Genomic DNA, 144179 nt, shown 5'->3' on the forward strand with positions numbered 1-144179 from the left:
TCAAATGACCTGGCTTTTTGCTTAAACTGACCCATTTCGGTCAATTATTACATTTGCTCTTATCAGTGTACTAATAGAACAGTTATCACAAATAATATCGAAGTTGACAAAACCAATGCACTTATGCCATATTTAATCATTTTAAACAAATACGGGCATTTTAGACTAGCCCTAGGGCAATATGACCAAACCTAGGGCAATTTGAGCCAAAATCTGAGGCATTTTAACCAAATTTACCGGGACGTTTTGTAGTTGGGGTAATTTGACTGGCGCCCATTTGTACTTGAATAAACCATCATTACGCTGCACAGCAGGTGTATACTATTTTAGATATCATTCCAATTACGTTTTCTCTCCATAATTTCTCTTCATAAGAGTTTTAACATGCATTTATGAATACATCCAGCAAGTAAAAATACAAAGAGGTGACATACGGTTTGGAAAATCAGACATAAAGAAACTCTATATTTCCATTGGATAAGCTGTTTTATTTACAAGTGCGACTAGGCATGTCACATTATGATATCACATGTCAGCTGTATAAAATAATGCATAATCCAACATACCTTACAATGTGTATATTCAAATAAAACCTTTTCAAAATAACATGGATTTTCATATTGTATTCTATATGAACATATCAACAAAACATAACACTAACTTTTACTTTGATTCTGTACCAAGATTACACAATATACATGTATTCTAAGCAGTAGTTAACAAATCATTTAACTGCTATATATGAGAGGCAGCTTTTGATACATTTCACAAATGCTAGTACCTACTAACAAACAAAACAAGTGGAGATCACAGAATACTGGACGGAAAGAACATGTGTGACCCATCTCTATGGACACCTTGGTGACATACACAATACATAACTGTCAACAGCAAACACACAGTCATAACACATATGTGTCAGTGATGTGAGTTCTTGTGTAATCCAGATACTGACACACAGGAAATGAAGGACAGAACACTAACAGATTGACCAAATGAACATGCTAGTGATGAACTGTGATTATTGTCACATAAGCAGTATATATTTTTCCTTAACATCAGTGCATGGCTGACATCAATACACACAGCCTGCAGAGATCTAAAGATTCTGAACTGATCAGGAACCGAACTTACCGTTGCATATTGATTCATAAATAAAAATGTCTTATTACCTCTAGTAACTATTTCTGACTTCCTCGACAATATGATTCTTCCATTGTTCTGTGACTATCTAGCCAGAACATGATGTTACAAAATTGTTTGTGACTGAATCGTCCTGCCTGCTTGGCATCAGTCACAGCTACATACTGAACCTGCAGTATGGGATTAGTTTATTATCTGGTCTGCTTTCACAGATACAAGGAACTGCAGCATTAGCTATGTTTTACTTCAGTTATTAACTTTCTGTAATATTTCCAGCAATATCCCAGCTGACCCAGTCTACTGTGCCTACATTTCAGAGTTTCTGAGGCGCCTTCGGGCATGCTCCTTCAAAGATTATTATAAAGCATGTCACTTGACTGTTGCTTCACATTTGTATCAAATTTTCCACATTCGAAACCTCAGTAAAACTTTCAAAACTACAACAGATTTGGAGTACATTTCCAGATTTGAAATATCAGTTACAAAAATGCCTTTCCCCATTTTGATTTCTTCCCTAAATATGTTCCCAAGTGACTTCTGGAGAACAAATTACTTGCTTTTGCATGCATTTTGCACGAATATCTCCATACGAGCTGATGGTGATTCATGAATACATATTTACAGAATTGTACAAGTAACTCAGGTTTAGGCAAAGATTTGTCTTAAACATGGAAAATGTATTGTCACTTATACAAGCTGTGCATTTCTTAATAATGCCATTTCCTAATTACCGGTAGTATTGCTTTTTGTTTTACATTATTTGTTCAGAAGACTTTATCACATTATTAGTGCAGGAGTTCTATATTTGTCTCCTTTGGCACTGTGGAAAAGTCTAGTTTAATCACAGATAAACTTGGCCAAGCAAATGTGACCCTAAATGAAGCACCAAGGTGGCCATTGCAGTCTATGTGGAAGATGTGATGATGCCAGGTCACTTGCGTTTGGTCCGCACTTTACTCAGACTCCTCTCAGTCATCAGAAGTGCATCCTCTTTAATCCCCAACTGGTGACGCAGCTTCACGATCTCCTGCTTGTACCTGCAGCACAGATGAATGCTTCATCAGCACAAAGACGCATTCTCCCTGAACCAGTTCTCACACCCATCAATCTGGCTCGACATCAGTGATTGTCTATATAGGACTGACTCTCCTGGAGCTGTTTTCTCAGGACACTTTCACTCATCAATTTTGCTTAACCATCAGTGACACAACACTTACCTAGCTAGGTGGTTGTCTATATAGGACTGACTTTCCTGGAGCTGTTCTCTCAGGACGTTGTTTTCACTCATCAATCTGGCTCTCTCGTCCTCCAGGTTTTGTTGGGTAGTCAGTGTGTACTCCCGCAGGTGTTTCCGGATGTTGTTCCAGTCACCAAGACTAGAATATATTTGAATTGACAAACATATGATGGTGCTTAAGAAAATAACTGATGCTACTGATATTACAACAGAACTAGAGTAGGTGAGTTCATGTCAGTGTCTCGATTCCTTCAGTGTTATGACAAAGGAATCAAAGTAAGGGAGTTTATGGATGTGGAGGCCTCAGATAACAGCTGGCAAATGAGGTAGGCTCTGGCCACAATGGAAGGACAATCATCTTAATCTTCATGTGTCGTCATCACTAGCAACAAGGTAAGGACAATTATCCATGTGTCTTGATCACTGGCTACAATGGAAGGACAATTATCCACGTGTCGTGATCACTGGCTCCAATGGAAGGACAATTATCCATGTATCATGATCACTGGCTACAATGGAAGGACAATTATCCATGTGTCGTGATCACTGGCTCCAATGGAAGGACAATTAGCCATGTGTCATGATCATTGGCTACAATGGAAGGACAATTATCCATGTATCATGATCACTGGCTACAATGGAAGGACAATTATCCATGTGTCGTGATCACTGGCTCCAATGGAAGGACAATTAGCCATGTGTCATGATCATTGGCTACAATGAAAGGACAATTATCCATGTGTCGTGATCACTGGCTACAATGGAGTGACAATTAGCCATGTATCATGATCACTGGCTACAATGGAAGGACAATTAGCCATGTGTCATGATCACTGGCTACAATGGAAGGACAATTATCCATGTGTCATGATCACTAGCTACAATGGAAGGACAATTAGCCATGTGTCGTGATCACTGGCAAAGATGATCTCAACATTATTCACTTGAGCATCTGTTTTGTCAAGTGCATGTATCTCAGACAATAAGATGGTTGCAGGGTTTCAAGTTACAAAATAAAGCATCACCAGGCCCTGGACATTCTTCAAGGTTTCTGAGATAAATGTATGTACAATCAAAGAAAACTGTAAAAGTACTCACTTCACTTTGCCATCTCTATCAAAGACACCAAACTGAAAATAAAAATCAAAGTTACCTGCAAGTTTAATGATGTCATGAATCTGTAATGTAAACAACACTGAACATCAGCAAATGATTACTGAAACACATTTGTATGTATAATTACAAAACTGCAAACAGAGGCCAAAACCAGTAACATTCATCGGTTAACTAACATAGGACTATGACAGACTTGTCACATACGATTGATACAACTTGGCCATTTGTATTAAGTTGTGTGTTTCTGATCTTTATGCAAAGCTACATAGGGATGAGAAGAAAAGAAAACAACAAGGATCAGTTCTGGAGACTAATTCTAATGGACTTCCACAGATCCATTTTCTTGTACAGTAAGGTACTACTGGAGAGAGATCCCTTACCATTGTGGGCAATGTGTGAGTCAGAATGCATACATGTATGTTATTATCAATTCTTTCAGTTGATGAAACCAGTGACATGATGGAAGAATCTGACCACAGATGTTCTTGATAATTATTCATTTGAAACCATCCATGCCAGCTTCTTGTTTTTAAAGGACTTTATCTAGTCTTCAATAGTTCAAATTTACATTTTAAATGAAATAGACTTTTAAGATGATCTGAAAAACACACAAAAAAGAACAATCTAAATTGGCACAGCTTACTTTGACTTTGAGCCCATCGAGGTCATTGCGGTAGTTGTTGAGCTCCCCCTGCAGACGTCCGATCTCCTTCAGATGACCCGACTGAATCTCTGCATCAGTCAGGTTAATGGTTAAAGCATCTGGACCCATGTCCACCGTGTCGATGCCTCGGTTCTCACACGTCTGACGCAGATTCCTGCAAGCCGCAGAACAACATAATTTGGTTACAGGAAACAAAACTTCAAACATCAAAGTATTTAGAATAGTTTTACCTCTTGAATTGAGAAAGAGAGTAATGAGACAATGGACCATAGCACCAGTTAAAAAACACACAAACAAAAACAGATAGAAAATTCAACTTTGAAATTTTGTTTGGTTTCATAAAATTACAACCGAAATTCAGACAATACACCAGTACACACAAAAGCTTCAATATATGGAGCTATGTGCTCTAGAAACGTGTGTGTGTGTGCATGTACGTATAAAAAAAATTAGATAGCTACTCAAGTGTCAGTCACAAACAGAGGTATAAACAAATACAGCCTAGGGACAACAGGACAGAACAGATCCTCAGCTACCCACACTGGTTGTTCCTGGGAACCAAAGATGATAGTCATGGATCATTTACAGTATTGATTACTGAATTGTCAGGAACAAAACCCCCCTGGAATCACCAGTCATGTGGAGAAGCTGCAATAGTTACCAGTAGGCTACAAGTGCCTCTTCATATCTTCTATTGGCTTTCTTCAGCTTGGATTTGAAACACTGAGCTGCATGGCTGAGCTGATCTTCCCGCTCTCTGTGAGACCTCTTGATGTCCTTCATCATACTATCGGCATACTCGCGCATCTTGGTCACATGGGGTTCCCCGGGCACACCGCTGCCCTTGTCCACATAATCCTGCCTCACAAACATTCAGCAAATAGAGATGGTAGACTGCAATACAAGACTCTCACTGAAAGGGACCTGATGTAGTAGCTGCAACTTATACAAAGTGAACACGGTTACTGAATCTTGGCTAATGTTGTTGTTGATTCTCATGGCAAGAACTTAAGTTAGTAAACACTGAGCACCAAACTTCAGTTTCTTGTGTAAAGCCTCTTTCAGATATTCAAGGCTCATAGTTTGACATCCTATTGTCATACTAAAAGTGACCTGTGAAGGTCCTGGGGTAGAACAGGCCTTCAGAAACCCATGCTTGCCATAAAAGGCGACTATACTTGTTGTATAAGGCGACTAATGGGGTTGGTTGGTCAGGCTGGCTGACTTGGTTGACACATGTCCTCGGTTCCCAATTGCGCAGATCGATGTTCATGTTGTTGGTCACTGGATTGTCTGGTCCAGACTCAATTATTTTCAGACCTTCACCATATAGCTGGAATATTGCTGAGTGCAGCATAAAACTAAACTCACTCATACTCAATGTTCATCAGATAACTGTGAAAATGGGTATAAGCTGGACTACCTAAACTTTACCTTGCCATGCCCCAAACTGAACATGAAATCTCCTTGTAATCAACTAAACGTGAAACCCCCTCATAATCAATCAAATGTGAAATCCCCCTGTAATCGGCTAAACGTGAAACCCCCTCATAATCAACCAAATGTGAAATCCCCTTGTCATCAACCAAATGTGAAATCCCCTTGTAATCAACTAAATGTGAAATCCCCCTATAATCTTATGACAAATGTGAAAATATGCCATGAAACAATGAATCTGAAACCTTTATTAAAGCTGCAAGTTACTAAGCACATGTACAATGACAACAGGTAACTCTCTCAACTATTTCTATCTCCCATTTTGTCTGTACTATCATTGTTCAGTATATGTCATTTGAAGACAGCTATCCATTTACAACATATTGTACTAGAAAATCCCTGAAACCTATGATGATGGCGTCAGATCCAAGGTTCACCTGGTTATGCTTGTAGGTTGATCAACACTATACCTGTGCTGTGGGTTTTATGAAAGTTATAAACGTTCATAGCCTGCATCTTTCCAAGCTTTCCTCAAGTCTTAAATGCCATGGAATAACATGATATATACTGCTCTAATCAGCACTAAACAAAGTGTATCATGTACTTTGAAAATACTTGATTCTTCAAATTACTGAAACCATCTGAGCTTGAGGTGCAACTTACAGCAATGTCCTCCACATATTTGATGAGGCGGAGGCGGAAGTCCTCTCCCTGGTCCTTGACCTTGTGTTGGAGTCGGTTACACTGAGTCTCCAGCATCTCTTTGTCTCCCTTCAGGGTGATCAGTTTCTGTCACACAACATCACCATCATCACACATCAATACACCAGTCTCCAAGTGATTACGTCCATGTGAGACTTGAATAATACCGAAGTTTGGATGTCATCTTCTATAGATTTACATTTTGAACATCAAATAACCAACAACATATCTGAAAGAGTTACCAGTATTTGCTAGTATCAGGTTTATAATAGACTTCTACCCTGCTTCCCCTCATTAGGTGCAGATGAGTTGTACTTAACCTGTTATTTCTAATAGCTCAGAAATGTCCATAGGATGAAACCTCAAAACAATTATCTGTAAATGTGAAAACGAAAAACAAAAACAATTATCTGTAAGTGTGACGAAAAATAAAAAAAAACAGACTTTTTTCCACTGTACACTTCTTAACTGCTGTAAAGCGAAGCATAAAACAGTTTCTTCCAGTTGTATAGATGCTACTCACAGCATTAATTTCTGATATCTTGTGTTGCCTGTCTCGAGCCAGGTTCCTGGCATCCTGGAGCTCCTTGATCAGCCCGGTACTGGAACAACATAGACAGGGAGGTACAGGATAGGTTGGAACAACTACTCAGACAGGATGGGTTGGAACAAGGCTCTAACTAAATCAGAGGATGACACAACTTTATACCTGACTAACTAACAAAACACTAAATGAGCAATATTAGATAACACAGTCCTTCTGGCTCACTGACATTGTTGATACCCAATGTCTTATGTACAGGTGGGCTGGTCACTGCTGTTGAATTGTGTTTGGATGTGTGTCTATAAAGGCAGATGCTATACCCTGGATGTGTGCTATATATATATACTGGCTGGCTGACCCAGAATGTAAGCCCTTATAGTAGAAGTCACTGCTACCAATACTATGCATGAACTTTCTTGCTTCTCAAACATGTGGCATCAGAATTTTCCACATTATATTGGGTAAAACTATATTTCATAGATAGCTAAGAAAATGTAGTTTTGATAGTTGTGTTTACTTTACAACTACAGGACTTTGAGTGCTGGTGATTAAGTGCCTGACACTGAGGGTGCGGGTTTAATGGAATCCCGGATATACTTGAAATGCCTTGAACATATGTATCTTGTTCCACAGCAGGCTAGGAAATGTGCGTATAACAACTTGCACATACATTCAATACATCAGGGGAAAAAATCCCATTATTAATGTTCATATGTGTATACAAGAACGTTATTTCCACATGATTTTTCTCATGTCATTCTACAAGAATCACATGTATGTTATACATTTGGCCATCACTGAGATACCATGAATGTATGGCAAAACCACATTTACTAAACAATCATTAAACCTGCTAAAAAAAACAAACATTACTACAATGTAAATTAGAACAATAATGATGTTTTTTCATGAGATGTGTCAACAACATTGATTGCCTGAACACCCAGTGTAGTGGAACATGTACACACGGACAGGGGGCAATGAGCACATGATCCCGAGTACTGGGCAAAACATTGAAGTCATTACCATTCATTGTTCTGGACAGAAAAGCAAACATGAAGAGGAGCTGGCAATGAGATGGGTGGAATAAACATGGCCCACCAGTAAACACTGCACACAGTCTATTAGTGCTGCACTGCTGACTGTGAGATATCAATTGCTATCTGTCATTGTGGCTCAGGTTTCAACTGCCTCAAAGCCATTATGTTGAATGGGACAAGTTGCTGATTGCCAAGACAACCATCTAGTCAACACTGACACTGACCGTGATTGGTGGCTTTGAGTACTCAACTGACAGACTCAAAGTGCAATGGACGTGTTATATATGATGACATATGTGGTCATTAATTTAACCTGACTCAACAACGGAAGCTGGATCGGCTATTTGTGTGATCATATCATGTGGGTTTGTATTGACCCCCTGGATGGTACCACTCATGCTCTTGAAGTGTCTTCAATTAGACATGTCTAAAATACAAGGAAAAAATACAATCTGGGTTTAAGTGTTAAATCACCTGTGTTTAAGTATGTTAGGTATATTCAAATATAACTTTGGCAGTGTGGCACCAAATCTTTTGCCTACATGTGATTGAACATTATTTTGAACAAACAACCTCACCCAATTCTCTAAAGAGTTCAGAAATATTGTAAGATGTCATAAAAATTTCTTCTACAATATTAACAAGGCTTCAGACAATTTGACTATGCTTCACCTGACACAGTTCCAGAGCTCCGTGAGGTTTGAGCATGACAAACAATAATATCCAATCACTTTACTCTTCCATCATGTAGTCTATTCTAACTACAGACAAATGTTTCATATAAGAGTTGACAGAATGACTCCACATAAATAGACATTAGCTAGATTAAGACTTACAATGTACCAGTACAACGCGTGGATGTCAGTAGGTTTGGTTTTGATGTTTTTCATCATGTTTGTGCAAGGAAACATTTTTATAGCCTTCCCAAATGCTTTTGAATATTTGAAATAACTTGTAATAAAGTCACAGCCCACATCACTGCATTCTGTCCCTGGCAAATGACATGTGTCCAGTTAGGGACAAATATGTTAGGAAATATGATCACACTTAATAGCACTGAGTGACAGATATAAATTGAAATGAGAGTTATGTAATCACTATTTTGTGATTCCATTGTTTGGTGTCATGGGTGAATGCTCTAACCAAATAGAATGTTTAAAAAACAATATTTTTATAGAACGACAAACTATGAGACATGGCTACTGTGATTATTCCGGTGACTGACTGGCCTCAACATCATCAATCATGCAAAAAGTGTCGATTCATCCTTAAATCCACCGATCCATGATTTAGATTGGCAAAGAGCAGAAATATTAACAACCTGGGATGATATTTAGTGCCCCCAGTTCAGTCCCAGTCGAGTGAGTTTATTACACAAGTCAACTCACTGACCCAGTGTTCGAAATGTTTGATCCCATTCTCAGATTGATAGTGTATTGATTCCCCCTTGATCAGAGGGGAGTGAAGGTTGCAGCTTGATTATGATGTTCTCCATGGCACCAGGAACAAAGCCCTGGCACTTGATTGCTTCCAGTGATGGAGGTGTTACTAGCCAAGATGGCACTGGGAGCACCATTTACTGGTGTTTATTTGTACTGAAGTCATGCCTTATTTATCAGAGAGCATTGCTATCATTTACAGCCATTGTGTATTGCTGGCCATGACTGTTGAGATGCTGCTACTTCATACACTGACTACAAAGGTATTCTGGAACTGCCTGGAACTGCCTGGAACTGCCTGGAACTGCCTGGAACTTCAAATGACAAAAAGCAGTAAATTTGGTTACGGATATTGAAATAGTTAATGGAGCTAAGCATTAATTTATGATTAGTAACTTGTGACCTGAGATTGTATCTTTGAATATGTCTGTTAACTGTAAGGCTAGTTACCTGTTACCCTCTTGTGAACTGAGATTGTAACTTTGAATATGTCTGTTAACTGTAAGGCTAGTTACCCATTACCTTCTTGTGAACTGAGATTGTATCTTTGAATATGTCTGTTAACTGTAAGGCTAGTTACCTGTTACCCTCTTGTGAACTGAGATTGTATCTTTGAATATGTCTGTTAACTGTAAGGCTAGTTACCCGTTGCCCTCTTGTGAACTGAGATTGTATCTTTGAATATGTCTGTTAACTGTAAGGCTAGTTACCCGTTACCCTCTTGTGAACTGAGATTGTATCTTTGAATATGTCTGTTAACTGTAAGGCTAGTTACCCATTACCCTCTTGTGAACTGAGATTGTAACTTTGAATATGTCTGTTAACTGTAAGGCTAGTTACCCGTTACCCTCTTATGAACTGAGATTGTAACTTTGAATATGTCTGTTAACTGTAAGGCTAGTTACCCGTTACCCTCTTATGAACTGAGATTGTAACTTTGAATATGTCTGTTAACTGTAAGGCTAGTTACCCATTACCCTCTTGTGAACTGAGATTGTATCTTTGAATATGTCTGTTAACTGTAAGGCTAGTTACCCGTTACCCTCTTGTGAACTGAGATTGTATCTTTGAATATGTCTGTTAACTGTAAGGCTAGTTACCTGTTACCCTCTTGTGAACTGAGATTGTATCTTTGAAAATGTCTGTTAACTGTAAGGCTAGTTATCCGTTGCCCTCTTGTGACCTGAGATTGTAACTTTGAATATGTCTGTTAACTGTAAGGCTAGTTACCCATTATCCTCTATTCGTGAGACAGCTCTGGAAGTTAACAAAATTCCTGATGAGAAAACAAAAACAAAAACAAAATTCCTGATGAGAAGCATGTGGGGAATTAAATGAACACATTTCTCCCTACATTTATATGGCTTATGTTTACACCTTTAGCTGTTGCATAGTTTTTGTAGACAGATGCTTGGGTTAACAAATGGTGACCATCCTTTCAAAATGGCCCAAATTACATGGGAGGTGTCCATCTTATGATTTCATAAACTACACACCTAAGGCTACATGAAAATCATCATGGCTGTTGGCCAATCAATTTAGTAGCTCAATTCTTATTTTCAAGGTCTGGCTCAGGGACTACTCTACTCAAACTGTAGGGTAGGTTCATACATAAAATCATGGAAAATATTCAACAATTGATTGATTCGGTGAGTAGTGGAAGAATTTATTAGAAGCAAACAGATCAATAACATATTAAACAGCAACAGCCAACATCAAACGGGTATTTATGTGTTTTTTATCTATATTGTTCAGTGTAATGACGATCCTGGCAACCTGATTGGTCTAGAGGCAGTCACATGACCATTGACAGAAAAACATATTGACTCCACCCAGGGCTGACCAAAAGTCCCACTGACTTGAGTTACTGTAACGTCAAGCTATGACGTCAAGCTATGATGTTATTCTGTTGTTTACGTGTCACGGTATTGTTGACATAATGTTAATGGTTTGCAGCAAAAATATAATAACCTCTCTTGACTAAATGGACATGTTTTGGGTTTGGAAATCCTTATTTTGGTAATTACTTTATACTTCAAACAATCATAGACTGGTGAATTCTGTCAATGCCTGTTTTTGTGGACCAGTGAAAAGCAATATTAATCTTGAACCATAAATAATGGTACTGACCTCATCACTAGTCTACAATTGTATAATGTTCCTCATGATAATGAAATGTAGTCCCTTGTAGTTCCCTTTGAAGAGGATGTGAACGGACACTCAGCCAGAAGTTTCCTCCCTTGCATACTTATTCATAAATTATCCCTCCTGGGAAACTACTGGAAATAACACATTTTAAGAAGATGAGGGACCCACTCAAAGCTCAGCAGTAAAGTGTATCACTGATCATACACTGGTGATGACTGTATGATGACTGTATATAACTGGAGGTGAAGGTTCATTCACTAATGAAATTCAAGGTTTTGCCTGTCACTGCAACATGTATACACTGCAGGAGCACTCCCAATACAAACTACTGTCTCATGCAGTTTCAATACGCTTGGGTCCTGGAAACAGTCCTGTAATGAATTCTTCAAAACTCCCTATGCACAAGTGCAAATAACATTTCAGATCACCACTGTATTGTTCATGTCATCCAGATGGCAGTGTTCATGACATTCAAATCGTATTGAGATGTGAGAGTTTACTGACATAATACTTGAGACACTATGGTGTGAATACCTTTGACCACTGTTGTTTTCCTAAGATGGCACTTGCAATCAGTGCACTTTTGCAAAAGCAAAATTCAAAAGGATGAAGAAATATCGGTTAAGATATTATGACTCATATGTAAAAATCTGTGCATAACACTCATTTGTAATGTCAGTATTATACTCATCCTTGCATAATAATCTCTCCTTAATGTCCATTTTACACGTGTTAGCATTTACCAAACTTGATTTCCATAAGTATAAACAGTATAAACATAAGCCTGTCATGACAAGCCTGTTTCTTGAAGCGAGTGACTTCACTACAATACTCACATCCTCTTTTCATAAGTGGCTGACTGATCACCGAACTCATTCCGTATCCTTTCCAGGTCGGTCTGGTGACGTTTCCGACTTGACAACAACTGCAACAGACACAACAAGGCCATTGAACACAATGGTCATGGTCATGTGAAGGTAGACACTGAAACTCAACTGGGATCATACATGCCATGGTGACTACAACTCAACTGGGATCATACATGCCATGGTGACTACAACTCAACTGGGATCATACATGCCATGGTGACTACAACTCAACTGGGATCATACAGACTACAGCTACATCACAAGATTCTGATAAGGCCACAAACAGATGATGGTAGTGAGATGCTGTCCTTATGCTGAGGGAGGGCAAAATAAACTCTGTGTGAGTTCGGTATATTCCATAAGATAAAAATACATAAAAGTCTGTACAATCCAACTTGTATAGCAACAATATGTATGTGTATTAACACCAGGTGATACATTCTGAAATCCTTCTTGTGTTTGTTTGCAGTTCAAGGTTACACTGAGAGCATTCCCGCTGTATAAATGTGGTCTGTAAATAACTGGACCACAAATATGTGATTGATATCACGAGGATCAGTCTTCTCCGTTGAGTTCTGATGACATGCAATCAACCAAAACACTAAACAACATGCTCCAATACAATTAGTTATCTCTTACAAGGGCAGGATAGGAGGACCTACAAGCTTTGTCTACATGCCTACTTAGAGTTCTTACATGTTAAATATATGATACACAAGAATGTGATCACTTTTACCTTTGAGTATATGTATTGGTTTAATTTCATGCAGGCAAATGTTTAATGAATCATAAGTACAACAGACGACTGCTGACACTTCATAGATTAACTACATCCAGTTCAACAGTGCAGCTGTGTAAGGAAAGACTCACATTTCTTGAAGCATCCATAAAATATACTGACACATACACTTGAGTGTATTTCACCTACACACTTCAAACAGTGTATCTGTCAACAAACAAACATCCCTTCCCTCAAAGCTACTTACAGACTCGGCAACAGCATCCCTGTCTCTCTGGGTGCTGAGGATCTGGTCAGCCTGGAACATACAAACATTCGTCATTTGAGTTTGAATTTCAGGTATTTGTCAAGAGTATTCAAGTTAATATCTTAGCCAAAACACAACACTTGAATCAAATTCATAGGTAATATGAAACATGCCAGCAAAATCGAGACACTAGTTTTGAGTTACAATCTGACAAAGGACGTTTGTTTAATACTTCACCTTTATTCTGCCAGATGAGTATTTGGTGACAATGGCTTTAATCCTGTCTATCTCAGCATCAGGGTTGCCGATCTTGGGGTCTCCATTAGTCAGGATGAGGAGTTGTCTCATGAGGGTTGCCTTTGCATTCACCAGGTTCAACAGTTCCATAGCTAATGTTTCATTCCTTGCCACCTACAACACAACAGACCTGTTACCACGGTGACTTACATCCACACACCAAACCTCTAACCACAGGGACTTACATCCACACACCAGACCTCTTACCACAGGGACTTACAACCACACACAAGACCTCTTACCACAGGGACTTACATCCAAACACCAGACAACAAGACTGTTTACAGTGTATATTATGTAAACTGACATTAACATTGATTAACAAAACAAACTCCTGTTAAACAAGATGTTTTTAATTTCCGGTGGCATGGTTGACCCAAATGTCTGCTGCAATTCAATGTGCAAAATGGTGTGGTTGACATGTCTCAGGATCTGCTGTTCATGGGACTGAATTTCCTGCTCATTATGGTTTGTCAGTACTATATCTGGGCTGGAAGGCTTCTCCAGAACGGCAAACGTTTACACCATGTCACATTTTGGAATTGCCCCTATGTGAGGCTGACAGTGTTCAGCCAGCCCTTAACAACATCATAATCCTGGTTTATAGGAGGCGCTCTATAAACACATGTATGCCTACAGGTGTAGGTGGGAAATGTTTATACTAACCTCCTGCTGATGTTCATTGGTGAGAGCGAGGTAGTTGGACTTGAGAGTGACATATTCATCTGCAAGGTCCTTCCGGTCCTGTTCCATCTCATTCAACCTCTCTCTGGCATTCTTGGCAGACTTCATGTGTTTGTCTCTCTCTGCCTCTGCTGTCATTAGCTGGTTCTCCAGGTTTATGATCTGCAGTACACAACACCGGACTAATGTAAACAGAACTTTGGTGCACGGTTTATTTATTCAACAAATACACATTCACATGTTCATAGTTGTATCTTCATGAACTGAAACAGTTTTCATCGAAACTTGTGAAACTTAATGCTGGTATACCTTAAGGAATAGTTAGGAATACCCAGTAAGAGAGAAATGGTCGTCTCCCTTCAACTAATCTCAATAATGTACTAAAACTATTCTTGGTTCTCAGGCACCAGAAAATTCACTTCCTTTTAACTATGCCCTTATAAGGTGTGTTGATTCAAAATAAGCTTCCTAAAGCTGTTATTTGAAAACCAACACTTTCTGGTTTTTGCTTGAAGTCAAAATGTTTTAGGTTATTCCATCCACTGTTTTACCTACTTTATTTGTCAGTTCAAATTTGCTGGCCTCCGTGTCTTCCCGAACTTTGTTATTTTCAATCTGCATCTCCACCAAGGACTGGGACACCTACAGGGAGGTACAAGTCACAACATCAACTTCCCTGTTTATATACAGACACCGGCTTTAATTCACAAAGTGCTTGCTAAAGACTACCGCATACATGTAACCATTTCTGAAAAGAGTGAGTGAGCTTAGTTTTATGCTGCACACAGCAATATTCCAGCTATGTGGCAGCAGTCTGTAGATATTCGAGTCTGGACCAGACAATCCAGTGATCAACAGCATGAGCATTGATCTGCACATCTGGGAACCAATGACATGTGTCTACCAAGTCAGCGAGCATGACCACCCGTTCCTGTTAGTTGCCTCTTATGACAAGCATAGTCGCCTTTTATGGCAAGCATGGGGTGCTGAAGGCCTATTCTACCATGGACCTTCACAGGTCATTTCTGAAAAGAGCATTAAATAATGTTTCCATAGGACTGAAGTCACAAAAGGAAACATTGCATGATTATGATGACAAATATCACACTGCTTGCTCTGCAGACCCTGCATGGGATTCTCAGGTAACCAGAGTTACCTACCTTGAGTTTTTCCTCCTCACTCATGAGCAGCTGTTTGGACAAGTCTGTCTTTGTGTTGGCCAGGGCATTAAACTTGGCTGTCATCTGGTCCAGGCGCATCGCTAGTCGGTCATTCTGATCCTTCAAAACAAGCTGTGGAAGAAGTAGAAGCAGGTAATATTTACTTAAACAACAAACCCAAAAAGTGCATTGTGCTAACACCTAGGTCTCTACCCCAACCTTTATGGAGCAGTAGTCCAAAGTTGGTACTTAGCACTATTTTCATGAAAATCCCGGGTGATTATGTTGACAGTTATTAGCTGAGATTACAAAAAACGACTCTACCAGGTTTTAGACTAACAACTGTTTGAGTAAACAGTCCATTGTTTACTTTGCTTTTCTACATTTGTTTTGTATTGTGGGCGTTACTGTTAGAAGCATCCACAGTATTCTGAGTATGCTCACGTTTTCTGACTGCAACCTCCTGACTTCATCCTTAGCATCTCCAAGATGTGCCCCAACAGACTGGGCCATTATGGTGTTGGGTCCCAACCCAACCTGGGTCTCCATGTCGATGATTCTTGCTCGGTACTGGGTCTGAAGGCTCTGCAATACAACATATCCTGTCAAAAAATGTAACTTGACTTATCATCTTCTGGTATTTAATTGACAATCAAACATATTTTCATGTCTGTTAGTTAAATAATATCTGTGCAGTCTTGCCCTGTTGAGTTAAGTTGCTCATTCAATATTACCTGTGCAAAGTTGTCGTTGAGTATAGGGAAGTTCTTTATTTGTGAAAGGTTGGTAACAAACTTGATGACTGCAGTGAGTGTCTCTGGTCTTGTGACTGGCTTGAGACAAACCAAAGCCCGGGTCTTACAGTTCCCTCCGAGCTCCTCTCTCAATAGCTGGGTGAGCTTGGACTCACTGAAATACCAACAAAATGAGCAATACAACATCCAACCACAGTGTACCTTACTGAATTAAACTGAATGTCAGCCTGCTAACTGATGACTGTCTGATTAAGGGTGGAACACAAGTGATGTAGTCTGATAGAGACAGATGATAGATTGACACATACCTATGACTGACGACTCTGTCTGGGAAAGTGTGGAACACAAGTGATGTAGTCTGATGGAGACAGATAATAGATTGACACATACCTATGACTGACGACTGTCTGAGTAAGGGAGGAACACAAGTGATGTAGTCTGATAGAGACAGATAATAGATTGACACATACCTATGACTGATAACTCTCTCTGGGAAAGGGTGGAACACAAGTGGTGTAGTCTGATAAATGATAGATTATAGATTGGTATATACCCTAGGACTGTTCCAGCACATACCTGTAATTGATGACTCTGTCTGGGAAAGGGTTGGATGCAAGTGATGTAGTCACTTGATGTAAAGACAGCAGGGCCTTGCTGAGGGTTGGACCCTCTCGAAGTCGGATGTGAGACGGATCCTCGCCTAGTTTCTCAAGTCCTGGTAATTCAACGATTGTAAACCTGGATTTACTCAGGAGGGAGCTCTCACCAACATTCTGAAACAATACAGATGCTACTATATGTCAGGATAAACCAAAACATAAAATCAGATAACAAATTCTTAAAATATTTCATCAGTCAAAATTGTAAACTGTGGAAATTTATTCCCTGTCCAGCTGAATATAGAACATTGAGTAAATATGAATTCTAACATAATTCTTATGATTAATTCTCCACACTTGAATCTGCCTCCACTCCTAAGATGGGAGGCATCACATTCACTGTGACCAACAACTAGTTTGTACAAAGAAGAATTCTATCACAGCACATTTCAAATCAGTTAAGTCATCAGTAAGCAGTTAAACACTGTATGACCAGAGATGTGGCCCAAGTGATTCAGTGTTATCAGAAACAGACATGCTACAGTCCAAGGACCACTAGCAGTGGCAAAAAGAGGCTGGAATCAGGGACCTATCTCACACTTACAGTTGACAATATTCCATGCATTTAGTCCCATACATTAACTACCAAAAGCATACTACAGAAACCTCTGCTGCTGCTTCTTCAACAATGCATTGCTACCCTACAGAACTTTGTCCAAATGATGCTGTTATTAGGTCATTTTTATAACTCACCAGTTGAACCACTTATTGCTAAGAGGTTGTGTCACACTACATATGATTATATTAGATTGATGTATAAATCTGCAAATTCTCCTCTACAACAATAATTATTCCTGCATCTAAATCTTGTTCCTCACACTGTCAAGACTATACTACTGTTCCTACAAGCCCTCAGCAATTACAACTAATTATGTCCATGATTACCTACACTTTCTTAAAGTAAAAATTTGTTTTACTACTATAGGACATCATTATAAACTTACTTTTCCGATGCTAAACAAAACCTTACATCCCAATCACTGCTGTTAAAAGATAAAAATATGTGACCACATCAGTGAATATATCATACCTGTTACAGTGATATAAACATTTATAGACATGCTCATGCTCACATCTGGAATATGTCGTCACTGACAGGTAACCAACGGAAACAACGTGTAGGAGTAAATATTTCCTTCAGTGTGCTGCCGAACTCCTGACAACCATGCTAAATATCCGACACACTTTCAACAAAGATCTATGACCAGTTTACAATACAACAGGGCCTGGCAATCAAACTATGGGTCCAGCATGAAGGTGTCCATGAATCAAGTCCCCACGCTAGAGTCAACATGTTTGAAAAGTCTGGTGTGATGGTTAGGGTGCTTGTCAATATACAATGTAAACACGTCGGCTCACACACATTGTCACAGAATAGGTTATTAAATGGTTGCCATAAAGGCAACTGAGGGAACTGAAATTCATATCACTTTGCAGGCCATTATTGAAAGAACTATCATCTATTCACACCCAAATGTCTGCTAATAATGAAAGCTTTCAATGCCAGTGTATGACATTAAAGTGTGAATTACGAGATAGCAGATCTCCTGCACCATAGGTGGCTTTGACTGAGATTGTCTGGGGAGGGTTTACAAATATTTACTTCTCTGGGCTGGACTTATGACAACCCATTTCTTCCTTGTACTGATGACTTTATTTGAAATTAGACTTGTTTTCAATCTTCTCACTTGTTTGCTATAGTCCTACATGTTCAGATCAGTTCAAATCATATCAAGTATTTTTTACTGAATATGAAAAATACAGAAGTAGATAAAACAGATAAAACCATGGCAATTTATCATTCAAGAAATTCTACTAAAATGCAACAAAAATAAATCATTGCTCAAGGATCTGTCAGGTGTATTAATGTACAGAACTTCATGAGCCTCCCATACTGCTTGTCATATCTGAGTGAGTGAGTGAGTGAGTGAGTGAGTGAGTTGAGTTTTACGCCACACTCAGCAATATCCCAGCTATATGGCAGCGGTCTGTAAATAATCGAGTCTTTATCAAACAATCCAGTGATCAACAACATGAGCATCAATCTGCACAATTGAGAACCAATGACGTGTCAACCAAGTCAGCAAGCCTGACCACCTGATCCCGTTAGTTGCCTCTCTCAACAAGCATAGTCTCCTTTCATGGCAAGCATGGGTTGCTGAAGGCCTATTCCACCCTGGATGTTCAGGCGTCTTGTCATATCTAAATGACCCTTCAGATATCTTGACACATATTTTTCGTGCCCACCTATCTCCATCTTAGCATGATGCTCCCAAGGGTGGGTCATATTCTGAGGTAACCTCTGTATTTCTCTGACCCACACAGCAATATAACATCTGACCAGTCCCGTTTGTATTCTTACTGTTCAAACAATTATGTTTCTAGTAGAGAATGTTATGATGGAAAATTTTGTATGGGTAATGAAGGATTTTCTTATCATCTGCTTGTTACATGGCCACACATACTAAAGATCTTCTGTTTCCTGATTGGCTGATGACAAAGTGGCCTTGACCTGACATCCTCAATTACACATAGTTATCTAAATTTTTTCATCAATGATTAAATAAGCAGTCTGAGAAAATATAATATTTTACCTTTTAAATATTTAAGAATTGATGTCAATATTAAGAAAGGTATGATACTTTATAGATCCCAACTTTTTTAATATATTATAATGTGACAATTTTGTTATGGATACTTGACTTGTTGAGCAAGAATGAAGTAGTACAGCACACAGCACTTTTTTCATATCCACAAAGTATGAAACCTTTCTTATTATTCATCAACTTCTAAATCCAAATCAAGCAAACAATGTCAATATATTCTGCATTCTGGGTGCTATAAACAGTTGCAACACTGTTCACTCTCTGTATGAAACTGAAATCACATATTCTTTCCCTTCATTAACCGTAATGTACTGAACAAAATTAAAAACTTGACATATGTTAAGTTGAATCCCACAAGATTGTGCATTGTTAAGAAAATAGATGTGTATCATACTGATATCATCCAGGTAACAAAACAAGAGTCATCAAAAGATGACAAATCCTCTGGCTCCCACAAACTTGACAGAACAAGTCATATGTTCATATGCCAGTTACTTTAAGTATAACATGATGAAACAAATTTCTGTCTCATATGTCTTTGCATATAGAAGAGTAGTTCTTGAGCTCTCAAAACAATAACATGGAATTGTGATTCAATACTTTGTACATCTAATCAGGTACACATAAAATATCAAACTCAAACAAAAAAATACACATTTGAAAAATCCCTAACAGCAAGAAACAACCCAAGTACCACAAGGCAGCATTTGACAACCTGATCTTTGTGAGCACAGTTTCATGAAAAGAATACACTTTAGTTTTAGAGATTTGGTGTGGACAAACTTATCACAATGAACAGAGTCAAAGTCAAACTTGTTGCCAAGTGAACAGAAAACAAACTCACCTTCTTAGAATTTCTAAATAGCAAAAGACACAACCTCATCCCTTAGTTAATACATGTACCTGGTTTGTATGAAAAGTGTCTCAAGGTTTTTGAGATGAGCTTCACCACCATTACACTGCTCTTTCAAACTTGGATTAACTTCATGGTAACATCTTGCCCTCTATGATATACAAACACAGTTTTCACATCAGTCACCAAGACCAAGCTCAAACAGTCAAAATGTCATTGATATGCGTATGGCACAACCATAACATAGAAAGAATTATTCCCCTCATAATTATAACAAATAACGTTTGTGTCAAGTTTATAATTTTGTTCAGTATATATTGAAGTCTGTTCTTGAATACCTCCTACTTATATTGATATGTTTCACTTGAACTAACGATGAACATTGTTTGAGAACATGCAAATATACTTAATGCCATAAGTATTTCACCAATCTAAATAGACTATAAGATTACCAGTTCATACACACCATGGGTTTGTTGTGTTCCAGATTTTCAAATATTCAATGTTTCTTGTTTATCCGCCTGGTGTATATAATGCCTAACTCTCTTCAAATGACACATGTGTTACGAGCGTGCATTTTCTGTATATTTTGTTATTAATTAAGTAATAATTATCATTGGGTCACAACATTTAGTGTTTTGAATAATAATTATGATGGGTCACATTTCGTATAATAGATGGTCAGCATTTTTAAGATTTTCGTAGCAGGCTGTCCGGAAATTATCTGCCCTTGGTTTTCTATGTGTTACTGACGGGAGACTGCTAGATATTACTAGCGATGGTCGTATGTGCCCGAACTTTCGGGAAATGACTGAGTATATATATAATGCCAGTTGCCGAGTTGGAGGGGGGAGACACATTCATATTCACATCTGGAGTATATACATCATTGCCAACAAATCTGTCAACGTTTGATCTACATTAACCACTGTCAGACCAATCGCTGTGTTACATTTCGCATGACTGTTTCTCTCTCGCACTAAGACTTTGGTGAGTTTGCCATATTATATTCTGTGACCCATGCCTTAGATTTTGTCTCATTTGTATTGTATTTGAAATCAGTATTGTGAAATTGACTTGTGATCTTGTATAACTTGCTCTGTTTGCCAAATAATACAAAATTTGAATGTTTATTGACTTGTCTTTGTTCTGTTTTGGTGGTTCACATGGTGTTTCTTACATCGTTTGTCATGGCAAATTTTTAATCGTAACACATGAGACATGAAGCAGTGGATGTAGAGTAAATGATGTTTCCTGAAATATGTATTGACACCAGACATAAACAAAACATTTCACTTTGTTCAAGGATTCAATATTATTTCTCATTATTATTCAACAAAGTTATTTCTGGGCTGTCTGAAACTCATCATGGTGAAACAAACATGACAGGGGGAATATATCTGTGTGTAAGCAACATCAATGTGTTTATTACTTGGTGGTTGGCAAAAATGGATTGTCATTGAAGCAAACATGTGGTTCATTTAATCTGACAGGATACTTCAATGCTTCTTCAACATAATATCAATGGTAGTACTCTAGTTAGCCATTTCTGATTTTCCAGATATTGACAACATGTCACTATTAGGTTTTAAATGATATATGTATGAAATATGTTACACTGATTTTTCTCCCTGTTGGTTTATGGGACTTGCTTCCCTTGTCTGTGTCCTGTGATAACTAGAGACTGCATGTACAAGCCCTGAAGCCAGACCAGGATGTGTATAATAAGTTGTGATGGTATAACCATATTTCCATCTACAAAGACAATGATCACAACAACCTGGATCCACCTGAGAACTTCATATGTTGATCAACATCAAAGTAATGCCCTTATTTCAATTCTGTGATTGACTTATTGATTTTACAATGACTGACATTTCAATCATCAATTCTGTATAGAAGTATGGCCTGACTGACTATAACACTAATTTCTAAAATCATTCAGTGTGGGTACCGAGAGAGTCCAGGCATCTATAAAACATAATACTAAGTACCCTTACATTTGTGAGTGTCACTAACCACAGAAGTAAATGTGTGCAAATAATCTCTAGACCATCCATATATCCCCTAACCCCAATCTCTGAATCCACAAATACAGCTGTTATGCACTTTATAACTCTTCCCAATATATCAACACTCCACACTGATCTCCTACCTCATGTGGTTTATCTGTGTACACAAGTGAAAGTGATCAATGATAGATAGCGTCCATCTGTCAGAGACTACACTCATTTCATCAAGTAGTTATCTACAATTTAATAAAAGTTAAGAGTATTCAGTAGTTTAGTAGAAACTGTCAGATATCACCATTACTCACCTGCCGACCACCATCTTTGTCCTAATGTCCACCACCTTGATATTGACGAAGTGATCAATTGAATTGACTATAATCAAATGCAGACTGCAGAACCAAAACAGGTGAGGATGAACTTTATAATGTTTGACAAAATAAGCACAAAAACAAACTACTTCAACACTGAACACTTTTCATTACTAATAGCATCTTGTTGGAGAAGAACATAGTGCAGTCTGGAAAGTGATTCTTGATAAATTTTCTTTACTCATGGTCATAAGGCTTCAACGGTAAATTATGATATAAGAAAGGACATTATAAGATTGCAAGAGATCTGTGATCTTTCATAATGAATTTGTTTTCTTATTATGTATGTACTAAAATCTGCTTAAATGACAGACAAAATATGTGTACAAATTGTGACTTGAATTAACCAAGTACGATACTCAGTAATAATTAGTTCAAGTAACAAGTTTAACAATTTTACCTACTATGATGATTAGTTAGAATTGTTATCTATTGTCCTGATGACCCAGAGAAAATGTTGCCACTCTTTGTCTCTGGTGAACTGCTTTGTAATGAATGGGTCATTTGAAATTCACTCTTTACATGAATTATTTCCAAATAACACATCTATAATAGGAGTAGGCCCTTGGATGATGGTGTTTGTACCTACACCAAAATGTTGCATTCATTGCAACAAAGAAGTCATAACTTCAAAACATATCTCTCAAACAGATTTACACCCTATCCACTACAACCTCACCATGTCCCCAATCCCCAGTTAGTCTGGTTCTGCTGTACCTCCCTGTAATGGTCTCTGGGACAAGGGACAGGTTAATTCAATACAATCAAGGCCGTATTGAAAAGGCGGATTGAAAGCAATTTATCAAGATCTTGTCTGCTTTCTTATAGGTAGCCTAACTGGTGAAGCATGTAGTGTGCGGCAGGTATGCATAGCAGCTCCGTCGACTACTCTCTCTGATATAGAGGCCAGATCTCAAGGTTGTATGGTTATTGGATGTAGTGTGACTTTGGGAGCAACTTACACCATCCACTGACAACACTTATCATGTACTGATGATACATATCTTCAAAACCAGACATCACATTTCTTCAAGGTATGACTATTAGTTACATATTTTTCAAACAAACAGATGATTTGATACATTAGTTTATAGATTTGGTTAAAAGAGACAAATGTCATGAATTCATAGCTTTTGTGCAGGTTTAACTTCTGCTGGTAAACTAACAAAGATTTCAGATATATGTCACATTAACTAACTTTGTATATTTATGCAATGGAATTGATTATATAATTGCTACGAATCTATTTTCAACTCTTGTAAGTACTGACTTTCAACAGTACTTAATGAGCAATTAAGGCTTTAATGCATGCGAATACTACTTTAGAGATTTCAAGTTGTATTTTCTAATATTTGACCATGAACAAATTTTCAACCATAACCAGTTTTCATGTCAATAAACACAGTACAAACATAGGTTTGTGCACTTAACCATCGAAAAGAGTGAAAAATGGCATCTGTCTGAACATTTCTGAAGACTATCTTACAATATTTTAAAGTTTTCTCAAACTAAATATTTTTCAAGGTCAAAATGGACCTATCCCATTCTTTCAAGTTGACAGTTCTTGAAGTGAATGCTGACTCAGACCAATATTGAAAGGAGCATGAAACAAAACAAATCTAAAGTAATGCCAGAAATGCTTGGAAAATGCTTTTTGGTAAGTATTCGATAGTGGCTGATATTTCAGATTCAAAACTCATACGTGATCATTCATACCATCTCAACCGAATATGGCATATCATGATGTACCATTCCCTAATCATAATGATTACTCTTAAAATATTGAAAAAATTCCATAGTAGAAAAACTTCTAAGAAACAAACAATACTGTGACCCACCTGGCAGGCAGACAGGGTGACAGAGTTCATTTGATGCATGGACAGTGCATGGCTGGGACCATCTCAAAATATCAAGTGTCAGTACCTCTACAGGTGCGAGTCAGCTGACGTTAATGCCATCCCACAGACGGTATTCGTATTCGATTTTGAGAACATGGTCTGCAGCCTTTTGCCACACTTTTGGGGTAATTCTTGCAAAAGAAGCACGCACAGGCTCTTCAATGTCTGAGAGCTTGAATGTGGTATTATTGCGAGCAATAAAATTCTTACAGTTACCCCAGATCAGTGCGATAGGATTGAGCTCACAGTGCCTCATAGAACTATGTGGCCTTGTTTTGTAGTTAGTTTGTCAGTGATGTACTGAATTGGCTTTGTATGCTGTCAGACTTTTTCCATGAGCTGGGGCTTTGTTTTTGATTGCTTGCAATGCATGTGACAGGGAGTGAGAGAAAAAAACACAAATGAGCCTTGAGATTGCTCATGGTCGGTGTGATGGTACCAGAGACACGCAGGTTATGGTAACTGGTGTTACCCAAAATGATAACACTTGGTTCGTCCAGCTGCAGTAAAAGCTGCTGTTCAAAACAAATTGTACTGATTGTACTTCAGATATATCCAGTCATATATTGCCACTGCAGTGTTTATGCCTGAAGTGAAGATTCCATGGGTGAACAAGATAATCTATGTGATCTGAATTAAGACTTCTTTTTTTTTAATTATTTTGAATATAACTACTGCAAGAGTTTCATCTATTTAACTTTCTGATGTTCAAAAAAAAAAAAAACATGTTACAATCATTTATGTTATTTAATTAGTTGAGGCTATATGAATAATTATAGTCTGTATTTCAAAACCATGGTTTGTACTTAGAATATTTACAAATGTTGTTAAAACATCAAAATTTCCTCTTGTGAAGTCACCCTTCAAGTGGACTTTTGTCATCCAAGCTTTCATATGTAACTAGGCAGAGTTGTACCTGTTTAACTCATACTCAGCAATCAATGACAAACACTGTAACTACACATAACCAAAGTACTGTGCTTCATTTCATTCTTCCTCAATACTTCTCCACGAAAGACAATACCTTGGTACTATCACCTATATTTTGTCAAAGCCTTGGTAAAGTGTGAACTGTGTTTGAGTTTCAGCTCCGACATAATCTACTACTTCCATCCATGCAAAATGTTGCTGCATTCATTACTGACAGATTTGAGGTCCTAGTATTATTTGCAACATCATATTTCAATAAACACAGCATGTGAGGAAGCGCATGAGGTTTGTCAGCCATGTGACAGTGTGTCAAACATCTTGATCTTTATAATGATGTTCCCCACTTTGAGAAAACCCATCACCACGGTTATGGTACTAACAAGAACCACTCACTAACAGACTGATGTGATATCCTGTGAAATATTTTGCTTCTAAAATCATTCCTCTTGAAATTATCAGGTCATTTCAGTCATGTGCAGGGGAATCAGTAACAAGGTTCAGTAAGCAGGTTTATTGCACACAATATTCAGAACCATGTCTCTTATCACACCTTGTCCTTTTGACAATATGGAAGTGAGTGAGAGAGTTTAGTTTTACACCACTTTTAGCAATATTCCCGCAATATCACGATGGAGACACCTGAAATCGACTTCGTACATTTTGCCCATGTGGGAATCGAAACTGTGTCTTCTTCCTCCCCCAAGTTAGAGGTGTTCACTTGAGTGAGATCAAGATTTGTTTTAACACTATGATTCTTCACACTTACAACAAATATTGCAGAAAATTTACATTTTACCAGCTAACCATGAAAGTCACATGGCCATTGACTTTAACAGGCTGAATGAAACAGGGACAATAGTAATAGAGGTGTCTGTCAAAACGATGACCTTCGTACATGTCATTTAAATAATATGAATAACTGTGTGAGAAGAAGACCAAAAAGACCTGATGATCATGACTGCCACAGCAATAAGCATGGTACATGAATATGAATGGTTTCAGCTGAGACATCAGAATACAGCATGTTTGTATTTTACATACTGAAAATGAGCATTATTAAACATTTATGAAACACTCGACCAGCACAAAATACCAAATGAGAATTAATTGAATATCATATTTCCTGTAATTAGTGCCTGAGCATTTATTTTTTCAATGGAATTCCAGAGCTAGCGCTTACTAGAGACATGCCTCATTTGTACATATGGGCTCTAATTAGCTGTTTAAAGTTCACATGCAACCAAAAGTCAAATATAATTACTTGTCACCTGTTCATGACATATAAAATGCATTGGTGATTGTCAAAAATACAAATAAACAAAATCATAAGCATATAATCACAAATCAAAAGTGTGGTATATTGTACTTAGGTTTACCTCCCTTGAAACGAACAGCAGCGATACTGAACACAGTATGGGTGTGCATTCATGTGTAACGACGCCTTGTTCATTTGCCGATACACTTAGCCAGCTCTTTGTTTATGGCTTATGAGCCTGATAGGTATTAATTTCAAATTGCAGTAATTGAAGTTGTGCATTGCATATTGCTGGTTGACTAAATTCAGAACTTCAAACCACAGGTTGCCCATTGAAACAGGACGCTGGTACGGCACCAAACGGTGTAATAGAACCTGCCATCTTTGTGCATCTTCGACGTCTGTCTGTGACGAACTTCACTTTTTATTATACTGCCCAGCACTCAATACCTTCAGACATCAATTTCTTCCTCAATATTTCTGTAAGCATCCCAGTACTGAAAAATTTGTGTATCTAATGAAATGTGACTATCCACCACTTAACTGTAACATTGCCAAATTTATCAAAACTGGGCTTTGCTCTATGTTTTAAGTAATTTTATGTATGAAATTGCTGTATGTTCTCTGTGTCACGATATGTGATTTTTGAGAATAAAATTTCTGTTCTGTTCTGTTCTGTCATTAGCAGACGGGCAGGCAGGCAGGCAGACATATAGAAAGAAACATTGAGTTTTCCTGGTTTCACCAATCAACACGCTTTTTTTTTATGTAACGAGCAGATCATTTGCTTGTTTATGTACACAACCAAGATTAGACTACTGCTCACGACCTCATAATCTGGGTTGGCATATTGTTTCAAGCTCCGCAAACCCACTCAAAACGCATGCATTATGAGCGCAGCAATAGCTGTTGAAACCACTTTTTCCCCCATGCTGGGGGAAAATTAGCGAATTGTTTGAAATATGATTTCGCAGGCTCTTTTTCATCACGTTTTTCTTTCAACTTTATTGGTTGAATTGGCATTTGTGATCATTTGTTTCAGTAAGTGCGTACTGAAAGGTATCAGAATCTGCAAAGTTGTGTTTTACGTTGCATGTGACCTTTAACTTTGGGTGCCTATCAGCAGAAATATGGTACGTTAGAGACACCACTGGCAGCACTAGAGCGTGCAGCTTCATCCAGCACCATTTAAGACTTACGTCTGCTGGAATTGATGCAGAGTGAGAAATTTGGTCTAGTAGACTCAAAAATGTTTGGCACAGACAGGGATAATGCATATCAGCAAACTGTTTCCGGCTCATAAGTTGTGGCTGAAGACAACATGTTGAAATTATGATGTAACTAGTTTAATAGAGCAATGAACACAAAAGAATTAAGCAGACCAGAATTTTAAGTGCAAATCTTAAAACAATTGCTCGAATAAGCTTCATGGATTTGTGTAGAAAATATAAATGTTAAGAAGACAAACATACAATACACTAAATGACAAGTTTAGAATTCACTGCCATAACTAAAATCCATTTTGTAAAACCCATGACTTTAGAGGAAAGAAAACAATCTTCAAATAACTGAATTTTGACTGGTAAATTGTATACTAGTACTTGCAGTAGTGTGTTCACATAGTTGCAGACATTAAGTGTCGTGAAAGTCAGTTAAAGTTCAGTATATCATATGTTATATTTCAGATTACACTTTCTTAGTAAATTACAGATTCTAGTACTTATATGCTTTTGTTGAGTTGAGTCTCACTTTCTAAATGGCATTGTGTATTCTTAGCTTTTGGTTCCTGACTGTATGGGGTCAAATTCAGGGTGGGACTCATCACCGTCTATCAGAGTATACACACAGACAGAAAAGTCAACTGCCTTTTTCCTTGAAGTAGTCAAATGAAGGCATTAGCAATACATATGTAAAGATGGCAATATATTCACGACAGTTTGGCAGCAGTAAACTATGTTCAAATTCACATTTCTGCCAGACTATATAACACACACTTGTATATTCATGGATTATTGTGTAGATAGTATATATGCATTTGTACCACTGACTCTATGTACATGTATAAAATGACTACACATCCTTTGAAAGCTGTACAAGGCTGTAGTATGTATTACTTGCCTCTAGTAACCTCATACATTGTTTGACAGCTGCAAAATTTGGGTTCACTAATTCTCTATTTGTAATACTTTAAGACAGGCCCCTGCCTATAGGCTGGGTCAAAACCAGACATTTACAATTGCTTTGAGTGACTGTTTGGGTTGACTGATATGTGACAGTGACGTGATATTGTAACACAATAATAGTGTGATAAACATTTCAGTTTGTATAACATTGGTTTTTAATTCTGAAAGGAACTTTTCTTCTCTTAAACACATCAAAACTCAAAAATAACTTTGTTCTGTGTATGATGCACGTGGAAAGAAAACATTTTGATAGGTGTGATATGGACCCATGAAGATCTGGGCTAGAATTGATCTTCAGCAACCCATGCTTGTCATGAGAGATGACTAGCCTGATCAGGTGGTCAGATCTGCTGATTTGATTGGTACATGTCATTGTATCCCAATTGTGTAGATGGATGGTCTTGCTGTTGATCGCTGGATTGTCTGCTCCAGATTCAATCTGGCAGAAAACTTAACTTACTCACTACTAAGTAAGTCTGAAATGTCGGTTGTTGCCAGGAAACAACAATCATTATCACTGATAACAAAACCATAATGCAATCCTTATGTTACACAGAGGGCATGCGGACAAGTCTGTGATTAATTTTGTAACGGTATTTGTATGGCCAAGCAGGAGCTTTGGTGCCATTAATCTTAGCAGTTCTCACTAAGCAAATATTTTGAGGGACATGGGGCCAGAACAGGGCTACAGGAACCTATGCTTGTTGCACAAGACAACTGAATGGAGAGGGTGGTCAGACCCCGTGGCTGACTGTCACCACAAACACATGGACGGGTGCTCAAAAAGACTGGATTGTTAGCCTCTGACTTGATTAATTACAGGAAGCTACAATATAATTACAATGCTACTGTTAGAAGTGTTTCACAACCAACATGATAAGGACACACTTATTTCTGCTTCATTCAGATGGGCGGGTGCAACTTCTTCTATTATAATCATTATCAATGATCATTGTTAGCGAAACGGGCCATAGCAAGTGCACTTTAAAGTTGTCAAATGTCAGTAACAAATGCAATAAGTCTGTGGGTACAATCATGAAGATTTTACTCGCACTTCTTTCAATCACACACACGGGGAGATGAAGGTCATGGATTTTTAACAGAAATTTCTTTACACAGATTTTCAAACCAGCCAATGTATGATTAAATAACCATTCTTACCCCATATTTCATCAATTAACCATTGTTACTCAGTGTCCATATTGTAATCAAAAAGTTACAATAACCTGTTGAGATGCTTTACATAACACTGGGTAATCCAGTCAGACATCAGCCAGAGTAAACTGTTAGATAAACACATTCCGCCATCCTTCCATATCAGTGGCAACATCCAACCAATCACTGACTGTCACAATTTCACAAAAAAATTTCAAACGTATTTTGTACAAACATCTGTAATCAACAGTATTGTAAACAGGGTATTGCAAACGTTTCCAGATGCACGTAAACCTATTGGAAGCCACTCACAGTAACTGCATGGTGCAGAAACAGTATATATTGTAGTGTATTGTTCTATTTACATCTCATGTTTGTGTCTTCTTCCCAGTAACTGTGTCATGTCGTAGATGTGAAGTTCAATCCATCATCTCATATTCCAAGAAGTATTATAGGAGTGATCTGATTGTTTCATACTATTGTCACCTGATGAAGGAGTAAGCATTAACTCCGAAACGTTGTGTTCTCATATAAAGAAGTTGATATCCATAAAATCCTCATTCTTATGCATTTCACTTATAAATGCCCTTCAAAGACTATTGTTAGCTGACCAGTGGTGTTTATTACCAACCCATGTCAAAGGTCAAGGGTGGCATTAAGACAAAATCAGATTGCACCTGTCACTCGATATATACTGAAGGAAACAAATAAAGCAACACCACTTCATGGCAGTGATCCTGTAATCATTCTTAGGTTTCCTCTCACAGTACTATTCAAAGCTGGTGATAAAAATTGGAAAATAAGAGAGGAACTCTTGAATTTTCCAGTATCTGTTTCTCTCAGTAGATACAATTATGCTCAATGTTTGATTTGGGTATTTCCTCCCAATGTCTGGTGTCCCTGGCCATGGTATTGCTTGAATTTTGCTAATGAAAATGTTAAAACTCACTCACTCACTCACAAATAAAGTATCATGTGTGGAGACAGTTATTCAATCACTGGTTTCCAGCTGTTGTTTGCGTTCATTGAAAAGCTGCATTTTGCAGTTTGAGGTTATTCATACCCCATGGCATACCTTGTTTCCATACTTTAACAACAGATGCATGGATCCATACATGTAGTCTTCTTCATTGTCATCATCTTGGCATAATCTACTACTTATATGCTCTCTTAACAATTCCAGACTTGAATTAGAATCAAAAGTTACACTTTCCAACATGAAGCTAAACCCTACAGAGTTTGTGAATGTCTGGCCACTGGCATAGTCATCTGGTGCACTAAGGTTCCTGGAAAGGTTGATAGTGTACCAACTTTGTTCATCAACATTTGTAAGCCAATGTCGTACTAAATACTAGCACTCACCATATGAAGATCAATATTGAGTAAGATGGCGGCATTATTCTGTGCAGGCCCGTAGTCTGTTGAAGCCTCTGTTCTCCGTCCCCAGCCAGAGCGGAACTGGAGGTTAGCATCATTTGCGTCCTTCACATGAACTGGTAGAGCTTTCTGTAGCAGCAAACAACAACTCACTGTCAGACAATGTGTGCCAGTAGCAGGATAGAAGCTTGTATGTTATAATTAAGGGAGGGTGGGTATTGCAGAGGATTTTCGTACTGTGATATGTATTGCAATATATTGCAAAAAGATGGATCTTCAAAGCAAAAAAACACAACAAAATCACTATGCTTGAATAAAACATTTCAATTATGACAAAGTAAAAATGTAAATGATATTTGGCACAAAAGAAAAAGGAAAGGAACAATTTAAAAACTGGAAATATTCAAAGATTTTCAAATGTTACGAAGTTTTCCAAATGCATGTGAAAATACTGGTTTTTGAAAAGTGTATCGCAATATGTCTGAATCTGTGAGTACCAGTGAACCGGTTATATAGTGCAGTCCTAATTATGTGCTACCTTACTAACAACACTAAGATAGAACCACAAGGTTCTGTAGCTCACCTGAATCATAGACAAAAAATGGCACAAATTTCAAAGTCAGATTAGAATTCCGCAAGCACTTTTAACAGAAATGACAACTTGGAAAGGTCATACTAAGTTTCGGTCTTGTACCATCAGCAAGAATGTCAAAGATAATGAAAATATCATATGAAAGTTGACAGATAGACAGATGTCCTGACAACACCTAAACCCCAACTCTGCCATGAACTCATTTGAGGAACATGTGTTAAATGTATTAGTTAAAGTTCCTTCCCTTCATCCATGCATGTTAATGCCTGCCTGCACTAGGCTCTCCATAAAATCATCAGAGAATAACCAATATTTATGCTGCCCTGATTATTGTACAAAGGATGTTCTGAATACACTCAAGTAATATGACAGATGTACAGCTATCACTTACTCGGACATGGATGCCCTTGTCTGCAGACTCTGTGATGTCTGAGAACACAGGGTGACCCTGGGGAACCTCCAGCAGCTTCTTGACCATTTCATTATAGATCTCGTACATCTGGATGTACACTTTGGGGTTTTTGCGCTTGGTCTTTGTATCTGACTTGAAAGTGTCTGAAATAGTAGGGATATATGTCACATAATTCTGTTTGTTATCATGTTTTATTGCATGAACTGGTGCTTCCCATCTTACATGATCTTGTCCCTTTCAACCCATTACTTATGTGAACTTCATACAGGAATTGGTCATTTGTAACTCATTTTTTCTATGAATTATTTCCACAAGTAAAATCAAAGTGAAAGTTTTTTTCATACAAACAAGACAATATATGTGTAAGGCCAACATCAATCACTCCCAAATACCATGCTTTTTGGAAAACAAAAATGTCAGTAATGGCTGTGAGAAGTGTCGAATGACATTATGCTTGAAGAGCAAGGGTTATATCAAGGCTAAGAAGGGAAGCACATATGTTTAGCCACAATACTTTAACAAAGGTACAAAGTTTCTTCACATTTGAATCACAAGTGAGCTCAATTTGCAGGATGATATCGTTTTTGTTTCAGCAGCCCACCTTCCTTGAGTTTGGCGAAAAGGTAGTCGAAGACCATCTGCACTAGTCCCGCCCTGGCACTGCTCTCCCCTGCCATGGTGTACGACTTGCCTGACCCACTCTCCCCTGTCACCAGCAGGCACACGTTGAAGCCTGACATTAGCATCTCCAGCAATAGTTCCACTGTGTTCCGGAAGATGTCATATGTGGTAGAATCCCTCATGAAAAGGTTCTGGAAACTACAAAATTGAGACCATCTTTTCAGCTTGGCTGATAGTGGATACTTATCTAAATAAAGCATATTCTAGAAATACTTCCAAACTATTTTGGCCACTTTTAAATAAATGATCATAAATTGACAGAAGTGGCGTGAGATCAAGGTTTTACACAACGTATGAACAGGCATCCAGTATACAAAATATTAGAGAATGGATGCAGAAAACCCTACATATCACTTCTGGAGAAACACAAAAAAATACCTACAGCACAATAAAAGTGGTGATCTGTGTCTATTGTTTCATCTATCAGGCATGATAACTGTCCAAATGACCTCTGATAGTCCATTCCAGACTCTGAAGTCATTATTTGAACGTACAATACACAACACTGTTTCAGTACCTCACAGGACTGTCACATTACTGACGAGGACCTGTAAAATGTATTGATCATGGAGGGGCCCCTCGAGATGCACTTTAGTAAGTTATGGTAAAACCCTGCGTAAGCCTTATTTCAAAATTACTTCTGGTATCATAAGGTATGGTGCTGTGATTAATCCCAACACTACACACATTGAACTGATATTATCATGAAAGAAATTTAAATGGAAAATGCATAGTTTTAAAAAAAGGTAAGTATTTACTGGAAGAAATGTCCTCCTGGTGCTGTCAACCTCTGTGTTCCTTCAACTGATAAGTTTTCCTTCCCTTCCCCTGGGACAAGGGGACGGATACGCCCACTGACTTCAATGTTCATGGCTCCCTGTAGATGTTGAAACTGGGATGACAAAAAAATACTGTCATCATACAGGAAATATGATTTAGTGTGTGTTAGTGTGTTAGTGTGTGTTAGTGTGTGTTAGTGTGTGTGTGTGAGTGTGAGTGTTAGTGTGTGTGCGTGAGTGTATGTGCACAAAATCATAGATTATAAATGGTCCTAATGTTTAAGGCATTTGCACTTGTGTTGTTTAATTTTACATCACTTGTTCAAAAGCTCAGTCTTGAACAACTGATCATCAAATGATAATTGTTGATAATCATAGAAACGAAAAAAAGCTTTCTGTAATTTATTAATGAAAAGATAATTTACTACAGTTGTGTGCTATTCGTTGTATAGTTATCTCATCGAAATGTTAAGAGTTCTATATTCATCATTTTCTCATCAAATAAAAATTAAAATATTAATAATTCAGATCTGGATAAAATGCTCCTGAGATTACACAGAGGATGGCTTTCCTCATGTATTGTATTGTTTTTGTTTTTGCGTCATTTACAGATACGCTGATATGTAACAGATACCTTGCAATAAAGAAACCACACAAAACCAATATTCGGTGTGTCATTTGTTTACATCGCGACGCGCCATTACACAGGAAGCGCCTGGAATGCTGAAGAGTGTTCAAAGGGGACAGCACTCTGCATCTGCTAAGCTCAACAAATAATATGCCGCTGTGATTCAGTGGGATTAGTTCGAACCGCGAAACTACCTGTTTTATCAGGAGGGTGGGAATTAAAATTTGACATTCCCAAGACACATCTTTCGGGGACACTCGTGAAACAGGACTTTGTACAGAAGATGGGTTTTTAAGGAAAATACACTAAAGACAACAAATAGCACTAGTGAAGAGTTGTGCAGACGGATTCCGATGGCAAACATTTTTAGCGTTGACACCGGCATGAAAGAACATAAAACAACTTCTACAGCCTAGGCAGACACCAAATCAGATCACAAGTGAAAATTCCTCACCCATCAAATCAAGTTCAACGAATTCCAAGTCCAATCAACCCAAAGTCATAACTTCACAAAAAGAATACTTCATACAGACGGCCTCAGCGCGACCTAGTACATGCTGTCTGTCACACAGATTCTGCTGAATGCTACACCAAAATGAATAAAAACAAAATACGAAAATTGAAATTAAAAGAGACCCAAGTTATACCAAGAATGTCAGGCTATAACCTTGCTCAGGAACGAACCCATCAATATCCACATAGAAGAACGACATGCCATTCATCTGCAGCTGGTATATAATCCTGCTCTATGCCATGTGCCTTTTAATATGAGAAAAAGAGATACATCGTTTCAGGTTGTCCATACTGGTGTCTCATTGCAATTGGTCATCCAAGATAGCACACTTGGCAGCTAATGGTATGATGTCCGCCATTCTTTGAAAAATATAATTTAGTTAGCCAATTTAATGAGCAATCAATCAACGTATTGGCGGTTGATCTTTTGAAGGAAGGATGTTGTTTTATACACAGGTAGTTTAAGACAGGGTGTAATCAGTACATATTAGTAAATTTACATAATTTTATATAAACTCTACCTTTTGACAAATCCGCTGTCCAAAATAAACGTGTTATTGGTTAATCCTTTTTTTCTTTTTTTATTTTGTAGCTCAGCTGATAATTTATCTTGCTGCACTTCCATGTTACTATTACATAAAATGTAATACATTTGCCACACCAGACCTTAATTTATATAAAGCTGAATATTTACTCCAGACACGAGTAATGTCAAATGAGAAGTTTTGAGCAAGTAATTTGAGTGGTGTTACCAGTAATTATATGCCTGTCATAAATTCATGAAGTGATCATCGAATGAATGATGACCAATAGAATGTATAGGCAGGGATACTCTGTAACTCTCTATATAGGCTCCCTGGTATAGGTTTTACCAACAAACACGTGGCGCACACACGTGTTACAGCATGGGACAAGTGATCGCTGTGTTCCAGATTACTGCATGAAAAGTTCTTACAGAAGCTCTTCTTCTTTGAGTATACGCTTTTAATAGTATTCAAGTCACGTCGTTATGAGTAGCTTAATGTCTGAGAAAGGTCGCATTTTGGCTTTGGGTCGTTTGGATGAAGTAGCGGGACAACAAGAAGTTAGAAACGGACTGGGGATTCGAGTCCCGAATCTGATTTTTTTATGTATCTAAGACCATAAATAGGCCCATAAATATAAAATCAGAGACAGTTTTAGTACAGTTTCAGTGACTGTAAAATATCCTAAACATGCCGTTGTGTACTCATGAATATTCTGAGACATATCATAGAATGCCCACTGTTAAAGAGACCACAGAGCTACGAGTGGACCTCCACCTATTAACGGTATTCAAACCATGTCGGTGTGTGCGGGAGGCAAGACAATTGAGAAACCCAGGTCATTGCCACGGAAACACTTTCCCATACAGATAGAGAGCTTCACACAATCAAGATACTCTCGCACAAACACATATAGAGTGATTTACACGATTTATACATTTGAACATACAGATGTAGATCGACTCTATTGAGACACTTTCACATTCAGATGCAAAGATTCACAAGACTGAGACACTTTCAGAAAGTAAGAGAGAGGGAGAGCGAAAGAGAGAGGGAGAGTAGGAAATAAGTAAGGGGAAAAAGGTGACAATTATACAAAGCTTTATGCTGGTAATATAATATATGCTAGTTGGTTGTAAAATGTCTCAGTCACTGCAGTGTATGCTTTATTTCCAAACAAGACCCGTGCTGCATATGAAGAGCTCTTACAGACGGGAGTAGATAAATGGGAGGACCTTGGACTGGATGTATTTGTTGAAACTGTTGTCACAGACTCTGAAGACAGCATGTTCAAACTCGTGGATACTTCTGTCACCTCACTCAAGCAACCTGGCGCCACATACAAGACTTGGGATTAGTGCCACACTACAAAGCCGATGATGAATTCCAACATTTCTGTGGTACGCTTGATGGCCTGGCATTCCTTCCGATAGATGAAGTGAAAGAGGCCGTGGAGCACCGGCACTCCATCAAACCCAAAGGACCGGCGTCCTCCCATCACGCAGACAGGCAGTTCGTAAATGCCTTAAAGGAACAAAATTTACAGTTCAGTGAACAGATTAGCTACTACCTGTTATCCGCACATTATAATAGTCCGCATATAAATGCAAGAAAGATATCTCAGATTTATTTGATAACAGGAATATAATATCAATGCACAATTGTAGCACAGTAGCCTCAAGCTTTTCACAGCGATATTTTATTTGCCTTTGTATTTGCTTAGTTATAGAAAGTCCATTGAAATTCATGTCTTGTTAGCCAAATTTTATTAGGTTAGCCACCGCATCTAGGAACTGAAGAAGAGTCTTCTCGCCGCGACTAAGTGTTTCTTTGAGCCTCAGGGTCCTGTTGTCAATCTCTCTGTAGACTCGTTAACGACTTGGAGGAGCAGCCCCAAAGTCGAATTGTCTCAACTTGGCTCTGTCAGCCATCTCGATCCTCTGAATTACTTCAACAAAGAGCAATATGTTAGGGTGGTGGTGTGGAAGGAATCTGTTCATCCGACTGTGAAAACCTTCCAAGTTGTTGTTGGCTCTTGGACCTACAGTGTTGTGATGGTTCCAAAGTGACAGTGGGAATCGTCCACCCATGTGACGGCCGTGTAATCCTTGAAATCCTCAATGTGGTCAGAGGCTGGGGAGGAGTCCATAGCAGTGGAATAACCATCCCTTGGTCTCTGCATTTGGACATTCCGTCCCGATGACTCGGGTGGTGACAAGCTCAAAATGTGTCTGCCAGAGGACGATTGGGTTCCTCCAACACCTTCTCCTTGAGGAGACGGAACAGTCTAAAGTAGGTGATGGTTGCTAAAGACCAGATGCTATCGATGGTTTGGTGACATACTTTGATGGGGTGTACGTCAGTGGATCCTACCGTCAACATGAGACAAGTTCACCCAATGTTTCCTCTGGATTGTCCATGACGCCATAGTGAAAGGTGGGTCCTTTCTTACACAAAATGTTGATGTTGATACCACTTCTTCAAAATTTGCTAGTACATGAACCGACCTATGTAAATCAAACATTCCAAACAGTACTGCTATGATCCGTCCAAATGAAGCTCCATGGATGAACAGATTTGTCAGAAAACCCATGCGTAAGAAAAATAGAATTCATAGAAAGGCTAAACGCGGTAACTTACCTGAGAAATAGTCGGAATAAGCTTATGTCAGATTTTGATACACTTGATAATGTTGACAATACAGTACATGTTTGTAAATCCTGGTTGCGCATTGTTAAACATTATTCTTAGAAAGCAGATACAACTAAGATATTTCCACACAGTGAACACATAATGGTTTTTATGAAGATGATATTGACAAAGCAAATATTTTTAATGACTACTTTTTAGTATGGCAGCAGTTAACAGTTCTTCTGATGAGTTTAATGTATATTCTGATATTAAGGTTGAAAATTGTCTCACTGATATAAGATCACAAAGTGTGGAAGTAAGGGATGTTTTACTGTCGCTTGATGTCACTAAAGCAACTGGTCCAGATCATCTTAGCAACCGTGTCTTAAAATGTCTAACTGAGCAACTGACCATTCCACTTTGTAATCTGGTTGATATTTCTTTGTCCTCTTATCAATTCCCAGATACACGGAAATGGCCATCCGTTGTTCCAATTTAGAAGAAAAATAATGTTTATGATTATACAAATTATCGGCCAGTTTCAGTGATTAGTTGTCTTTCAAAAGTGTTTGAGAAGTGAGTTTTCAAACATGTGTCAAATGTTTTCCTAGATAATGGACGTATCACTTCATTTCAGTCAGGCTTCACGACGGGTGGTTCTACATCATACCAGCTCACCCATTTGTATGACTATATAGGTAAGGCGGTGGATAGTGGTAAGGAAGTACGCGCCGTATTCTGCGATATAAGCAAAGCGTTTGATAGCGTTTGGTACAAGGGTCTTTAACGTACGTTATGCTAGTGGCATCCGCGGATCTCTCTTATTATTGTTTGAAAATTATCTAAATGATAGAGTGGGTGTGTTTAGTTTTACGCTGCACTCTACAATATTCCAACTATATGGCGGCGGTCTATAAAAAATCGAGTCTGGACCAGACAATTCAGTGAGCATCGATCTGCGGAATTGGGAACCGAGGACATGTGTCAACCAAGTCAGCGAGACTGACCACCCGATCCCGTTAGTCGCCTCTTACGACAAGCATAGTCGCCTTTTATGGCAAGCATGGGTTGCTGAAGGCCTATTCTACCCGGGATCTTCACGGTTCGTAAATGATAGAAAACAGTTGACAGTAATGAATGTGTATAAATCAAACGTTACAACAACTGAAGCTGGCGTCCCTCACGGTTCAGTCTTAGGATCTTTACTCTTTTTTGTTTATGTCAATGTTGAAGATATACAATGTAATATTAAACTATTTGTCGATGATACATCCTTATATGTGACAATTGATGACCCTATTCTATCTTCCACTATGTTAGACAATTTAGAAATAATAGGTAATTGGGCCATGGAAAGTAGACTTTAATCCCAATAAAACTAAATCTATCATTTTGACTTGAATGAAAACAGTAACATCAATGCCAGACCTTATAATGAATGATGCCGATAAAGTGGGTTGGCAATCATCAACATCTGGGGTTGACTTTACAAAGCGATTGCCACTGGAATACACATACAGATAATATTATTTCTGAAGTTAGTCCTGTGATCAGTTGTTTAAGAAGTCTGAAATACCACCTTCAGAGGAAAATCCTCCAAACCCTGTATAGTTCATTTGTTTTAGCAATTTTTGACTATTGTGATATTTGGAACTAGATCTAGTAGTGTACTCCAAGTACCATTATATCATACGGAAACATATAGAAAGTCTTTATTACTATCCTCAGTGATGGAGAGGAAAAAGCTAGATAATGATATGAGAAACACTCTTTCCACTGCCATGTTCAAGAAACACTTAGATAAAACTGTTGCGTCCAGTGTAGGTCATGTCTTCAGAAACACTGGAACTAGACTGAACCAAATAAATCATTGTAAGTTATGACCTGGCTGTAGTGACTTCATGTTTATAATGAACAAAACTGAGCATCCCTTCAGCGATCAAGGTTCTCACTAGAGATGATTCAGTTGGATCTGCTGTCCAGTCACTGGCAGATTGTATGCCCCTGGATTCCACTGCAGTTTATCATAGACTACTCATCTGAGGACAGGATCAAGACCCATGGTAACACAAGGCAGCAAACAATGCTGACAGAACATTCACTCACTAACCTTTCATATTCATGACGATCTTGGTTTTACAGGGAGACCCAGATCAAGAGAATCACCAGTCTCCAGGTGTCAACTGTACAGTCACATAGTGACCCAGATTGAGAAGGTCACCAGTCTCTCGGTGTCAACTGTACATTCACATGTTGACTCAGATTGAGAGGGTCACCAGTCCCCCAATGTCATCTTTACAGTCACAGTCACTTCTGTTCATTTTATTACCTGCCTCACTTGTATGAGATGCAATGAAAAGCATTTATTGGTTTCCACTGGCAAAGACAATAACACAAATAACAAACACATGGTGAAGGTGAAGTCATATGTGCATTTATCTCATCTAGTTTCTTGTTTACAATTTCAACATGACAGACTCTCTCTGACAATACACACGTATACACACGCATGATGAGCTAATGTCCACATTTATGTACATATATACATGATACACACTGTATCCCAAGGTTATTTGTTCTTCAACCATTCTTCCTCTTGTTGCTTTTCTATTTTCTCTATTGTCCTTTCAATTATTGCTTTCTGAAACAGCAAATACAAAGAAATCAGTTAAAACCAGTGTTGGGTATTTGTTAAAATCTGATAATTGATGACTGGTTCATTACAACCAATCAATCATCTAAAATAATTGGATAGCATCATTTGTTAAATATTCCTGGGTATTTTTGTTCATGCACAAGAAATATAGAGAGATAACCCCATCTAGTTCTTGGGGATATTTTGTGGAGGGGCACATTTGCAAATTTCAAATCTTCAAAGGACTAATATGCTAGTAACATAAATTTCTGGGAGTCTTTAAGGTAAGTTCAATCATGACTTGGAACAAGCTTGTATAGTGCTTAGAAAATGTAACAGACTAAAAACATGATCCGTTACTTGGCCATTGAGTCTGACCCGTGAAGGTCTGGGTTAGGATACCCGTCTTCAGTATCCCATGCTTGTCGAAAGAGGCAACAAACGGGATTGGATGGTCAGGCTTGCTGACTTGGTTAACATATCATCAGTTTCCAGTTGTGCTGAACGATGTTCATACTGTTGGAATGTCTGATCCAGACTCAACGATTGTGGCGTAAAACTAAACTCACTCACTCACTGCGACGAATCTTTGATTATTTCACTTAATCAGACTAGTTAAAACTAGACTTCTCCAGATTACCCAAAACCTTGTCTAAATATACTGTCCCTATCTACTAGTTCAATGTACCGAGTAACATGTTTCTCATCATGAAAACCTTTATCCCTGATACAAGAACGTTACAAAACCAGACCAAGATTGATCACTGATTGATTCCATCTAATAACTGACATATCACATCCTCTTTACTGAGTGAAAGCTTCCATTTGTGTCAACCAAATCAGCAAGCCTGACAATCATATATATAATCGTCCATTATGACAATTTCTAACTTGGATCCTCATGGGTTCAGAGATAAGTATAAATCATCATGCTTACTGCATTCTTGTCTTGTGGTGGGAAGAGCTGTTTCTGAAAACACAATTAATATGTCCAATAATTTTTCAGCTGAACAATCTGCAACAACAAACACATGGTTCTGAATTGCCATAATCCCTAAAAAAGACTCTCTTTCACAGTATCAAGTCAGTATAGTGTTATAGCACTTTCATCAATGTTCCAGCAATTTTATGATTTTATCCTTAACAAAGATGTACAGTAATTATGCACTTGCACTCTTCAATAAAAATGCGATTTTTTTTACATTTGCTGCCAAGTATCCCTCCCTCATCAAATGTCACACTTGAGAAATTGGTTTGCCCATGTTCATATTACAGTGAGATCACATAGAGCTGAATACCACAAATGTACGAGAAGTTACACGAAATATACAATAATGTTTTCAGAAACATATGAATCACACACAACTGATTCAATGCATGAATGAGGACAATCAGTCATGTAATGTGGAACTACCCTAACCTCACAGTGTATGTACACTTCTCATTTTATAGACTTATAATTACCAAGTTATTACATTTGTATATGTATCCTACAGAATTTATTTTTCTCTCTCGTCCTGACTTTCAAAATACATTATTTTTTACAGAAAAAGATCAAGTATGATCCATAAAATGTCACAAATTACACCACTAAGTTATATTTCTAAACAAAACAGGTAATGGCAAGTCGTCGTAGTTCCAGTATGACCAACACCAACATTACCCTCTTGCTCATCATCCAGTCCTCGAAGAATTCCGGTTGGTTGAAGTAGTAGAACATTGTCACAGGAAAGCTCATGTAAACAGCCATCTGCAAAAAGTGCATCATTTTAAGAAAAACCTTCAGGTCTATGTTTCTACGTAATGAATCTGGGGTTCAAGGCTGTTATGATGCCCTGTGCTTGATAAATTCAGAGACCATATAATATCATATGGTCTTTGATAAATTATTCTTTATTTTCATATTGATACGATCTATGAACAGTAGTACCTGTGAAACAATAACATATACTGACAGGTGTACCTACAACTCCTACCCATGAAGGTCCAGGGTAGAATAGGCCTTCACCAACCCATGCTTGCCATAAAAGGCAACTTAGCTGTCGTAAGAGGCGACCAACGGGATTGCATGGTCAGGCTTGCTGACTTGGCAGACACGTCATCGGTTCCCCACTGCGCAGATCGATGCTCATAATGTTGATCACTGGACTGTCTGGTCCTGACTCAATTATATTACAGACTGCCACCTTATAGCTGGAATATTGCTGAGTGCAGCATAAAACTGCCACTACTTGCAGTATTCAGACAATTATCCTGTTACTGAAAGATATGACTTTGTGTTGTCAGTGTATGTACATATGTCCTTGATGCTGGAGCTATACTTCTTTTGTCACATCAAGTCAAGGTTCCCAAATATATGCAGAAGGAAAAAAACATGAGAAGCCGGGATCCAAGGGCTGCATTCAGAATGAAACCTGGTGAAGTGTTCAGGGTCTGAAAACCCCATTAAGCCAGCACAAAATGTATAATTCCCTCACAAGTAAAGTCACTAAAAGCATGTACATGTATTCAGACCTATTTGAGGGATTTTTAAGTGGTAAAACAAGCATGCTAAAGAAAATATATACGTGAATAACAATGAAAATTTATCAATTATGTCGTGAGATCGTGACATGAGTAATGAAAGCGTGACTCTCAAGTCAAGGACGTGAGCGCTGGCAGACCTTGCCAATACTGCGTCTGGATCAGACAAGCCTGTGTCTGAAATCATCAAGCCCAGCATCTAACTACGCAGTTGGAACACGACAACATATCATCACCTGGTGCCGCTAGTTGAGTTTACCAATTAGTCGACTAGCATTGCTTACACTAAGTTGCAGAAGGCCAAATCTAACCTCGCCGACAGCCGCGATGGGGTACTGTCAAGACATGCATGCAGCCTACAGTGCACACATCACCGCGATATTCGGCTTATTCTAACCTGATTTCACGTATCTGGTAGAGGTAGCATGGTCTGGTATATTATGACGCATCAGTCATGATCACCTACATGGATACAGTAATAAACGTAACGCATGACCAAAAACAACATTTACTTTGAATACTTCGAGTTTCCAGCCACCCATTGCAGAACCTGATTCAGAATCCCGAGCACCTTGTTAGGAACAGTACGGAAGGGAGATCACTCTAATGTACTAAAACTGCCTACGTAAACTAAACACTGACTCGTCGGTAACACACACACCCATTATCCGAGCTGTATTGGTCATGACGCTGTTTTAACAATATACTGATTTCACGCATTTTTGATAATGTCAGCACTGTTTCTAAATGTTTTTATTTCCCTTGTCCAGTTTCATTCAACTTTTGGTTTGTATGTCACACAGTGAAATACACAAGGTTACAGTTTTGTTAAACAATTACAAAATTACGAAATGGTCCCGTGTGAAATGTCACTACCATGCCAAGCAAACTATTTTGGATTTATATCTCCATCAACATGATCAAGCGGTAAAAGAGTGGTTGTCCCGTGATTGGCTAAATACAAAATGCGTTTGGCATGTCACTGAATGTTGTCGCTGATTTCATTTCCTTGTCTACAGTTGTTCATGAGTTGGTCAGCATTGTTTAGTGGTGAGGCATTTATCCATAAGTATTGATTTCGACATGCTATTGCTTCAATGATGTTAAAAACGTAAATCCGCGTTCCCTTGCCGTATGTGTATCTCAGATCTAATTTCAAAATGTTTTCCTTTTCTGGAGGTACGAACTAAATAGAAAGTGGTTTTTCGTGTTGACTTTCAGATTCCCACAAATTATTTTTGCTTCTTTCTTGATGACTGTCACAACGCAAACTGTAGGGGAAACACTCTGCTACACGGAAAGTACTAAGACACACTATTGCATTTAGCCGTAGAAAAGCGTTTTCCAACTCCGACCAAAGCAAATAGTGTACAAGGAGCCAATATAGAGTAGAGTTGTAGAGTATCCCTGGTTTGACACACACTGCAGGGTTGAGCAATTGGTGTGGGGGTTGGTCATAATACTTTTCTAAAGATACTGTTTTACTGTTTACTGTGAATTCAAAGATACATTTGTGATGCTGCATAAAGTTACATCTCAGTTACTTCAAGGAGACTTTCCACAACTTTTTGCACGCTCAGAGGGACAGATATCAGTTTGTTGCCTTGGCCATATCTCAAAGTATATATCCTTACTGAACGAAAGTGTGAACACCAAAAACCACTTTTGAATATGTTAAAGGTATGACATCTTGACAATCTAATGGAAACTATTGTAAAGTATGACGATACAGCAGAGGAAAGGACACACTCACCATTGGAAGAACAATTTTCAATGATCTATCTTTCATACTTTCCTAGGATATTTGAAATGTGACAAGACTAGATTCACTGTCAGATATCAACGGAAACAACAGTTACTCAACAAAACCAATTCAAAAGTCATCAAACTAGCATCTGTTTCCTTTGTGTAAGAAATACTATTTTCAAAACCTGTTCCAATGTTCACAGTCCCAACTTTCATTGAATGACAACACATTCAAGTGCTATGACCAAACCGTACACCGTCAATGACCAACCTGCCCACTACTAGAAATTGAGACTTGGGGAAATCTGATAACTCTGAATCTGTTGATTCTGATTGGTGAGTCATCAAAGAGTATTTCTCAACTTATAATACACGTTCCTAACGACATTCCTATTTTTCCGATGAAATTCGTGATGATCGTGGCATGGTTTGATGACTCTTTGAAAAACGTGTGCACTTGGGGAAGGTGAGGACTTAACAGAGCACTTACCACATACATTTCAACAACTGATCTGCTCAGTTGTCTAAAATTATTTAAAAAAAATTAAAGATGAATATTTTTACCTCTTTTACCCACTGAAAGGCTCGAAACCCGATGTGGCCGCCATGATGGATTTTGACCAGTCCGGAATGTCGGTGACCAGTACAAAACTGCCGTAGCTCAATGGACGGCGTGAACAAGTCACTTGCCAAAGACCGCTTGTTTTACAGGTGCAGTACTGAAGGTCTTGAAACTCTAACAAGCTGCCAAACACGGTCAACCATACAAGAATTCTCTGAGCTCAACGTTGCTTCAACTGATTTGTGACCTGAGCTCTACGCACAGGACTACACACCACTACATGCATGCAGCACAGACACACGCCAAATAAATATCGTAACAAGGCTTAATTAATTGTAACATGTTTAATTTGAACAATTTCTTTGATTAAAACAATATGGTAACCAAAACAATATCACATTCTTTTGCATCAACGAAGAGAGAATCAGTAGCGAGCACACCATCCGTAACAGAGACAAAGTGCTATATCAAGGTGCTATCATAACGCGCATATCAACGCCTGTCGGTAACTGGTAGGAGAGTCCATCCAGGTATTAACAAGGCATGCATCAGACATGTATGGCATATATCAGTCATACATGTCCATCCTCCAATCGCATAGAACCAGCTGTGAATATCTGCCCGTGAGACAACATAACCTATATACTGGTTTCAGATATGAAGATGATCGGCCAGCTCGAAATGTCCAGGATATCTGTCCGTGAGATAACATAAACTATATCCTGGTTTCCATGTGTCACCGGGGACCATTAGTCCCAGAACTTTGTTCTATCTTCAGCTTCCAGCCCTTTCCTGGGCCTCCACCACCTCCCACCAGAGGGTGCCTGGCTTCAGGCAGTATTCTGGGTCATAACTCAAATCCTCGTCTTCCACCCAGTACTCTGGTGCTATCACCACATCCTGACCGAAAGTTGGGTCTTCCGCCTCTCTCTTCTCCACGACCTCCCACCACAAGGCATTAGGGGCCAGTGTGAAATCTTCGTGTGGAGCCAGGGAGACAATGTCGTCTGCATTTCCATTCTCGGCGGCATCAAGAGATCCACGAACGCTGTGGCCATCCTTGACAACGGATCGACATCTTCGTACACATAACCTTACAGCCAAGAAGATGCCCACAATGACCACTGAAAAATCATAAACATGATTTGATGTTTGGGAATGCACTAATGGAAAAATATAATTTTCAATACAGCATCACTTAATACGTAGCTACAAATATAACTTCAAATTATCCATAAGACCCCCAAATATTGAGGAAGGGTTTGGGGTATGTTATTAAATGACCTTTGGCAGAAATATTTATTCCAGTTGTCGTAAATTAGATGGTCTCATATACACGTCATAGAAATAGATGTAAAATATACTTACCACCTCCAACAACAATTGTGCAGATTATAAGGACCATGTGACTTTGGCCGGTTATCATGTCTGAAGAATAGCATAAGTGTACTGATTACCAAACGCCCTAAAACTGTTAACATTGTTTTAACAGACTGATACTGAACAAATGAAATACTAGGTGGCTCTTTTTCTGTGGAACGTTTTTGTGTTATCCATATTAATTTGAAACTTTTCCGTCAATCCGTCAACACACATTTCCTTTGGGATATTGAAACTAGAAAGTAACTTTACCTCTGACATAGTTCACCAGAGACTCTGTCTTCTTCCAAGACAGCCTGAAAAAAATATATGACCTTTTTAAAATACATGAGTCGTAAACCAGATATGAGTATGGTATCAACACAGTAAAGTAATTCAAAGGAACAACATGTCGTCTACCGTTACGGCAAGCAATATCTTGTTTCACTTTTATTCAGATTTCGTCACTACCATAAACAAATCGTACATAGAAAATTGCTTACAAGTCGTTCTAGAAAATAGTTTATATACATTGTATTAATGAACACATACTGGCTACATAATGTTGAAATACTCAAATCAGTTTGTCTCTACGCCTATACCAAACCCATTCAATCATAGAACCAGTTAGTTCACATACTTACTAAATATCATTGCACGTAAATTATTCCCTCGACTTAACAATTGTATATTATTACAAAATGAAGGTAGTCGAACACGTACCTCGAAGGAAGAAATGTTTTGGACGGCATATCGCGTAGATGTGTTGATATAGCACGCGCTAATCTCAAAGACGGCATCATGCATGTGGCACAGTTCGTCACTGTCTGTGACGTCACACCCTTAGATACCACTGTTCAAGGGCAGGTAACTCCATGCTTTGGCGTGTTTTGTGTTGAAAAGCATGACTCGTGGATCGCTATCATCGAGCGCGTGATGATCGGTAAATGTTCCATTGCCTACGAACAGGTCTAAAGTTGGGACTTATTCGGGAATTACTATAAACTTTGAATGGAAACACCTAATTGTAGAACATCTCCTATATGGATTACAGTAGTGAACAGCGTCTCCCTGGCGTCTTTTCCTGGCGTCAAGATGGCGTCATCCAAGATGACGGGCAAGATGGCGGCGGCGGTAGCCAAGAGGGCGGGCAAGATGGCGGCGGCGGTGGCGGCGGCCAGGAGGGCGGGCAAGATGGCGGCGGCAGGCAAGATGGCGGCGGCTGCCAAGATGGCGACGGCGCACCAGGGAGGGAGGGATGGAGAGTGTGTCAAGCATGGTTCAAAGCATGGTTCAAGTTTCTTTTGAGAAGAGTTGGGGTGGCCCTGAAAAGGGCCGTTGTTTTGGTGGTGGTGGTGCCGCATCACCGAGGCCTCTGTTGTTGTTGTTGTTGGGGACAAATTTTATTGTGGAGGGATTGTACTGCCTTTGGGATACCCCCACCACAATGGATGCATACATAGAACTTGGTGGTGGTGGTGGGTATGAGGGGTGTTGTCCCTCCCTCTTCCCTCTGGATGTTCAGTTGCAGATTCTGATTGTATCGAATGCAATTCTTTCTTCTACAGTTTCTACTTGTGTTCATGGTGATGCTCATAACTCATAAGATTCTGGGGTTCTTATAGCCCCACAAGCGGATCGAAAACGTCACCTGAATGACGTGACGTCTCACGTTTCCATTTGTTCAATTCCAGCGCATCTCATTGGTTCATTGCGTCTCAATCCAAGCACCTCATTGGTCCCATTTCCGTGCGTTTCATTGGCTAAGCTCTCTTATATCAGGAGGAGTCGAGGCGGGGAATGTTGTAACTTTCTGAAACTGCACCTTATGTTCAAGGACAAAGAAAAATAATGCTTATTAGCATGTCCTTTTAGCTATTTATTTCGGGACTATACCTCACAGGCCCCACACTGTTCTGTTTTCAACACGTAGCATGGTAAACACAGTCTTAACATATAAACATGGTTAACACAATGTTATTGTTGTTTTACGCCGCACCCAGCAATATTCTAGCTATGTGACACAATCCAGTGCTCAGCAACATGAACGTCGATCCATGCATTGGGATACGATGACGTGTGGCAACCAAGTCAGTGACCACCCTATCCCGTTAGTCACATCTTACGACAAGCATGGGTTGCTGAAGGCCAATTCCAACCTTCAGAGTTTAACATATGTTGCGCCTTGTACAGCTAGTTTCTAGTGTTTCCAAAGATTGTTCAGTCTGCTGACAACAACACCCCACCAATGTGCGAAGTGGCATAAATATGTTGGGAGAAATATATCTCCACCCATACCTTCTGTCCCTTGTTCAGATGGGTAACACAACAGCAGAAACGTCCACGTCATCAATATTGTGGTCTGTAAATGTCACCTTTCCTTCTGCAAGAATTAACCTTGATGCCATTATACTGGCGTACATGTTAGTGTTTTTGCCCCCTAGTTCTAGCTGCGTCCAGAACATGTAAGTTCCAGAGACAGGTGCAGTGAACCTCCCTGTCGTACTGTTGTAGCCGGACCCAGCGTTGTAAATGGTGTTATTAAATGACGCTGTCTCCGTAACGCTTGTAGGTGATGGCAGTGGGACGTCCGCTTGGAAAGCCACAGTTCTTCTCTTTGATTCTGAAGTAAAAGTAAGTGAGTCAGTTTAGTTTTACGTCGCACTCAGCAATATTATAGCTATATGGCGGTGGTATGTAAATAACCGAGCCTAGACTAGACAATCCAGTGATCAACAGCATGTGCATCGATGTACGCAAATGGTATACGATGACATGGCAACCTCGTCAGATCACCCGATTCCGTTAGTCGCCTCTTACAAGCATGAGGTGCTGAAGACCAATTCTAACTCATTAATGACTCATTTGGTAGTTCTTGTATCTATGGTCGTATAAACCTTAACAAGTGCGCTCATCTTCAAGATTCTGGCGAACAATCCTCACGCAAATCACACAGGTATCAACAATCGATCATGTCATGTGATTATTATCTGGAGCAACCTCCGCCCACTGCTATAACATCCCTAACTCTTCACTCTTCTGACCATTTGATCCCGTTAGTGACCTCTTACAACACGCATATGATGCTGAAGACCATTTCTAAGAAGGAAAACAGTGAAAGATAAATATTTCTATATACAAACAACCAGTATGATTCATTCTACTTTACCAAGCATTGCTAGTAATTGCTTGTTGTCCAGGGACTGGTTCTGTACAACGTGTAGGTCACTCCCCAAGGTTGTAACTTCCGTGCTGATAATGCTAAGGGTCCTCCGTGTCACTTGCATCTCTGCAGAAGTCGAGTTCATATCCATCCTTGGTGTTTCCAGTTGTTTTGATGTACTCTGTGCTAACGCCTTAGTTGACTGGAGTTCCGCTGTAAGTTGACTTAGGTTCCTCTGTGTCACTTGCAGACCACACAAGTTGGTGTGTTGGAATTACCTTTGCTCTGTTTTATGTCATTCAGTTCTGCTTTCACCACGGCGAGTTCATTTGACAACAGCTGCACTTCTGTCTTCAAGGATGCCACTTCGGTTGCCTGAACTTTGTTGGCCTGGACGTCTTTCTGAAGGTTCGCAATCGTCTGCTCAAGAAGAGTACATGACAAGAGGCTGGTCAGATCAGCGCTACAGTCGGGTTTTGTCAATGGCATGATAAGGCCAAAGACAGAACAGCTCAATAAAATGCAAAGCAATAGAACTGCCACGGACATTTTGCATGTATGTTGAAAACCGTTTCGTCTCTGTGAGATGATTTCAGTGCTATTATCTTTAGACGCGCAACGCTAATACTAGCCTTGACGACGTGACTGATCAGATTTGAGTGTGACTATCAGAAAAGACACTCCTAGGTAACACGTCTTCTGGTAAGTCTCACATCTGCTTTCTCGGGTGGTATCTAGAAGGTCAAATGTGCAACTGAACATCAAGAGGGAAGAGGGAGGGACAACACCCCTCATACCCACCACCACCACCAAGTTCTATGTATGCATCCATTGTGGTGGGGGTATCCCAAAGGCAGTACAATCCCTCCACAATAAAATTTGTCCCCAACAACAACAACAACAGAGGCCTCGGTGATGCGGCACCACCATCACCAAAACAACGGCCCTTTTCAGGGCCACCCCAACTCTTCTCAAAAGAAACTTGAACCATGCTTTGAACCATGCTTGACACACTCTCCATCCCTCCCTTCCTCCCTTTGCATATTATCAACAAATGCGTTCCCCATTCTGAAAATATTATAGTCATCGTGTTTTATTGAATGCAAGAGTCATGAACGTGTTTTCAAATGTGTACGAACTTCCATTTTTATCAGTCAAAACGTTACTGTACTTTCTCTCTATTCCTTCCATAGATGTATAATATGGAAGATACATGTATGGAAACATTAGGGAGCGGATATCTCAAGTTGGATAACTTCTTCCCAATTCCTTTCACATTTATGAATAAACATGTTTAAGTCAATGAGAGAGTCAATGCGCATTGTCGAGTTTGTTGCGCATACGCTATAATATACAGTGTGTCGTCTTGTCCCGTTTCTTTTCATTTATTGATGAATTTCTCTTTTTTTTCAAACGTGATGAACTATTTCCGATGCTTGCACAGAGCAGAGGTACTTCAAACGACATGTTAGAACACGCAGTGAAGCAGCTTATTCAATACGTGTTGAGTTTAAGTGAATGAAACATTGTCAAAAACAAGGGTGCGTTCAAACACAATAGCCCAATGCATGTGGTGGATAGATTTTCCATGCAGTTTGTCGCAACTGTGCCCTGGCAGTTATAAAATGGTTCCGAGGGGTTCAGCGATGCGACAAAAGGCAAAAATGTCACGGTGTCGCATTTCGCCTAAATTTAAAACTTTTTGATGGTTTTACTGTATTTTGTTTTGTCTTATTTTTTATTTTATTTTTTATGTCTATTTTTTATTTTTATTTGTATGTTTTTTGGTACGGGTGAAAATGACACTGTGTCCATTCTAGGAATCCATAAGAGACACTGTTGAGGATTCCATAGGAGACACTGTTGAATACATGATATGTTTTATGGATAACAACTCCTTTTGTTGTCTTGACTGTTGTCGGGTTGTACATCGACGAAGGCTAAATGATGGGGGTGGTGCTCTGATTCCATGGTGAATTGGATTTTATGGTGTTGTCAAATCATGAAAGTCTGTTCAGAATCATCAGCGACCGTGAGGCCATGGATTACTGTTGGACCGTTTATCTATTACAGATCGCAAGCCATCGGAAAGCTGCGGTAAAAGTCGGCAACAGATCCACCATCAGTTGGTGTCTGGATATTGTTCAAACATCTGACAACAGTAACAAAATAGGATTTATTGCACAGTATGTACATAACAATAAAGACACGTTGTCAAATAAATGAGGCCACATAAAACTGGACTGAGTTCATAACACTTTGGGAACACAGTCCCGTAATTCATTGCTCAAAGTCTCCTTGGCATGGATATAACAAGACCTAGTTTTGCCACAGGTGTGCTCACAAAGGAACGGGTATCACAGCTTCTTCAAGCCATCATGTCCACGCACGTGAAGATGAACGGCCAGTTCGAAGTATCCAGAATATCACAATAACTTAACCGATATCCTGGTTTCAGCTATGAAGATAGTGAACCAGCTCGAAGTGTCCAGAATATCTGTCCGTGAGATCACATAACCTATATCCTGGTTTCAGATGTGAAGATGATCGGCCAGCTCGAAGTGTCCAGGATATCTGTATGTGAAATAACATAAACTATATATATATAACAAGACCTAGTTTTGCCACAGGTGTGCTCACAAAGGAACGGGTATCACAGCTTCTTCAAGCCATCATGTCCACGCACGTGAAGATGAACGGCCAGTTCGAAGTATCCAGAATATCTGTACGTGAGACAAACTTAACCTATATCCTGGTTTCAGCTATGGAGATGATCGGCCAGCTCGAAATGTCCAGGATATCTGTCCGTGAGATAACACAACCTATATCCTGGTTTCCATGTGTCACCGGGGACCATTAGTCCCAGAACTTTGTTCTATCTTCAGCTTCCAGCCTTCTCCTGGGCCTCCACCACCTCCCACCAGAGTTCGCCTGGCTTCAGGCAGTATTCTGGGTCATAACTCAAATCCTCGTCTTCCACCCAGTACTCTGGTGCTATCACCACATCCTGACCGAAAGTTGGGTCTTCCGCCTCTCTCTTCTCCACGACCTCCCACCACAAGGCATTAGGGGCCAGTGTGAAATCTTCGTGTGGAGCCAGGGAGACAATGTCGTCTGCATTTCCATTCTCGGCGGCATCAAGAGATCCACGAACACTGTGGCCATCCTTGACAACGGACCGACATCTTCGTACACATAACCTTACAGCCAAGAAGATGCCCACAATGACCACTGAAAAATCATAAACATGATTTGATGTTTGGGAATGCACTAATGGAAAAAATATCACTTTCAATACAACATCACTTAATACGTAGCTACAAATATAACTTCAAATTATCCATAAGACCCCCAAATATTGAGGAAGGGTTTGGGGTATGTTATTAAATGACTTTTGGCAGAAATATTTATTCCAGTTGTCGTAAATTAGATGGTCTCATATACACGTCATAGAAATAGATGTAAAATATACTTACCACCTCCAACAACAATTGTGCAGATCATAAGGACCATGTGACTTTGGCCGGTTATCATGTCTGAAGAATAGCATAAGTGTACTGATTACCAAACGCCCTAAAACTGTTAACATTGTTTTAACAGACTATTACTGAACAAATGAAATACTAGGTGGCTCTTTTTCTGTGGAACGTTTTTGTGTTTTCCATATTTATTTGAAACTTTTCCGTCAATCCGTCAACACACATTTCCTTTGGGATATTGAAACTAGAAAGTAACTTTACCTCTGACATAGTTCACCAGAGACTCTGTCTTCTTCCAAGGCAGCCTGAAAAAAATATATGACCTTTTTGAAATACTCGCACACTACATGAGTCGTAAACCAGATATGAGTATGGTATCAACACAGTAAAGTGATTCAAAGGAACAACATGTCGTCTACCGTTACGGCAAGCGATATCTTGTTTCACTATTATTCAGATTTCGTCACTACTAGAAACAAATCGTACATAGAAAATTGCTTACAAGTCGTTCTAGAAAATAGTTTATATACATTGTATTAATGAACACATACTGGCTACATAATGTTGAAATACTCAAATCAGTTTGTCTCTACGCCTATACCAAACCCATTCAATCACAGGACCAGTTAGTTCACATACTTACTAAATATCATTGCACGTAAATTATTCCCTCGACTTAACAATTGTATATTATTACAAAATGAAGGTAGTCGAACACGTACCTCGAAGGAAGAATTGTTTTGGACGGCATATCGCGTAGATGTGTTGATAAAGCACGCGCTAATCTCAAAGACGGCATCATGCATGTGGCACAGTTCGTCACTGTCTGTGACGTCACACCCTTAGATACCACTGTTCAAGGGCAGGTAACTCCATGCTTTGGCGTGTTTTGTGTTGAAAAGCATGACTCGTGGATCGCTATCATCGAGCGCGTGATGATCGGTAAATGTTCCATTGCCTACGAACAGGTCTAAAGTTGGGAATTATTCGGGAATTACTATAAACTTTGAATGGAAACACCTAATTGTAGAACATCTCCTATATAGATTACGTTGACACAGGACACTTTGGTAGCACTTCCAGAATGCAATGATTAGTTTTATTTGAATATATGCATGTATACAAATGTGATTTGGGATAAATGGATAAAATCCTTTGCATATTATCAACAAATGCGTTCCCCATTCTGAAAATATTATAGTCATCGTGTTTTATTGAATGGAACAGGTTTTCAAATGTGTACGAACTTCCATTTTTATCAGTCAAAACGTTACTGTACTTTCTCTCTATTCCTTCCATAGATGTATAATATGGAAGATACATGTATGAAAACATTAGGGAGCGGATATCTCAAGTTGGATAACTTGTCCCCAATTCCTTTCACATTTGTGAATAAACATGTTTAAGTCAATGAGAGAGTCAATGCGCATTGTCGGGTTTGTTGCACATACGCTATAATATAAAGTGAGTCGTATTGTCCCGTTTCTTTTCATTTATTGATGAATTTCTTTCTTTTTTTTTGCAAACGTGATGAACTATTTCCGATGCTTGCACAGAGCAGAGGTACTTCAAACGACATATTAGAACACGCAGTGAAGCAGCTTATTCAATACGTGTTGAGTTTAAGTGAATGAAACATTGTCAAAAACAAGGGTGCTGAAACACACCAGTACCGTGTTCAAACGTTCCAACACAATAGCCTAATGCATGTGGTGGATAGATTTTGTATGCAGTTTGTCGCAACTGTGCCCTGGCAGTTATGAAATGGTTCCGAGGGGTTCAGCGATGCGACAAAAGGCAAAAATGTCACGGTGTCGCATTTCGCCTAAATTTAAAACTTTTTGATGGTTTTACTGTATTTTGTTTTGTCTTATTTATTCATTCATTCATTCATTCATTCATTCATTCATTCATTCATTCATTCATTTATTTATTTATTTATTTATTTATTTATTTATTTATTTACTTATTTATTTATTTATTTATTTATTTATTTATTTATTCATTTATTTATTTATTTATTTATTTATTTATTTATTTATTTATTTATTTCTGGTACGGGTGAAAATGACACTGTGTCCATTCTAGGAATCCATAAAAGAGACTGTTGAGGATTCCATAGGAGACACTGTTGAATACATGATATGTTTTATGGATAACAACTCCTTTTGTTGTCTTGACTGTTGTCGGGTTGTACATCGACGAAGGCTAATTGATGGTGGTGGTGCTCTGATTCCATGGTGAATTGGATTTTATGGTGTTGTCAAATCATGAAAGTCTGTTCAGAATCATCAGCGACCGTGAGGCCATGGATTACTGTTGGACCGTTTATCTATTACAGATCGCAAGCCATCGGAAAGCTGCGGTAAAAGTCGGCAACAGATCCACCATCAGTTGGTGTCTGGATATTGTTCAAACATCTGACAACAGTAACAAAATAGGATTTATTGCACAGTATGTACATAACAATAAAGACACGTTGTCAAATAAATGAGGCCACATAAAACTGGACTGAGTTCATAACACTTTGGGAACACAGTCCCGTAATTCATTGCTCAAAGTCTCCTTGGCATGGATATAACAAGACCTAGTTTTGCCACAGGTGTGCTCACAAAGGAACGGGTATCACAGCTTCTTCAAGCCATCATGTCCACGCACGTGAAGATGAACGGTCAGTTCGAAGTATCCAGAATATCTGTACGTGAGACAAACTTAACCTATATCCTGGTTTCAGCTATGGAGATGATCGGCCAGCTCGAAATGTCCAGGATATCTGTCCGTGAGATAACACAACCTATATCCTGGTTTCCATGTGTCACCGGGGACCATTAGTCCCAGAACTTTGTTCTATCTTCAGCTTCCAGCCTTCTCCTGGGCCTCCACCACCTCCCACCAGAGTTCGCCTGGCTTCAGGCAGTATTCTGGGTCATAACTCAAATCCTCGTCTTCCACCCAGTACTCTGGTGCTATCACCACATCCTGACCGAAAGTTGGGTCTTCCGCCTCTCTCTTCTCCACGACCTCCCACCACAAGGCATTAGGGGCCAGTGTGAAATCTTCGTGTGGAGCCAGGGAGACAATGTCGTCTGCATTTCCATTCTCGGCGGCATCAAGAGATCCACGAACACTGTGGCCATCCTTGACAACGGACCGACATCTTCGTACACATAACCTTACAGCCAAGAAGATGCCCACAATGACCACTGAAAAATCATAAACATGATTTGATGTTTGGGAATGCACTAATGGAAAAAATATCACTTTCAATACAACATCACTTAATACGTAGCTACAAATATAACTTCAAATTATCCATAAGACCCCCAAATATTGAGGAAGGGTTTGGGGTATGTTATTAAATGACTTTTGGCAGAAATATTTATTCCAGTTGTCGTAAATTAGATGGTCTCATATACACGTCATAGAAATAGATGTAAAATATACTTACCACCTCCAACAACAATTGTGCAGATCATAAGGACCATGTGACTTTGGCCGGTTATCATGTCTGAAGAATAGCATAAGTGTACTGATTACCAAACGCCCTAAAACTGTTAACATTGTTTTAACAGACTATTACTGAACAAATGAAATACTAGGTGGCTCTTTTTCTGTGGAACGTTTTTGTGTTTTCCATATTTATTTGAAACTTTTCCGTCAATCCGTCAACACACATTTCCTTTGGGATATTGAAACTAGAAAGTAACTTTACCTCTGACATAGTTCACCAGAGACTCTGTCTTCTTCCAAGGCAGCCTGAAAAAAATATATGACCTTTTTGAAATACTCGCACACTACATGAGTCGTAAACCAGATATGAGTATGGTATCAACACAGTAAAGTGATTCAAAGGAACAACATGTCGTCTACCGTTACGGCAAGCGATATCTTGTTTCACTATTATTCAGATTTCGTCACTACTAGAAACAAATCGTACATAGAAAATTGCTTACAAGTCGTTCTAGAAAATAGTTTATATACATTGTATTAATGAACACATACTGGCTACATAATGTTGAAATACTCAAATCAGTTTGTCTCTACGCCTATACCAAACCCATTCAATCACAGGACCAGTTAGTTCACATACTTACTAAATATCATTGCACGTAAATTATTCCCTCGACTTAACAATTGTATATTATTACAAAATGAAGGTAGTCGAACACGTACCTCGAAGGAAGAATTGTTTTGGACGGCATATCGCGTAGATGTGTTGATAAAGCACGCGCTAATCTCAAAGACGGCATCATGCATGTGGCACAGTTCGTCACTGTCTGTGACGTCACACCCTTAGATACCACTGTTCAAGGGCAGGTAACTCCATGCTTTGGCGTGTTTTGTGTTGAAAAGCATGACTCGTGGATCGCTATCATCGAGCGCGTGATGATCGGTAAATGTTCCATTGCCTACGAACAGGTCTAAAGTTGGGAATTATTCGGGAATTACTATAAACTTTGAATGGAAACACCTAATTGTAGAACATCTCCTATATAGATTACGTTGACACAGGACACTTTGGTAGCACTTCCAGAATGCAATGATTAGTTTTATTTGAATATATGCATGTATACAAATGTGATTTGGGATAAATGGATAAAATCCTTTGCATATTATCAACAAATGCGTTCCCCATTCTGAAAATATTATAGTCATCGTGTTTTATTGAATGGAACAGGTTTTCAAATGTGTACGAACTTCCATTTTTATCAGTCAAAACGTTACTGTACTTTCTCTCTATTCCTTCCATAGATGTATAATATGGAAGATACATGTATGAAAACATTAGGGAGCGGATATCTCAAGTTGGATAACTTGTCCCCAATTCCTTTCACATTTGTGAATAAACATGTTTAAGTCAATGAGAGAGTCAATGCGCATTGTCGGGTTTGTTGCACATACGCTATAATATAAAGTGAGTCGTATTGTCCCGTTTCTTTTCATTTATTGATGAATTTCTTTCTTTTTTTTTGCAAACGTGATGAACTATTTCCGATGCTTGCACAGAGCAGAGGTACTTCAAACGACATATTAGAACACGCAGTGAAGCAGCTTATTCAATACGTGTTGAGTTTAAGTGAATGAAACATTGTCAAAAACAAGGGTGCTGAAACACACCAGTACCGTGTTCAAACGTTCCAACACAATAGCCTAATGCATGTGGTGGATAGATTTTGTATGCAGTTTGTCGCAACTGTGCCCTGGCAGTTATGAAATGGTTCCGAGGGGTTCAGCGATGCGACAAAAGGCAAAAATGTCACGGTGTCGCATTTCGCCTAAATTTAAAACTTTTTGATGGTTTTACTGTATTTTGTTTTGTCTTATTTATTCATTCATTCATTCATTCATTCATTGATTCATTCATTCATTCATTCATTTATTTATTTATTTATTTATTTATTTATTTATTTATTTATTTATTTATTTATTTATTCATTTATTTATTTATTTATTTATTTATTTATTTATTTATTTATTTATTTCTGGTACGGGTGAAAATGACACTGTGTCCATTCTAGGAATCCATAAAAGAGACTGTTGAGGATTCCATAGGAGACACTGTTGAATACATGATATGTTTTATGGATAACAACTCCTTTTGTTGTCTTGACTGTTGTCGGGTTGTACATCGACGAAGGCTAATTGATGGTGGTGGTGCTCTGATTCCATGGTGAATTGGATTTTATGGTGTTGTCAAATCATGAAAGTCTGTTCAGAATCATCAGCGACCGTGAGGCCATGGATTACTGTTGGACCGTTTATCTATTACAGATCGCAAGCCATCGGAAAGCTGCGGTAAAAGTCGGCAACAGATCCACCATCAGTTGGTGTCTGGATATTGTTCAAACATCTGACAACAGTAACAAAATAGGATTTATTGCACAGTATGTACATAACAATAAAGACACGTTGTCAAATAAATGAGGCCACATAAAACTGGACTGAGTTCATAACACTTTGGGAACACAGTCCCGTAATTCATTGCTCAAAGTCTCCTTGGCATGGATATAACAAGACCTAGTTTTGCCACAGGTGTGCTCACAAAGGAACGGGTATCACAGCTTCTTCAAGCCATCATGTCCACGCACGTGAAGATGAACGGCCGGTTCGAAGTATCCAGAATATCACAATAACTTAACCGATATCCTTGTTTCAGCTATGAAGATAGTGAACCAGCTCGAAGTGTCCAGAATATCTGTCCGTGAGATCACATAACCTATATCCTGGTTTCAGATGTGAAGATGATCGGCCAGCTCGAAGTGTCCAGGATATCTGTATGTGAAATAACATAAACTATATATATATAACAAGACCAAGTTTTGCCACAGGTGTGCTCACAAAGGAACGGGTATCACAGCTTCTTCAAGCCATCATGTCCACGCACGTGAAGATGAACGGTCAGTTCGAAGTATCCAGAATATCTGTACGTGAGACAAACTTAACCTATATCCTGGTTTCAGCTATGGAGATGATCGGCCAGCTCGAAATGTCCAGGATATCTGTCCGTGAGATAACACAACCTATATCCTGGTTTCCATGTGTCACCGGGGACCATTAGTCCCAGAACTTTGTTCTATCTTCAGCTTCCAGCCTTCTCCTGGGCCTCCACCACCTCCCACCAGAGTTCGCCTGGCTTCAGGCAGTATTCTGGGTCATAACTCAAATCCTCGTCTTCCACCCAGTACTCTGGTGCTATCACCACATCCTGACCGAAAGTTGGGTCTTCCGCCTCTCTCTTCTCCACGACCTCCCACCACAAGGCATTAGGGGCCAGTGTGAAATCTTCGTGTGGAGCCAGGGAGACAATGTCGTCTGCATTTCCATTCTCGGCGGCATCAAGAGATCCACGAACACTGTGGCCATCCTTGACAACGGACCGACATCTTCGTACACATAACCTTACAGCCAAGAAGATGCCCACAATGACCACTGAAAAATCATAAACATGATTTGATGTTTGGGAATGCACTAATGGAAAAAATATCACTTTCAATACAACATCACTTAATACGTAGCTACAAATATAACTTCAAATTATCCATAAGACCCCCAAATATTGAGGAAGGGTTTGGGGTATGTTATTAAATGACTTTTGGCAGAAATATTTATTCCAGTTGTCGTAAATTAGATGGTCTCATATACACGTCATAGAAATAGATGTAAAATATACTTACCACCTCCAACAACAATTGTGCAGATCATAAGGACCATGTGACTTTGGCCGGTTATCATGTCTGAAGAATAGCATAAGTGTACTGATTACCAAACGCCCTAAAACTGTTAACATTGTTTTAACAGACTATTACTGAACAAATGAAATACTAGGTGGCTCTTTTTCTGTGGAACGTTTTTGTGTTTTCCATATTTATTTGAAACTTTTCCGTCAATCCGTCAACACACATTTCCTTTGGGATATTGAAACTAGAAAGTAACTTTACCTCTGACATAGTTCACCAGAGACTCTGTCTTCTTCCAAGGCAGCCTGAAAAAAATATATGACCTTTTTGAAATACTCGCACACTACATGAGTCGTAAACCAGATATGAGTATGGTATCAACACAGTAAAGTGATTCAAAGGAACAACATGTCGTCTACCGTTACGGCAAGCGATATCTTGTTTCACTATTATTCAGATTTCGTCACTACTAGAAACAAATCGTACATAGAAAATTGCTTACAAGTCGTTCTAGAAAATAGTTTATATACATTGTATTAATGAACACATACTGGCTACATAATGTTGAAATACTCAAATCAGTTTGTCTCTACGCCTATACCAAACCCATTCAATCACAGGACCAGTTAGTTCACATACTTACTAAATATCATTGCACGTAAATTATTCCCTCGACTTAACAATTGTATATTATTACAAAATGAAGGTAGTCGAACACGTACCTCGAAGGAAGAATTGTTTTGGACGGCATATCGCGTAGATGTGTTGATAAAGCACGCGCTAATCTCAAAGACGGCATCATGCATGTGGCACAGTTCGTCACTGTCTGTGACGTCACACCCTTAGATACCACTGTTCAAGGGCAGGTAACTCCATGCTTTGGCGTGTTTTGTGTTGAAAAGCATGACTCGTGGATCGCTATCATCGAGCGCGTGATGATCGGTAAATGTTCCATTGCCTACGAACAGGTCTAAAGTTGGGAATTATTCGGGAATTACTATAAACTTTGAATGGAAACACCTAATTGTAGAACATCTCCTATATAGATTACGTTGACACAGGACACTTTGGTAGCACTTCCAGAATGCAATGATTAGTTTTATTTGAATATATGCATGTATACAAATGTGATTTGGGATAAATGGATAAAATCCTTTGCATATTATCAACAAATGCGTTCCCCATTCTGAAAATATTATAGTCATCGTGTTTTATTGAATGGAACAGGTTTTCAAATGTGTACGAACTTCCATTTTTATCAGTCAAAACGTTACTGTACTTTCTCTCTATTCCTTCCATAGATGTATAATATGGAAGATACATGTATGAAAACATTAGGGAGCGGATATCTCAAGTTGGATAACTTGTCCCCAATTCCTTTCACATTTGTGAATAAACATGTTTAAGTCAATGAGAGAGTCAATGCGCATTGTCGGGTTTGTTGCACATACGCTATAATATAAAGTGAGTCGTATTGTCCCGTTTCTTTTCATTTATTGATGAATTTCTTTCTTTTTTTTTGCAAACGTGATGAACTATTTCCGATGCTTGCACAGAGCAGAGGTACTTCAAACGACATATTAGAACACGCAGTGAAGCAGCTTATTCAATACGTGTTGAGTTTAAGTGAATGAAACATTGTCAAAAACAAGGGTGCTGAAACACACCAGTACCGTGTTCAAACGTTCCAACACAATAGCCTAATGCATGTGGTGGATAGATTTTGTATGCAGTTTGTCGCAACTGTGCCCTGGCAGTTATGAAATGGTTCCGAGGGGTTCAGCGATGCGACAAAAGGCAAAAATGTCACGGTGTCGCATTTCGCCTAAATTTAAAACTTTTTGATGGTTTTACTGTATTTTGTTTTGTCTTATTCATTCATTCATTCATTCATTCATTCATTCATTCATTCATTTATTTATTTATTTATTTATTTATTTATTTATTTATTTATTTATTTATTTATTTATTTATTTCTGGTACGGGTGAAAATGACACTGTGTCCATTCTAGGAATCCATAAGAGACACTGTTGAGGATTCCATAGGAGACACTGTTGAATACATGATATGTTTTATGGATAACAACTCCTTTTGTTGTCTTGACTGTTGTCGGGTTGTACATCGACGAAGGCTAATTGATGGTGGTGGTGCTCTGATTCCATGGTGAATTGGATTTTATGGTGTTGTCAAATCATGAAAGTCTGTTCAGAATCATCAGCGACCGTGAGGCCATGGATTACTGTTGGACCGTTTATCTATTACAGATCGCAAGCCATCGGAAAGCTGCGGTAAAAGTCGGCAACAGATCCACCATCAGTTGGTGTCTGGATATTGTTCAAACATCTGACAACAGTAACAAAATAGGATTTATTGCACAGTATGTACATAACAATAAAGACACGTTGTCAAATAAATGAGGCCACATAAAACTGGACTGAGTTCATAACACTTTGGGAACACAGCCCCGTAATTCATTGCTCAAAGTCTCCTTGGCATGGATATAACAAGACCTAGTTTTGCCACAGGTGTGCTCACAAAGGAACGGGTATCACAGCTTCTTCAAGCCATCATGTCCACGCACGTGAAGATGAACGGTCGGTTCGAAGTATCCAGAATATCTGTACGTGAGACAACTTAACCGATATCCTGGTTTCAGATATGAAGATAGTGAACCAGCTCGAAGTGTCCAGGATATCTGTCCGTGAGATAACACAACCTATATCCTGGTTTCCATGTGTCACCGGGGACCATTGGTCCCAGAACTTTGTTCTGTCTTCAGCTTCCAGCCTTCTCCTGGGCCTCCACCACCTCCCACCAGAGGGCGCCTGGCTTCAGGCAGTATTCTGGGTCATAACTCAAATCCTCGTCTTCCACCCAGTACTCTGGTGCTATCACCACATCCTGACCGAAAGTTGGGTCTTCCGCCTCTCTCTTCTCCACAATCTCCCACCACAAAGCATTAGAAGCCAGTGTGAAATCTTCGTGTGGAGCCAGGGAGACAATGTCGTCTGCATTTCCATTCTCGGCGGCATCAAGAGATCCACGAACACTGTGGCCATCCTTGACAACGGACCGACATCTTCGTACACATAACCTTACAGCCAAGAAGATGCCCACAATGACCACTGAAAAATCATAAACATGATTTGATGTTTGGGAATACGATAACGGGAAAATATCACTTTCAATACAGCATTAGCTTAATGCGTAGCTACAAATAAAACATAGTTTAGAAAAGGGGGATGCACAGTCCATTTACACCCGAGTTTCAATGGTCATATAAAAATTTCACGACAAAGGGAGAGAGTGTGTGTCCTCGCCCACTCCTCACACACACGCACGCACGCACGCACACGCACACATGAACCTAAACGGGAAATATCTAATAAACTCAGCTGACACAAAACACTTTGGTAGCTGTTCCTATGTGCGCAAGATCTCTGAAAGGGTTTGTGTTATTCGTTTTAACGACAATAACATTATATCTATATAGTACAACTAGGTCGCTAATGTTCGCACACCCAGAAATACACTATATCTGACCATGTGCACGTTCTTTGTGACTTTTTCAGTCAGTACATGTGTGAATGATCATGTATGTTTTATATAAGTACCTAGTTCTACCATAATGTAGATATTCAAAGAGATATTCCAAGCTTCATAGTAATTATCCGTACTATGTTATGATGCCTTTAAAGGGTATGAGCCGTAAAATTTGCATATCAGCATTTATTTTTATTGTAGCTGATTTTATATATTTTGTTTTGTTTTAACAATTCCAAAATTGATATAAAATGCAAACCAACTTCTAGAATGCACATTAAACAAGTTATAACACGGTAGCAATTCAAATTTTGGTTTGGCTCTAGCTTGGTTTATTAATGTGTGGTCTGTAAAATAGAAATGAAGTCTTCCGTTGAAGATACGAACCTGTCAGGTCCTTGACTCATGTTAGATCATGATTGCGTGAGGTTGAATAACCTCCCTTGAATTGATATTCCAGAACGAGGCTTCGTTCGCCATATTTGCGGAAAGAGAAGGAAAGGCATAGTGTTGTGTTGCTGTGAGCTGTAATTTTCCACTGACCAGTGGATCAGCGTTGCTATCTGTCTTTCGCGATGGATTTATTGACTCTAATATTTCATAATCTTTGCCCCTTCACGAACCATGGCACGTCAGAATCTTCACTGTGTACATAACCCCGCTTATAAAGAGACTGGCGACACAGCCTTCCACAAATACAGGCCTATCTGTTGAATCCGTCACCTTCTTTGGCCGAGTGTTATTGTCAAATAATTCTTTGTCAGCCATGGAAATGCACACAAATAACTCTCAACATCAATCGAGAAGGGTAAACTTGACGTAAACAGCTACTAATATGATTCTGTAAACCAAAATACCAACTTGGACGCGTAGAGAACTAGAGATGGGGGATCCCCATGCACGGAAAAGTGCGGCCGTCAGCAGGCTTCGACACCAACTTAGAAAGAAAAGAGAGTCGCTTGCTGACCATTTTGAGTTCAAGATGTATATTATTTTCCATTTCAAAGAAAAGGTGAATCCATTTTATTAGTGTCTAACAATGTGTTGGATTTCTGGAGTATATCTGCTTACAATAACAATAATTGCTTCATTGTAAATCACAATGTTAGTGTACATAGTGTTTGTATCCTTCATTACTTCATGCCTTAGTTCTAACATAATGATGACATTTTGGGATACATATTTGCACACAATACACTTCAGCTTTTTTAGCTTTTGGTGCTCATTCACTGAAAAACTTATGTAATCAAAACTCAGTTTTGTGATATGTGTGTTTGTCTAAGAAAGTTGAAAGCGTTAGAGTTAAAAGAATCCATGTTTGTTCAGGAGAGAAAATCTTAAAATTTTAAACCAACCTATTGACATCCACTATATTGTGTATACCCCTGCATGCTGAACATATAAATAAATATATCTCTTATCTCACTCAAAATAAGTCATATACAACAGAAGCTTCCTGTATAACCATCAACCTAGAAAGGTCCGGGGTAGAAGAGGCCTTCAGTAACCTCTGCTTGCCATAAAAGGCAACTCTGCTTGGTGTAAAAGGCCACTAACAGGATTGGGTGGTCAGACTCACTGACTTAGTTGACACGCCGTCTGTTCCCAATTGCGCAGATCGATGCTCATGCTTTTGATCAGAGTGTTGTCTGGTCCAGACTCGATTATTTACAGGCCACCACCAAATAGCTGGCATATTGCCAAGTGCGGCATAAAACTGAACTCGCTCGCTCACTGTACATCAGTGACTAACTATATTCTAGAATATGCCTCAAACTGTTGAAATCATTTCAGAAATCCTGCTTTCTCACTAATATAGGAAATAAATTTTGAAACAATGTATGTACAACCTCACAAGATCAAAATATTTGAATGTAGATTTAGCCTGGTAATCTCTTTGTGACTTGGATAAATATTACAGTTACTCTGCTGCGTAAATGAATGATAATATTTAACTGATTACTTTTTCAGAAGAAAAAGGTGGCTATTTTTGAAGTAGCAGAAGTTGTTCCAGTAATGACTAACAACTATGAAGACAGTATTCTCAAAGGTGTAAAGGTGAGGAGTGATGACTTGACGTCATTGTAATTTGAAGGAATTTCACTTATCAGGTAGCATGACCATTCCATATAGATTAATAACTTTTACTTTGATGTAATTCCTGTGCATGAAATTCTGAAGGCACCTCCATTGAAGTTAGTGAGAAGTCAACTTCATTGCGCGAATTTTCCTGTTGACATGATGAAATTTCTCAAAGTGACAACCAAATAAGGAGTAATCTGACATTTAATATGCTCAATACCTCCAGCAGTAGTCATTTGGAATGGACAAACAATTTGCTCCTTGTTCCCAAGACAGGACTCTCTATTGATCTGTTGGCTCTTCAGGCAGAGTATTGTATGAATGTAGCATGCAGGATTTAATGAGAGTGGAAACAAACTACCCTGCACGAAAAAGTAACTGATTTGTTATTGATCAGAAAAATGTGATTATAGGTTTGAATCCCATTTCACCCCAATTCTGTTTCAAGGATTGTCAGCACCAAACCTGAGTTTATGGGTTACTCCAAACTGGTACACATCTTAAGGCTTTCTTCCCACATTACGTTTACATGACATGTGGCTGGAATAACAGCAACCTTAAGTCCAGCTCACTGACTGCTTTACGGGGTCAAGCATGGCATATGTACACCCTTGCACTCATATCCCATTAGCAGTATTTGAATCACAGTATGGACTACCAGAAGTTTCCACCCCACCCCTAGTATCCAGCATTAGTGTGCAGTACTCATCAGTCTAAGTATACGTAAGCTCAGTGTTATTCGTCAGTCACATTTTTAACTGAACAGCCGTAGGTTTTCTAACACGACCTTCAACTAGGGTTTGTTAGACTCAATATAGCAGTTACCTGAAGGTAATCAGGTAGAATGGGCCTTCAGCAACCCATGCTGGCCATAAAAGGCGACTATGCTTGTCATAAGAGGCGACTAACAGGATCGGGTGGTCAGACTCGCTGACTTGGTTAACACATGTTGTCAGTTCCCAATTGTGAAGATTGATGCTCATGTTGATGATCACTGGATTGTCTGGTCCAGACTTGATTATTTAGAGGCTGCCGCCATATAGCTGGAATATTGATGAGTACGCCTTAAAACTTAACCCGCTCACTCACTGACTCAATATAGCAGTGTTATGAATATTACTGAGACTAAGTTTACGTAGACTGCAGTACTTGTTTGTCCTAGTGGCGTTAGTTTTTCTGTTATTCTCTACTGATTCACACGGTATAGATGGGATGGTTGGGTACCCCGGTGGTTATGGCTTTCAATCGTCATGCCGAAGACCCATGTTCAATTTACCCCCTTTTCTGGTGCCATGATATAGCTGGAATATTGCTAGAAGCAGTGTAAACTAAACTCACTCACTTACAGTATACATACAGATGTCTTTCTTATATATGCCAGTTATTAATTTTACTGCTATTACATTGTCAATGGGCAAATCCTGCAAACATTGTTGGACATTGAATTGGTCAATGAATCCTATTAAACACTTCCTACTTTGGTAGCAAAAGGTAAATTATACTATTTCTGTTCTTGCTTCATTCTGAAGGAGAAAAATGAACTTGTGCAGCAAGTGAAAGTAAACATTGATTTTAATGTTACTTTATGAGTAAGATCATCATCATCATGGTCAGCTACCCCAGTCATCAACACAATTCACATGTCATACAGTATGCACTTTTAGAACCCTGTTAAACCTGAAGCATGTATACTTTGTATTTTAGGAAGAAGCTTATTCTTATGAAAGCTCCAGAGAACTCCTAGACAAAGATGTAGTTCAGTTGCATGCTCCTAGGTGGCAGTCCATGAGAAGGGTGAGTGTAAACACTTTGGCGAGTCTGCTCATTGTAGTAAATGACATTGTCAGCTTATGGATATAACTGATAAGAATCATGAAAAACTCTATTTGAGAGAGGTATTCAAGTATAATTTCTTTTGCATTGAGTTTGAAAGTCCATGTTAATCACAGATTGTACATCAAAATATGTGTGTTTTTGTATGTCATTTTGATCAGCATAAGTGCATAGATGTGTCAGAGAATTGAACATGCATACATGAAGTGTTTGTTACTTTATGCTCAATATATTTTTTTCAGGATGTTATTGGATGTACAACAGAGATTGACTTTTTTCTTTGGCCAAGAAGTGACATTGACAGGATTGAGTGTCAGCTCTTTTCTCGCTGGAAGGGAGACCAACTCCCATTCAAACGTGTTGAGGTATGTTGCAGATATTAGGTGCACAGGATAACAGGACAGCTTGTATAAGTGTTGATAAAGTCATGTGCTGTAGGGGTATATTATCATATCTTAATACTATCAGTGATGTTTGTGTTTTATGTATGTCATAACTTTATCATTGTTTCATTCATGATCATCACATTAAGCAATTGTATAATTGTGAAGATGTGTTACTGATACTGTCGAAGCTGTCCAAACAGGTGGTTGTCCAATCTGGCAAGTTGTCATCACTGGCATTAAATCTCAGTCCCATTTATAGCTTGTACATTTATCATCATTTAAAAGCTCTGCAGTTTAGCAGCTGCCAGTTCCGGATCTCAGCATGGAGTGAGTTTCATGAATATGTGCTTTTACAGTGATTTTACTGTATAATCCAGTTTGTGGGTAGGAGTCAGCCAGAAGTGTATTGTCACCAATTAAACCTGTGTTAAAACTACATGATTGACCATCAGTATGGGTATACTTGTTCATGTAATTAGTGAACTGAGTCAGTGTGTGCAGTAATTGAGAGAATTATGTGTTGCAACAATTTATACAAGAGTGACAAAACTGGTTCAGTTTTAGTCATAGGTAACAGTGTAAGCTCTGCTATCTTCAGTCCCGATAAGTGCCAGTTTAGTTAGTTTCCACTGTAGTTACACTATATGTAGCATGTCCAATTAACACCATCAAAGCCTGGTGGTGTATTTCATTGGATATGCTTTCAACATCTGAAGCAACTGTAAGTTGCAGTAAGACTTTGGCCTGGTTTGAACACTCATTTCAAAAAGTTTAACCTGTGAAGATCCAGGATAGAATAGGTCTTCAGCAACCCATGCTTGTCACAAAAGGCAACTATGCTTGTCGCAAGAGGCAACTAACAGGAGTGGTCAGGCTCACTGACTTCTTGACATATGTCATCAGTTCCCATTTGCACAGATCAGTGATCATGCTTTTGACTACTGGATTGTCTGGTCCAGACTTGATTATTTTCAGACAGCCACCATGTACTTGGAATATTGCTGAGTGAGATGTAAAACTGAACTCACTCACTCACTCAGAATGTGTGCTTGAAGGCACTCTCATTTTCACAATTATGTTTTCACTCTTATCCTTGAAAAGGAACTATATTACTGTAATTGATGTGGATATGACAAAAATACCAAATGGTTTGTTTTGACTCCCCTGGAATTCAAGGAAAGAATAGGTCTCCATAACTCATGTGTCTGTTTCTTTGGATATTTTCATGTCCAGTATGACAGCAAACTTACTGTTTGATGATTAGTATATTTGTCTGTGGCAGGCCAGCTTCTTGTTCAGTCATCTGGACTATGAAAGACAGCTGATGAGACTGGTTAGTCGGCGAGACAAAGAGGGGCTCATCATCAACAACCCATCCCAGACCATGTTCCTCTTCATAGACAAGCAGCAGCTACAGGTAGGTCATCCATTCAGAACTTGAAGTGGTACATGCTTGTTTTGGCACTTAGTTTTGTTTGTGGAAGACCTCTCTATTAGGCCAATGAATATTTTATGGTTGTAGCCAATTACAGTATGTCATAATAACTTGAAGTTCAGTTGCATTTGTAAAAAGAAAGAGAACATACTTCAATACGGCTACTTAGTAATCAGGTTGTTGGATCTGTTAACTTCATATTGTTTGCCAACCATAAAACTTAATGTGTAGTTTTCACTACTGCATTTTTAGTTTGTGTCCTCTAAACCCTCTCTTGTATTCTTTGCTGTATTTCAGACTGCCAAGAACAAGATGGTGGTGTTCAAGTTGTCCAGTGTCTGCCTCTATCTACCACAGGTAAAACTAGCTGCACCGTTATTGTCATTATACTAACTTTCGTGTAGTGTCAGTATCCATTGTAGCTGCTCAAACTCAAAGGTCCTTTGATACTCACTCGAGCTTAAATGTCAAACCCAAACAGTACATTGTATTATCAGTGTCAACTCTCTGAAAAGCATACAACTCTTGCAGCCACTAGATGCACTAAGCTCATGTTGCTTTCCTGTGATTACATGTAATTTTGCCCCTGTACAAATCAGTGTTTGCTATATCTCAATAGTGAGTGTGTATTCGATATTTCTGTTGTGTTAACTTCTAAACACTTTCATTATTTTTTGTTACTTTCCATCATGTGACATTAACAAAAGAAATAATTCAATAAGCTACAACATTCTTCCTTTGCAGTCATCTTGTAGGCAATGTGGTTAACATCTCAATCGATCATTTCAGGACCAGCTGACCCACTGGGGTGCCGGAAATGTAGAGGAACTTGTTGCAACATATCTTTAACCCAGTGACCTTGACCTGACTACAACACATTGGGAGACCTTCTCCTTGACTAGTTTGACTGTATCGTCAAATTGTAATGTGTGTTTGATATGCTTTCTGTTGAGATGGACTATTTGTCATACACAGAAAGCATAGACGAAATTATTTTTGTAAACAACTTCATTACACAAATGCAAACTTAAAATTCCTTTCAGACAGGAGACCTTTACATGGTGCAAGCAAATGCCTTTATCCTGAGTAGGCTTGACTTGAGATCTTGACAGTGCTACATGCAACAACATGCTGAGTACTTTTATATTTCATGGTGTAATAACACTTTATGTAAGCAGAAATGAGTTCAGACTGTGCATGCAGGATGTTTCAGCCAATGTCTAGAGTCAAGCTTACCCATGTGCTCTAGGATCTAAGTTGAAACCCGTCTTCTCCATTTGCTCATATTGTGGTTACCTTAGATGGAATGCTATGTTGCAGATACTGTATGACTAATGTACATTTCATTCATGGGTTCCACCAGAAGGTAAACTACATGCCAAAGGTTCATGCCACCATTGTTGTCATTCTATGTAATTACATGTACCCACTGCAGTAGATTAGAACAGTCTTCATAACGGTGAGAAGCATCCGCATCCTTTGATTCTTGGACTGGTTTTACTGAGTTGGCTCAAATACTGAATAGGAGGCATGGTGCCATACAAAGGGATTATGTGGCCTCTTTGGGACAGTTTCAAACTAGCTGAGCACCTATGAGTGCATAACAGGTTAGCTGCTTCCATTGGCAGTTGGAGGTGTTTTCAAATGCCAAGGATATCCAGAGGAGGGAGGGGTGTTCATATGTGCATAATGTCATTTTGAAATTAATGGACCTGTATCAAGACGTTTTCTGCTATGTCTCAGTTGAAGTAGAGGTGCTCAGACAGTTAATCTTGGTGCTTGTTGTATTTTGTATGAAGATAAAATGAAGATCAGACACATCCAAAGATATTCATAAATGTCCAGCATGTAGCTTTGGAGATTTTGACTTTATAAGACATAGCAAGACTGGGTTTACCATAGCAGTTTGCCGGGTGCACCTTATATGTAGGCACTGATTGGTGTAGGCTTCAGGTTGTAGCTTTTGGATGTTGGGTTATCCAGTGTATTCCTCTTTATCATTAGCCCTGCCTTTGGATCACTGGGTTGCAAGATACCCTCTTCCCATGACAGATCACTTTTCAATCCGTGGTGTTGTGAATATTGATAAGGGCTAGTAGTTACCCCACCAATTTTGGTAAGTGAAGTGAGTGTAATTTGACAAAAATCTATCAAGAGTTTTACTGAGTCATCAGGTTTTCATTGACAGACCTGCTCATACACATCAAGGCAAACGATGGTGATCACTTGGAGTGCCCCTGCACGATATTGCTGGAATATTGGTGAAAGCGATGTAAAACTAAGCTCTCTCAATCAATCAAGCTGGTGGTGTAAGTTCAGTCCCCTACGCAGTACACATCTAAACCCCAAATATTGCTCCCAGTTGAAATCAGCTGTCCCTGAAAAATTTTCTTTGTGAATACAAATTGTTAACAATTGACAAACAAAAGTTTAATGTTATTTCATTGATCATGTGGACTAGAATTGTGTATAATTAACAAAATATTGCATATGTGATTCTCTTTATGTGTAAGTTTTCATTTTAACATAATGTTAAAAAGAAAAAGAATCTTCTAATCTATTGCAGCTGTCATGATCATTGTCATACAACCATTGCCATTGTCCAAAGTTTCATCTGTTACGATCATCTTTTAACGTTTTTCATAAAAGTTTAATTTCTTGCTTACAGAAATTAAGATTTCATCTCGTTTTATCCCTTTGATGGCCATCTGATCATGTGAATTAGCCAAATTTGAACCAATTTAGCCGCCAATAGTATTTTCCATTGTTATCCATCACAATAGTATAGACAGGAGTGTGCACCAATTTTTGTCATTGCTTCACATGGTTATTTTCCCAACTTATTTTTCTGCTGGAGACTGTGTTTCAATACATATAGTCAACCGAGTAAAGATAAAGCCACAGTAAAGTAAACTCCAGCTTATCAAGTTGTTGCACTTGTATAAGTGTTTTCTCATCATTGGTAATAACATATAGGCTCCCATCATATCATTGTTTAGTTTCCCCAAATGAACTATTCAAAGACGTTTAATACCAGCCAGTACAGTTGTTATGAATATGTTTTGTGGTAGGTACTGAGGTAAAGGTCAAACTTCAATTACAAAGTAATCAGAGGCCAGGTGGAATTATTGACTGTTGGGTTTACCTGGAATGTTGTAATACAGTAGAACATGGTTGTAATGAACACAGATATAAACAAACCTAACATTAACAGATGTAACAATTTATTTCAAAAGTCCTGAATGATTTTTCTGTACAATATTTGAACATTTTTGTAACTAATTTGGTATAATGAATTTGAGGTAAGAATAGATTTGTTCAGTTTTTGATGGTAAGCACATTGCAAGTTGGTATCAGTCATCATTGAATCAAACAACATGCTTAGAATCAAATCATCATCACCACAGTACACTTTCAGATTAGTGAAGCTCAACAGGTCAGCATGTATCATCTGACAAGCGATATATGTGTCACAGGATATTTTGGCAACCCATATGTATTTGAATCCATTTTTCAGTGGCAATCACTGAACGTTTCCAAATTCTTTCATCTTGCTTTTACTTCCCGTTATGTGTTACATTATGTAAAGCCTTGCTGAGAAACATGTGAAAGACACTTCAATCTTCAGATTCCATGGTATGTACTGATCACAGTCAGTTAAGCTAAAATATTAAGTGTGCATCTTATGTTGTCATTTTTATACTCTTTATGGGAATACCAAAAGGTTACTATGAATAAAGGTTGAAAAATAAGCCACAGTTATAGCACATTTTATAATGGAATGGTTCTTGACCGTTCATGGTGCATATATTCTATCAAGTGTCGCAAACTGAATAGTGGTGTTACTACTGAGGCAGTCAGAAACGAGTGAAACAAACAAGTAACAAGCAACACATATTGAAATACAAATTTTGCATTTAACTGGGAGTTTGTTAATGCCATGTTTTACTGTACAAGAAAACTAACAATTCTTATCTTTTGACAAGTCACTATTTAGTGTGCTAAGAAAACTTAAGGCTAGGTTACAATTCAGCTACAATCACCTGTAGTTTTACAGCCTGATATATCAAGCAAAACAAATGGATGTAACCTTGTCTTGTAACTGATGATGTAACAGTTCCTCACAGTTCCCCTCAGTGTAACACATCTCAGAGACTAAGGATGCAACTCGTCCTGAAATATTCATACCTTTAATATGAGACCAGCAGACTCTGGCTGGCAGAATGGTTCAATTTTGCTTTGAATCCAGAGTCGCCATAAAATAGAGAAAACCTACAAAATGGAACTATGAGAAGGATACTGTGTGATAAATGGTGCATTCCAAAGGGTAATGAATTGGCCTGGTTTGGGGAGTATGTTTTTAACAGTTGAATAGTACATCCTTGCACATGATTGGCATGTTAACAGTTTCTTTCTAGTTTGTTTTAGGAACGTATGCCTACCACAGTTATTTCTGTTATTTTGTGTGATTAATGATGGATGTCTTGAGTATGTGGGTGTTCGATGGAATGTGAATGACCGTGAAGCTGAAATATTTCTGATGACTTGAACAACAAGGGCTATAACTTTTGATAGTGCTCTGTTTTCTTTGTCAACAAGGAACAATAAAAGTCTTTCTGTGTGTATTTCTGTTGGGAAATATATTAGTCACCAGTCATGCCAACATGGATTTAATGCAATATGGCAATGTAAAGTGATGATAATTAAGTGCTATCATATTTGTTTATATTGATTTAACGTTTTATGTACTTTATATGCTAACATGTTACATTTGATTGTGGATAAAACTTGGAAGTAATCAAATACTTTCATTTTGAAAAAGATTTTGTTTAAATGAAAATTTAAAAAGTAATTTTCCTGATGGTAAGTTGAAAATTAGATAGTTAAAGTTCCTGTATGATAGTTGAACATGTCATTAGTTTTCACATACAGAGCTGTCATTTAAAACACAGTTGTGGGTGGAATGAACTGAGGTCTTTGGGTTGTGAAGCTCATTTTTTTTTTATGTTTCTTGCCATGTTATTGCTGGAATATTGCTATAAGCAACGTAAAACCTGTACTCTTCACTCCACTCCTCTCTTTGTTTGGAGAGATCAAGCCCCTTATTAATTTCGGGCAGGTGTGTAAGTTTCCAACATATCCTAAATCTAATAAGCTTTTGTGATGTCAGGAACTTGTTGCCACACGGTATGTTTTAATGTGTGGGGAAAGATGCCCATATCAATCTGACTCAGTCATTCCCCCATAACTGAAGTAGGCCGGTCTTCATCAGAAATCTTGTATTTGTAAGAAATGGTTAATGTTCGAGTTACAGGGACTACTTTGACCTCTTGTAAGGAAATGTATATTCTTGAAGCATAAAAAATGAAACATTGTTCTTGTGTTTGTCTTTTGATATGCCTGATATTGAACAGAATGATTATCACAGCAAACAAACTGATCAGGCCCTGCCATGATGTTAAAGCATGGGTGTGGTCGGAGTGCCAGACTTCTATACTATCAAACCACTCGCATGCTTTCGGGAAATATCTGACTTAAACTTATCTTTTCGTTTCTGCTTGATATTTGCTGCAGCATGAAAATGGGATGATACTGAGGCACAAACGAAAATACAGGTTCATCGTAGTATTGCTTGTCACTAATAGTGAGGTATCCAGTAGAACAAACATAGTTCATTCAACATAAACTTTATTGTTAGAAATATTCGGATAAAATGGGAATGGTTGCTGGTTGTGGTCAACACCTGATTCTAATGGCCAAAACATTTCACTATCTCCTTGATTCAAATATCCAAGGAGCTTGGCGTTAGGGCACGGTGGACATGTGACTGATCAAAAATTGAATATGTCATCATTGTATGTCACTCTCTCAAGGTGTTTCTTTCCATGTTTACTACCTTGAAACTGCTCGCTTGTTTTGTCCTCATGTGTCCTGCCTATATGGCGTGTAACCTGCTCCAGGGCTGCCTGTTCTCTGATGCAGCTAGTGTCCTTCATCTCAACGTTATCAAGTGATGTACTTGAAGCTCTTGCCACGATACCGTTCACTAATGTGTCAGACCTTTTCATGCTGTCCTTGCCACTGTATATGGTAGCATCTTTGGTTCTAACATTTGACACACGGGCCTTTACGCCTTCTTGTCGACCCCTCCTCAAACACACAGTACTATCACGGAATAGAATCCCGCCATGTCTTTCTCTGAGTTTAGCAAAATATTCTTTTTCAAATGTCTGTTGTTGTTTAATGCATATATTTTGCATGAACAGGAGGTCTTTGAACACAGCAGTCCGTTTCTCTTTGACCTTAGAGTATTCCACAGACTCATGGTCTAGCTGCCGCTCATACATGTTGCGGAGATCTGAAAGAAACATAGCCTCGGTTAGTGTGTTGAATGACTTAAATCTCGGGCACCTGTAGTCAAATTCGGAGCACAAGCAACATCGTAACACGCCAGTTACAGAAATAACACCGATAGGATGACATTCATGTTTCAATTATTTAAGGGATAATCATGAGGAAAACGTGTTCAACACTTGCGTAATCTAGATCATACAGATCATATTGAAATATTTATACCTTTAATATTATGACGGAAATATCGTTTAGTTTCTTATCATATCGTCATTTCGTTCTTACAGACATTCATTCTTAAAGTGGACAAATGGATGATCGGGACGCGGCCAAATCATTTTTAAAAAAAACAGCAATGAAAAATTGTTACGTGCACACAAAAGGGTTACGCGCCGATGCCCAAGAAACATTTCACTTTTTTGTTTAGCCTTATAGTGTCATCCTGAATGACATCAATGCAATGTAAATAGCTTAGACTGTGTAACATCTCACTTTTCATGGACTTGAGATCGGTTTCAAAATGTCTGACTTTGAGACGACACTCGGGCAGCGACCTCTTCAACATGTCGCCTACCATGTAGCTACTCGCCTCAGTGTTGCCTCGTCGTAGTTCACGGATCTCGGTCCTCAAGTTCTCAATCAACTTCTTTAGCATCTCGTTGAAGGATCGCTGGTACTGATACCTGAAACCAAACTGCCTCAGTACTTGGTTCTGGATCACCAGACATCATTCAGCAAATACATGTACAGATTTTAGTAGTTTCCTTGAATCGAACCCAGTCTCAGACTCAGGCACCTAATCGCTGGTACACAGTCAATGATCTAACCCACTCAGCCGCCGCGGCTTCTAGCAAATTGTCGTCCTTGAGGTCTTTGATGAGTGAGTTTAACTTTCCAGCCATCTGGCGGCAGTCTGAAAATAATCGAGTCTAGTCCTGACACTCGGTTGATAAACGGCATGAGCATCGATCTACGCAATGGGATACGATGACGTGTCAACCATGTCACCGAGCCTGACCACCCGATCTCGTTAGTCGGTTTCTACATGCATGGGTTATTGAAGATCAGTTCTATCCAGGACGGATAATGTCCTAGATGAGAGGGTACTACAAGTAACATGCGCACCCTTCTAGGCCAGCATGACTTTATATATATATTACCCTGTTCACATTTCTTTTGCACTTTTCACTACCTGATCCTCCATTCAACTTCTTCCTGTTCTCGCTGTATGTTCATGGCGAGATTCTCCCGTACAATGTTCCTCCACTGGTTAGCCGAGGCGTGTAAAGTCCGGACAGTCTCGCGTTCATAGTACAGCTCCCTCCGCAGTCTCTGGATGGCCCGGATGTCATCCTCCTCATCTTCTTCCTCCATACTCACACCATCATTTATGGAGAAATATTCGGGGCGAAGAGCTATCAAGTGATTACTCCGTTTATGCTGATTATGACATCACAATAGTGAAGTTGCGTGACGTCACATACTATGTCATCTGAGGATTTGCGTTTAACTTATTCTTTATTGTATTCGATGATATTAAAGTATTGAGTAATTTCACAGAGTAAACAGTTTGATATGTATTTTTAGGCAATGAAAAACTAAAAAGTAGATCATATGTTAAAAAGAGCGGATTTGAACCTAAAACAGCCATCTTGCCGCATTCGATGGAACATAGTTCATTTACCCATTTCATTTAGAGTTACGTCCCTTTCAATAACAGGACCCATTTCCTCTAGAAATTTGCATGTGCCTTTACTGCAGAATCCAGCGCAGGAGGCACGGTGGCCTCAGGGGAACCAACTTCTGCCTTTCCTCCTATCTGAATGACATGACTTTTGACTGCAGATTACTGACAAATCTCTTCCCTGTTTACAGAAACGAGGTGAGGGCGTATCGTGGCATCACGTGCTATTGTTTTGGTTATAGAAGGTCTAGACAAAATTTATGTATGTCAGATGATGTTTAAAATTTTATAGGTTGCTGTGTGCACGGATGCTGATCATTGTTATCAACTGATACTGCTGTCATTAATATTATTTAATACTGAGATAGTTCAGTCACACTTTTGATCTTTCGTTTTCGCCTGAGGCTAGCCTAATGAATTCATCAACTTCGATGGATGCATGTCAGTGCTATCGATATTCCGTTGTCGGTATCAAATTAAGGAACACTTTTTCGCCTAGTATTTTAATTTTAACAGCATGATCTGTTCATCGTGGTATCAAAGCTGAAGAATTGAAATAATAATTTTTATATTAATTACGAATGAGATGTGATGTAAAACTTAGTTTAAATCATAGTTTGTGTTTAGCCTGTTCAACTACTGTCACACAGGTATTTGAAGATGTGGTCAGGCGTGGTACATATGGTCAGCTTGGACAGATGTGGCTACTTCCTGGTCATCTTTTTCTCACAACTAAATCCAGACTGAAAGTGTTCAGCTTTGACTTCATCCCTGCCAGTAGACAACAGGCAAGGCTTATGTGGCTTCATGTGTGTTCAGTGAATGTGTTTACACCACTTTTAGCAATATGGCACACATCAATCATCACACATTGTACCCATATTGAGAATCGAACGTGGGCCTTTGGCATGAAGAGCAAACGCTTTAACTACAAGGCTATCCACTCAACAAAAAAAAAACACACCCACAAACACACTCACCCATCCAACCCCCCATGTGAATGTTTGATACACCAATGATCCTTTTATGATTCTGTATATTCTGATATAGTTTTTCGACACACTTGGATGTGTAAAGGTTTGATATGCATGTATGTTTCTTTCTATTGCATAGGCAGTACAGGGATGGCAATTTGGACTTTGCACCAAATTCTGCCCAAATATGAAAGTGAAATAATTTACAAATGTAAATTACTCATTGATTTCATTACCTGTCACATATGTGAAGGTGACTGTAGATGTGAATGGTTTCTGATAAACACTGATTTATTAACACAGAATAGTCACTTGTGTAACATGTCACATTCCTTGTGTAGATTTCTGACACTGGTCCACTAGGGTTCTACTACCAGTCCATGACGTCCCCCATCCTGGAGGTGCTGGATCCCGCCATCTACCCCAACACAGTCTTTGTGGTGAGCACCACCTGCTGTTATCATATCCTCACTCATTCATGGTGCTCAAGAAGACTGTTTATTTCACCTGTCCTGAAGCCTTATGTGTGCTTATGTCATGGTGGTACATTATATAGCTTTACATTTTTTCCTGATATGATTGAAATTTAAAAGAACGTATGTGATCCATGACACATTGTATGAAATAAGCCAGATGTCATGGCCACAACCTACAATGGATTTAGCCAGACCAGACAATCCAAAGAAAATAACTCATTTTGTAGTTACAATGAATAATTTAATGAATCAGAGACATGTATTTACAGTTAGTTACCATTGTTAAGGTAGAGCCCCATGCATTGATAGGTGTCGTGTTTCAGCTATACTGGAATGTACACACAGTGCTTGTAGGAATTGATTTTGAAATGTCAGTGGCCAGGAGGTCTAGTTGAGTGAAAATGCTTTTAGTTCACATAGTATTTCACTGGTCCTGCAAAATATCACAGCATCAAAAGGCACCATGTTAGAATTGGTGTGATGTTTGGTAACTGAAGATGGTCAGTCATGTTTCCCCTTGGAAACAACATGGAACGAACACAAAAACTAATATTATTTTCTATGTGAAATTTTCAGCTAGTCTGTTGGGATATCTTTAACAATATATTACTGGCCTGATTCACAATCATTAGAATATAAAAGAGCCCAATAAAATTTTGACGTTTACTATTGGTACAAGGGCATTGGCCCATAGGCCAACATTTGTCTGTTTTATTGACATTTCAAAGGCCTTCGACAAAGTCAACTGTGATTGCTTGTGGTGCAAACTTAAAAAAACTTGGAATTAAAGGACATTTTCTAAGAGCTGTGAAGTCTATGTACGACTCGATGTGTTCAAGAGTCAATGTTAATAACATTTTCACAAATTTATTCCCAGTCTATTCTGGTGTCCGCCAGGAATGTGTGCCCTCACCCACACTCTTTTCTGCTTATATAAACGACCTTGCAGATGAAATTAACTGTCTGAACTGTGGGATTAACTTAGGTAACTGTTTACTAAGTGTTTTATTGTATGCAGACGATATTGCCCTAACTGCACCTGCTGAAACTTGTCTACAAAAATGCTGAATTGCGTTTATACCTGGTGTACTAAATGGCGTTTATATGTTAATCTGAAGAAAACACAAGTTGTCCATTTCCCATTAAGTGGTTCCAAACGATCTGATGTTAGTTTCACTATCGGTGAAAGTGAAGTGTGTTACTCTCATGCGTGCATATATCTTGGCGTTTGGTTCCATGAACACCTTGATCTCAACTTCACGGCCAAGGAAATTGCTAAGTCAGCACACCGTGCCCTTGGTGTAATAGTACGTAAATTTAAAGGCTGTGGAGGTATGGCTTACGAGGTGTTCAACAAGCTCTATGAAAACATTATGCAACCAATTCTCTCATATGGAGCTGCGGTGTGGGGCATACATCAGTTTAGCTGCATAAATGCGGTACAAAACCGAGCTTTCTTGGTGTGGGCAGTAAGTCACCTAACTTATCAGTTTGAGGAGATATGGGAAGGACTTCACCTTTTACGGAGCAAAAATTAGAAATGTTATGACTCTGGTATTACCTACAAAACTGTGACATTAAGCGAGTGAGTAGTAAAATCGTTATGTGGTCACGAAATGTTTGTAAATCATGGACTAACAAGGTTTTCACACTTATCAGTTCATGACAGTTGCCTATTTTTGACTTGTTCAATTTAAGAACTTCAGACATAAACTATATTAAGGCCTGACCTTATATCGAATGATCACCACGACTGGCTATGCCAGCTGTGGAATGAGAGAGGGCTCTCCAACGGCAACAAACTTAGAACATTCAGACTTTTTAAGACCTCACTTAACACTGAATCATATGTTCAGCTCATCATGGACCGATCTTATCGAAGTTCACTCGCTAAATTACATACAGGTACTTTATCCCTTGAAGTAGAGACTGGGAGATTCTCATGACCAATTGTCCCTTAGGACGGAAGGATTTGTAAAATGTGTTAGTCTAAAGTTGTTGAAGATGAAGTTCACTTCCTAACTGTGTGCAAGTTTTATTCTGATTTAAGATATGATCTATGGGAACACTTTACCTCCTTGGAGCTCTACTTCCCGAATCTCTCTCCACTGCAACAGACTTGTTACTTAATGAACACTCCCTGTGTAAATAAATTCCTAGCCGCCTTTTTACAAAATGTACAGGCGCCGTAAACTCTGCTAATCGTTAGCTGACTTCCATCAATGCTATATATTGCCTAATAAGTATGTGGGTGTGTATAGCCTGACATGTCAGCTTATTTTGATATTTACTTTTATTACTTGAGCTCAATATTTGCCTATGGTGTATTTACCATGACTGCAGTATGTAAGTCACTAAGTGTGTATGGGTTTGGTGGATGGCTGGTCCATGTAAGGGACTTTATACCTCTACACTATTGCATGTATATACGATTATATATGTGTGTGTTTGCGCATGTGTGTGTTGCAAGTCGGGTTGGGATGTGTGTATTTATGTATTTTATACAGGTATGGTATGTAATATATGTTTGATCCAATGTCGCATAGGCCGACTGGCCGGGTGCTGTTTTTAATATATGGTAATATGTATATATATTTTGTACCACAGCAGGTGATACTTTAATAAAATAATTTTCTTCTCTTTCTTCTTCTTAACCAAGCCAGTAATATTTGGATTACAATTTAGTATGTTCAAGAAATGCTCTGTTGTCTAAGTACTAAATGGCTCAGTGGCAATGTCATGTGCTAGGCCTGCTAACAAGTACAGATATATAGGTAGATAAGAGTGTGAATCACCTCATCTGCCCAGGTGCAGCGAAGTGGCCATGTGCAGTGCTGGAAGTTTGATGAGGAGTACACATGGTCAGTCTTTGCGGAGTTTGATGTCTGCAACGCCACGGCTGGTGCGGAGGTGGTCAGTGTGTGCATGGACCCAGCACACAAGTGTATCTACTGGTGTGAGAAGAGGGCTGCCACAGATTCTGCTACATACTGCATCTGCAAGAGGACACTACCTGATGGTACTGTTGTAAAGTATCACTGGAGTGAAGTAGACAGAACTGTAGTTGACAGTACAGTAGAAATGTAGACTTAAAGTAGACAGTTCTGTAGTAAAGTAGACCATTCTGTAATAAACTAGACAGTACTATAGTAAAGTAGACAGTTCTGTAGTAAAGTATACAGTAATATAGTAGGTACACTGTAATGTAGAAATGTAGACAAAATGTAGTTAAGGAGACAGCACTGTACGAGACAGGTATATGTAATAATTTCTCCATTTTATTTATCATATAGTCTCATTCAACTTTGAGTCCATTACTGATGACACACGAATGATCCTCAAGAAGTTGTTTCTTCCTATTGAAGTCTGTTGAGTCAAAGGGCTCCTTGTAACTGTTGTGACTTTATATAACAGTGGAGGGCTGGAACTGTAAAGTAGGTTGTAGTAATGTATTGACATGATGAAACAGACACTCATTTTTTCTTCCAGACTTGGCAAAGGTGAAGAGTAAAGACATTGGTCCTGTGCATGCCCTGGTACACAACTGCCCCCCTAGCGATGTCTTTGTCATCGTGAATAACATTCTTATATCATCCAGGTACTGTCATGCAATGGAATGGTTAGGAGGAATATCAGTTAAAATACATGTTGAAGTATGACTCCTTCAGACTGGCTCACTGTGACTCAGCTATCAATGTTGGGTCAGCAAAGGTCATAGCTTGTAGACCCCAATTTAGAAAGTAATGTTGATGGTTTGTTATGAAAGATTGTTCATGCAGTCAACCACTGGTTTGTCTAGCAGTGACTAATTATTTACAGGTCACCTTATATAGCTGGTAGTTTTACTGATTGTTTCACTTTAGTTTAATCAACTTTTTTTTCTTGCCTAGATTTTCAAAATATTTTGATAAGGTGAAAATATTGTTTTTATATTTTCAGGCCAGTTGATGGGTCTGTCCATTTTATTCTGTGGCTGAATATTAACAAGCAACATGTCACCATGTTTGTTGCTGGAGAGAAGCTAGAAACAGATTTATCTCCCCTTCCTTCAGTGGATTTCAGGACAGTGCTTGTCCATTGTCTGCCCCTCATTGCAAAGGTGAGAACCATGATTCCCTAACATTCATGTCCTAGTACCAATCCTTGGTTGATGTGATTAACAATACAGGATATATGTCCAGGAAACAGACTTGCCCAGTAACATTTGGTCTGGAAGGTTTCAGTTGCATCTGCTTTAGTAATAAACCTTTTCCTCCTTCTTCACCTGGCTTTACAAATTAAGTTTTCTGTGTATTGTTTCATTGCTTAACTATCTGAGATACAGCACAGCAGTGTTACAACTTATCCCCAATCCGTGGTCTTCAGTAACCCATGCTTGTCGTAAGAGGCGACTATCGGGATTGGACTCGTTGACGTCTGTCATCATATACCAATGGCATATATCATTGCTCATGATGTTGATCACTGGTTTGTCTGGTTCAGACACATTTTTTTTACAGACAGCCATTATATAGCTTAAATACTGCTGAGTGTGACATTAAACAACAAACTAACAAAACAAAACTTATCCCCAGCTGCCTTTGTTATTGTGAGGTCACCACATGACATTGATCTAGACTTGTGGAAGGACTGTGTGTGTTACACTGGTGTTTCAGAGTGGTCAGTACAGTGGGAGGGTGTATGTCCAGCTGGACCCACAGAGAGGCCATGTGGTCGTGCTGCAGGAGGATGGGAAGCTGTACAGATACCACACTATGGACGGTTAGTGACTTTTCAGTGTCTTAATGACTGGTTTAGAAGACTAGTCTCATAGATAAATGCACAGCCAGTATGTTGACACCAGTACTGCCAGAGATACGTCATTGATGAGCTCCCTCTATGATTGACACAGAAGACAGTGATGTGGTGACCTGCACAATGACCCAGTTCCCAGATCTGTCAGATGTGGAGCTGGAGGCGGACAACTGGTTCCTCACACAGACTGTCTTTGGTATTAGAACTGGCAACAAACTCAGGTAGGGTTACACTGGACCTGTGCTGGGATCTGTCCATTTATAGTGTAATGGGGAAGGGGAGATAACACTTGGTCCTTTGGTCCTTTCTCTTGATTCCATCCCTACCAGAGAGACGGGAGTGATATTGCTTATGGCTTGCTTAAACTTTGCATGAGCATTCCTATGCTATATATGGCTATAATATTGAAACCATGGATTGTGTGTTTGACAACGCATGGCATAGGTATTTCTCGTCAGCTGAACGTCTTCCCTTAACTATATTTCTATTTTGAATTTTATACTTTGTTATGTTTTAATGGAAACAACTGTAGGCTACATTTCCATGGCTCTCAAACAGTTTTGCATGAAAACTACTAAACAATGTGCAATGACTCAGTGCACAACTATTGTGATTCCATACTTTTCAGTACTGAAGTGTTTCAATTTGCTGTTCCCATGGAAATGTTATGGACTTGTGTATCCAAGACAAGGAGGTTGAGACAGTTGTCTATGTGAGTATGTACACATTTAGCTTGTCAGTGTTCACCCTGATTGTGTTTCCGCTGTTTCAGGTTGTTCAATGCCAGACTAGGTCTGCCACTGCATGATGTGACATCACCAGACAGTGGGGAAGTTCTAGGAGTCAGTGTGTCTCATATCCCCACTGTCATGGCAGGACTGTTTACCCAGCACGACATATACATTGTACAGGTAACTTATCATTCATCGCAATAACAATTACAACAGTGTTAAACCTTTCCGCTATTTTACCAACTTTCTTCATGAAATTCAAACCTGTGACCCCTGGTTGGACACCCCATCTTCTGGACCTAAGTGTTTACCCCACATGGTAAAGATGTCATCAGTGGAAGACATGTAGTAACGTAAGAGCAGATCTCAGTGAAGTGATAGTACCCTCAGTTGGCATATTAAATAGCGTGTGAAATAGTCAGTGCCCACTAGCTAGTAAAAATTAGGTTGAGCCTATAAATCTCACAGTCACTGGCTGCACTGGCTAGTGAAATTTCGTGGGGTCATTTTGTCAATGTATCACTTGTCCTCAGTCTTGTTAAGTTATAATACACTTTTAAATTTTACAAGATTATAGCCTGATAAAATTTTCAATATATTAGCAGCTGAATAATGAAACTTATGTCATGCCGACAATATCATATGTTATGCCAACAATATGTTATGTCATGCAGACAATGTCTTATGCCATGCCAACAATGTCTTATGTCATGCCAACAATATCTTATGTCATGCCAACAATATCTTATGTCATGCCGACATTATCTTATTCTCATGTATTTTTGTTATCTTTTGCTTTGTTTCTACACTAAAATTAGAGAATTAGAGAATTATTTTGTGTGGTTTGAGTGGTTGTTTGTGTCGCAGGTTTTCTCGATTGAATAAAATAACAGTCTGTATTAGTACTATAACTGTGTGTTTCCCTGTTAAATAAAGCAGCAGTTTGTATTACTGTGTGTTTCCCAGTTAAATAAAGCTGCAGTTTGTGTTTCTGTGCGTTTCCCTGTTGAATAAAGCAGCAGTTTGTGTTACTGTGCGTTTTCCTGTTGAATAAAGCAGCAGTTAGTGTTACTGTGAGCTTCCCTGTTAAATAAAGTAGCAGTTTGTGTTACTGTGCGTTTTCCTGTTGAATAAAGCAGCAGTTTGTGTTACTGTATGTTTCCCTGTTAAATATAGCAGCAGTTTGTGTTACTGTGTGTTTCCCTGTTGAATAAAGTAGCTTTTGTGTGTTACTGTATGTTTCCCTGTTAGAGAAACAACACAGTTAATCTGACTTTATATTAGATGTTTCCTGTTCACAGAAGACTTCTGCAAAAGCTGACAGTCTGAGTGTGATGTCAGTGCCTGCAGGGAGGACGTTCCAGACAGACAGTCTACAGGTTGCCTACCTTAGTCAGGTGGGTACACATTATACTCTGCCATGTTATTATACTCTGCCATGTCATTATACCCTGCCATGCGTTTAGCACGAAGCTTGGGACATAACATAAGGCTGTCTGTGTACAGATGTATAGTATTCCCAGAAATATTTGAGAATCATGTTGCGTCATGTAACTCATTACGTTTATTAACTTCTGGCGTTTTACTTACATAAACATGTTAAAACATCATCCTTTTACAGTCTTAGTCTTGTTTTAGTACTTTGTTAGACCTCCTCGCTCAGCAATGCATGCCTGAATACGCCTAGGCACACTACCCATCAAAGTTTGTAGGTAATCGTGTGACAGGGTATCCTAATATTGGACCACCTCGGCCTTCATATCTTCAATATTTCTCAGTCCCTTTTGGTTTATTCTGTCCTTCATGACTCCCCACACATTCTCAATTGGGTTTAGGTCTGGGCTGTAACTGGGCCAGTCTAAAACTTGAACATTTTTCGCCCGACAACCACTGTTTTGTGTAGCGCGCAGTGTGTTTTGGGTCATTATCATGCTGGAAAATCCAATCATCTTCATACAATGTTTGTGCTGTCGGAAGAAGGTGACCATTTAGAATGTCAGCGTATCTTTCTTTTGTCAAGTTTCCCTTGAAAACACACAATGGCGTCACTCCGCGAGCCCATATGCCATCCCACATGTGAAACTTCGGGCTATGTTTTGGTCGCTGGTAGATAGGTTTGACAGTATCTTTGGTCCAACTTTTCACACAATTAGGGAAAAGCCAAACAGAACTTTCATCCGAAAAGAAAACATTATCCCAATCTTGATTTTCATGAGCCCGACACCAGTTTAAACGTTTTTCCTTTTGTGCATCTTTCATCAACGGCGAGGGAATTCCACGTTTTTTCACCCAATTAAGTCTCTGTAATTCCTGCCTAACTGTTTCATTGCATACCTGAGGACTTCCTCTGCTAATCATTTCATTTCTGATGTTCTCAACACTTTTCAATTTGCCCCTACTCACAGTCTGCCCAAGTCTTCGGCGATCCACAACACTGAATTTCCTAGGCCGACCTGCCCCTGCTTTGTGCTCTATCCTGGTTCCTGTTTGAATATTCTTCAAAGTTCTGTATACTGTAGACAGAGGAATACCATGTCTACAAGCTAATACTTTAGCATCAGCCTCACCCCTTTCAAAATCATCTAGAATGAGCTTTCTTTTCTCTCTTGCTGTAAATTCTGCCATGTCAACACAGGAAGCCGTCTGCTCAGACAAGGGAGATAACTCTTGACATAATGAGCTGCCTTCTAAGCCTTCAAGAGTTGTCTCCCTTATTTAATATGCTTAGTGCATAGTGAAAGCCCTTTTTCCAATCTTAGCATCATTAGAAAAAAAACAAAGATTTTCTCAATAATTTCTGGGAACACTGTATGTACGAATTGGAAAAATCTTAAGAATCATTCAGTAGATTCTTTTCATATTTGGTACCTAGGTTCATCATAGTGGTCTCAGTCAGGTTTGGTGACCTTTACCTTCATTTCAAGGTCACAAGGGGACTGTAACTTTTTACCCTTGTCAGCGAGATATCTCAAGAACCATCCCCAGAATTTTCTTTATATTCAACACCAAGCTTATTCTAGGGAAGGTCAGGGCCCTGAACATTTTGGTGACCTTCACTTAATGTTCAAGGTGATGCAGACACTTTGATGATTTCAGCATGTTCATCTGCATGTTCAACTTGTTTACTGAATTCTGTTCTTCATTACAAAGTGATGTTGATATTGCCGTTGAAAGGTTATCAGATATACTTATTTCCTGTAGAGAAAAGGCAGGTGCATTATGTGTAAGTCCAAGAAGAGTTATAGAAAAAAATCAACAGTTGTGGTTTGATACAGAATGTTTACAATTAAAGACTAAGCAGTATTACCTCTTAAACAAATTCAGAACTTTTAAATGTGATGAGAATGAAAAAAAAAATACTTCTGTGCAAAATCCAAATATAAGAAGACAAGTACTTTAAAACAAAACGTATACAAGATGAAAATGAGTAATGAAATAAATGACGCTGCCAAATACAGTGATTGCAAAGAACTGTGAAGAACTCTAAAGAATTATTTGAAGGGCTATGCTAGTGGAAATGATGTAGCACCCAAAGTGTGGTACAAATACTTTCAGGGTCTTCTATGCCCAACAGAAACAACAAAGATGAGTGATTTTGATAAATTAGTATCCGAATATTAAGATTCTCACTCGTGCTCAGATTGTAATAACTTTCCTTTTGTGGATCAAGTCTTGTCATGTGAAATCAGTGAACATGAGATTAAACAAGCACTGAATGAACTTAGGGTTGGTGAAGCTCCTGGTATGGATGGAATATCACCTGAATTCCTGAAGAGTATAAGTCACTTTATAATTCTGTATCTTAAACTACTGTTTAATATGATTCTGGATACTGGTGTATTTCCAAATGTATGGAATATAGGAATGATAATTTCTCTTTATAAGTCTGGAAACAGATTGGAACCCAGCAATTATAGGGGTATATCGATGTTAAATGTTACCGGGAAAATATTTTCTGCTATACTTGAAAAGCATATCAGGATATGGCTTGATGTAAACGATTTATTATCAGAATCCAAAGCAGGATTTCGACCTAACTCTTCAGTAGTAGACAATATATTTGTTCTTCAAGCTTTATGTACTAAATACCTAAGCAGACCAAAGGGGCGTTTTTACTGCGTATTCATTTATTTTAAAATGGCATTTGATTATGTGGATAGGAAGAAAATGTAATTTGTTCAAGCAAAGTGACTGTATATCATTTAATGTGGCGTCTTCTGTTTTTGATAATAAGATTGCACCCATTCTATTATATTGTTCTGAAATTTGGGGTGTAAAATACCATGACTCGATAGAAAAAAAACAAACTTCATATTTGAAGAAATACTTAGGTGTCCGTAAATATGCTTCCAACAGAGTGATTCTTGGCAGTACAGGCAGATATTCCATCTTTGTTTCAACACAATTAAGAGCAGACAACTATTGGATAAAGCTGTTATGTATGGATGCTTATAGAAACCATATCAGTGTTATCGCATGTTAAAACAACTAGATGATAAAGGTAAGAACAGCTGGGTGTCTGATATCAGAAATATTCATTTGAAGTGTGGGTTTTCGTATGTTTGGATATCACAGGATGTCGGTGATAAAAAGCTGTTTAATTTAATTTTTAAACAAAGACTAATAGACATATTTTTCCAAGATTGGCATGCGTATTTACGTTCATCTAAATATCTTTCCCATTATGCTTTTGTAAAATCGTTACTACAGCCAGAAAAATATTTAGCTGTATTACATGACAAATCTTTGAGAAGAGCTTTCTGTAAATTCAGAATCTCCTTGCATGATTTCAGTGTACAGTCTGAACGTAAATGTGAAAATTTAAATTCAATTGAAATTTTATGTGTAAAATGTAATAGCAGTCATGTCCAGGATGAATATCATATGTTATCTGAGTGCAAGCACTACCGAGACCTGCCAAATAAATATCTTACAAACTTATTTACAGGGTATAAGGATCAACATTCTATGATAAATCTTTTACGTTCTAAGAATAAAGATGTTATTATCGCTGTTGCACGTTTTCTGAAAAATGTGTTCATTTTTAGTGGTAAAACGTGTTAAGTATGCAAATTTTGAAAAAACATGTAACTGTACTATGGGTCGTTGGCCTAAAATACTGAATAGACTGTCTGTCTGTCTGTCTGTCTGTCTGTCTGTTTGTCTGTCTTAAATGTCGTCTGAAGAACTGGAAAAGTAATTTAGTTTCTTCACTCAAGGATCATATGTAATCTCCCTAAACTGATTCTTGAATGTGAATGTCAAAGGACAGAATAAGAAAATGAAGAGTATCTGTCAACACAGTGTATAGAGTTTTTATTCCTGGGAATATTTTAAACTATAGGTGACAGAACAAATTTTATGGATGATCAGCTTCTTTATTTTCACAAAAGCGACATTTCGGTATGGATTCTTATACCGTTTTCAAGCATATGGGAGGGCAAGGTGTAACAGTTTATATACAGGTACATGAGACATTGCTGAGATTAACAATAACAACAACATAATTGAGGAGATTAGATAACAAAAACATCAAAGGATATAACTTGAGTTGTTGATATAACCAGTAATTAGTGTGAAGCCAGGATGGGGGTGGGGAATTACAGCATTGAGGAGACCAACTAGTGGATGAAAAGTGTCAAAACTTTTTTTTTTTTCTCACTTTTTTATTCACTTTTGAAGACTTTGAAATTCAAAACAGTCACTACTCCTGTTTGTAGAATTGCTGTTCTCAAGGCCTTACTCATTTCAAAATTAAATTATCTTATTCTTACCCCCTAACCCTCTTGGTCAATTCCTGAAGAGTTCAATAAAGTGTTATTTCAGTTTCTTTGGAGGGGAAAATAAAGTGAGATTTAACGAATGAATCTGATTGGAAAATTCTGTGTTTTACTTCTTTTTCTCACTGCCAAAATATGGCCATATTTGACAATGTTTTCCTGCTAAAACATTAAAAAATCAATTACGTTTTTTGGTTGGATGCTGACTTTGCCTGTGATAAGTTGTATGAGAAAATATGGCCTGAATCATTTGACTTTATGTTACAAGAGTGTATTTTCTGTAATTTGTATTGTTACTGATTTAGTGATAGTTAGTATTGGGTCTCAGTGTTTAGAGTTTTGAGTGATAATTAGTATGGATCATATTTTGTATCATCGGTAATAGTATTTTGGCAGCACGACTTTTAGGTAGTGCTTTAGAGTTGCCTCCCTTCTGTATTTTAGTGTGTGTTTTGACTGTTAGTAAACACAAGGCCGATTGTGAAGGTTCTATCCATACTTTCCTTGAATGCTCAAGAATCAATGATTGTGTATATAAAGGCTGGTTGTTGACCACCCACACACCCACACACCCACACACACACACACACCCCACCCACCCACCCCACACACACACCACACACACCACACACACACACACACACCACACACACACCACCACCACCACCCACACCCACACCCACACCCACCCACCACCACCTTGTATTGTGTATCATTGTAACTTGCCAATTGTTTGCTCAATGTATTATTGAATATTTTAGACTTATCTGTGTTAATGTGTAGCTGTAACAATCTGTAACATATTATGACAGCACCTGTTTTTTGACAACAAAAACCAATGGTAAAGTGATAATCTTTTATTTTAAATGGAATGAATTCACGCTGTCTGAAAATTAATAGACTTTATGAAACCTAAGGAAACTCCCTACCACTCAAGCACTTCCTGTACACTTTTGAACCTGATGTCAACTGTTGTCATTGTCAAGGGTTAATCCATGTTATAAAGACAGTAGGCATTTCCTTATTAATTTGCTTTTAACCAATTTTCCAGCTATATTTTAACTGAATATCTCACATCCTTGGCCTTGACTCCTCTGTTGACCAGGAGAAGCAACAGGACCAGTCGGCCCATGTTGTTAAAAGGATATCACACCTACACAGAAGATGGAAAGGGGATCAAGTGAAGCAGCCAAGGTCAAGGTTGTCCCAACTTGTAGGTCAGTGTCAAGAATGTTTGTGAATGTTAAGTGTCAGTATACCTTCTGTTCTATGATACGACTTCAGATTCTGATTGCTTGACTTTGTGTTGAAATGTTCCAGATCCCTACATGGCAGAGTTTTGGCGGTTAGAGGAGCTAGTTGGCAGTATAGCTGATAGGTCCAAGGTAGGTGATGACTATCTCACCAGGTAAATGGATTTCCCATCTCATACAATATACGCGCATTTATTGAAGTTTATACGAACAGTTAGCAAACTAGTGAGGATTATGTTTCTAAAATGTGATTAACATATAGACACATGAAATCCAAATACAGAATCTCCACTTTGTTGTTCACCACAGTTGAGAAACATGAAACCACATTGCTGTTTCAGTGTCGTAAGTTCTAAGTTCTAGATCTATTTGTCAGCCTAAAGCAAGCATTGTTATAAGGAATATATATAGATTTATAGCAGTCTTCATCAGTAATAAATGAGATGTTACTGACCTGTCTAGCTTCCAGCCAACACTGAGGCAACAACAGTGGAGGAAGAGGTCAGGAATATTCTCTTCAACAAGAGTTCTCTCCCTTTGGATGTGCAGCAAGCACAGATCCTGTGGCTATGTGAGAAGTACCCAGATGTGATGCTTCATGTTCTCACTGGTGACTTACAGTATGATACAGGTACTTCATTTGTAGTCTGTTCTATCAGGAAATGATTAGGTTGCACCGATAAAATGACCTGGAAGGATTTCAAAGGGTTTCTTGTTATTTCACGAGTGAAAATTTCTGTTATCCTTCCAAGACATCTGGTCATGGCATGAGCAATGAACTGTATCCTACATATGTACTTGAACTCTGTGAAACTGTTGATTGAGTAGACTGATATTAAAGTTGTTTGACAGAATAGCATGTGCCCGACCATGAACACCATTGTGTCATTTGTCCAGATGACCTTCCCACAGACCAGGCTGACCGCTGGCAGCGCCTACTTGGTCTGGAGGCTGACACAACTCCCTCAGGGGATACGACTCTCCTGTTGTTTGAACACGTCTGCCGCCTGCTGTACAAACTCAAGCCTCAAAACCTGGTAGGAACCTCTGGGACAGACCCACATAAATAGTTGAAAGGATGGTAACTACACAGTACCCTGGATATACATGAAGGCACCACCATTCCAAAAACAGTACCCATATTTGGTAACATGCCTACAGCAAGTGGAAGTCTACATCACATTGAACATAACCATTGATTGTCAAAGTCATGGTCCAAGTCTTGGTCCAAGTCTGCTAATGTTGTAGCGCCCTCAATAATGAAGACTTATAACTTCAGAATTCAGACACAGTAACAACCTATTCCTTGTTTCTGCAGCCATTTTTTTTTTCTTTTTCGAGAAAGCGTTGTACAGTAATCCTTAGAGATTAAGATCTGGTTATGTTGAGACTAGTTGTATCTGTGGTAACTACATGGTTACCGTACTGGTAACATGGATGCTTGATTATATTTGCTTGGTAACAATCTGAATAGAGGACTGCACAAGGGCTCTACACTAGCACCGATCCATACAACCGTCATTGCAACTGAAAGGGTGACTTGTGCCAAAATGCAGTGATGGCTGTCATTTACCTGTCCTCCTTATTTGTTACAGTAACCACACCACTTAATTACATCCAAAACACCATTATAACAGTCCTGTGCATGCTGTATTTTTTTTCGTGTACTACAGATGCAGTTTGTCCGTGCAGCCCAGAGCATTAGTGAGCAGACTGTTGGTGTGTCAGCTTTTGTCCGCAGGAAACAAACAGTAGGTCATGTGACTGGATTGTAGAGATTGATAAAGACTAGGTACACTGCATTTGAATTGCAGGTGATGTAGTTTGCTGTCTGATTGAGTGTAATTGGTGAAAGTAAATACTGTATATCATGTGATTAAGTGCATCTCTAAATACCATCAGCAAAGTATCCAGAAAAAGAGGATTTCAGTTAAGTTTTATTATTGGTGCATAGTGAGTGAAAAATACAAAAGTTAAAATGAGGTACTACAGAATGCAATAATAGTCTAATGTTTCGAAGAATGTATGACATACGTAGAAAATAAATGCCAGTAACAGACATAACAAGAAGAGATGCTATATGAAACAAAACTCAATGTGCATTGAATAATATTGGCTTACACAAAATGAAGGTGAGCAGGATGCCAGATGGAACTACCCATTAACATCTGGGTTAGAACTGATCTTCATTATCCCATGCTTGTTGTAAGAGGCGACAAACAGAACTGGGTGGGCAGGTTCGCTGACTTGGTTTACATCTGTCGTATCCCAACATTGATGCTCATGATGTTAATCACTGGATTGTTTGGACTTGATTATTTAGAGACTGACACCATATAGGTGGTATATTGCTGAATATGCTTTAAACAACAAACCAACCAAACAGATGGAACTGTGTTTGATGAACAAGCCCATTAATAATCCCCCTGTGTATCTGATACATGCCTGTAAATGGGCATGTTACAACAGTACCTCTCTTTCAGTCATGGTAACCTGGGAAGTGGAACCCATTAAGCATCATTCAAAGTGAAACCATCATGTATATTGTTGTTTTCTTTTTCAGATTTCAGTTGATGTCTATTTGCATGATGTATATTTGAATGATGACCCTTTGTCCACTCCTATCAATTCAACCATTGATACATGGGTAATATATATGTAAGGCATTTATTAAATGAATTTGAATTTGTGTCACGAATTCATTCCTCCTCAGTTCCAGTATTATAAAAAGGCAGTGAGTTGTCTCCCCGAACCTGACACATCACAGGACATCGAGGCTGCATTGAGAGCCAAGGTCAACCTCATTCTGGCAAGGTTAGCTAGATGTCATTTTGTTGACTGTTGACATATTCTGAAAGTTCTAAAAGTCATGGGAGAGAGAAAGCCATCATGTCTCTAATTTCTGATGTTGACCGGTTGACAGTTGTGAGGGGCAGGACACAGAGAGAGCCATCAAGTTACTCCTAGAGCACCAGCAGTGGAAGACCGCAATTGCCCTGATCAAGGAGCAGCCAGACAACTCCCAGTCCAGGGCATGTCTCCTGTTCATCACCATGGCAGCACTAGCTCAGGTAGGTGTCAGATGACTGGAGGTACATTGTTGTATTTAAAAACTTGAAAGAAATAGTGGAGAACACTTTACGATGAAACTGAGGTAATCCAGGCCCTCAGTACATGTAGTTACAGTAAGACAGAGATGAAGCAGAACTGAATGTCCATACTGGCTTCTTGTGGTATCACACCACCTAAATGTTTAATAAGTTTAAGTTCTGGTGCCTGGGCACTCAAGGTGGACAACGTTTTTTTGCTGTGCGTATATCAATGACCATGTCATGATAAAGTCATGTGTTATCAGCCATGAGTTCTGACTGATTGTAGCCACATACAGTCTGATGTCCACATCCAGAAGGCCATTATGGTCATCGTACCCTACTGCAGGTGGTATAAAGCACTTCATGTACATCATCTCTGTGACATCATTTCTCCGTTTGTCATCATACTGAGATCATACAGGTATCACCCAGTCATTGTGTACTGGGATTTCAGTATTTGTCTTTGTTAATGATATTCTGATATCATCTAAGCATATAGTAAGTTTCCATTAGGAATGCCTGTAAATATTATTTGGTGACAATGTTTGTTTCAGCAACAAGTCCTGTCGGAGTATGCTAAAGATATATTCTCCCTTGTGCCATCCTGTCAAAGGTAGGTCTGATGTTGTTAAGTTGGATGTGGGACTCGACTACAGCATTAATCTGTCAACACTGTATCATCATTTTTGGTTTCTGTATTTTTTGTCTAACTGGGGATAGATCTATCCTCATAGGCAACCATTTGTCATCCTACCCATTGCATGGGTCTTTGCATCCAGGCAGCAGTTTGTTTCCTTATGCCGATGCTCTTTGGCAACCCTATGTGTCTTCATATTCAAAGCTTATGTACAAGTTCATGGGCAACTATTTGTCTTCATACATACTACACAGTTTTAACCTCACAGGCAATCATTTGTGTGTCCTCATATCCACAGAACATGTATATATGTTCACAGTCAAGTATTTGTGTTGTCATACCCACAACATATATCTAGGTTCATGGGCTTCCATTTGTGTATGAATTTTGAAAATAAATAATGTTTCCATTCTTTCCAGTTTTCTGACTTTCTCAGACATCATTGAGAAGCAGCCAGAAGTGAAACAAAGTCAGCTTACCATGTCTGCGTCTGCAGTCTTCTGCCAAGGACCACCAGACATTTCAGTTGGCTCCATCAGACCAATCCTACAGCAGGTTCTGTCAGCAGATGACAAATGTTGACAGACATCTTCCTTTCATGAAATACAGAATTATGTGACCATCTTACAGAAGTCATGGAGTTAATACTTGACAGCAAATTACATTAATTTTGGCATGGTTGTGATATTAATGTGGTATTTAAATAACATCATTATTCCAAACAAATTAGACACACTGGGATTTGAAAATGTTAGAAAGTCTTGTACATTTGCATTGAATTATAAACCATCAAAGAAAGTATCTATGTGGTTTACATATAATTATGAAGTCTGTTGTGAAAGAATGAACAGATGTGTATTTTCTTTCAGGGAAATTGTTTGTATTTGGGCAGAATGCAATATTTTTTAAGAGGTGTTATTTTGAAATAAATTTCTTTCTAATACAATTTGTTTGTTACAAATACACCAGCAGTGAGAACATGGGTTGTTGTACAACCTCTTGCACTTGATGCAGTTCACCTCAAGTGCTTGATGCAGTACTGCTTCAACTTTACAGTACTGTGGGGAGTAAGTGGACTTACTGTGTCCCATTATAGTCCTTTCCTTTACTAAATATTTTAACCATATTGAAATAAAACCTTCATCTTCAAGAAAGTGCCATGTCCCACAAAGTTACAGTGCAGCCATTGTAATATAAAGGTGTGCTGCTCCTTCAGCTTCATGTCACCTCTCGTTAAGTGGGAATTCTGTTTAGAATAAAGTATTCTATCTCTGATTAGTTCACCAAAGACATGTTACACTCCAGACACATTGCAGGTCATATTGTGCATTAAAATCTGTCTGAATGGGATATCCAGGGGTTGTCTTTGAGTCAATCTAATGTGTCTGAGTGAGATATCTAGGGGTTGTCTTGGTATCAGTCTAATGTGTCGGAATGGGATATCAAGGGGTTGTCTTGGTATCCGTCTAATGTGTCGGAGTGGGATGTCTGGGGGTTGTCTTGATATCAGTCTAATGTGTCGGAGTGGGATACCCAGGGGTTGTCTTGGTATCAGTCTAATGTGTCGGAGTGGGATGTCTGGGGGTTGTCTTGATATCAGTCTAATGTGTCAGAGTAAGATCCAGCTGCTTGTCTCGAAGTCAGTCTGTGTCGGAGTGGGATATCCAGGGGTTTTCTCCAAGCCAGTCTAATGTCTGAGAGAGAAATCCAGGTGGTTGTCTCCAAGTCAGTCTAATGTGTCCGATTGGGATATCAAGGTGGTTGTTTCAAAGTCTGTCTAATGTGTCCACGTGAGAAATGCGGATGATTGTCTCCGAGTCAGTTTAATGTGTCTGAGTGGAATATCCAGGTGGTTGTCTCTAAGTCAGTCTGGTGTATTTCATTGGCATATTAATGTGGTTGTCTCCAAGTGAGTATAATGACACACATCTATATCTATCAGATAAATGATGACATCTGACATGGAAAACAGAGGTCAATCGAGAGTGGACATAGAGGACAAAAACTTGTGTACTACAGTAGACCCATTTATTGTACAAAAATAAACTATGAAATGTTAATAATATTTTTACAAAACACAAAAAGAACACATGCTGTCATCGTAAGATGTAATTCAAATTGTTCAACTGTCATCATAAGATGTATTGATCAAACGTCAATTTTATGATGGAAAGGAAACATTTAGAAACATTTAAAAACATTTTAATACATTTAAAAAAAACAAAACTGACATACAAACCGTAAAACTATCATACATTAACTTCTCAGCTGGACTAAATAAGGACTTATCCTACCAGTCTCTACATCAGTAAAGATTTTACCCTTAACCAGGAATGGCTTTTAGAGTTTAATAAATGATCACTTTTCAAATGACTGACATTCACCAACACATGATCAACAAAACAATCCATGTCATTGTAACAATATTGCATCCTTACAAATACAAATACATTTTCACATTAAACTACATTTTTTTGTTTTAAAAATCCAAGCAAACCATATTTACATTCCATTTCTAACAGTTATACCACACCAATTGCCTACAGTAATCCAGTCATTGTTGGAACCATCCATGAAACATGTCTACTGGCCTCATGATCTGTGAAGAGTATACTTACATGTACTTAACTTGCCTACATGGATAAGACCAAACAAAAAGAATTTGGGGGTTCCAACTACACATCTTTAAAATTTAGGGTACTTAGGTAGGATTTTCCTTTAATTTTGTTTTTCACAGTTTTTCAGAAGAAATTGTTTATTAATTAGACTTGGGGCCATCATGTCAACTTTCTCTTCCAAAATGACCAATGTCTGTCGGTGCTGGGAAAACAATAATGGTATCTGAAAGCTTGTTTTATTCATACTTCTTGAAAGGAAATAGGGTTGGCACCAGAATTCAAGGTCAGTCAGGTAGTCAGAACCACAACATTTTTTAAGGCTCAAGTTAACAATCTTCCCTAAATGAATGAACACATGATCTTAATGTCTTCAAAATAACACAAGTCAATTTTTTTTCATATGGTTATTCTAAAAGTAAGTTTAGTTTTACGCCACACTCTGCCATATTCCAGCAATATGGCGGCAATCTCTAAATAATTGAGTCTGGACCAGACAATCCAATGAACATCAATCTGTACAATTGGGAACCGAAGATGTGTCAACCAAGTCAGCAAGCCTGACCACTCGATGTCGTTTGTCGCCTCTTCCTACAAGCACAGTTACCTTTCATGGCAAGCATGTATGGTTCTGTGAGAACCAAAGTGGACCTATGTGAATGGTCATTGTTATGAAGGGCAACACCCACTGGGATATCATTTGGCTCAACAAAATGCCACACATATCAAGTAAATATCTTCATGAAATCTGACCAAACAACCAGCACAAATATGACTCAATATGTGTGCATCAATCTTTTGAAGCTGTTTTCAAATGGTTTCCATTTCATTCTTGCTCTCAAGAGGCATATCTGTAAATTATATTACTCTCAGTCAACTTCAGACAATTATGAATTTTTACCTCATAATTGCCTGCATTTTTTAATTCAATATATCTTTCACATGCAACACTGGTACCTGTATTTTGTGTTAGGACCAAACTTAGGATATGTACCCAATGTCCCATTTCAGTTTGCAAGAGACACATTGCACTGGACGGCAAGACTCTGATCTGGGTGATTTTGTCTTCATGCCAATTTTATTTACTTAGACGGTCCACAGTGGACAGAAGTCTCTAACATTAACTTTCTAAAAGTCAGAAAAATAGAAATAGGTATTAGAATTACTGAAAACAAAGAAACAAAGTCCAGTTAAACTGCACGTATACAGAAACGCCAACCCTATTTTGGGCCTAAGTGTAATACTTGACGTCAAAAAATGTAATGTAGACCAAAAAAGTGTAATACTTGTCTTCTGGTTGTCTCCATCTAGTGTAAGTTTTAACAAAAGAAACACTCTAGACAGAAATACACGTCACCAATCATTATGAAAATCAATGCATCAAAGATTATTGGTCAGGTGACACAAGATACTTCAATTCCTTAGCGTGATTCTATAAGTAAGTGATTTCTATCAGGGTAAGTCCATTTCTTAACACCTACATGAGTGCGTTACGAAACACTTCCTTGTGAAATTTCATCCACTTTATTAATTTTCCAAAAGCCAATAGAAAAGCATAATTTTCGCATATTAAGTGTAACAGCATAATTAATTGGTCAAAATCATAATAATTACGCCAAAAGCATAAGGGTAGGGATACCTGCTATTTGGTTTGATTGTAAATTCTTCTCTAATTTTAAGTTGTTCTGCACCGATCTAATACCTTAAAAGTAGGGTTTTACTACCCATGACTTACACATTTTATATACATTCTGTACAATCAACCGATCACCAAGAATATAATAATTTGCCACATTATAAATGACAACAATCACTTTTGCACAGAACACGGCAGTAGAATGATCATGGGTGATGGGATCTAGTGTACTTACATGATAACCATCATAACACAAATCTCACATGTTGATTCTGTCATATGTATGTATATTAGTAGTACCAGGCTGGAAAGTAGATTTTTGCACTTATCCACCAGAATAACCCAGCTTCTTTTCATAAAAATTGTCCAGGAAAACCCTGAAGACTTTAAAATACTGGAGTGCGTGGTTTTGCCATGTCATTCCCTTTCAGCGAACAGCACAAATGGGCTTCAGATATTCTATCCACATGGAGAATCAAACCGGTATCTCAAAACAAGCAAATGCTTTAATCACTACTAGGCTACCTCACCTCCCCGTGGCTCTTTCTTACAGCACTGAATTTGGGGATCTGCTATTTCTCTCACTTGTAACATTAAAGTTCTAACGAAGACAAAATGTTCACAACACTCACCAAGTAGTTCATTAGGTTCTATATCTAGAATTTGAATCAAGGGTTCCACTAAGTCATTCACTTCAGCAATGACAAGAGTTCTTGAATTTCATGCTTAACTTCATACAATAACCCCCCACTGACCATCTGATGAAAGCCTACTTTTGGGAGCCATGCTCGGGAAAATTCTACGTCTATATCATGAATATATTGACAGTGCCTTTGTGTTATGAATCTCCACAATTGCACAGAATGGGGAAGACTGCATCCCTGAAGAAGATCAGCAGTCTATCATGAGGGCTCCTTCATCATCCGATGACATTCTACTGGGGGACTGGTTGGGAAAGTGGGCTGACGTCTTCCCAATGTCATCAGCATCATCACGCAGACTGGTGTACTGTGCAAGACTTTTACTCAGCTCCTTTGCGGCCAGCCCAGGTTCAGCAGGGGCTGTGTGACTGTATGGAAGGTCCATGGAGTTGATCAGCTGATACCCCTGCGGTGTGTGGCTGCTGACAGGGGGTGCAGATGAGAGGAACTGTGATGGTTGCTGATACTGGTAGTCTGCTACATTGTAGCTGTGCATGGGGCTGCTGGTGGGACTGGTCTTGCAGTAGGTAGGGTAGGTGCTGTACAGGTGGTGGAGGGAGCTGTATGATGGGGCTCGGGAGTAGTAAGTGCTGCCCCCACAGTATTCACTGGGGAGGAGAGGGGGTTCTGTCTTGGGCAACATGCTGGAACCCAGGCCAATGTCACAAGGTGTTGAGGAGAGACCTTAATGGAATGGGAGAAAAGACCATAGTTCAGGTTTAGTTTTCACTGGTTTTTCAATCTTCAATGTAAAAAAATATTCTTTCTCCAACAGAATATATCAATATCCCAATATTCATTAATATGTCGATGTATTATGATTACGGTATGTCAATGTTTTGGTATGCATATGGCAGAGTGGATGGAGAATATTGTCGGGTGTTACAATTCTGCTTTGGAAAAGAACGCTACTACCAAATTCAGTTGAGGTCAGGGAAATGCAAAATTATCATATACAGAAATACAAATCTAGCAATATCTATACCACCTGACCTATCTATGTGCCAAGTTTGGTGAAGAATAGTGAACGGCTTTAAAGTTAAAAGGCAAAACGCACATCTGGGAATCATGCTTGATATGTTCACCAAGTTCAGGGATTGGGAAAGATATTTTGACAATGGGCCATTTTCAGGATTATCAGACATTTTCTGAATTTAGAATGGGTCACTGCCCTTGTATCAATACTAAACTACAAAATTTTAAATGCGCAAAATGGCCTATGGCCCCTGCCTGTCCCAATGCCTGCAAGTTTGGTTAAGCTATCACAAATGACTTAGGAGATATGCTTCAGACAAAGTATTGGGGCCACATAGATGGACAGAGCTCATCAACATTTTACATTTCAACAATTGGAGCTCTGTATCTTATACTCTGAAACCCCCATAACCCTGTATTTAAAATCTATAACTGCACCCATTATGATTTCAAAACTCTTACCAACTCTGACTGAGAGAAACATGCTGTTCTCTGAATCAGGGATTTTGGGGGTTACAAACTAAAAACTATATTCTGATCAAAACTGGGGTTAAAAAATAAATATTTCAGAGATTTTGAGTTATTTCAAAACTGACTACAATGCAATAATGTTGAACAAGAATAACCATTCATATTATCACTGAATAAATCTGAAAACATTAAAAATGATTTCTAACAGTTTTCCACTATTGATAAACAAAGTTGATCCAATAGGCCAGACAGTGTCCTTATTCTAACCGAAGAATTTACAAATAAGAAAAGTATGTTCTGTTTTCTCGTATATGTGTTGGTAAAATTTGCTTCACATGTAATGAATGAGAAATTTCCCAAGCTGTTTATCAAACTAATCTAAGCTTGAGTTGTCATACGTTAATAAGAAAACACTCACTGTAGTTGACTTTCCAGGTACTTTCAGATGTATCTCGCCCTAGATCCTCTGAAACATGAACAATTGGCAAAATCTGCAAACACACTCCACAAAGAGAGGAATTTCACAGGAGAGTCACACGCTTCTTTGCAAACACCCATGCATACTATCATAATACAACCAACATTAAAACATGAATGGATCATTCACTGTTACTTACTATGGACACCAATGATGTGTACTAAGAGTGTAACAATGCATTGAACTATCAACTGATCATGATTGTTACCTTGCAATAGTCTATCAACATTGCAATAGTACCATGTAATAATCTATTGTTTTAGTTCCTCAGACCTGTGTAGACACCCCTAATGAAAACTGACCAACATTAATGGAATATCCATCAACACTTGACACCCATGATGTATGCTGACCAACAGTGAAGCATTAAATGAATATTCCTTGATACTGACTGAAACCACTTTCAAAACTTTTTTAAGGTCACAGAATTTACAGAATGTGGTTTTGACACTGGTCTATTTATATAACTGATGATAACCTACACAATTCAACATGATCATGAGTGGGGTAAGTCTTTCTTGCAAGGAGGAGTATGATTGTATTTCAATTATGTGATGGTGCGTAGAGCTGCAACAATGCATCAAACTAGCAATGGATTGCAATTGCAGAGTCTCTGATGGCAATTAATCGATGATAGAAACCAAAAACTATTGATGCATTGATAGGATATGTGACAATGGATAGTTAGGTAATTTACTTCTGTTGATGAGTGTGCAGCACAAAATACAGCATGTTTGTGTGCAGACTTGCAGCTTCCTTCAGCTTCCTAGCTGCTTACTTGAGTTTCAAGTTTCTTGTCAGTTATCAAAAGAGACTAAAACTGCTTCAAAATGTTTTTATTTCAAATAAACTATACATTCAATTGCGAAATGACTTCAAATAAGACAATTCAAGGAGAAAAAACGACTGCAGTAGTTGGGATAAAAGGCAGAGACCGGGGTAGGCGAGGTGGGGCTGTGGTGCTAGCACAAGGGTGACCAGTTTTGTCCAGGTTGGCCCCATCAGACGAAGTAGTTAGCGGTGACTGAGTGTATATATACTACTTGGACCCAGAGGTGGTGGCTGGTGGTCTAGGGGTGGGACCGGTGGAGGTGTTCCGGTGGGGTGCCGGTAGTGTATCCGGTGAATAATGGGTATGTTGCTTATGATTTCAGGACCACGGGAGGGCAGTGCTGTAACCATTGGGGATGTGTGTCCAGTTGCTAACTTATACCTTAGACTGGTTGTAAATTGTAATGTATTACCTCTCATTGTGTGGTTGACAATGTACGGGTCTATATGGGTGATGTGTTACTATTGAAGAAATGTCAGATTCACATTCCTAAATAAAGGTAAAACGATGGTGTTGGTGAAAATAAAGATTCTGAAACTAAATGTCTCAGTGTTTGTTATTTATCACTAGAGTGTTTAATGTAAATGAATGGAACATATATGGGCCGACATATATAACAAAGTAGTTATAAAGTTCGTCGAGCACTAAAAGGTTAATACAAATTGTATGTAGGATAAATAGAGAATTTGTATAAATAAGGTCCCTCACGTATGATGTGGCACCTGGGGCCCTGGCACTCTATGATTTGAGTGAAGGGTTCAGGAAAGTAACAACACATGTGATTGTAAGAGTATATAACTTGTAGTCCAGATTAGAATGAATGTGTAATCCAGTTAGATTCTGAGGGGTTTACACAGTGTGGTGATTACCACATGATGAGGTTTCAGATAGTCAATGGTGGCGCTGGGATGTGCACTAAAACTCATCAATATGGGTGTCGAGCTGTATCAATGGGGTGGTGAGGGTGAGGAACATGGCTGAGGAGAGTATATCCTGGTGCTCTGCCGCAATGTTCACTAATAGACGATATTCCGCCAGAATGTCGTCAAGGGTTCTCCTTATGGCGGGGTTGGCATATTTGCTGTTGGGCAAAGTTCTGTACCCCTGGTGGTGAAGGCACTGGCCAGTTGAGATGAAAGGACCTCTCAGGGCTCTGTAATAAGAAATATCTGATGAATGTCTGTAGACCAGTTTGACATTGGCGGTATGGGGACGCCACCTCTGAACAGCATGTATGGGCATTTAGAATTACCTGGAGTAGAAGCGGTTACCTGGTTTAGGAGTCCGTTTATAGCTCTAGGAGGTGTGCTCAAAGCGTTGGTCCATGGGACATTTTCTGTCTCTTCTGGGCAATTATGGAGTGGATCAATGAGCGGGTTCTCCACATCAGATGGCGGATCCAGGGGGATCACCTCAGTACTCGCAAAGTTGATGAAACTGCTGCCAGGAAATTGTCCTCCGGGTTGGAGACACATGCTCCCATGGCTCTGGTGAAACCACTGAGTGTGTCTCTCCGGCGTGTAACGGGTCTCATGTAGCTTCTTACGTTGGACACTTCACCATCAAATGAATGTTTCGTGAGTGCTGTACTTTTACAGCACTCTTACAGGCCACAAATATCTGACCTGTGAATACAATTGCCGAAGTCGCAATGTGATATACCTGCTTGCAACTCCTGCCACAAATAATATGTAGGTGAAACAAAAAGGGCCTTCAGAATCAGACATTCTGAACACATTACTCACAAGAGGGACAAACCCGTCGTTCACTATTTCAATCTCCCCAATCATCAATAGAGTGATCTACGATACATCATTATCACTCAGCTGAAGGCAAACCCTGAGCGGGAGACCACCACTAAACTCCCTCAACAGAGTTGAAGTTGATCTTTGAGCTCCACACGTTCAGCCCGGAAGGTCTCAATGACAAAATTGTTGGTTGAAATTACCCCGTTTTTCTATACTGCAGTAGTTGGTTGCGATAGTCTATCGTTATCGCAATGGTCACCCCTAATGGGGGGACATCTGCATGGATAAACCTGGCTCAGGAAAGATGCGAGATAAAATCTCGCATGGAATTAAAAAAATGAGATTTTTTCAAATATTATGACATAAGCTGTTCATGATTGTTCACTAGAAAAGAAATAAATGACAAATGCACTTTCATGTGTAGTCTTTAAAAATTTTAGTATCGCTTTTTGGAGGCATGATAATGTTACTTCGTACAGCGTCACACAGTTGCATAAACAACACATTACTGCGGGGTTCAGAGTTTCACATACGTCTTTGCAGAGCAACTCATTTTGTACAGCACTGTGTAACGATGTTCGAAGTTCCATAATGTAAGTTATGTCTTGAAGGTTAAAAATACGTAGAAATTAGCGGGAATATCTTTGATAGAACAAAGTAACGACAAAGCCTTTCTCCGTCAAATAGATTTAAACAGTTAATTATTTCAAATTGTACTGGTGATCAGGACGCGATTTTAAATCGCTGCAGATAAATTTGAGAGTGATTTCATAGCAACCGGTGCTAGAAAATTGCGATATCGCAGCCTAAGTCAATCCCAGCATTTGGCTAATATTTTAACTTTGTGAAAACCAAAGGATCATTTGTTATTTCACACTGAATCGTTATCGTCGTCCTCATTACTGTTTACACCGATTAGGGTTCTAAGGCAAAGTACATTATATTTTGGGGTGAACATCGTAACTGCAAAGTGCTTTGTTCATGCATTTAATACATTACTTACTCTTAATATTTAATGAATCTGAATGTGTAGTTTCCTAACATGTAATGTTATTATCTTGAAATATCAGTGTTACTGTTTATGAATTCATTATAAACCATAACAGTAGTAAATATGTTGACCATGGTACCTTACAATTACAAAGGAAGTTATAATGCACATGCAACTCAGCATTACCTTGATGCATGTCAATTACTCAAGTAATGATAAATATGCCATAATCACCAGGATTAATCTCTTGTGTAATTATCATTTATGCCTTTGTAACTAAGTTGAAAGTTCATGGTGAAGGTGAAGATATATGCAAGTTCAAGTTGTCCTGTTTCATGGTGTAGAATTATTGTAACTTTCATTGAGCAAATAATACCCCTAGACAAACATTGAAAGTATTGTGTAAAGATTAGTACAGCATGCTGTTGAAATAGATTGTACTTAAGTACTAATGTAATATACCATGTAATATACTAATTGTGTCACACACGTCACATCAGGAGCCTCACCATTTTGGGTCAGAATACAGGACAGAAAGACTTCATGTGTCATTTGGTTTTTTTTCAGAAAACTACCTGATATTCCCTGAACCCAAGGGGTGTAACACATATTTTCTACAGCAAAGCACCATCACTACGCAACAATCAAGGTGTTCCTGCAAATAAACCTATATATTTGCAAAGTTGCCCCATAGATCTTAGACCAACTAACATGCTCCCATGTTGAGATGTTCTTCAACAGTTCTTGTTGCTGTGATATATACAAAATACAAATTCAAGGCATCTCAATAAAACAAAATAAAAACTGTGAAGTACCCCTACAGAATTTTTAGTACAACCAGACCCACTCAAATAAAACAACCTACATCTACAGCTAAGTCTGCGTTTGAGAATATGGACTATGACTGTTGTTGCACCAAGATGGCATTGTATATAATTGGGCCTAGACTTCCTCCATTCCCAGCTCAATGTACTTGCCCTGTGTTTTCAGTTGAGTACTTAACCTTAGAACACTGTCACAACTTCATGAGGTTCTTTTGCTATTATGAATATATCTATCAATACAAATTTTAAGGGGTTGTTTCAAAGCATGTCTGAACATGCCATCAGCACAGCAATTACCAGATTTTGTTTGAGTACCTTTCTGTAGTCTAACAATGGTCTGTTCAATGTTGCCTGTGTCCTTGTCTGAACATGCCATCAACACAGCAATTTTCAGATTTCGTTTGAGTACCTTTCTGTAGTCTAATAATGGTCTGTTCAATGTTGCCTGTGTCCTTGTCTGAACATGCCATCAACACAGCAATTTTCAGATTTTGTTTGAGTACCTTTCTGTAGTCTAATAATGGTCTGTTCAATGTTGCCTGTGTCCTTTAGTACAGCATGGATCCGTCCTAGACTCATGCTGGGGAACTTCTGTTTCAACATCTTGAGATGACAACCAATTGTACTGCTACTGTGACCTAAATAAATCAAGAAATCGAACCTAAAGAAATGAAAACATGTGTTAGAGTGTTCAGCATGAAAGTCAAAGGGCCCTTTTTCTGGCACCTCTCAATTCAAACAGCATTGGATAACACACCAAAGGTCCCAGGATCTCTGCCCTAATTTCAAACTTGTACTGCTGCAGGAATCATCATTCTCCTAACCCAAATACTAGTATTGAACGACTTTAAAATATACACAGTAAACAGTACAGGGTATCACAGAGAAGAATATTGATGGTTTTCAGAAATTTGTTGACACTTTCTGGCTTGAGAGTTATTATTTTCAGGAGTTTTCAGTTAAAATAATATATATACTGCCCAGGCTCATGAGTGAAACCCACTTTAGGCCACTTACTATCAGAATCAGATATACTGAGTAATATTTTCATGTCCAATGCCGGCACATAGATGATGCACTATATTCTGGAGTAGATTTACGATAGCAGCAGTGGTCAATATGATGTAAATTCCAGCATCTGCTTCTCAAGGTATGATTCTTACAACTATTTTCACAAGCATCGAGAATTTATTCCCTGCGTCGATGTTTCGGCCCACCTTTCAACAAGTTTTCGGGGACTGGAATGAACAATCCGGCTGCCTCGTCTTGTTCCTGGCGCCTTCGTAAAGCTATTTGCTCCCGCGAAACCTTTCTTCTCTGTGCAATCAAAATACAGTTTGCACACATGCAGTTAGTAAACTGACAAAATCGTTTGTGTCCCCGCAGAAGACTGATGATCCCATGGTTCCGACAGCGAGCACACTCGGGTCTTCTGACTTTCCTCCCTAGTTCTTCAAGTTCTCCTGAAGACATTTTAATACTGCAACACAAGTATCAATATTTGAACAAAAATAAAATAAATATATTACCAGAAAACAGTTTTGTCTACTTACGGAATAGCTAACCATTGCTGTAGACTGTGTAGTGTAGGTCTTGGCCTACGCGTTAAAAGAGCCCATGCAAAGGCGATAACATGATACACATAATATTTTATATTCACTTGACAAGCATCTTTTGTTTTCACATTAACACATAATATCTAAATCACGTCCACACATTAACTGAAACTGATAACAAAGTTGTCTAAATCCACAACCTACCTGAAACACACTTCCTCCGCATGTAAGTCTTTTTTGGCGGGATGCCCAGTCTGGTAGGCGATTCCATTGAATTTTAGGGAAATTTTTATGCGATTAGTGGTAGTTTTGTCTAGTAATGATTCAGTATGATATGGCAAAATCTTCTCAGTACGGGGTTATTTTATTCTAGATATATGTTGTGTCACTGTATATTTTGCTCATTCAAGGCAATAAAATTAGTTTGGAATCCTATAACTCATGGAACCCTGAAACGGAACAGTATGGGATGACCATTGTACGGAAGCCGAGAAGGACCATCTAAGTAAATTTGGTTGTAGAGATGTATTTCTGCATGCAGCGTTTCAAAATGATATGTGGAATATCAAACAACACGCTTATGAAAACAAACTAGGTAAGAAATAACGGGAAGATCGATAATGTTTGCGAATATTCATAGCAAATGGAATGACAGATGTGAATGTGATAAAGTCAAACTTTCAGGGACCAGTTCAAATGTTTTTGTAAAAAAAACAACCTAAACAAACAAACAAAATAACCCAGAAATATCGAGCCAATAATGTCAGTCCCTAGCCCAAATAGGGGTCATTCTTTAAAATATATTACTCTCTCCGACTGGGGCCGTTCATAATTTATGCCTAGGTAGGTGTGTGTGTGTGTGTGTGTGTGTGTGTGTGTGTGAGTGAGTGTGAGTGAGGGGGGAGTGTGTGTCTGTGTGTCTGTGTGTGTGTGTGTGTTTGGTGGTATTTGGTGTTATCTGTTTACGAAGGTGAGTGATTTTCTTTGACCGGTTCATTACATTCATATAATAAGCAACTAATGGTCTTCAAGTCGGAGATCTTGATTACTTTTAGCCCCACTAACACAGAATACGTCCTGTGGCTAAACTATTCCTTTCGCCCGTGATTTAAGTTGTCGATCCTATTTCGTTTTTGATTGATAGATCTGACAAGCAGGAAGTTGTCGCCAGGTGGCGCTGTGATTGGTTGCTATAGGTGACGTCAAGCCAGTTCCTGTGCCAGTGTGGATCGTTTGACAGGAGAATATCAACACCTTTAAAGCTGTTACTGTACTTGGATTATGCCACACAGTCTTGGAGCCTAGCTTCAACGCGTAGAGGTAATGTTATTTGCGCGTTGTGAGCAATAATAATTTAGGAATCGTCCATAGAGCTGACATTTTAAAAGCCGGTGTCCCTTCAGATTCCAGGCTTGAGACAAGTGCTCATCATTAATTTTTCGTGGGTCGTAATTCTCGTAACTTATTTGCTTGAATATTTGTCATGTGTCATCGTTTACAATTCAGCCGCTTTTGGCCGAACTTACCCAAGATCAATAGAAATTTACCATACATGCCGTTTGGCATTGCTTGAACCACGGAAAACTTCCTGTCATGCTGTTCAGTGTTTCGGGTTTGTAATGTTATCTTCCAACCCAAGTAGTTGAGCAGTTTTTCGATGGTTAGAACCTGGGATTAATTCACATTAAATATGTTGACTCAAGCGAACAGTGTAGGTTTCAACAGAAATTAGTTGGTAAAAATCTGAATGTGTTGTCTTGTTAAGTGGCACATATTTATAATATTATGCAGTCTCATCTCTAATCACATGGGACCCTCTATTATAGCATAAGATAACTACTGACATTTTGCATTTTATATGTATATTCAATCGTCTAATATTTCAGCTTCATTTCTTGCACAAACAATGTAGCACATAGTTGCAAATTATTCAATATCATCGTAGCAATCCTGATTGCCTCATCTGACCAGGAAATTGAAGCAACTCTCTATTATCGCTGTATTGCTATTTTCTTACAATGGCAGACAGTACAAGCAAATGACACTGTAAAGCATTTACTAAGACAAGTAACAATTCTGGATAGTTTTATTAGTTAAATATATTTAGGAATTTCATTCAAATTGGTAATATCATCATGTTTGCAACCAAAACACCTGAAAATTCTATTCATTTGGATACAAGGCAACAGTAACATTATAACAAATATTTTTTGCTGCCTTATACTGTACCATACAATTTGTTGCCATGTGCTGGGTTACTTTGCAAAATATGTCACTCCCTATCATATTTTCGGGACAGACAATGCACAAGTGACCTTACAGTGTTCGAAGTATCCTATATATTAGTGTCCCATGACATGGTAAATATTGGAATCGCTTGGTTCTCGGTGCCCTTTTGGCACGCTTAATGTTTTGAAAACGTAACTCAGGCCCCAAACAATTATGATTTTAACAAATTGAATAATGCAATACACATTTGAATATAAGCCCATTTCATTATTTACCAAAACATTTCAGATGATCATTGTCATATGTTTTTAAACTCATGAGCACTCTTGATTTCTGAAAGGCACACATAAAATATTCCCCTGGGACCCTAAGGCACAATTAGAAAGAGAGTCTTTCTATCTCCGGCCTTATAGTTGTTGCAGGATTACTCTTAACAAAGTATGTTTTGATTCATGGTAGCTGTAATGTCAGTAGGGGTCATATTAGTTTCAAAATGTTCTAGAACTTACTGAAAGAAAGATGCATACTTTAAATTGCTATGATTAGACATAGCATTCCAATGAAATAAATACAAGAGCAATGATTTTATTTTACATAATTTCCAAAATATAAACCGCCAATGTGGGGCATGGTTTTTCTTCTTTCCCGATATTTCCACTTGCAGCGATAGTAGAGAGCCTGTGTTAATAGAGAGTTGCTGTGTACACAAAGTTAACTTGACATGTGTGTTGTGTGCACAAATCTTTTCTAACCATATCACTGTAAAACAAAAGACAACAATATTTCTTTCTTGAGCAATGTATATTTTCCAGATGTAACGCCTTTTTATTGACATGTTTCATTTAGAGAGGTTCTGTAATGACCAGAGATGTTCTTTCACCTTGATAGCACTCCCAATGAAAAGGATTACTGCTGTTCATATGGCTGTCAATGACTCAGCACTACTTTGTGATCGCTACATAAGGTGACTTTTCCATCACAAACTGATGCCATGTATCAGTTCCACTGGTACAGTGGGTTATATGGTTGATCTAATGACCAAGGGTGAATGATAGCAGGTGGGTCAAACCCGTCATGTAAATTATCATGAACGGAGGACAATACATTTAGTCACCAAGACAATTCCACACCTATGTCTGTACACAAGCAAACTGTAGCGCAAGTGGGTTGCGCAGCATGGATAAAATGACCTGTCTTCTTACATGCGAGCGAAGCAAGCAAAGGTTGGCGACATACATTCCTCGCTTCAGTTCGAAGAATATTATTCATGTCCAAATGAAATCAAAGGTATACACCCATTTCTTCACTTGGTTGGGCTCTCACATTTCCAACCCCATGTTGAACAATTACTCATGTGAAATATTCTTTATTCAACATTTTAAGTGCAACTTGTGGTATATCAGACCATGCTTTGCCTCCATTACCCCTGCCAGCTTCCGGTTCAAAGGAGTGGAGGAACAGGAGGGTACTATTCCGTATGGAATACTTACAGTTATCTCTCCTGCTTCATTCGCCCTCTATGCCAGAAGTGTTTTTATGTAGCATAAATGTTACGAAAATTCTAACAATAGTGACAACAGATAAGACAAAAAAAATCCAACAGATTCATCATAAAATCAGGCAATAGGGTGTTTCTTTTTAATTTTTGCTTATTCTTGTTCACTCACTCTGTTCAACTGGAAGCTGGCAGGGGTAATGGAGGCAAAGAACAATGTGAATGGGTCTGTTTCATTTGTCCCCATCCTTGCCTTCACAGATATATAAAAAACATAGGGGACATATATTGTGTGACCATTCTGGCAGCTCTGGCATAGCCCTACAGAGCCCTGTAGAACAATTTTGCTATCCAAGACAATTCCCATTACTCATGGAAGAACATTTAAATCTTCCAGGGTGTGTGTCACATGTGACAAATAAAGATAACACCCCTTCCCAATATTTCCACCTACACATTTAGAAGTTGCACCCAGCAGGATTATCAGAATCTGACTCTGCAGCAGTTGCTAGTTCTTCTTTCAATGGAAAGGAATTCAGCGTTTACAATAATATGGAGACCGGAGTAAGGTGATCTTGATCTTCCATCTGAAGTTCGTAGCTGAAACTAAACAGTAGTACTCTGGGACACAGTCAGTATCCTATTCAAGCAATGAACAATTTAATGGATGCTCCAGGTTGGTTCCTGTGTCTGGTAGTTAGAGCACTAATGAAGCATTTGTCACAGGAAATAATTGTTCTTATCATGTAAACATACGAGTGCCATGGATATCACCATGGTCACAGTAACAGTGTTGTTAAGTCTACAATTAATATTACAGTTACCAGAGGGCACAATTAACGGCACTATCACTTGGTAATTGCAGAGGTCTCAAGTGTCAGCCACAATCCAAGACACATTATGATTGTTATTATTATAGGATATAGTGCACATACCCATGTAACTAGTGCTTACTTATCATGCTGGTATTTGTTTCCCTCATGAGTGACAAATGAACATACCACTTATTTCATGACATCTCCAAGTCTTTCCACCTACACATTTAGAACTTGCACCCAGCAGGTGCCGAAGTTGGGCATCATAGTCAGAGGTACTATTTACCCTTGCTGACATTTTTGGCCTTCATGCTGCATATTCATTACTGCTGCTTTTGGGAGACATGTATTCATTACTGCTGCTTTTGAGAGATATGTATTCATTACTTCTGCTTTTGGGAGATATGTATTCATTACTGCTGCTTTTGGGAGATATGTATTCATTACTGTTGCTTAAGAAAGATTCTTATTTATTTTTGGCACTCACAAACAAACAAGATAAGGTACACAACAAAATGAGATCTCACCCCAACATGATGTTTAGGGTTGTTTAAAACTATTTCAGTCACTGCAATAAGCTTTCAGAGTTTAAAAACTATGAGGTTTAGATTAAAGTAAAAACGAGTCTGGTGTTTGAAACTTTGGACAGTATTTGAACATACATGTGCATATTTGTCTGAGCTTAATATCGTAAAAATAACAATTTCAGTGCAGATTCCTCAGGAGATAGTTGTAGTCAAACCAGCACCCATGTACCAAAATAGTCATGTAGATTTTGCCTCTGACTGGACTTTAAATAAATTTATTAGCACAAAATGTGGGTTTGAAATTACCAAGAAGCCTCTTTTGAGGACATCAGGACAACTATATGAAGGTAGTTATCTTAGAACTATACACAATGATAACATGTCATATGATACATAAAAATGTTAGTGTATATTTGCTTATGTGATAATGCATTATAATAATGGCACCGTCTGTTTGTCTGAGCAAGTAATGATCTATGTAGCATTGACAAATCAATGGATTCTTTCTCATTAGTTATACTTCCTATTTGTCATAACTTGTTTAATTGAGGATGTTACTTGCATGTACATGTGTCTAAAATGTGACTGCCTGTTAATTGTCAGAGTGTGAGTGCTCATCAATTTTCATTAGGATGAATTACCTAACATTAGGAGTTTCCACTGTGATTAGATTAACATTAGGGGCAGTTACAAGATGATAATTATGTTCAGTGTCATGTATATGCCAGGTGATGTATTACATGTGAACTGAAAGTTGTGGTATGGTCACAAGAATATGTATGTGCCTTATCAGTATTAGCTTTCTTCCATTAGCTACCATTGTACTTGTTATGGAATACTGTTGTCATGTCTTGCAATTCTAAATATGTTCTATATATCTCAGGAATTTAAATCTGTTGTTTTCACATGTGCCACGGAGCACAGATGTTCATGTGTGTCCTTTAGTATGGGAGTGTGCCAAAGATGATTTTGGACCTGGCATCAAACTTCTTTTTACCCTAATTAAGGAAACCATCACTCCTATTTTCACAGTGTAGGCCTGTAGGACAAACAGTTTGTAGAAACTGAGTGATGGAGTGACATCTCAAGAGAAAACAGACCATGTACATTATGTTTTCAATGACTTTCATCAAATGGTCCTTATTAAGATAGTTGAGCTTCCTTGTGCACTCCAAAAGATGTACATATTTTTAACATGAAATTATGCTTTCATGAAGTCATATGTTGTTTAAAGTTCAGGATAAAGGTTTTTCAATGGGAAATGCATATAACTTTCTTATTAAGGCAACTAGAGGCTTGGGTCTACCTGTCTTAACTTTATCTTGCCAAACAGGAAGTGATAACATTGCATGAAAACTGCATATAACTTTCTTACTGAGGTAACTTTAGGCTAGGGTCTTTCTGTTTAACATTTTTTTGCCACCAGGGAGTGACAGCATTAATTCAGAAGTGCATGTATCTCTCTTATTTGGCCGCCTAGAGGCTAGGGTGTTAACATTGTCTTGCCCAACAGAAAGTGATAGCATTAAATCAGAAGGTATATATAAATTTCTTCTTGAGTGAATGAGTTTAGTTTTATGCTGCACTCCAACAATATTCCAGCCATATGGTGGTGGTCAGTAAATAATCATGTCTGGACCAGACAATCCAGTGACCTACAACATGAGCATCAATCTGCGCAATTGGGAACCAATGACATGTGTCAACCAGGTCAGCGAGCCTGACCACAGATCCCCTTAGTTGCCTCGTATGACAAGGATAGTCGCCTTTTATGGCAAGCATGGGTTGCTGAAGGCCTGTTCTACCCCAGGACCTTCACGGGTTGATTTCTTCTTGAGGTATTTTTTTCAACCTTGTCTTGCACTTAAACATATATTTTCCCCAAGAGGAAGTGATAGCATTAATTCAGAAGTACATATACCTTTCATGTACTGCAGACTACAGATTTTTATAGTTTTAAATTAGCTTCAGACATCATATTACCAGTAGGTATTATGGTATTTGCAGTGTCATTATCAAAGATCAATACAGAGAGATTTTGTGGGGTCAATTTGTCATCTGACTCAATTACTGGTAAGTCAAAATGGCCCATGATTATAAGCCTGTCTCTAGTTGAAAGATATGAGTTTCCGGGAAAATGTGGGTGTGGCACTGTTTTTGTCTTTGACCCATTGTTGTACAGCAAATTACGCTTTATGACCTTTAAAGGCAGAAATTTTGGTTTTTTTGATATAAGTGATTTTTATATTCTTTCTGTTGGAATGGCAATGATACCTCACTTGCATTCGCTTGCAGCCAAAGCAACGAATAAATCTACTAAAGCTATCCTGCCATCAAAGCTATTGAATGACTGGCTCGCCATGGATTGTTTGATTACATTAGTGGTATTGACAAACTTGTAAACAATGTATATAGGGCTGATTGCTAGAGGCACTGTCTCTACTGTGTTATGCTTGACGGGTTGCTAGGTGCAGCTATTGACTGTCAGCTGCTTTACCCAGTTAATGCTTCATCCTTTGGAAATGTATTTTGAGATCCTGTTTCCAACAGTCAGTAGTGGATGCTGTACATATGTACAAGTTGATTGATATGATGCAAATGTCACCAGATACTGTTGCTAATATAAACATGAGTCTATGTACATGTTTTAAATCAATTGTGTACTTTTACTCTGCCCTGCACAGTTTCAGCTATGGGTCCCTATTCTGTGGTTTCTGGCTTTGCCTTAATCATCTGTCCATGTTAATATTAAGCAGTACAAGACTGCATCCTTGCAGTACCCAAGCCATCACCACATGAGAAAAATATAGCATTGTAATGTACTAGTAGTATCATTCATTTATTAGTATCAATCCCTTTTGACAGGGAAACTTGTACATTGTATGTAATGTCAGTGGTTTATCTTTTTTCCATAAAACTAATTGTATTAGTGATGTCTTCTTTTGCCCATAAAAACTTGTCAAAGAGCAGTATCAGGACAGTCAGAAATATGATTCAGAAACATATTTATAAAAGTATTCAAATAGATTACTCAATATTGCATTAACGTTATTATTTCCATTTTTTGGGGTGTAATGTCAGTGAAATGCCATTTCAGCATTTTTCAAATATTGTGTCATTGTACAGAATCCTTAACTGTTAACAGGAGCAGATGTGAATCTGTTGCTTAGTAGATCTTGTTGCTTGGACGATCTTGTCAAGGGCATAGATCCTCGAAGCTCTCTTAGATCTATGATAGTTGTAAGTTAATATTATGTATGGCACTTATGACTATCTCAACACTACGAGAACTTCAAAAATCTAGATCCAAGTATTGCTTTTAGGGCCCACCACACCTAGGTGTGTACAAGTGAATTTCTTTCCTATCTCTATTACGCTGAACTCACTGACCCAATATACATTGAAATGAGACCCACCTACCAAGATCTACAAAGAAGTATATTTTCTATGTGTTTTATGCAGTGCTTCATGCCATATTTAGCATTACATTGTTCTGTCATGTTATGATTAATCTGTTTCTGCCAGTGCTGCAGTATGTGGATTCAATTGTTTTATGCAAGGATATGGAACATGCCAATACCTGCTATTTCCAAATAAAATCTGACCCCCCCAAAACAACAAAACTTTGAAATGTGATCCTGCATGTAGTGTTGCTAAGTGCAGTCTGATGGGCCATTAATGATTTCTTGGGGTAGAATAGATAGATAGAATCTGATAGAAGTATGAATAACCTGGATGTGGATTATGGTTCTGGATTCTGCCATATTGTCCACCATCGCCCCAGACTTTATGCATTAAGTATCAGAAACGCCAGACTTCATATGTAGGTATCAATTTCTAGGAAACAATTTCATCTTTTCTTTACCTGCTACTAATACAATACTATCAGAGTGACTATGTACTCTCACATGGCTATGACCTGACATCAGTACTTTTTGGCCATAAGCCAGTCAGCAGTTCTACAAATATAGGCATTCTTCAATCAGTTCATGAGTTTTGCATTAAAAACTAAAGATTTGAACACTTTTAAATTCATATAGAAAGGACAAATACATTGTCATATTTTCTCACAGACATCACTGACTTCAAAATACTGGCTTTGTATATTCCAATAGTGCTAAATATTATAATGTACCATTGCACAATCTTGTAAAATGTGTTACCAGCTGTGTAGACTCATTACCTGGAGAGGTATTGACACAAGCCAGTTTTGATTTTTTACCAATTCAGATTTCTGTTGAAATGAAAATATGTTAAAACCACATCTTTGAGTAGGTCCAACTGCACTGACTTGATTCCATGAATATGAAGTGTTTTATGACCTGGGAATGCAGTACAGGATCCTAAGCCCAGTACTGTTCTTCAGAAACAGAGAGCATGAGGTGTGGTAATCCGATTTCACTGTATGCCATTAAGGGAGTACAAGTTAGAGAAATGTTATTGATTTGGGTAACTGCTTTACAGGTTTATGTCTATGGGAGATTACTGAATGTATAGGTGTGGCAGATGAATCACTGACCAGATGACCAGATCAATGATAAAATAACTTTGACTATTTAGTACATGTAATCAACCCTCTTTGTGTGTGTACTTTACAACCCATATTACAAATCTGTATACTTGGGGGAGGTGTGACATTAACATTTGAAGCTCAGAATCTGAAGACTTTATACTTTAGTATAACTAACCATGACAGACATTTCTGTGACAATTAATCAGTTTGGATTTTGGAATCCCAACAGCAGCCAGTTAGCCCCATCAAAAAATGCACAAGGACTACATTGTGTCCTCAGGCTTATTCTAATGATATATACAGTGAACCTACAGTGTACATATGACACTGTCTCAGGGATCCCAACCCTAATGATCAAGACAATGCATGAAACTCCTGTAAAGAAAATACTACAGCACAATCCCTCATGTCATTGCGAGGATTAAAGATTTTTTTTAAAAATATAAAAATCTGAGATGACCCCTGACTTGAAATGCTTCTCAGTACAATATATCTAAACAATGCCGGACATTTCGATGCACCCCACCCGCCTGCTTTGACGATCACTATGCTACCATCGCTTGCAATCACTTAAAATTTCATCTAAAGATGATCATGAGTGATTGCCTATCAATCACCACTCGTGACATCTACCAGTTCTACCATCTACTTCTTCAGTGTTATAGTCCCAGGACCAGGTGTGTTGCCAGGCCCATGAGTGTGTTGGAAATATTTTGTACAGTGACAATCCCAGACAGTGATATGTGTTGATGTCTGGTTTGCATGAACCACACAAACAGAATTGTTTTTGGAGTATGGTCAGTTTATAACTGTAATCTGCAACATATGCAACACCTTTCTATGTATGATACCACAATAATGTGGTCACTGATCATTGGTGTGAAAAATTTACTATCAACTTGGTTGAGACACTTGTGTTGGGAATTGGCTGAAATCTCACAAGTGATGATTGCTTCATTGCCAACGGATAATCATCGAAAATTTATTGGTGTGATAAATTTCCTGGAGTCTTTAAGAAATATTCTGTCATTACTTTTCAGTTTGTAAACTGATTTTTCTTAGAAATAAACACTTTTTCAGGCCTTGAAAACTTCAAAGATATATTCAATGTTCATGTTCACTATCCAGTATTTGTGATGTGTGTCATTTTCCCAGGATTTGGGTCAGCAATAATATATACTGATATACTGTGCAACATTTTGTATTTGTCCACATGCCCTCAAACTACAGCACCTACACTTAATAAGTTCCAGTTACCATGGTTACTGCTTACAACTCTTACATTGGTCTAAGACTAAGACTAAGACCTTGGCCCCGTTTTACCAACTTCTAGTAAGGCTAAGATCTCATATCTTTTCTCATAACATTCTAACATAGAATAATATGCCATGGAGAAAAGTTACAAGATGTTAGGCTTACGCGAGGATGAAACGGGGGCCCGTTGATGCAAAATCAGTAGTGATCCATCTGCTTGTAGCAAGGATAGAGGATACTGACTAGGGACCTCTCAAATAGTAGTTAGTTTAGTTTTCAACACCTTTAGCAATATTCCAGCAATATCATGGTGGGGGACACCAGAAATGGGCTTTACACATTCAGCCCATGTAAGGACAAGCAAAGACTGGACTACTGCAACGCCTTTTCAGATAGGAAGGCCAGTATTTTGAGAAAGTACCCTCAAGAGAGTCTGATTTCAATATCAGTTTTAGGTCAGAGTGCATGTATTGCTAACAGGTGCACATTCAAGATATATGACTTGTGTCTGTTGATAGAAAGTTCAATACTATAGTGTTTGTTGCCAAGGGATTTCAACACAGTCTATTTATGGTTACCTCTTACATACTGAGGGCTAGAAGTGGACTCATGGTATCAAATGTTAATAATTTATTGGTGATGCTTCAGTGGTAGATACCAGTTTCTCAACAGGCTGCTTTGCAAAATTAAACATTCATAATTTTCCTTGGCAGCTGTATATGCATTTGTCTATGTTATAATGTATTTTCAAAATGTAAATATCATGTGTTGGTAATATCGATGTTCTTATCTGTAGACAAACAAGGAGACGTATGGTATAGAGACATCATGGTAACAGGAGTCGTGCAGGTGCAGGTGTTTATAGTGCAGTCACAAGTAGCAGTTTTTACCATAAAAAAGTGACTCAGCTGAATACATATGTAGTTTATTTGTCTTAAATAATGGTTGTTCCTCTGACATTGCCAGCTGCCTGTCACTATCTTTCCAGATAGGAGACACAGATTTCAAAAAGTAAGTCCCTAGAAACCATTTCCACAATAATGATATCAATTTCTGCTGTAGCACCTGTCACCAATCCTCCTCCTGTAAGAAAGAAAGTGGACATATCTTACATGCAAGACCAAGTTGAAACTGATATTGTCCCATGAGATGTCTTTGCAACTGAAACTGATGGTGATTGATTGCCCTGTATGAACAGATTCATCATAGGTCTGCAACAAAGTGCTTTCACTTCTATTGATCTGTCATCAAGAAGTCCGCAATTGATGCATGTAGTGAGAATCATCATTATATCATCCCTTTCAGTCAATGAAGGTAGATACTAAATGAACATTAATTTGAAGTCAGATTGTCATTGGAGTTTGAACAATTGCTATCAAGTATCCTTTACATCATGGTGGTGCTGCAGAGTTTATTCTTGTCAACATCATCATGTTATCATGTTATTCTCACTATTTTCAAATCCTTCTCATTTTCAAATCACTATGTAATACAGCTGCTGATTACTCATGGTGATACATGGTGATGGTCCATCACAGATTGTTCTGAACAGCATCACTTGTTGGATACAAAACAGAACCACAGGCCACATGACACAAAGACTAGAGCTAATGTTAATTAAGTGTTCAGGGAATGAAAAGCTCCACATCACCCTCTCTTGCTCAGCTCTTGTTCATAGTAAGTGATGATTTAATGTATTGATTATTATTGTAAAACACATACCCAGTCTCATGTGACAATGTATTATATGATGTAAATTTTAAGTGCTAGATTTCAGGCAGCTCCAAGTTGGTAATTATTAATGAGAAGACATATAGCGCTTGAATTACTGACCAGCTCACAACAACCAGCATCGTTTGTGGGTGGTTGTTCAGTTTCGTAACCAAAAACTATAGTTATTACTTACACAGCAAAATATTTGTATTGTGCACAAACACTGTAGTACACATATCGCTGCAATTCGGCCTGTACTCTATAACATTTGTACCCAATGGTCTGAGACCTACATGAACTGAATTATACACATGCTGTCGATGTGTTTACATCAGCTGGCACCATGGTTTCAAGGCATACTTGTTTATTAGGATTTCCAGGCTGTTGTTGGAAGGTATCCTGAACTTTTGACAGCTGACTTTAGTCTGTCATTTGCTTATAGTGTGAGTAGAAAAGTTGTTAAGTGTGGGTATATGAACATTGCTTGCATGCTTCAATACTTGAGACTCCCAAATGTGATCAAGACAACCAGGGGCTCAGCATAGATGGACAGATTTCTGATAAATACAAAAGTTATTTGCAGAAAGCCAGAATGTTGATTTCAGGAATCATGTGAATTTGCCACATTGATTGACTCAAAGGGGTTGAATGTATTTGCATTGGAGATTGAAAGTGAGATGGACTATTTATGAGAGTTCTATTCATATACTGATAATGCTGTATGTTGATAATGGTAAAGTCTGTTGTAATTAGGATAAAGGCCAACGGGAAGCATGTAACTAAAACAATCCATGTTGTTGCAGTACAAGCCTAGCGACCGGACCAGGCCACAGGGAACTTCTTTGTGTTATTGCCACTGCTACATATTACGGGCCTGTAACTAGGATTCAGTATTTCAAGAAGTACATGTGGCCTGTGACTCAGCAAGATTTGTATGCCATTTCAGTTATCTAGTTTTAGTATTATGTGTGGCAACGCAGACAACAAGCATTTGTCATGTTGTGGCATATGGGTTAAAACTTTCAATTGTTTGATTTTACCAACTTCCAGACTTACTTCATTTTATTATTCACATTGACAATAATAATGACCACAATAAATGGATTATTATCTGATTTTCAGAAAGAAAAAGAAAATAAGCTGCTTTGTTAGGTAACAACTGCTGTTGTCTTTTCTTACGTCAACATAATTTACCTTCCTCTTTTCTCAACATAATTTACCTTCCTCTTTTGTCAACATAATTTACCAACAAAAATATTGAAAGTAATGTCTTCATTCATGGACCATGGCATGATCAATAATCTATCAATATTTAGGTAACTGTTATTGATCTCAGTGATCTCTATTGATAACCCACTCTTATAGTTCCAGTCTTGTTCACAAAGATGGTAACTCAACTTTCATAGTCTGTTGTCTCTCTTGCCTCAGGATGTGTTGATCTGTCCAGTAATAATTCACTTTAGAAATACTGGTGATTATAAGTCTTTAGCTGACTTTGGCCAGGTGTTGCAAAAAGTGTAGGGAAAAGGGCCTTGACTACAGACTCAAATCAGGATTATGCCTTAATGAGTGGATGAATGTTTTTGAAATCTTCGTGAACTACTGAACCAGTACTGTCAACTCTAAAATATCATGAGTGTGTTGCCATAAGTTTTTAATACAGAATTGCTTTTGATTGTCAGAAATAGCCGGTGCATTGTACACAGGCAATGTCCGTGGATCAACTCTGGATCAGTGTGAGGTGTTACTCCACTGACAACCAGTATCATGTCTCATGAGCTTTTTGTAATTATGATCTGATCTGTTGGGTGTCTTTGCAGTTCCTTAGGTACAGATGCACTGATTTGCAAAGCAATAAAAACATCATAATCATACAAATATTTATCTCTTTCTAGATTTACAACCTTGGTATGAATATTAGATAAGATACAAATATGCTGTAATGCATCAGATGAGGATAACATGAGATTCACAGACAGATTAACACCTGATACAATGAGTGATACACCTACCAATCATGTGTCAGCTCATGTCTTTATTCAGGGTTAGAAACACCTGTTTGTTTAGAAAGGTAATGCATAATCTTGCATTATACAGTCAACACAAGCTAGTGTGAATAAAGCTTATGTGGCAGTTGAAAAACAGACACTGGCTGAAAGAGATACAAACAGTCTTTTATTTGTTTTTCCTCAAACATTTTGAAGCTGTTATGAGTCATCAGCAACCCTAGATGGCATAAAAGGCGACTATGCTTATAAGAGGATCAGATGGTCAAGCTCACTGACTAAGTTGACACATGTCAACATTCCTAAATGTGCATATAGATACTCATGCTGTTGATGACTGGATTGTCTGATCCAGACTCAATTATTTACAGAGCGCCACCATATAGCTGGAATATTGCTGAGTGCAGCATAAAACTAAACTCACTCACTCACTGTTGCATTATGCACTTGGGCTGCCTAGCAAATTGACATGTGAGATTCATACCAGAACCAGACAAGTTAAGTGATCCAAGATAGAGTGGAGATGAACTAACCTAGTAAAACATCAATGAAACTGAAACCTTTTACAAAATACTTACCAGACAATTAGCTCCATATCTAACCCTGTAGAAGCTATAGACACATTGACATACAGACTGTCAGAAGCATTTTCAATTCCACTTGGAGGTACATGGGTCTTGAAGTTGGTCAGGGTCGATTGTTGGATCAGACTATTTACTAATGTCCAAAAGGGAATTTGTCCTCCTGAGTAGAAACATCCATTTTATGAAATGGATTTTGTGTTTACTGTTATTTCCATCATGATTTTGCATGGCAGGTTTTTTTAACCCTTTGACCTGTCATGTTGATATGTAAGACAATCTACTTTTATCTGTCATTTGACAGTTACCATTCATTGCTCTTTAAAAGCAAAATAAAATGATTTGTATGTGACTGAATCTAATTTCAAAGAATTCCAAAGAGCTCTGCACTCATTTTCAGGAGTCAGTAAAGTTCTTTTACTAGTTTTTGCCAACTACATTCAGCAAGGGAAATGTTTGGGTTTTTTTCTTTTTGTAAGAGCAAAGGTCTACTGCAAAAACTCCAAACAAACCAGGCACATCTAGGAAACATGGTAAACAGTTGATGGTGCTTGCATGCTCATTCTCCTGTAATCTGGAGCTTATCCACCGGGCACATTGTTAGTCAATATTAACCATTGATAACCTTGCACTCATCAATACACTTGTCAGTTTAGACCCAATTATGGCATGACGATAGCAATGTCAGGTCAAAGCCCACTCAGGAAACATGTTTTCTTCACAAAGGTTTATGTTCAATGTGTGTGGCAGTACTGAGATTATTTCAGAAACTGTTAACTGAAATGGTTAAAGAATGTAATCAGTGTTGTGGGTCAGCATTGTGATAGATTGTCAAGAGTGTTGTTTGTCCAGAGAATAAATAAACTTTCATATATATGTATGTCATGCAAGGCCACAGAAATCTGTTAATTTATCTATACTTTAATTCCATTATCATTTAGATATCAACATAACTACAAAATATAATATTACTGATGCATGATAGTGTGTGCTGGTATGACCAGTGCTTTGTTGACGATAAAAGCTGATGTATATTCAGTATTAGTGCTCTGTAGGCACCAGAGTTCTCCCATATTAGTTTGGTTCAAAGGACTTGGTTCATGGCATATATTTCAGATGTAATAAATCATGATTTGTAGCCTCACCTCACTATTCTGTAGTACTGCTATGATGTTTAATGCCAAGATTCCCATCCAGGATTCGAACCCGCACCCTCAGAGTCAGGCACCTAATCGCCAGCACACAAAGTCAGCCGCCTAGCCCGCTCAGCCACCGCGACTTCCACAAAAATGAAAGTCAGACAACTGGTAGTTTAGACTGCGTACTTTGTGTACCCCTCTGATAAGTGTAAATTGGCACGGCTCCCATGGCCGAAAGCTATGATTACACGATGCCATTTAGGAAGTGGTCAAATGCAACATATGTCATATTTGGGATTTCACCTTCTTTTGGTTGAGTCCCATCCAGGATTTGAACCCGCACCCTCAGAATCAGGCACCTAATCGCCAGCACACAAAGTATGCAGTCTAAACTACCAGTTGTCCGACTTTCATTTTTGTGGAAGTCGCGGTGGCTGAGCGGGGTAGGCGGCTGACTTTGTGTGCTGGCGATTATGACATATGTTGAACTTCTACAATATCAATCAATGATGTGTAGTGCCAAGTTTCCATAGTCCATCATGCTCCTTTCAAACTTTGTTCAGATTTTCTGGTACATCAGACTATTATACATTATATCATGATGTTTAGTGCAGTTTCTGTTTCATCTTGCCACTGTGATGTTTAGTGCAGTTTCTGTTTCATCATGCCACAGTGATGTTTAGTGGAGAGTTTCTATTTCATCATGCCACTGTGATGTTTAAAGGAGAATGTCTATTTCATTGTGCCACTGTGATGTTTAGTGCAGAGAGTCTATTTCATCATGCCACTGTGATGTTTAGTGCAGAGTTTCCATTTCATCATCCAGCCATGATGTTTAGTGCAGAGTTTCTATTTCATCATGCGACTGTGATTTTTAGTGCAGAGTTTCTGTTTAATCATGCCACTGTGATGTTTAGTGGAGAGTGTCTATTTCATCATGCCACTGTGATGTTTAGTGCAGAGTTTCTATTTCATCATCCAGCCATGATGTTTAGTGCAGAGTTTCTATTTCATCATGTCACTGTGATTTTTAGTGCAGAGTTTCTATTTCATCATGTCACTGTGATTTTTAGTGCAGAGTTTCTGTTTCATCATGCCACTGTGATGTTTAGTGCAGAGTTCCTGTTTCATCATCCAGCCATGATGTTTAGTGCAGAGTTTCTATTTCATCATGCCACTGTGATGTTTAGTGCAGAGTTTCTATTTAATCATGCCACCACTGTGATGTTTAGTGCAGAGTTTCTATTTCATCATGCCACTGTGATGTTTAGTGCAGAGTTTCCATTTCATCATCCAGCCATGATGTTTAGTGCAGAGTTTCTATTTCATCATGCGACTGTGATTTTTAGTGCAGTGTTTCTGTTTAATCATGCCACTGTGATGTTTAGTGGAGAGTGTCTATTTCATCATGCCACTGTGATGTTTAGTGCAGAGTTTCTATTTCATCATCCAGCCATGATGTTTAGTGCAGAGTTTCTATTTCATCATCCAGCCATGATGTTTAGTGCAGAGTTTCTATTTTACCATGCCACTGTGATTTTTAGTGCAGAGTTTCTGTTTCATCATGCCACTGTGATGTTTAGTGCAGAGTTTCTGTTTCATTATCCAGCCATGATGTTTAGTGCAGAGTTTCTATTTCATCATGCCACTGTGATGTTTAGTGCAGAGTTTCTGTTTCATCATGCCACTGTGATGTTTAGTGCAGAGTTTCTATTTCATCATGCTACTGTGATGTTTAGTGCAGAGTTTCTATTACATCATCCAGCTATGATATTTAGTGCAGAGTTTCTATCGCAACTGTGATGTTTAGAGCAGAGGTTCTATTGCAGCATACTGCTTTGTTTCATGCAGTTTGTTTTACAATATTCTGCTCTGATGTTTAGTGCAGAGTTTCTGTTACATTATACTGCTATAATGTTTAGTGCGGCATATTTTGTATTCAGCAACATTGGTATGTACGTATGTATGTCTTGATTCTTCTTAATGTGATATCCCATGAACTGTTGTACCCATTGTATTCAAATTTAGTGACACCCTCCATTGGGGGATTATGCAGACACCAGTTGATCTGGATGACCTTGAGCTTATTATCAAGGTCACAACGACTCACTGACCACTTTTCATACTCTTGTTAACACAACAACTCAAACTGTTTTTGATGACCTTGATCTCATTTTCAATGTGACTATTACATTTTTGTTCACTTTTCAAACTCATGTTAACACGATATCTCATAATACATTGCAAGCAATGTCCTCAGTTTTGTCGAGAGCCTACATTGGGTGATTGTGCAGATACCAGTCATTTCATGCATCTTGTGTGTGACCAAAAAGTAAAAGTAGTGAATATGTTATAAATATTACAGTCTTCTTTAGTGGCAGGGGACATTGCCAAAATAATTTTGAACTTGAGTTCAGTGGCAGTTTTACATAATCTTATACTGATTATAAGATATTATTATAAGGTATGATTCAAGATAATATTAGGTATTGATGTTACGGACTTCAGTGACAGTTATCTGTCAGCATTTACCATAGTCATTTTGGATCTTTAGATGCTTTTAAATCATTAATAACTATTCCACAAAAATCAACTCAACCAGTATCTCCATTACAAAGTATATTCTTTTCTTTGTTACAGATTGTGAACAGTTTTGAGGAACAAGTGGAAAAATCAAAGAGCTGCCAACAAAGGCCTCTTATTTACAAGATTCATACCATGGCAGGGAATACAAAACAAAATCCTGTGATTGTTGTCACTGCGAAATGAAAGATATGCCGACCAATGGAGAGACTTCCGTGGGCAATGACAACCAGCGCTCCAGTGTGGAGTCAGGGGTGGAGGTCACAGCCAGCTCATCTCAGGGTGGGGATGAGGTACAAGAGAAGCGACCTACCCCATATGAAAGACTTTCTTATGATCTCAGCAATGACAACAAGTGTATGAAAGAAATCACCCTTGGGAAGAGGATAGGATTTTATAGGATACGAGGAGAACTTGGAACTGGCAACTTTTCCCAAGTCAAAATGGGAATCCATGCCTTAACTAAGGGTGAGTAGACCATGCTATTGTGGTTGCAGTTGGACTTTCATTAACCCAATCTTCATGATACCAATCAGTAATAAATCCTTCACGTAATTATGTAGAAATGTATGATGATTTCAGACAAACAAGATGTGACACTTCTGTCTTTGAATTGTGTTGCAGTAAAGATGATGATATAGTATTTTTTAGTGAGATATTGACTTCAGTTGATGAAGTCAAGGTAATCTGTAAACCATAAACTATATCTTTCCCTCCTTGATGCATTTTCCGGTACAAAGCATATTTTGATACTTATCTGCATGTAGTGCTAAAGGTTGTTGTTCAACCACTTTGTCTTTTAGGACTTTTTTCTTACAGTTTCATTCAGTCATATTTACCTTGATTTACCTTTTTTGCTTGATGTGTGTCAAGCTAAACTAATTAAAATATTTTCTTTGAGTGGCATGTTTAGAAGTTGGTGAATCAGATCAGGACAAACTTTATGGAAGAGCAGCTTCTTTATTCATGCGAAGCAATGTTTCAGTGCAGCTTCTTGTATATAGATATAGGATATTTATATAGATATAGGATATTTATGTACCACACATATCCACGCACTAGTGCATTCTCAAGGCGCTGGTATTTTTCCTCGATCACTGGATGTCAATCTCAACAGCACATCGTATTTCAATCTCAACTCACTGGGGACACACAACTCTTGCTGCCACTAGGCGCACTAAGTTTATTGTGGCTCTCTCATCCTAACGAGGTATGCAATTGACACCTGGGTGGACTGGGACACATAGTCACAGCACTTTGTCCAAGTTTACTTCACATTGTTGTGCCCGCAATTAGGTGTATGCACATTGTTCATGTGGCCACCATCTGCTCATATACCAACGGATTCATGGGTTCTTTTAAGTGCACAGGGTTGTGTACTGTACACTAGGGGTTGTGACAGCACTGAAAGTGCATGCGTGCGTGCGTTTTTTTTACTTGAGGGATTGCATAAAGAAGCCAGTGACAATTCACATGAATCAACATCTAGCTTTGTTGTGTGCCAATTTGATTAATGTTCCAAACAGACAAGTCTTCTGAACATTGCTGTCATTGTGTACAAATGACATTATTTTCCAACAACCATCTAAATGATAATTCATACTGATGTCATCACTTGACGTCCAGCCAAGTTTGCTTCAAAGGTCAGCATCAGTTTGCAAATCATTTTGATACTGCCGAATGGTCTATTGCTCAGTTTTAATACTCCTGTTTATCATGGCTTTTGTGTACTGTGAACCTTTTTGTTGCGTTCATATGACCTTCATTTCATCTCAGCATGTCAGGATGTAATGGCTGGATTAATTTGACAATATATGTTAGAACCCAGATGGTTGCCATGGAACATATTTACCCAATATCATCATGTGTGTCACAGTTTTCAATCAAGGTCAGTGTACACGTGTATGAGAGGAGGACATGAAGCCAAACAGCTCATTGGGGAATAGATCAATATGAATAACTCTGCCTGCAGCACACGTGTCACTGACTGTGGCAGGATTTGACACATGGCATGATCAATATCAATCACTCATGTAGGTACACATTGTCTAACACATTAGGGTCAGAGACATGACCAATGAATTGACTGCATGCCTCACTGCACCATTGAAACATCATAATTATCTCCAACTCGCAAGATTACACATCCAGTTATGAAATTTCATGTTACATTTGAATATATGTATTTTAAGAAACAGTGCAAATTACATTTCAGTTGGGAATTCAACATACCATATGTGCCATACTGATGAGCATTCAAATTTTATCTTTGAGCTGTAAAATATCTTCTTTTCTTTTTTTTCATACAGTCGTTTTACTGTACAATATTCAAAAGCTGCATTGCAAGGAACAACCAATGGAACTCCTGAACATTTTAAAATTCTACAATATCTGTGTAAAGGGGATGGCTGAAAAGTTCTGCAGCTAACTATAAAGCATGCACCTTACATACTTCCTCAGTAGTTAAATGTTTTAAATAAATATTTTCCATGTTTGCATGCTGTATTTGAACTAGGTACACACGTTTGCAGGCATTAAAGTGTATTCTGGGTTGATAAATATGGACAAAACTGTCCTCCTGTATCCCACTGCAAGGCATTAACTACAGCAGCAGTGGACATGGTGTGGACAGTGGACATACTCTCTCCTTTGCTACAGTTTTGTAGAGGGCTGACCCTAGTGATATTGTAGAGGAATCCTGGGTTCAGTAAAGTCAGCTGCAGACTAAACCATGAAGCATTGGAAGCATTTTCGGTTTCAAAGAAGAATCCAGTGTCTGTTTTCTGGGATTCCAAAGTAATCCTCCTGGTTGATTATGCCCTGAAGCTTTGGATGTTTATGTTGTCATGGTAGCAGTACATAAATGTGGCTTTGAACTCTTTGGATTAGGTGAAAAGCAATTAGCAATTACAGATGGCACATCCCTACTTCCTTTCTCCTCCTCCCACCCCCTACAAGGTCTAGAGACGATTTCCATGAACATGATGAAGTGCATGATGAAGACTAAGTTTCCCACAATTACATTCAGATGTTCAACCAAAGACACCTGAAGCATTTAGCTGCCGAAAAACAAACACCCGAAATTCTACTTCCCTTTCACGAAAGGTTTATCTATTGGCAAACTGACTCTGGCTCCTGGACTAGTGCAAGGTTACATATCATTATGACAATTTAAATTTTGAAACAATAAATGTTGATTGTGTTTTCATGTGCAGACATTGAGGGAAATAAAATATTGTTTTCAATTGCAAAAGTACACTGCGTGTAAGATGAAAAATCATAGATGAAATCCTTTGTACTCAACTTTCCATGCAGTGTGTGTTGGGAGTGCAGTTGTTCTTTACCTTTGCTAATCAGTTCTTCATGGTGTAATGTTTAGGTCATGATTGCATTCCACTGATGATTGTCCATGTTCAAGTAGTGATTCTGGTTCTGAAGACAGGGTGTGACAAGTAAATCCCTCCTTTCTAGCAAGTGTGTCACTTTAAATGCAGCGCAGGATTAATGTGTCATCTGTGAGACAATGATTACATGGCCAAACAGATCTAATTTAAAGAAGCGTCATTCTACTCATAAGGAGCAAATTTTCCTGTGCTGTGAGAGCTGGTTCAGCTGTGTGTCATGGAGCTTCTGTCAGTAGTCAGTACTAGTCACAAATGTGGTTTTGTATGAAGATCCTTTTAGTCTCACACTCTTTTACATGTACCAAAGAGTGAAGAACATTCTTAACTTAATCTTAGAATTAATCTTATGCTACTATTATGCTTATTCTTTTCAGAAAAAGTTGCCATCAAAATATTGGACAAGACCAAGTTAGATTCTAAGACACAGCGATTGTTGTCTCGAGAGATTTCCAGTATGGAGAGACTGCACCATCCAAACATTATACGTCTTTACGAGGTTGTGGAGACCCTTGCAAAACTGCATATAGTCATGGAGTATGCTTGTGGAGGGGAACTCTTCACTAAACTGTCCAACGAAGGCAAACTGCCTGAAGCTGAAGCCAAATTACTTTTTGCTCAAGTCGTCGCTGCTGTCGAACACATGGTGAGGATTATGAATTGTCTGATGAAGTTGTATTACAATAGATCTGATCTTTCCCATGGAAAAAGCAAGTTTGACATTCCTCATATTTTCTTAATTAGAAACAATATGAATCTAATATTGTATGCATTCTTCTATGTTAAGAAATGCATATTATCATGGTAACATTATCATGTTTGTGTAGAAAACAGCAGAAAATCTGCAATAACAAGTTTTGCCAAACAGCATATAGCCTTAACACTTTGGTAATCAGAGAGTGTAAATGTGTAAGACATATTGCCCCAAGTTGTCCATGCATTATGATCATATGTATGGGATTCTAATGGGGTCATATTCTACTTCATATTGTGATCTTGTATCCAAGGTACATACTACCCAAGTCAAGAATGACAGAATCAGTGCATTTAACCACACTGACTTAATGAATATTTGTACATTCTTCCAGATAGATGTGTTTGATACATTTTCTTTACGTGATGGTATGCATGGACTGCAAGCAGAATGTGAAAATTGGTATCATTAGCAGCTCTTAGTGATGTCCACATTATCAAGATACATGATGATCGACAGATAAACTGGTAACTTCACTGACTGATGAAGATGAATGAGGTTGATGAACTGACTGTGTAACAACTTCAGCACTATACTACATCATCCACTTGCTAGTGTTTATGTGGAATGGCAGTTAATTTTGTATGAAAGTGCTCCCCCCCTCCCTTCTAATACAGTATATTCCCATGTATGTCCATCAACCAGGATTGAGATAAACAGTAGCAATAGAGCATTATTTCATGGGGCTGGATTAAGTGTGAAATACCAAGGTGTCAGTATACCTGAGTTTGTTTTCAAAGTCATTTCTTTAAATACATAGGTATAAAGTTAAAGTTATAAAACAGGTTAGCAACATGCTATGGTAGATATTTTCAGTGTGCTCTTTGTTCCACTAACAGTCCCAGACCTAGTAAAGTTATTCAAAGTACATGGGGTCAGTGTTCCTCAAGGCAACATTCTTCATTAACTCCATGGTTACCTTCACCTGAAAAATAAAAATAGAATATGTAATATTAATGTTATACATAATCAGGGAGATGTGTCTTGTTGGATACATTACCTGTTTTGGAGAAACATTATTGTTTTTAGAATGGGATTTGTCATGATGTATTTTATGGGATTATAACTTGTTTTAGTGTCAACATTGATGTAGTGTGTTCCCCTTCCAATCATTCATAGGAGGAGATTTTGCTGGACAGGTGTTCTTCATGTGTCCCAAATTAATTATTGACTAAGAAATATTATGTGTCCTTGATAAATTCATGTTCAATTAGTCTCCCCACAAACTTGAATGAATTTGAGTTGTAGCTCACTCAAAATGCAAAATGTCAATGTAGAATATGTGACCAAGACAAATATTCAGTCCTTGATGACTTCAAACAACAGCAGCATGTCTGCCTGGCAGCGCTACCTGCAAATATTATGTTAATCCTGTAGGTGTCAGCCATGCAGCACACTCACTATATGTAATTAGGGTTGATGGTCAATGGTTTGTTTATAGCGTTGTCAACAAGATTTCTACCCGTCGCTCAATATAATGTAACTACAGCTAAATCATTTAGTATGTAGGTCACCTGATTTACTGATGCAAGCAGCCATGTTCAGGGATGTCCTCTGGTACATAACAGCGCAATATACTATGTTCGTTATCTTTAAAATACAGATAATTTTATCAGCTGCAAATGAGGTTCTCTGTGATCCTCTTCATCGATGTCCTGTCCCACATTCATAATCAAATTATAGATCAGCCTCTTCACAAATCACGAGTGGGTGTACATCGAGAGACTTCATCAAGTCAAGCAGTCATCAAGTGTATCAGTGTTGGTAATTTTGTAAATGATTTCACATGATATTGGAGTGACAGGAAATTTGTTAAGATATTACAATAAATATTCAGCCATCCTTCATTTGTGAAACTTTAGCATGATCGATCATTCTTTAATCATTGATCACATGGCCACTATCAAGCCAGATTGAATGAGAACATAGTGACGTCATTTTTATGTGTATTAATTATGTAAAAATTTCAGTAATGATGTCTGACTAATAGCTTTCAAAATTATAAGGTCATGTTCTTGTCAACAACCAGATTACCTTTACATTTTGTGTGTAACTCATTGTCAATTTTAGAAAGGAGAACATTTAATCCATGTTATAAAGCTTTAGTTCAGCATGTTTATTGTGATGTAATATTTATTTCAAATATATTGTCAAGAAAAACTGAAGCAAATATATCCAAGAAAGCCCACGGAAGTCTAGAAAATTTGGCAAGTCTAGATTTCAACAGCTTTTGAAAATGAAGAAAATCTCAGTGCTCATTTTCATTATACAGTCATCCCTCACAATAGCGTGCTTCGTGATAGCACAGATTCGGTTAAACCGTGTTGTAATCCGTGGCTCGCATAAAAAAGTTGAACTGCGATCACACCCCTTCACGAAATCAAAAATAGCTCATCAACAAATCAGCTGTTGCACCCTGGTAAATAACGTAAACTAGTGAAATTCAGTGCGGATGGCAACTGACAGTGTTTATCGTATCCATTGTGTTTCAGATGCTTAAAACATGCAGGGTTTCTCAATAATAATCATACCAACATCATAGTAGTAACTTATGAAAGACAAGACATGCCATAAGTTTAATGTCGACAAGTACTTACAGTGTTGGCTGTGATGCCACACACCACGCCATAGCACGATTAAACACAGTCATCTGAGAACGTATGGTGTCAAAAACACATTTTATTTGATTAAATTCAATCCCATTTTTATTCATTAAAACTTTTGACAGAAACAACAGAGACACGTGAGAGAATGTCATTACCTCATTCCATATGCATACAACTTCAGCTTACCATATTCGCACCTACCACGATAGCACCAATTTCACATTATTCTTAGCAACCACAAACAGATTACAGCCTCATAATCCATGGATTCCAAGACCAACGTTAGTGACGCATTGAAGTCATTTTTAAAAATTAAATGGCCTACATTTTGTTTTTTGCAGTCAAAGTTGCAAGTACTGCGGGAAGTCAGTGGTGACTTGTCAAACTGTCTCCTACATAAAATGTATCCAGACACGGCCTGCGTTCATTGTTATGTTAAATATGTTGGCAGAAAACTTGCATCATATACTAACCCAATAGCAGTATATAATATATTTGTTACAATAACTGCTTAATATATTAAGTATTCTGATGATGGAATGGAAATTTTTTTATGTAATATTATCAGGTCGTTTTTACCTGAATCAGCGGTACATTGGACCAAAACATCTGTGCACAGCTGATCGCTATTTCTAGCTTAGTTGAATAACAGGTAGCATAACAGGAACAACTATCAAATTATCATGTCTAGTGATTCTTGATTGCAAATTTACCGTACATATATATGTTTTCATTTTCAAAGTTTGTTTATTTTCACCTTCGACAATACAGTATAGTTTTGACTGGGCACAATACACGAAATAGCAGTTTTGTTGTGTACTTTGAAAATACGATTTTACTTGGCCTTTGTTCCACATTATGTGATAGGTACTATAAAGCAGATGTCTAATAATGAGGATGTCATTCCTGGAGCCCAAGACCCACGTTATGGTGAGGGATGACTGTATTCTAGTTTTTTAAGTATGAGCTTTTTATCTGTAAAATAGTTTCATTTCAGAGACTAGTTGTTAGTCAAGGAGTACTGTTCCAAAGTTACACCATTTGTCATGTTGGTTTTGTTTTGGCTGTACATTTGAAACTGTCCCAACAAAATGTGGTCTATCATTGTGTTAATTTAACCTTGATCGATGCTATGCCAGTGTAAATGTATTTGCAGTATAGTAATTGTTTCAACAAGCATAAAAACGTATTCACTCACTCACTCTTTTAACATAGACGTGATTTCTACAGTTGAACATAAGGAAAGAAGTAAGTTTGTTTGTTTATGGCAAAGATTATGAAGCGTGATATGATCAACACAACAGGACTGAAGTGCATTTCACTGTCTGATAGCCTAGTCTAACTCCAAATCTTAACACCCTTGCTGTGCCCCCTAGTCATGCTTATCATTCAGAATCATGCTCCTGCTAAGTCCTTTCCATGAACTGCAAGAAGGCAGAAGTGTGTTGGTACCACTGAAGTTGGTGATTGTTGCATATTGATCAAAGAGTGTGCCAATCATACCTCTTTGATCCTTGAACAAAGGTTCCAATCTGTCTGGCCGCTGTTTGAATATCTGTTTGATCTGAGTGCTTTTGCAGTCCAAGTAAGACTTTTCATCTTTAATCATGTCTTGATGAGTCCCAAGGACATATAACAAGTCTAATACTTTCAAACAGGAATTTACATTTTTTGCTTCATCCTCCCACATGTGATTTAGAGAGCAGATCAAATAACCAAATATTTTAGGACTGAGATAAATTTTAAATCTATTGTTAAATCTTCAGAATCTAATGATCAAAATTAATCAACTGAAATTTCGTTTAACTGTAACAGCTACTTAGCAACATGCTACTGATCAGTGTTGTGGAGGCAACTGTTTTCTGTTTGTTGTCAGGTGACTAATAGCACTGTGAAATGTAAAACATGGCCAGCTGCCAGGGATTAACTTGCACAAGAGGACATGGGAACAAATCTTTCATGAAATGTTTATGGGGAAATGAATCTTAGTTTTGACGTTCACCAGTGTCTACTTACTTATGCCATTACTGTAACTAGGTAATAGTTTGATGGTGCAGCTGGACACAGTCTTCACTTCCTTCACACACAAAACTGTTTCAAGAGTTTGCTTTATGAGCAATGTGAGCAAATATTTTAACATTTTTATCTTATAAGAAAAGGAATTTTTTTATGGATAAGCAGACAAAAACATTGCTTTAAAATCATGTGCTGAGTTTCAGTATGGCATTGCTAAAAGTAAATATTTAAGTAGCTTTGTGGTTATATCTACTATAAGGCAACATATTTTTTAAAAGGGCACTGATCTCTGGGTTCAACGTGCCAGTCTATTGCTTCCACTTAGATCTCATTAGCTGGCATGAAACAATTTGCAAAGGAAGCAAATGAGCAACATATGATAACTGAGATTGACTTCGATCAAATTTCTGTGTTTTTGTACCTCAACATTGAATAGTATCTGGTAAAAAGGCCTTGTCAAAAGAATTTTTTTTAAAACATGTGATTTGTTTGATGCTCAATCAATCAATTCATTCCACTCCCATTTGGCATTTCTCATGTTGGGGTAATTGCTCAAACTGTAGATTTAGGTGTGATACAGCAAATGTATTATGTAATATGGACATGGAGGTGCATCAAGAGAGATTGATCAAAGGATTAACCGTTCCTACATTGATTGATTAATCACTGTTATCGTGTATTGTGGATTTGTCAAATGTTAATGTTTTTGTGTTAAGGTTTACTAATGGTGATGGAATACACCATATCCTGTCTTAAGGTAACAGCATACTTTGTACAGGTGATCACCTAGAAATACTTAGAGTGATTGACATTGTTGCCTGGCTAAATGATATTTTGAAGAACTATTAACATCAGATCATGGAAATAATTGTGACATGTACTATCTTGGCTGAAAATTAGACTTTATGCCAGTGTAACTGACATGAAACAAACACATGTGAGCAGTTGAATGACTGTCAGGAGTAATGCTATACAGAAACATTATATACAGGTAGACTTTACAATGCAAGGTCATTAAAAGACATATGGCATGGTTTCCTTGTTAGCTGCAGATGTATGGGATATTGTCCCATCATTTGGTTATTGACGGATACATTTGGCAAACAAGTTAACTTGGTATTCATAGAACTTTTTGTGTTGTAATGTATAATATTTTCATTTTGCTTTCATTCATTAGTTCTAGTTTTGAACAGAATCCTTCTACTTCATGTGTGTTATCATTCTGAAGTTCTTTGTTTGCAAGAAAGACAACTCTAATTCAAGATTTTCATGAACCTTTTTGTTGTAGGCATCTGTGTGTGAAATATGATTTACTTAAGCAATATGTTATTCAGTGTTAACATTTTTAGTCATTGGGAGATGAAATGTAGCTTTTATAGTGTTTAGAATTCTTGAAAAAATACATAGACATTCTTAGCAGTCAGTTTGCAAACTAGCACAACTGTCATCAGGTCCTTAAGATGAAACTACCTTGTCAATCAGTGGTGAGTATATGCCCAGAAGCTATCAATTACGCTTTACAGGTGGCGCAGTGAGGTTACAAACAAGTCAAGAATCTCATCCGAGTACCCATTGGAAAAACAAAACAATAACAAAAGCAACAGCCATTTGCAAGGAAAGGGTCCAGATCAGTGCACCTTTAAGGGAGAAGAATTTATAGACATAACTTCTTTAGTGTAAGGAACAGGTTTCATGGCTTTTGTTTGCTCCTTTATCATTTAAAAGAAAGCAGTTCTTCAGTTAATGACCACATGTTAGTAATGGATGCGCTAAATAGCAGGGTTCTCTTGTTAAAGTTTCATCTCTAGAAACATATTTCCTTTGTTTTATCTCTGGAAACTTATTTTCTTTGTTGTTCTTGCACATACATATAGGATCTCCCTGCCTCAGCACTCATTAACCTCATTAGGAGTAAGCACATACGCCAAAACATTGTGTTCCGCATAACAGAGAAGTTGAGTAAATATTTCCTTGTTAGGTGTAAATATTTCACTTCTGACTGTCATTAAAACACTTTAAATTGCTGTTGGTTGGAACCATTACCATCAATAGTACCTCTAATGGACTCGTCATGAAGTGTTGGAGTCTTCAGCAAGTACTCTACAAGGCTGCTATAACAACTGTATTGGATGTCTGTCAGCGTGACATAATAATGGTGGTGATGTGGAATAAAAAAACAATATCAGGCTCATCAATACATCAGTACACACACTGTAGAGGATTATACTAGCTTTTGTTGTGTATTATGTATGTTTGTCAGTACAGAGTTGCTGTTTCACTGTCTGGCCACATGATGCTTTCCCACAGGAAGTTATCACTACCTGTTGTCTTTCAGTGAATAAGGAGTGTCTTTGTGCATCGCTGCATGCAAAGAATTACCATAAGCGTACTACAACAGCACTGATTGTTTCTGAACAATCACTGAGTATTATTGATGTACCTGTCCATAATACCTTGAAACAAAATGTTTGTTCAGTAACAGAAAGGATTGATCTTGGATAATGAATGTTTTTTGACACTGTGCCTTAGACAGCAGTATATTTGTGGTAAGACTTACAAGGAGTCAGTTCTGTGGCCATGAGGGATTGGCATCCGTGAAAATAACTTGGCCAAAGGAGTTGTTATTGGAAAATTATTAATAACAAGAAATAACTGGATGCATGAGTTTTGTTTACAATATCCTGTGTTCTTGATTCACACGATTTGTTTCTTTGCACATTAACCCAATTTCTTGAGGTCTCCAGACTGTTGATGAAAGATAAAAATAGTTTTAGACAGTTTTAAACATACCAGTAGTTGTTTTGTGTTTTCCAAGTCATATTTGACCTGTGAAGGTCCCGGGGTAGAATAGGCCCTTAGCTTACCATAAAAGGCGACTATGCTTGTCGTAAGAGGCAGCTAACGGGATCGGGTGGTCAGGCTCACTGACTCGGTTGACACGTGTCATCAGTTCCCATTTGCACAGAGTGATGCTCATGCTGTTGATCACTGGATTGTCTGGTCCAGACTCGACTATTTACAGATTGCTGCCATATGGCTTGAATATTGCTGAGTGCAGCGTAAACAACTAAACTCACTCATTCACTGCATATTTTGCCTCATTGATCTAATGCTGCATATTTCTGCATTTCAGCATGACAACAATATTATTCACAGGGATCTGAAGGCTGAAAATGTGTTCTATGCATCTCCAAAGCTAGTCAAAGTGGGAGACTTTGGCTTCAGTACATACAGCAAGCCTGAACAAACTTTGAATACTTTCTGTGGCTCACCACCATATGCTGCACCAGAGCTGTTCAAGGATGAGAGCTACTTTGGGACTTATGTAGATGTGTGGGCACTTGGTATCATGTTGTACTTCATGGTAACTGGCATTATGCCTTTCCGTGCTGACACTGTTGCCAAGCTGAAAAAGTGCATCCTTGAAGGTAGTTACACCATTCCGTCCTATGTGTCCGACAGCTGTCAATTTCTTATACGTAGTATTCTCAAAAACATTCCACAAGATCGTTTCACTATCGCTGAAATAAAACGCTCTGATTGGCAAGAAGGACAGGACTTTCCAGCCCCTTTAGAACCATTTAACATGAACCCTAGTACTGGGTCATTGTCTTTACGTGATGAGGAAAAGGAAGCACGGAAGATAATGCATGACCTTGGCATTGGAGAGGATCATTTCCGTCAAATGAATGGGAGGGATTCAAGGAACAGCATCACAGGGACATATCGTATTGTGCTGCATCGTGTGCAGAAGAAACATTCAGGTGTTGTTGAGGGCATGACCTCATCGACAAGGGACGTAAGCCTCAGTGATAGGAATCATGGTCGATTCCAACCCTCATCCAAACAGCAGTCAAAATTCTGCATCATCTTGTGATATTTGTTTCTACATAAATTGTGATACCATGGTTTAAATGAAATAGCCAGGATGGACTTTGTGGCTAGACTGAAGTTTTATGTACAATATCATTATTGAGGTTTTTCATTGTGAACGCATGCATATTATTTCTTACAAATTTGTTAAGGTGAAGATATATTCCTTTGTTTTTGTTTTGCGTTAAGATCAAACTTTAAAAGCGATCATGTAAGATAAATTAGTTTGTGATATGTTTTGCTTTTTATCCATTTACAGTTTATTTAAACCATGACATTGCAAGATTGCAAGGGACATATTTTTAGCCAGTGCAGAATAGTCAACTTTGAATGTATATTTGGTGAAGTGCATGATCTGCTAAGTGTGATATAACAAATTCCAGGAATAAGGACATTACAAAATTCACTGAATAATGAACAGAAGTTTTGCTTCTCTACATTCCACAGATGTTTCTGTTATAACACTTATGTCTATATTTTTTTATCTAAGTCATTACAGTGTGTTTGTAGTATGTTGACATGTCTTTAAGAACCAATTAACCTGTTTCATATTGCAACTATCTTGATGATCCTGCATTTCACATTCATCTCTTAAATAAAAATTATGTTTTAAGATCAAATAGTAATTATTTACTTAGTTTTAAAATGTTTTGGATACTTCCTGGTTCATTACCACATGTTATTTTAACAGATTTGGGTAAACAGATGGCTTTAAAATATTTTTTTTTTTATGTATTATGACCTATTTGCCAAACACTATATACAAGTGTCAGCTCTAGTGTTACCATGATAATGATCACTAGAATTCTCTTTGTGATAAGATACAATCCTGTTCTGATTTACGGAAAGGAACCTTTGTTTTCCAGGGCCTCCTTTCACAAAGCACTAAGGTGATCGTATGGCACTAAGGTAACCTTAGTGCAATGTTAGAGAAAGGGAGTTATGGTTAACCTTAGTAAAGGTTGCTTTTAGAAAGGAGCCCCAGGCTGTTAAAGTTACGATTCTTCATGTACAGACTCCTGAATCATACTATCACATTACAGATTGCTTATATTCTACACAATTTAGCAAGAATTCAGTTTAATTCCACTTTCTACAGTGTATTCAATCAAACTGAATTTGCTCAGAACTGAATCTCTCACTCTTAGTTGTTGTTAAGAAATAATAAGCAACTTGTAAGTCTCATTTTGAGAATGTGTATTTTTGCCGGGATTTGTAATTTTAGAATTGTTTATCTTTTGGATATCTCTATCTGTATATTTTGCATTCATCTTGGGTAATGGTATGTTTGAAAGAAGGATTTTTCTCAAAGACATTGTTTGATTCATTTATGGCATATTTTATGTCTCAAATGAGAAACTTCTGAATGCTATTTCATAACATCACTGAAGCTTCTCTTCAGAAACACGTAACTTTAGATTACAGTCATCTGTTAAGACTATGATTATGTTCGTTTTCTAATGCCTTACTGTAATTAAAGTTGCTGAAATATATATATATTACTTATAAATGGTGTCAGGAAAGGGCTGTTAGTCATCACTGTAGTTGTGGATCGTCATGCCGGCACGTGGTGTTACATGGAACAAGTGGGTTAAGTATGAGCTAACTAGATCAGATATTTGTCTTCTTGAACAACGTTCACAGCTGCATGTAAGGTCTAGTGTTTTAACTGAATGTTTTCTTTGGACCATTTCTGTGTAAGTTTATTAACATAAAACCTCTTGCCATTGTGTCTGTCTGTGATGTCTACCCTAAAGTATTATCAGAGGAGGAATGGAGGGGAATGACCTGAGCATTTATGTGCATGTGAGTGTATGCTGTTAGAACCAGGTGAAGCTCTGTGTATGTGCCAAGCTGTTGGGGGTCAGCGATTTTTATCTTTTAGTCCATTATCTTCTGTCTATATATATTGTCTGAACTCTGATTTGTTCCATCTCAAACTGTTCACATCCAATGTTGAAGCTATAAGTTACCTGAAAATGATACAATTTCCTTCCACTGATTGTCAGTTTCACCTTGATTAATGAACGCTGTTACTTTAAAGAGCCATCCCTTTATGGCACATGCAAAAAAATCACAAATATGTAAAACCCTATGACTGTTTGAAAATCTTTTATAACTAGTTGAAACAATCTGAACAGTGAAATCATTTTGCGAGGTAATATTCATTTTTTTTTTAATATATCCTATCTCTCATCGAACATTTTTCCATGAACGTCCCTGGATTCTGGGGCCATTTAAAAATGAGAGTGGGGCAGGTTTATATCTCTTCATACCTCCATTATTGCCCTTAGTAATGATACAGCAAGAAATAGCAAAATATGGGATTGTCCAGATTCATGAAAGTATTGCTAAGGGGTTTTCAGATGCAAACCCTCAAAAATGGTTCATAATAAAGGCTAGGGTCTGTGAAGTATTCTATGGTTTAGACTGCTAGGTCAACCTCCTTGTGGACAAGTCATCTTACGATTGTCATCTCACAACTCATGTAAGTAATCTGCCTTCCACCATCCATCCATGGAATATGTGGTGAATATGCTGAATTTGAGATAGGATAAATTTTAAAGTTTGTAAATTTTACTGTAAATTGTATATCTATAATGCTTGTACTATCTCATGTGATTCACTTCATTAGGGAGTTATATGGTCAGACCAGGTAACACACACTTGACAGTCTACAACTGGAGGTGGTGCTAAAGGCTGGAAACTTTCGTTAATGATGTTTCCACTCTAAAGTTGAAGTTCAGGGGAAAGAGTTGAATGTTAGATAAGATATATATTATGAATTTACTATTTGCAGTAAACTTTTCATTTTGTATCCTATTTCCAACTGACTGAGTAGAGGTGTCATTGACTGGAAATTGACATACTGCTATGCTGACTACATATCAAGTTATAATCAAATAGTTAGTCTGAATAGATAAAACATTCTTTTGTAAACCTTCAATTAAACAATTTAGTGCTAGTATTTCATGCTTTCTGAGTGTCTGAAGCAGTAAATGGTTAATTTTCTTTTTCTAAATTCATAACTTACTTCATCAACATTAAAATGTATTTATACATCACTGTTGCTCGAAATATCATGATATTGCTATTACAAAAATCCTTTACAGCAAATAGAAATTTCACAACATTTAGCAGAAGACCCTTCTTAATGGTATTTTCTGGCAATGTTTTAGCCGCAGGATTGGTCATGAAAACAGTTTATCAAATTATGGTTATTGAGAAAACCAGGAATCTGAATCAGCTCTAAGCACTCATGTAGCACACTGTCTAGAGAATGCTACGTCTGGTATGCCATTAGTTCATGATCTATATTGAATTGACGTTTGATCGATCATAATATGAAATTTAAATAAACAAGCTGTGATGCTCAGTTCATTTGCTTTTAGGTTGGCCAGTTAAGGTTCATATATTTTTGTGGGGAGGGGGATGGGTAGCACCCATTTTGTTGTAGGGGTTAGGGAAGTCATCAAGTTTGTGCACCTGTATGGGGGTTATGGGAGTCTGGTGAGTAATTTTGTACATAAAAATATTTAAATTAAGGGAAGCGGGGACTGAGATTGATTTTGTTCATGACATGAGTGGGAGTGGGGTCACTTCCTTTGTACATCAATTATAATATTATAATAATATTATAATACATTGTACTTGCTTCTCCATAAGGATCATCATCACCCCCAACTAGCCTTAAATTATGAACTGTCCTCAAATGCAAGGAATTGACTGTGGTACTGTTTAAATTGTACAATGTTTGGCACTTTTCATGCTACATGAATATGTTTTACTTCTAAGTGGTATTTTGGTGAGCTGTTCCAAGATACATTGCACTGAATAAATGATTATTTAAGATGTAATAGTTACTTCGGGTTT

The 144179-nt window shown here is 38.3% G+C and overlaps 10 protein-coding genes and 1 pseudogene across 11 annotated transcripts; 3 read left to right on the top strand and 8 right to left on the bottom strand.

The window, feature by feature from the left end:
* Nucleotides 1-467: 467 nt before the first annotated feature.
* On the bottom strand, nucleotides 468-34699 carry LOC137290621 (coiled-coil domain-containing protein 78-like). Its single transcript, XM_067821684.1, has 21 exons — nucleotides 34616-34699; nucleotides 33961-34094; nucleotides 33123-33340; nucleotides 32501-32664; nucleotides 31503-31646; nucleotides 16798-16994; nucleotides 16201-16375; nucleotides 15911-16051; nucleotides 15467-15598; nucleotides 14862-14948; nucleotides 14289-14468; nucleotides 13563-13736; nucleotides 13326-13376; nucleotides 12307-12395; nucleotides 6823-6901; nucleotides 6261-6386; nucleotides 4822-5018; nucleotides 4140-4314; nucleotides 3479-3510; nucleotides 2361-2519; nucleotides 468-2180 (listed from the first exon to the last, which is right to left on the bottom strand). Exons 2-21 carry the CDS (start codon nucleotides 34071-34073, stop codon nucleotides 2075-2077), a joined length of 2739 nt encoding a protein of 912 aa, XP_067677785.1. The 5' UTR covers nucleotides 34074-34094; nucleotides 34616-34699; the 3' UTR covers nucleotides 468-2074.
* Nucleotides 34700-46517: 11818 nt separating this feature from the next.
* On the bottom strand, nucleotides 46518-47905 carry LOC137290283 (uncharacterized). Its single transcript, XM_067821085.1, has 4 exons — nucleotides 47826-47905; nucleotides 47376-47419; nucleotides 47112-47171; nucleotides 46518-46867 (listed from the first exon to the last, which is right to left on the bottom strand). The coding sequence occupies exons 1-4, from the start codon at nucleotides 47903-47905 to the stop codon at nucleotides 46518-46520; spliced, it is 534 nt and encodes a 177-aa protein (XP_067677186.1).
* A 1509-nt stretch (nucleotides 47906-49414) lies between these two features.
* LOC137291913 (uncharacterized) lies at nucleotides 49415-50814 on the bottom strand (annotated as a pseudogene).
* Nucleotides 50815-53146: 2332 nt separating this feature from the next.
* Nucleotides 53147-54546, bottom strand: LOC137290285 (uncharacterized). The gene is made up of 4 exons (XM_067821087.1): nucleotides 54467-54546; nucleotides 54006-54049; nucleotides 53742-53801; nucleotides 53147-53496 (listed from the first exon to the last, which is right to left on the bottom strand). Exons 1-4 carry the CDS (start codon nucleotides 54544-54546, stop codon nucleotides 53147-53149), a joined length of 534 nt encoding a protein of 177 aa, XP_067677188.1.
* A 2051-nt stretch (nucleotides 54547-56597) lies between these two features.
* On the bottom strand, nucleotides 56598-57997 carry LOC137290286 (uncharacterized). Its single transcript, XM_067821088.1, has 4 exons — nucleotides 57918-57997; nucleotides 57457-57500; nucleotides 57193-57252; nucleotides 56598-56947 (listed from the first exon to the last, which is right to left on the bottom strand). Exons 1-4 carry the CDS (start codon nucleotides 57995-57997, stop codon nucleotides 56598-56600), a joined length of 534 nt encoding a protein of 177 aa, XP_067677189.1.
* Nucleotides 57998-60324: 2327 nt separating this feature from the next.
* LOC137290284 (uncharacterized) lies at nucleotides 60325-61724 on the bottom strand. Its single transcript, XM_067821086.1, has 4 exons — nucleotides 61645-61724; nucleotides 61184-61227; nucleotides 60920-60979; nucleotides 60325-60674 (listed from the first exon to the last, which is right to left on the bottom strand). The coding sequence occupies exons 1-4, from the start codon at nucleotides 61722-61724 to the stop codon at nucleotides 60325-60327; spliced, it is 534 nt and encodes a 177-aa protein (XP_067677187.1).
* A 3213-nt stretch (nucleotides 61725-64937) lies between these two features.
* LOC137290808 (uncharacterized protein C6orf62 homolog) lies at nucleotides 64938-75576 on the top strand. The gene is made up of 7 exons (XM_067821943.1): nucleotides 64938-65478; nucleotides 66438-66524; nucleotides 68253-68342; nucleotides 68624-68746; nucleotides 70050-70184; nucleotides 70500-70559; nucleotides 70992-75576. The coding sequence occupies exons 1-7, from the start codon at nucleotides 65350-65352 to the stop codon at nucleotides 71049-71051; spliced, it is 684 nt and encodes a 227-aa protein (XP_067678044.1). The 5' UTR covers nucleotides 64938-65349; the 3' UTR covers nucleotides 71052-75576.
* A 457-nt stretch (nucleotides 75577-76033) lies between these two features.
* On the bottom strand, nucleotides 76034-77927 carry LOC137290266 (coiled-coil domain-containing protein 169-like). Its single transcript, XM_067821052.1, has 3 exons — nucleotides 77746-77927; nucleotides 77046-77236; nucleotides 76034-76560 (listed from the first exon to the last, which is right to left on the bottom strand). Exons 1-3 carry the CDS (start codon nucleotides 77925-77927, stop codon nucleotides 76034-76036), a joined length of 900 nt encoding a protein of 299 aa, XP_067677153.1.
* A 312-nt stretch (nucleotides 77928-78239) lies between these two features.
* LOC137290814 (uncharacterized) lies at nucleotides 78240-96917 on the top strand. Of its 2 annotated transcripts, none has more exons than XM_067821950.1 (19): nucleotides 78240-78435; nucleotides 78888-79025; nucleotides 79553-79651; nucleotides 82496-82706; nucleotides 83177-83285; nucleotides 83627-83786; nucleotides 84343-84448; nucleotides 84579-84702; nucleotides 85254-85392; nucleotides 86514-86609; nucleotides 92098-92209; nucleotides 92313-92377; nucleotides 92708-92876; nucleotides 93143-93282; nucleotides 93919-93996; nucleotides 94959-95059; nucleotides 95169-95316; nucleotides 95892-95950; nucleotides 96394-96917. In XM_067821950.1, the coding sequence occupies exons 1-19, from the start codon at nucleotides 78298-78300 to the stop codon at nucleotides 96554-96556; spliced, it is 2355 nt and encodes a 784-aa protein (XP_067678051.1). In that variant the 5' UTR covers nucleotides 78240-78297; the 3' UTR covers nucleotides 96557-96917. The 2 variants fall into 2 exon arrangements, with proteins under 2 accessions (XP_067678051.1, XP_067678052.1); XM_067821951.1 differs by having other exon boundaries at nucleotides 78249-78435; nucleotides 84582-84702.
* A 4162-nt stretch (nucleotides 96918-101079) lies between these two features.
* On the bottom strand, nucleotides 101080-108718 carry LOC137291143 (doublesex- and mab-3-related transcription factor dmd-5-like). Its single transcript, XM_067822429.1, has 4 exons — nucleotides 108463-108718; nucleotides 107749-107883; nucleotides 102791-102838; nucleotides 101080-101610 (listed from the first exon to the last, which is right to left on the bottom strand). The coding sequence occupies exons 1-4, from the start codon at nucleotides 108716-108718 to the stop codon at nucleotides 101117-101119; spliced, it is 933 nt and encodes a 310-aa protein (XP_067678530.1). The 3' UTR covers nucleotides 101080-101116.
* Nucleotides 108719-109992: 1274 nt separating this feature from the next.
* LOC137291649 (serine/threonine-protein kinase NIM1-like) lies at nucleotides 109993-142829 on the top strand. The gene is made up of 4 exons (XM_067823065.1): nucleotides 109993-110121; nucleotides 127714-128124; nucleotides 131435-131703; nucleotides 139567-142829. The coding sequence occupies exons 2-4, from the start codon at nucleotides 127839-127841 to the stop codon at nucleotides 140308-140310; spliced, it is 1299 nt and encodes a 432-aa protein (XP_067679166.1). The 5' UTR covers nucleotides 109993-110121; nucleotides 127714-127838; the 3' UTR covers nucleotides 140311-142829.
* The last annotated feature ends 1350 nt before the right edge of the window (nucleotides 142830-144179 follow it).

The sequence above is a fragment of the Haliotis asinina genome, chromosome 7 (assembly GCF_037392515.1).
Source record: "Haliotis asinina isolate JCU_RB_2024 chromosome 7, JCU_Hal_asi_v2, whole genome shotgun sequence".
NCBI classification, from domain to species: domain Eukaryota; kingdom Metazoa; phylum Mollusca; class Gastropoda; order Lepetellida; family Haliotidae; genus Haliotis; species Haliotis asinina.

Excerpts from the sequence above, each read along its gene's own strand:
- LOC137290808 (XM_067821943.1), top strand. The coding sequence starts at position 65,350 with ATGGGGGATCCCCATGCACGGAAAAGTGCGGCCGTCAGCAGGCTTCGA. Across the intron at positions 66,525-68,252 it reads GTATTCTCAAAGGTGTAAAG|GAAGAAGCTTATTCTTATGA; the intron begins GTGAGGAGTGAT and ends TTTGTATTTTAG. Across the intron at positions 70,185-70,499 it reads TAGACAAGCAGCAGCTACAG|ACTGCCAAGAACAAGATGGT; the intron begins GTAGGTCATCCA and ends GCTGTATTTCAG.
- LOC137290284 (XM_067821086.1), bottom strand. The coding sequence starts at position 61,724 with ATGATGCCGTCTTTGAGATTAGCGCGTGCTTTATCAACACATCTACGC. Across the intron at positions 60,980-61,183 it reads TCTGGTGAACTATGTCAGAG|ACATGATAACCGGCCAAAGT; the intron begins GTAAAGTTACTT and ends GCTATTCTTCAG. Across the intron at positions 60,675-60,919 it reads CACAATTGTTGTTGGAGGTG|TGGTCATTGTGGGCATCTTC; the intron begins GTAAGTATATTT and ends ATGATTTTTCAG.
- LOC137290285 (XM_067821087.1), bottom strand. The coding sequence starts at position 54,546 with ATGATGCCGTCTTTGAGATTAGCGCGTGCTTTATCAACACATCTACGC. Across the intron at positions 54,050-54,466 it reads AAAACAATTCTTCCTTCGAG|GCTGCCTTGGAAGAAGACAG; the intron begins GTACGTGTTCGA and ends TATTTTTTTCAG. Across the intron at positions 53,802-54,005 it reads TCTGGTGAACTATGTCAGAG|ACATGATAACCGGCCAAAGT; the intron begins GTAAAGTTACTT and ends GCTATTCTTCAG.
- LOC137291649 (XM_067823065.1), top strand. The coding sequence starts at position 127,839 with ATGAAAGATATGCCGACCAATGGAGAGACTTCCGTGGGCAATGACAAC. Across the intron at positions 128,125-131,434 it reads AATCCATGCCTTAACTAAGG|AAAAAGTTGCCATCAAAATA; the intron begins GTGAGTAGACCA and ends TATTCTTTTCAG. Across the intron at positions 131,704-139,566 it reads TCGCTGCTGTCGAACACATG|CATGACAACAATATTATTCA; the intron begins GTGAGGATTATG and ends TCTGCATTTCAG.
- LOC137290266 (XM_067821052.1), bottom strand. The coding sequence starts at position 77,927 with ATGGAGGAAGAAGATGAGGAGGATGACATCCGGGCCATCCAGAGACTG. Across the intron at positions 77,237-77,745 it reads GAAGTTGAATGGAGGATCAG|GTATCAGTACCAGCGATCCT; the intron begins GTAGTGAAAAGT and ends GTTTGGTTTCAG. Across the intron at positions 76,561-77,045 it reads CGATCTCAAGTCCATGAAAA|ATCTCCGCAACATGTATGAG; the intron begins GTGAGATGTTAC and ends TGTTTCTTTCAG.
- LOC137290814 (XM_067821950.1), top strand. The coding sequence starts at position 78,298 with ATGTGCCTTTACTGCAGAATCCAGCGCAGGAGGCACGGTGGCCTCAGG. Across the intron at positions 84,703-85,253 it reads AGAACTGGCAACAAACTCAG|GTTGTTCAATGCCAGACTAG; the intron begins GTAGGGTTACAC and ends CCGCTGTTTCAG. Across the intron at positions 85,393-86,513 it reads ACGACATATACATTGTACAG|AAGACTTCTGCAAAAGCTGA; the intron begins GTAACTTATCAT and ends TCCTGTTCACAG.
- LOC137290286 (XM_067821088.1), bottom strand. The coding sequence starts at position 57,997 with ATGATGCCGTCTTTGAGATTAGCGCGTGCTTTATCAACACATCTACGC. Across the intron at positions 57,253-57,456 it reads TCTGGTGAACTATGTCAGAG|ACATGATAACCGGCCAAAGT; the intron begins GTAAAGTTACTT and ends GCTATTCTTCAG. Across the intron at positions 56,948-57,192 it reads CACAATTGTTGTTGGAGGTG|TGGTCATTGTGGGCATCTTC; the intron begins GTAAGTATATTT and ends ATGATTTTTCAG.
- LOC137291143 (XM_067822429.1), bottom strand. The coding sequence starts at position 108,718 with ATGTCTTCAGGAGAACTTGAAGAACTAGGGAGGAAAGTCAGAAGACCC. Across the intron at positions 107,884-108,462 it reads CCCCGAAAACTTGTTGAAAG|GTCACAGTAGCAGTACAATT; the intron begins GTGGGCCGAAAC and ends TGATTTATTTAG. Across the intron at positions 101,611-102,790 it reads TACCTGGAAAGTCAACTACA|GTCTCTCCTCAACACCTTGT; the intron begins GTGAGTGTTTTC and ends CATTCCATTAAG.
- LOC137290621 (XM_067821684.1), bottom strand. The coding sequence starts at position 34,073 with ATGAACATTGAAGTCAGTGGGCGTATCCGTCCCCTTGTCCCAGGGGAA. Across the intron at positions 14,949-15,466 it reads GTGAGGAGGAAAAACTCAAG|GTGTCCCAGTCCTTGGTGGA; the intron begins GTAGGTAACTCT and ends ACCTCCCTGTAG. Across the intron at positions 3,511-4,139 it reads TCGATGGGCTCAAAGTCAAA|TTTGGTGTCTTTGATAGAGA; the intron begins GTAAGCTGTGCC and ends TTTTATTTTCAG.
- LOC137290283 (XM_067821085.1), bottom strand. The coding sequence starts at position 47,905 with ATGATGCCGTCTTTGAGATTAGCGCGTGCTATATCAACACATCTACGC. Across the intron at positions 47,420-47,825 it reads AAAACATTTCTTCCTTCGAG|GCTGTCTTGGAAGAAGACAG; the intron begins GTACGTGTTCGA and ends TATTTTTTTCAG. Across the intron at positions 46,868-47,111 it reads CACAATTGTTGTTGGAGGTG|TGGTCATTGTGGGCATCTTC; the intron begins GTAAGTATATTT and ends ATGATTTTTCAG.